Source organism: Tursiops truncatus, chromosome 11 (genome assembly GCF_011762595.2).
Source record: "Tursiops truncatus isolate mTurTru1 chromosome 11, mTurTru1.mat.Y, whole genome shotgun sequence".
In the NCBI taxonomy this organism is placed as follows: Eukaryota; Metazoa; Chordata; class Mammalia; order Artiodactyla; family Delphinidae; genus Tursiops; species Tursiops truncatus.
Window position 1 is genome coordinate 8,860,136 of NC_047044.1, and position 140,118 is coordinate 9,000,253.

General features: G+C 57.0%; 1 protein-coding gene across 1 annotated transcript; it reads right to left on the minus strand.

Moving 5' to 3' along the window:
* Positions 1 to 2,262: 2,262 nt before the first annotated feature.
* On the minus strand, positions 2,263 to 106,041 carry CACNA1I (calcium voltage-gated channel subunit alpha1 I). The gene is made up of 36 exons (XM_033865616.1): positions 105,809 to 106,041; positions 87,929 to 88,040; positions 86,223 to 86,356; positions 67,505 to 67,602; positions 52,930 to 53,089; positions 46,614 to 46,929; positions 45,371 to 45,463; positions 41,729 to 42,035; positions 38,933 to 39,354; positions 31,160 to 31,311; positions 30,307 to 30,492; positions 29,876 to 29,993; positions 29,013 to 29,168; positions 28,427 to 28,520; positions 27,554 to 27,756; positions 26,395 to 26,886; positions 25,925 to 26,025; positions 25,086 to 25,209; positions 24,728 to 24,796; positions 24,025 to 24,209; positions 23,444 to 23,570; positions 22,011 to 22,136; positions 19,543 to 19,632; positions 18,005 to 18,197; positions 17,320 to 17,471; positions 15,970 to 16,079; positions 15,237 to 15,370; positions 14,470 to 14,540; positions 11,211 to 11,289; positions 10,398 to 10,519; positions 9,587 to 9,931; positions 9,192 to 9,338; positions 8,218 to 8,340; positions 6,439 to 6,604; positions 4,779 to 4,975; positions 2,263 to 3,425 (listed from the first exon to the last, which is right to left on the minus strand). Exons 1-36 carry the CDS (start codon positions 106,039 to 106,041, stop codon positions 2,784 to 2,786), a joined length of 6,579 nt encoding a protein of 2,192 aa, XP_033721507.1. The 3' UTR covers positions 2,263 to 2,783.
* Positions 106,042 to 140,118: the final 34,077 nt, after the last annotated feature.

Genomic DNA, 140,118 nt, shown 5'->3' on the forward strand with positions numbered 1-140,118 from the left:
AGCCCCATCTCCCACAACTCCCTCAGGCAAAACTTCTATGCTTCGTGTTCAGCTATGCCCACCTCCAGACATACCCTGCTCTGTCCAGCCCTCACACCATCGCTCAGGCGATGCCTGGGTCACTCTTCCCACGTGTCTGCTGGTTCTGGGGTCACTCAGTTCAGGGTAAAAGGATGGCTCTATGTCAGACTCGCCCGGGATGTGTTCCCTGCCCAGCCACTTATAACCCGGTGACACCAAGAAAGTCACCAAGAAAGTCACTTCCCTGGTCTGTGCATGGAGCAGCAGTGCACACGGCTCAGGGCCACCATGCAGAGTAAACAGGACGACACCTGAGCCCAGAAGACGGAAGCCGCTGACCAGTGTCAGATGCCATCCCCTTGGACGCCAACCCATCCTCCACACGGTCCTCTCAGGTCCCACTGGCCACCTTCCGGCCCCCAGCACACACGTCCCTCCAGGAACACGCTGCCGTGCGCAGCCACTGTGTGCGTGGCCTCCCCTCCGCCTCGATGGCTGGCGCCAGCAGGGCGCTGGGAGGGAGGGCGAGGCAGAGCCGGGCAGGCTGCCCGAGCCCTCCTCTTCCCCAGACGAGCGAGCGCCCCACCCCGTGATGAAGCCGTGGGCGTGGCAAAGGCAGCCAGCGCAAGGCTCTCTGGGGCAGGCAGGCGGCTTGGGACTCGGGCCCGGCCTCCCTCACCAGCCAACAGGCCACTGGGGGCGGGAGGGGACGCGACCCCAGGCCCAGCCAGCCTCCCACCCTGGAGGCTCCCGTCCTGGGAGGGAGCACAGCGTCTGGGCATCGCCTTGTGTGTCCTCATAGCGACCCCTCGACGAGGACTGCCCACCACGCCCTTCTGGGCGAGGAGGGGGGGCTCCAGAAGCTCAGGGGCAAAGCCAGGTCTCAACGCGCCCCCCCTGCAAGAGGCCCGTGGCCAGGCTATGGTTTCTGAGTCCACCTGCTCTGAAACTCAGGGTCACTGTTGCACGTTCCAGGCTCAGGTGCCCGAGGCCCCGGGGGATCCTGGGGTGGCCCCTTCACCTCCCTGGGCCTTGGTTTCCTCAGGTGTAAAGTGGGCCTGGCAACCCTTCCCCCCAGCAGCTCTGGCGGAAAGGCTTTGCAGGCCACATTGCCCTCTCCCTGTGCACGATGCCCAGGCCCCAGGGGGCCCTACGCTGCCCAGAAGACACCCAGAGCCCGTCAAGCAGACCCTCCCCACAGCTTGCAGCCCAGCCCAAAGCCAGACTCTTTAAGGTCAGGGTTTGGGAACAAGGTCAAGGGCTCCTCAGCGGGGCCCAGCTGAAGCCACTGAGACGATCTCACACAGGCAAAGGGCCTGGTTATTCCTGAAGCACAGTGGGTCCCAACTTGCAGCCTTTCCCACCCCATGACCCCTGCGTGTCCGCAGACCATTCCACCACCACTTCCCAACCTTCTTCAGACTGACTTCAAGTCCGTTCACTGCTCAGAAACTAGCCTTGACCTCAGCAATATGTCTGTGAAATCATGGGGTCAGTGTACTGTTTTTTTTCTAATAAATACTAAAATAAATGCATAACTAGTCAAATAAAAAGTACCCGTCCGTGACCCATTTGGGAAGCACTGCAGCTTTGGGAAAGTGGGGGTGATGGGTATGAGACAGAGACCCAGAGACAAGCAGCGGGAGTGGGGGGGATGTGGTCTCCAGGTGTCAGGCTGGGCGTCACCCCTGCCTAGAATCCTGTCAGATCTGCTTCACCCTGAACTCCATGGAGGGTGGGGAGAGGGGCAGCAGAGCAGCTCAGGGGACAGGGGGTTGTGAGGGGAGGGGGCGGTACAACCTCCTGGAATGGCCGTGGCTCAGGGACCACCTGGGGGATAAAAGGCAATAAGTAACCAGCCACTGACTGCCCGAGCCCAGGAGCCCCAGGGGCAGCCCGACCAGCACAGACCAGGCGGCTTCCCTTGACCTTCAAGCATCTCATCTGCTTAATGCCTCCACCTTTCCTCTCCCTCCTGCAGCCTTGCTGCCCTCAGCCTCCTTGGGGCAAAGCCACCGGGGCCAAGGACCTCACCTGAGGCAGAGGCCCCTGCCCAGCCTTGGAGACGCCCTTCCCCCCACCCCTGCCCTAAAAAAATACGACTACTCGCCCCTGGTTTTTCTGAAGAAAGACACCTAACTGGTTGACTAAGAGAGTTTGTGTGTTCTGGGGCATCTACAAAAGACTGTCACAACAACTAGACGCTCGGGAACAAGACAGACACCCCAACACGTGGACGGGCAGGATCTTAGCAGCGTTTCTTCTTTAAAGGAAAAAAATGCACCCTGAATCCCACCTCTTCTTCTGGGCCTGTCTCCCTGGCCACGGGGCCCTCGGAGGCCTGAGAGCCCTCTCCAAGCTACTCTCGGCCCAGGGGAGACGCCAGAAATCACGGCTGCCGACGCCCCGGCAGGACCTTCTGCCCTGGAGTGGGTCTGGCCTGGGCCCCGTCTGTGGGTCAGGCGAAAGCCCCGTCTGGGCCCGGACCCGCACTCCCCACCTTCAGCACTTTCTGGAAGTCATAAGCTCTCAGTAGAAAAAATAAATAAATATATATGTCTGTCTCTATGTATATGCATATGTATACACGTATATGCACGGGCAGGACCACGCTGAGCCCATCTGAGCCTCGGCAGCCCGGACCCTGCTCCTCCCCCAGCCCCGGCGGCTCGGCGCGGCGGCCAGGTCGCGGACGAAGTATTGCTGTCTGCCCCTGGCTCCTGAGGTAAAGAAGGTGAGACGGGGCGGGCGGGCGGCGGCCCTCATCTCCTGCCCTGGCTCGCGGCGTCCCCGGGCTGTGGCTCCCCCGGCGGCGGCTGCGGCTCGGGCGCCCAGGGGCCCCGGGCGGCGGCCGGATCGGCCTGGCACGGCGGGTCCTTGCGGCGATCGGCGGCCCAGGAGGGGCTGCGGGCCAGGCCTTGGGGCCGGGCGGCGGCGCGGGGATGGCCGGGGCCGGCGGCCAGGCTGCTGGTACTGCTGAACCTGCGCGCGGGCGGGAGGCCGGGCGGTGGGGGCGGCGGCCCGAAGAGGGAGGTGAGCGAAAGGCTGCTGAGCGTCTCCGAGTGCTCGCTGCCCGCGCCCCCGCCGGCCCGGCCGCCCGCGCCCTCCTCGTCCGACGGGTCCATGGAGTCGTGCTGGGTGCAGCCCGGGCTGGTGGAGCCCCCGCTGCTGTGGCTGCGCTGATGCGCCCGCAGCCCGCTCAGGCTGAACTGGCCCCGGCCCCGCAGGCTCGGGCGACGGCGGGCGGCTGGCGACGGGCCGGCGCGGAGCCCCGGGGCGGGCGCGGGCGGCCCCAGGGCGCGTCGCGGGCTGTCGCTCAGGGTCAGGCTGTCCTCCAGCGTGGTCTGCAGGCTGCCCGCCGAGCTGCTGCGGCTGCCCTCCAGCGATGTGTTGCTCCCCGTGGCCTGCGGGGAGGTCACAGGGGATGGGGGGCCGCCCGGTGTCCCGCAGCCCGCCCCTCCCGGTGACACGCGAGCACGCCCAGTCCTCCTTCCAAGCCCTCAGGAACTCCCTCGGATCACACGCGGCATCCCAGGCTTCCCCTTCGCCCAACCACCACCTGTCTGAGCTCCTGGGTGGCCCTCCGACCCGGCCCCCTGCCCCACCCCACTCCCCGACCCTTGGGGGACAGTCGGCGTCATCCTTCTCGGACCCCATCAGACCCTGGCCCCCCCGCGGGTGGCGTAGGCTCCGGGCTCACAGGGGGTAAAAGCCCTTGGGCCCCACCCCACCCCTCTGGGACCTCACTTCCCACCACCCTCCCCCTTGCTAACCGGGATCCTCCCGGCCCCACCCCACTGCCCTACCCCCACCCGCACCTCTGCTCTGGCTGCCGCCTGGAAAGTTCTTCCCGGCTGATACCCACCTGCTTTACCCCTCACAGCCTTCCCAGCCCCTCCGCGCCCCGGCTCCCCGCACAGCCCCCTTCCCTGTGCAGCGTTCTCCCTGGCCCGTATCACTATCAAACGGACTGTACTTTCCATGCATTTCTTTTGGTGTATCTTCTCTCCTCTCACATCCCTGCAACACACTAAACACTAAACTGTAAACCCCAGGAGGCAAGGGCTCTGTCATCGTGCCGCCCGCTGCAGCCTGCAAGCCTAGCACCAGCCAGGCGCGCAGCTGGGGTCAGCAGTCACCGAGGGAGCAAACGACTACCTGCCGGGGCCCTGGGGCCCGCCCTCCCTCCGCCGCAGGGTGCCTCTCCCGGGGACCTGGTCCCTTCCCCCAGCACCCGCCCACAGAAGAGGGATGTCACGTCCGCAGACCCTTCTGCTCTGTGCTCTGGGCCCTGTGGGTGCCCAGGTGGTGGCCCTGACCAATCCAATACAGGTGGCCCTGCAGACCAAAGACCTGCCATCGCCCAGACCTGCCCCCCATCTCCATTCCTAGTAATCACACCCCAACCCCCTCAGAGCTCCACCACCCCCTGCAAAGCCTCCCAACGCCCCCTCCTCCCCATCCCCTCAAGCTACACCCCATGACCATCCTTCAGGGCCCCGCCCCCCCCACCTCCGGGCCTGCCCCACCCTCTTCTGTCCCCAGATGCCCTGGGACCCGGCTCTGCCCATTTTATCAGCCTCTAGGGCCACCTCCTCCCTCAAGTCTCAGCACTACCCCCTCACTTTCCCAAGTGCTCCCAGCACTGCCGTGCCCTGTGCCTTCGGCTGGGCCCACCCCCTCCTCCTCCACCTTGGACTTAAGGGCCCCTCAGATGTCCCCTGACAGGAGAGCTCTCAGAGCTGGGAGTGCCATACCTGCTGGCGGAGGGTGCAGTTGACGCTTGGCAACCGCAGGGAGGCCCAGGAGCCCTGCAGGGCAATCTTGGGGAGGGTCCCGGCACCAGCGGCCTTCTCCTGTCCTTTCTGGCTGGCGGCCACAGCAGGGTGGAAGAACTCGGCCGGCATGGGCAGGAGTGGGTTGGAGGCATCCGGGGAGAAGGGGCTCGGGGGCGCTGCTGGGGAGGGAGAAGAGGGAGCTGGGGAGCAGGCTCAGGCCCCTGAGGCGGGTTGGCAGGAAAGGGCCACTTAACAAACTGGCTGTGAGACCGCGGGCTCCCTCTCTGAGCCTCGGTGTCCCCTTTGTGAAAGCAAGAGAGGAACACCGAGCCTGCCCGTGTGAGTCCTGGGAGGATGGGCACTTGGCAAAGGCACAGTTTCTGGAGCCAGGCAGACCCAGGCTCAAGGCCCCCTGGGTTCCTTCCTCTGTGAAATGGGGACCAGCTGCCCACCTCGAGGAGTGGAGAAAAGGCTATAAGAGCAGGAGGCAGCTGTGGAGCTCCCAACCCCGTGCAGAGCACTGCTCACTGTGACAGTCACCCCCCAGGTCCTGACACCCAGGAGGTCTGGCCAGGCCTGGGGGCCCCCCTAGGACAGCAGGCAGGATGGCAGACCAGACAGAGTGCTGGGGATGGGGAGGGGCAAGGAGAGGGCGAGGGGGAAATGAGAGCTGGGGCCGGTCTTCGGGGGCAACCTCTGTCCACGGTCCCCTCAGTGCCTTCCAGGATGAAGATGGAAGCCTGAGTGTCCCCAGGTAGGGGGATTCCTAATCTATGTCTTATTATGTAAGAAAAATGCTAATGAACGGTTAGGTAAAGAAGATGGGATTTCGTTGGATCAGAAAGGCTCTTGGGTCCTGTGCCCCAACTTTTGGTTCGGGAAGTCTGGGGTCTTGGCCCCTCAGCCATGATGTCCAGTCCAGAGGCCGTCAGCTTTAGGGAAGGTCCTCGGAAGTCACTCCACCCCCAGCTCCTGGAAAGTGCTCAGGGCCAGGCCTCCCAGAATAGCACTTGGGGTGAGCTCAGGATCTGGGGGCCCCTCTTCTGCTGAGCTCACCCCTCTGCCCCCTTCCCCAGCCAGTGCTGTGAAGCCAGATCCCATCACCCTCCAACGGGACTGGAAGTGAAGGTAAGTCCGTGATGGACCAGTCAACTGAGTCCTCCGTCCTCTCGCCCAGAACCCAGCCACAAGCCCAAAGCGCAAACAGAGGATGCTGAGGGTGGGGCTTTGTACGAAAGGGCTGTTGAGGACAACAGGCTTTCTGTTGTTCAGCATCACCTCGTGTGACGATCTGTGGGATAAACACCTCTCGAATTCAGCTCTAGAAAAACCCTTCAATAATTAGGCAGCTTTCATTCTGCTTGACGAGCTCTGTGTGCCAACGTGTTTCCTCTTTCACCACAGCTCCTAGGACACTCAGCATGAATCTTCCACTAGCCTAGACTTCTGGTATAATTATGATCTCATTTCTATCAGGCCTGAGATTCCTATCTTTTATTATCAGTTATCCATCTCGTTCTTTCTGGACTCAATATAATAGTCTAGGCAAAAACACCAAGGAAAAAACTCAGCCCGCCCCCTCTGAAGCCAACACCCGAGATCAGGGCTGTGGGGAGCTGACGGGGCTCCCACCCCTCACCTTGGTTGCTCTCGTGTTTCAGCCAGGACCGGACGGGGTTGAATGGGATCGACTCCATCTCACACAGGAAGTTCTCCGGATCCGACGAGACAGCCGTGTTGGATAAGGGGAAGAAGCATTCACCCAGGTCCCCTACCCGCATCGGCTCAGGCGGGTCCGGCTCACCCTACAGGAAAAGGGAGGTGAAAGGGGCAGGATGGTGGAGGGGGGACAGCCTGCCACAGCTGCTTTCATGCCCTTGCTCTTCAGCCCTTTGCTTGGTCGCTCTCACTGCCTGGGATGGCCTTCTCGCCTCGGCTACCTGGCCAGCAATCATCATCTTCCAAATCCCGGGTGAAAGGGCCCCGCCTCCAGGAAGCCCTCTCTGATGTCCCAGGCAGGTAGCAGTTTCCCAGTCACTCCCCTCATGACTCTGAGATCCTTGAGGGTCTTCCTTGTCTCTGTAGCCAAGTGCCTAGTTCAGACCCTGGTCAGTAAAAAAGCCAAGTCTAGGCGGGTGAAGGCACCAGAAGCCTGGCCAAGCGGCTGCAGGGCCTCCCTGTGAGCATGACCCTGGGCAGGTCCCTTCCTGTGGCTGAGTCTCCGTTCTTACAGCCATAAACGAGAGAGTAACCCCTCCTTCTGGGGCCTGGCACCCAGAAGCTGCCAGCCTTCCTTCCTGGCACTCCCTGGGCCCTAACCCTTCTCAACCCTGCAGCCCAAGGCGACCTCTGCACAGTAAGCTCCTCAAAAACTGCCTCAATGTCCCCTCCAAGGCAGATGAGCCCCTACGAACTGTCCTTTGAGTCCTAATAAAACAGCACCCATCTAAGCCCAACGAGGCCCTAGAAACTGTGCACCCCAACATACTGTGTGGAAAACAGTGCAGGGGTGCAGGAGATACAGGAAGGAGCTGTAGGAGCTGTCAGCTGTCAGGGAGGGGATGGGGGGCAGGGAGGGGCTGGGAAGATCCACTCCCTCCATCCCAGCCTTTCTGGAGCTGATGGAGGACAGCCCTGGGGGGCAGTGGTGCCAAACCCAGGCTGCCCCAGGAGTCAGGGGTCAGGGGGACCGAGGCTCTCTTAGGGCAGGGCCACTGCACCCCAACCTCAGGCCAGGGGCTCCCTCTCTCATCCCTGAGCTGGGGCAAGAACGACTTGGCCTTGAGGTCACAAGCCAGGTGGCACACCTCCCCTGCCCGAGTCTGCAGGATCAACATAGTGGCCCTTCCAGCCCTCCTGGCCTCCTCAGACTGACCGCCTCTAGGGCAGAGGTTGGGGACCAGCCCCAGGGCTGGCTTCCCTGCTCTGCCTTGCCCGGCTGTGTGACAGGACAAGCTAACTCACTTCTCAGAGCTCTCATGTCCTCACATGTGAAATGGAGCCACATTATCGCTGCCACACAGAGCTGGGGAATGGACACACTGAGTGCAAGTAAAGTCTGGCGCACAGTAGGTGCTTGCGCCTGTTTCAACTCTTCAGCCTTAAGGGCCCCTTGTAAGTTTGGCCCGCCAGGGACAACTCCCATTAAATGGATCAAAAACATCCAAGCTACAGTGAGTGGCCAAGGCCACTTGGATGCTGTGATTGGAGCCCTGGCTGGCCTCGTTGCTGTGTGGCTTCAGGTAAATCACTCTGCCTCTCTGTTCCCAGCCCTCATCTGATCAACAGGAGACGAGGGCCCAGCACACAGTGGGTGCCACTTAAGTGGTGAGCCAGGAAGGAACAGTGTTCCGGCACAGCAGGCAGAGGCCAGGCTCAAGGACAGACCCGCCTGCCCAGGAGCCCACTGGGCGCTCACCTTGCTGTCTCTGGGGCCAGGTGGGCAGGCTGCGGGGTCCTCCAGACTCAGGTCATCGCCAAGCAGGATGGACGAGGACCTGTCTGAGTTCAGGGAGAAGGCCTCTGTCTCGGCCAGCTGCACCTGCAGGGAGAGGCGGCAGCGTCGGGTCCCCCCTGGGGCTGGGATGGGGCAGTCCGGTCCTCCAGAAAGATGCAGGGCAGTGGTCAGAGAGGACCAGAGATCTGAGCACAGACAGCATGTCCACCTTGTGCAGGAACCCAGCCTGGGCAGGGGGTGGGAGATGACACGAGGGTGTCACAGCCTGCAGAGTGCCACGCCTGGGCTGGGCTGGAGGGCAGGTGAGCTGCCGTGAGCTGTGAACCAAAGCTGGTCTGCTTGCCCCCAGGCCAAGTGCCACTCGAGGCTGGCTGGGTCTAACTCACCCGTGGCCCTGTGCAGGCTACCCGCACGCGCAGAGGTGTTTGCAAGCCCGGAGGACCCTGGGGAATTTGAAGCCACTTCAGGTTAGGGGGGTTCCCAGGGGCTGGAACACCCCTGGGGACGAGCTCAGGGCCCCACTGGGGAGAGGGGAGAGGGCCCGCCTGAGCCTGCACAAGACAGGCCCAAGGCCACTGGACGCCCTGGGATGCCCATCCGGGAAACTCCACCTGGAGTTTGTCACAGAAAAGGCAAACTGCACCAGAGGTGACACACGGGCTTCCTGCTGGCCCCAGCAGCCCACCACCAAGGTGGGCCCTTTCTGAGCACCCACTGTGTACAGACACAGAGTGGGGCCTCGCAGCTCCTGAGGCCACGCCACAGGCCTGCACTGAGCCGACGGACAGGCCAGCCCGGGCTCGGGGAGGCAGGTCTGCCACAGCCCCCGGGCAGCATCGGCCAAGTCGGCCCAGCCAGGCCTCCGCCCAGAGCCGCTCTCCCCTCCGGCTGGTCCCCCACCCCGAGGCCCCAGCTCCCTCCGGGGCTGCCACTACCTCCTGCTTGTCATGGTGACACTTCTCGCAGCTGGCCGGGGAGGAGTAGTGGTGGAAGATGGAGCCGGACAGGTTGTCGATGATGGTCAGCTCCCCCTCCAAGGAGTCCTTGATGATTAAAGAGACGCTGTCCAGCCACAGGTTCTCCTAGGCGGACGGGGACGGGGTGGGGACAGGCGGGATTATCGGCCGGGTCGGGACGGCGGGGCGGGTGGGCACAGCTGCCCTCCTGGTTCTCTGCCCGTGGCCTGGGCCCGACCCCTCATCACAGGGTCGCCCCTTCAGTGGAGCCGAGCAAGTGGGGCCCGAAACGACAGAGCTTTCTGCCCGAGGCCCCCGCCCAGCTGCCCTCCCAGCCCTCTGCGACCCCGCTGCCCTCTCCGGGCCCCGCCCACCTGGGCTGGCGAATAGCAGTTTCGGATCAGGTGGCCCTCGGCGTCGCCCGCGCTACCCGCCCCTCCCGGCCCGCGGCCAGGCACGTGTGCCCCCGGGGAGCCGGCAGGTGGCCGCGGGCCGGGGCCCAGGCCGTGGGCAATCTCCAGCTCCAGCTCAGCGTCCATCTCGGCGTCCTCCTGGGCCTCCTTGTTGCTGTCGTCCAGGTGCTTCATGAGCACGGCCACCACCACGTTGATGAGCACGAACTGGGCCGTGAGCACAAAGCTGACGAAGTACAGCGGCGACACGAACTGCAGGCTGCTCAGGCAGCTGCGCTCGTCATGGGTGCAGTCCCGCAGGGTGTCCTGCACCCGGCGGGGCGGGGAGGCAGTGGTGAGGCCCGGGGGCCTCCAGGCGCAGGCCTCATCTCTGTCCTCACGAGCCCCTCCCCACCCAGTCCAGGCCAGACCGCGGGCCAGGGCCGAGGAGCCTGCGCTGGGTGATGGGCAGTGAGGCCAACGCCGAGCGCCTGACACCCGGAGGAGTGGTGCCCGGAGCCCCTGGCCCTGGTCGTGGGCCCCCAGGACCCTCTGGCCCTGGGCAGAGTCCTGTCCCCTAGAATCTGAGCACTGACCCCAGAGCAGCACTTAGGGGCAGACAGAGACCCTGGCCTTATCTCCACCTCACTGTGCTTCAGGGTCCCGGGCAGGTCCCTCTGCTTCTCTGTGCCCTGCACCCCCCTCCCGCTGGGCAGGCAGAGGGCCCGGGAGCCCTGGCTGTCAGGACCCGGAACCCAGCCCAACTCTCCCTCCCCAGCCCACCCACGTGTACCTTCATGATCCCGTTCCAGTTGTCGCCAGTGGAGACCTGGAAGAGCGTGAGGAAGGCCATGCCGAAGTTCTCGAAGGTGGCGTGCCGGCTCATGCCCTCACACGGGTTCTCGTCATTGCAGACTGGAAGGAGAGTGGGGTCAGCCCGGGCCGCCCTGCACTGCTGCCTCGGCCTCATCTCAGAATCCCACGACAACCTCAGAGGTGCGTGCGGACTGTGCCCAGCCCACAGATGGAGAAACTGAGGCTCAAGGAGGTGCCACACAAGCTGGGACTCAAATTCCGGTGAGCCTGGCTCCTCCCTCCACCCAGGTATCAATTCCTGAGAGAGACGATGGGGTGGGTAAGGGCCAATGCCCAAGGGAGCCCCACTTTCTGGAGCCAGCCCTGTGCAGGGCTGGGCTGGATGTGGGCTGTGTTGCCCTTGGTCTGTGCCCTGGCCACTCTGCCTGCTGGGGCGGCACTGGCTCTGGATGGGCACCAGCAGGTGGAGCCGGAAGGGGCATCCCTGAGAGGCCAGACAGTTGGGGGGCCCCAAGTCGGCGGTCCACTGTACAGGCCTGGGTGTGCCTGCGGACCCAGGCTAGCGTCTCTCAAAAGCTGCTATTCACACTGGGAGGGGCATGTGGATGGCTGAGGGTTGCCCATCCATCCCCCCCCAGGCCTGCTCTGGGGGCATCTCCCCAATACAAAGACCTTGACGGGACAGTCTGGTGGGGGAGTGGGTCTCAGGCCTCCCCACCCCTGCCGAGGCCCTCCACCAGACCTGTTCCACGAAGCCCCCAAGCCCAGGCCTGCTTCAGGCGTCACGCACCCAGCTTCCCGAAGAGCTCCACTCCCAGGGCAGCGTAGATGAAGAAGAGCAGCATGAAGAGGAGGCCCAGGTTGCCCACCTGTGGGGACAGCAGGTGGGACTGGGCAGGGCCTGGGGAGGTGGCGGGCGGCAGGCTCCAGGCAAAGGACCAGCCTGAGGCTCGGGGCAGCTGTAACATTTCACCAGGCTCTGTGTCCGTGTCTGCCACCCCTGCACGACCTCCTGGAGGGCAGGCCAGGTCCGGCACAGAGCACAGGACAATAATAAAACACGTGTGGAGCCTTTGCTGTGAGAGGCCCAGTTTCAAGCACTCCACGTTCATTACTGCACACAGGGATCTATGAACTCTCTTTTACCCGCATTCTTCAGGGGAAGAAACAGATGTACCGAGAGGTGAAGTACTTGCCCAGGGCCACATCGCTAATAAGTGGTAGGACTGGGATCAAGCCTAGCAGGCTGGCCCCAGGGTCCATGCACACAGTCGCTACACCTGTGTGTGGTTAGTACCATCCCACAGATGAATGGAGAGAGAGAGGAAAGGAAGGTGCAGCAATAATGCCACCTCCTCCACGAAGCCTGCCTGGATTCCTTCAGGCAGACCAGGATGCAGTCTGACAGCATGAGAGTAACTGGTGTGTCCCTGTCACTGTCTCTGCCAGTCTGGGAAGTCCTTGAGAGCAGAGACATGGCTGGATTAATTCAGATCTGCTTCCTCAGGCCAGCATGGGCCCCGGCCACAGAGCGGAGTGAACATAGGAATCATGCAAGACTGGGGGCCCCGGAAGCCTCCTGCAAACGCAGCCACCCCCATCCCACAGCTCCTGTGGGAGAAAAACATCACAGATTCCAAACCTATTTCAAATCTATCCATAGTCCAGAGACCGCCTTTAATTCGTGTTATGGATGAGATAAGGGTCAAAAACGTTCCTGCCCTAGAAATGAAGTATCTCTAAGAACCCTCAGAAGACCCGCGTGAATAGAACCCGAGGATGTCTGCGTTAATTGCTGAAAAATAAACCACGTTAATCACAGACTCTTAATGCTTCTCTGTTGCAGACAAGGGTTTCCTTCCAATCTGTGCTACAATCACACCAACAGTGTCTAATTAAATGATTCTCATTCATTAATGAAACAAGCACTCATTGAGTACCTCTGAGGCCAGACGTGAGGCCCCGACTGCCGGAAGGAATCCGGCAGGGCCTGAGCCTCAGCGCAGCTTCCCACCCTGTGCGGGCCCAGGTCAGCACTTCTTCAACCTCACCTTTCCTACCAGCTCCCCCTCTTCCCTGCCCTCAGCATCTCCGAGTCTGCACGGCTACAGCAGCCTCCTCAACGGCCTCCCTCCCTCCAGCCTCTCCCTCAATCCATTCTCCTCACGGTCACCAGAGCAACCTTCTTAAAGGCAGCTCTGCTTGAGGCCTCCCTTATCCAGACCCTCCCGTGGCTCTCATTGCCCACGGGACAAAGCCCAGGCCTGCTGTCTTGACATCTAAGGCCTGTGTGATCCGGCCCTGCGGACCCCCTCCCAGCCTGATTCTCCACCCCGACTCCAACCACACAGAAAACAGACCCCATTTGCATATTCTGTTTCCTCTGCAGGGAAGACCCTCTCTCTGTCTTTGCCTGTTAAATGCCTCCTCCCCACCCCCAATACCCAGATCATGGGTCACCTCCTCTGAGAAGCCTTCCCTGATGTCTCCTCCCTCTGAGTGCCTGAGGCAAAGCCTGGAAGGATGGGGCTGAAGTTTCATTTTCGTATCACTTTACACAGAACCCAGGAAATGTCCAGGGTCAGCTAGCAGATGCTGAGGGGTAAGCCCCTCACCCCAATACCGCATGGTTCTTGGCACACGCGTCTCTTAAAGTATAATTACTGTCACGTGTCTCCTGCTCGAGGCTGGGACCTCCTAGGCATCTCCACGTGCCCTATGCCAACTCAGTGCTGGCCTGGGAGCCACCCTAGCATGGCCAGGGGTCAGAACAAGGGGAAAGGGGTAGGGGAAGGGGCAAGGAGGCCAGGCAGGCTGGGGGCACACTCGCCACCGCCGTTTCCATCCTTAGCAGACGCTTGCCTGGCACTTCCTGTGATCCAGGCGCCGTTCAGGGCGTTTTAAGCTTTAACCACTTTAAACCTCACAACACGCCTTTGAGGTCAGCGCTGATACCATCCCCCATTTCACAGGCAAGAAAACCAAGGCACGAGAGATTGAGTCACACACCCAGGCTCTCACCGGGGATGAGGCTTTGACCACAGGTCAAAAGGGCTTGAGTCTGGGCTCCAACCCACTTCCTGTCTACACCCTAACCCCCCAGCCCAGCACTCACCCCCCATCTCCCATGAGACAAATTCCTCTGAAGGGATTTCGTGTTAGGAAAGACCACAGCTCTCTGAACGAAGGCCCTTGCTTTCCACCCAGACCTGCTGTAAGCCGTGTCACTTTCCCTTTGCAGCTAGGCTGCTGGGAAGCTCACGCCAAACTCAAGAACGGAACTCATTAACATCCCTAGCCCAGGTTCCTGAGAGGGTTAGCTTTGCTTTCACCTGCCCTGGGCTGTTAATCTTTTATCCTCATTTTTAGCATGCTGTATCCGTGCCTTTTACTTTAAGACACTTAAAGTTCCTTAAGACTAGGTGAGTCATAATGAATAAATGAATGCATATGAGGTTCACCTCAGAGTGAGGTGAGACCACACTGAGGGGAGGGGGAGCTGGGACTGCAGAATTCCGAGGAGGACGAAAGATGCATCCTCTGTGGCCCTGACCCATCCCCCCTCCGGTCACCAATGTGGGGGGCTTTCCTAACTTCCCAGGGTTCTCACCCAGGTCAGGGTTTCATGCTGTCCCCTCCTAGAATGTCATATCTGTCACCTCTCCATCCACATCACCACCTCTCCTACCAAGCCACCTTACAAGGTCAAGCTCAAAGTGCCCTGACGCCTTCCCTGATTCCCCAGTGTGAGGGCCTCTCCCCACACCGCCCTGAGGCCTCTGTCTTCCCCTCCAGGCTGGTGACTCCTCAGGGCAGAACATGGGCGCTCAGCGGCAGCCCAGGGTCCGGTACACAGCAGGCGTGGGCAAGCGCTTGGCGAGTCAGGGAAAAAGCAGCAGAGGGGACCCCGCCCATCTCACAGCCCCTGGCTCACATTTGCTTCTCTGGAGGTGGGACTCTGCCCTGGCTCCGGGCAGCTCTGCAGAGAAGGGAAGTCAGGGCCCATGCGCCCCAGGGCCCCAGAGAGGGGCCACAGGAGCAGCTCTTACCTGGGGCAGGGCTTGCACCACGGTGTCCAGCAGGGCCCGCATCCCCGTGGCCATCTTCAGCAGCTTCAGCACTGTGGGCGACACCCAGCCCGGCCCACTCAGCCCGGGCCAGTGGGGACAGGCGTGTGCACGTACGTGCTCGTGTGTGAATGCAGGAGAGTGAGCAAGTGGAGGAGCGTGAAATCAAGGACGACGGCTCTGCGATGCCGTACTACAAGCACGTGGGTTCAGCTGAACAGGGCAGTGAGGCCACAATGACCGACGCGTGAGTGGCCCTGGGGTCTCTCCCTTTCCCTCTGGCTGGAGAGGGCCCCAGTATTACTGCTGAGTTTCTCCACCTGCCCCCTCACCACTTCAGAATCTGGGGGCAACATGCAGGGCAGGTGGAAGGGTGAGCATTGAGGCAGGAGGCTTTTGAAAGAAGTGTGAGGACAGCCTTGGGGAGAAAGGGAGGCTTCTGGGAGAAGGAAGAGGATTTCAAGGACAGCGCGTCCCAGGCAGTGCTGGAGAAATGCTGGTGAGGACCCAGTGTCTTCCCAGCTGCACTGGGTTCCTTTCAACCGAACCTGAGACTGGACCACAAGGACCAGGGTGTTATATGGAGGGGGTGTGCAGGGTGCAGTACAGAGCTGTCAGGACAAGGGTGCGTGTGTGCCCACGGGACGGTTGGTTGAGTGTGTGTCAAGTATGGGCTCCTCCTGGCTCCTGTTCCCCTGCTCAGCAGGAGGCCCGTGCTGCCCCGCAGCCCTCCCCCACGGGTCCCTCACCCCGGGCGATGCGCAGGACCCGCATGATACGGATGATGGTGGGGTTGATGGGCAGCGCCGCGTTGATCTCGATCTCCTCCAGCGTGATGCCCATCACCGACAGCAGCACGATGGCCAGGTCCAGCTGGTTCCACCTTCGCGGCCGGGCAGAGGAGGTCAGGAGTGAGAAGCAGGGTGAGGCGCACTCGAGGTTAGATACGCCCCAGCTGGGAGGAACTTCCCAGCTCTCCACCCTCCTGCCGTGGCCCAAGGGGATCCCTAACAGCCCCTCCAGATCCCAATGGTTCCAGCTCCTTCTCTGCCCCCCACAGCCTCTGATCCCTCAAGCAAGAGGCTGACCAGGCTAAATGAACATCTCTGGCCTCTGCGGGGAAAGAGGAATGGGCTCTGACTCCTAGGTCTGAATCTTGAGCCAGATGCTCCCCCTGTGTGGCCTTGGGCTAGTCCATCAACCTCTCTGAGCCCAATGTGTTCCCTCTGAAAAGGACTAGCATGAGATATGGCCTGCTCTGCCTGTAGGGTATGGAAGACCCACAAGAGATGGGCTGAGGAGGGCTTGGCAGAATGCCCTGCACCCATCAGGGCTGTAGGCAGCACACACCTGGGGTCCCTGGCCATCAGTGGCCAGACACTTATTGGTTCCCCTCCTCCAGCTGCTCCAGGCTTCCCCAGAGGTCAGGACTGCTTCCCCATCCTGCAGCCCACTCTCTGCTGCCCCAGCCCAGCTGCTCACCGGTCCTTGAAGAAGCGCCTCAGACCAAATGCCACCAGCTTCAGCACAGCCTCCAGCACAAAGACAGTGGTGAACATGTAGTTGCAGTACTTGAGGGCTGTCTCCAGAGACTGCAGGGGCAGCAAAGAGAAGCATGATCCAGGCCCCATGACCTGTCCCCCACCTTATTCCAGCCAGAAAATCTCTGCCTTTTAAGGGGAAAATTTACTCCATTCACATTTAATGCAATGATTTACATATCTACTTTCATGCTTTCCACCTTACTTAATGTGTACGATTTACTTTACATTGCTGTTTTCTTTTCCTTATTTCTGCTGGCTTGGTCCAATTGCCACTCTATGGAGGCAGTATGGGGTAATGGTTAAGGGTTGTGGTTAAGAACCAGACTGCCTAGATTTGAATCCAGACTCAGCACTTACTCCTTATTCACTGTGTAACCTTAGCAAGTCACTTGACCTCTCTGGGACTTAGTTTTCTGATCTATGAATTGGGGATGATAATAGCACCCCCCTCAGAAAGTTGCTATAAAAATTAAATGAGGTAATAGCCCAACACCGGACAGAATAAATACTTGGTAAATGTGAACTATTACTATTCTATTTCTTCATGTTAATTTAGAAGTTCTACAATTACTGTTCCATTCCACCAGTGGTTGACTTCCTTTTCCCTGCACTTATAATATTCCTCTCCTACCATTTAAAATAAGATACTAATTCTTCATCTGAAGGCTCTGCTCTCCCCTCCTTCCCCCACTCCAGTAAGTCTTTAAGAAGACTTGCCCCTACGTACCCCTCACGTGTCCCTCACGCACACCGCCTGCAACTAGCTGGGAACTGGTCACCTCTCCTACCGCAGTGTTTGCCCCCAGCGGTCCTGCCCCTCCCCCAGACTCCACATGCCCCGTAGTGGTGGAGCCAGCTGGCAGGCCCTGAATGCAAAGCAAAGCTCCAGTCCTGCCTCCACCGCTCACTGGCTGAGTAACTTGAGCACATTTTATCTCTCTGAGCCTCGGTTTCCTCATCTACAAAAGCCTCCCCCAGGCACACCTTAGGATTGTTGTGAGGATTAGAGAGTTAATATCTGCAGTGTGTCCTGCAGAGTCACACTGAACATACCACAGCTACCGTCACCCATGTTCAAGGCTGGGTCCAAATGCCATCCCTCCTGCTCTCACCCCCGCCCCGCCCCGCTCACCAGGACCGAGTGACCTCTCCCTCTCACTCCTCTGTCCTACCAGGCCCTGCGCCTCCTGAGCACAGGACCCCCGGTGGGGACGGTTCAGCCCCTGGGGTGGGGCCTTGCTGAGGACCCAGCCCCACCACGTGGCCTCGGGCCAGAGGCCGGGCTCACCGTGGGCTGGTTGTAGTGCTCCAGGGACATGGTGACCACGTTGAGGCAGATGATGCAGGTGATGAAGATGTCCAGGTAGTGGCTGGTGCACATGGAGTGGATGAGCAGCCGTGTGGGACAGTAGGTGGCATAGTAGGGCAGCCGCTGGGCCTCTGCAGGGGGTGTGGGGCGGCAGGGGGAGAGCGGCACAGACCACAGAGGGTTGGGGCCACGGTGGAGGCAGAGCACACGGAGCGCGAGGTGGAGGGGCAGGAGGAAGCCAGGGGGAGAGGTGCCAGTCTGCCCCAGGCCCTGGGAATCAGAGTTAGGTCTCTTCCCCCAAGCCAGGGCGCCTTGAGGGAAAGGGGTAGGACGTGAGGGAAGGTGGCAGAGAGGGCGCTGATTCTCCCCATCGTGCCCACGTGGGGGGTCCGGTCTGCTGGGGGCGGGGCATCAAGGCTCTGCCCTTGCCCTCTTCCTGGACTGAGCTGCCAGGGTCTCGTGCAGGTGGGCAGTGGGGTCACCATCAGACTCTGGGCGGACACCGAGAGGAGTCAGGTCACCTGGACAGGTGGATGCTGGGGGAAGGGCAAGGCCAGGGGCCTGGGGGCCATATTCTCTGTTCCCTTCTGGCTGCAAGGCCCAGTGGCCAGGGTCACGCCCTGGCCTTGGCCCCTGAGCCCCGCCCCCCACGTCACCCACTCACTCCGGCGTTTCTTCTCCAGGCGCCGCAGCCGCTTCTCCTCGCGCCGCCGCGCCTCCTCGGCCTCCTGGTGCTGCCGGCACTTGTGGAAGTTCTCCACCACGACGCCCACGAACATGTTGAGCACGAAGAAGCTGACGATGAGCAGGAAGGAGATGAAGTAGAGCAGCATCCAGGGGTTGTGGTTGGGCACCGGCTGCGGGGACCAGATGGGGCTGAGGGAGGCTGCTCGGGCCCCGGGGGGCCCACCGTGCAGGGCGCGCCCCACCTCGCCGAGCCTCCGTGCGGTGGGGGCACCGGCCGCAGCCTCCTGGGCAGCTGGGAGATTTGAAGGAGGCAGAGGTAAGAAGTGCCCACCCTGCTTGGCACAAGTATGGTGCTCAGCAAAGAGAGCCCTCCCCTTCCCCGCCATCTGTCTTCTTCCTCTCACCCACCATCCATCCGTCCCCCATCCACTTATTCATCCGTCCACTCATCATCCGTCCATTTACCCACCCACCCACCTCTCCATCCATACACTCACTCCTCCATCTACCCATCCATCCACTCACCATCCGTCCATTTATCCAACCATTCACCCATTTATTCATCCATCTAGAAACAAGGCAGGAAGCAAAGCAGCCAGCAGAGGAGAGAGCGCAACCCTGATGGAGTCTGTGTGTGTGTGCGCGCGCGTGTGTGTGTGTGTGTGTGTGTGCGTGTGTGTGTGTGTTGGTAGGGGTGGCAGGCAGGAGGGTACAGACTAAAAAGTGGAGGAGGATGTCTCCACGTGCTCTATTCCCCCCACATCCCCAAGTCCCACTTCTACCTCCAGCTCTAGAGTCTACGGGGTGAGGCCCGAGAGGCCAAGAGCCCGAGCCTGCTTACAGGCCTAGGCGCTGCCCCCAGCCCCGATTCCTTCACTGAATGGGCCCTGTCGTGACCAAGACAATCTCCCTGCTCCTTCTCCCGTGGCCCCCACAGCCATGACACTGCCAACCCTGGTCAGCCGCGTGTCTTGCCTAAAGTCCCAGCCTAGCCCCAGAGGGGATCCCCACTCTCAGGGGGATCTTGGGAGCGAGGGCTCAGGCCTCCTCTCGGGCCCAGCCTCCTCCCTGACCCCTTCCACCTCCCACTCCTAAATCCATCCTCACCCAGCAGCCCCGCGAAGCTCCCGCAAGCTCACCTCGCTCTAACCCCTTCACTGACACCCACTGCGCTCAGCTACGCTCCACCCCCGGAGGCGTGCACAGGTCTTCCTGACCTTCCCACCCTGCTTCCCCGCGCCAGCCGCCTCCTCCCACACCCTCAGTTCTCCACACACGGCTCTGCAGCCCTCCTGGCGGGGCCAGCTCGCAGCGCTCGCCCTGCACAGAGCGAGGCAGACAGAGCAGTGACTTACACCAGCCAGGGAGCGGCCCTCGTGGGGCAGGGTGCAGGCCAGGACGAGGAGGGGCGGGCTGTGGCTGACAGTGGGAAACCCCAGCTTCAGACCCCGGGGCCCCAAAGACACCGTGTCCCTCCCCGACTGCCCGGGCCGGACCTGGCCCAGCCACGCCCACCTGCTGGTCCACAGCAACAGCGTCCAGTCCATTGTACATGATGTTCACCCAGCCGTCCTTGGAGGCCAGCACAAAGAGGGACATCAGGGCCTGGAACCCGGGAGGAAAGGGTACAGGGGCAATGGGCGCAGGCAGTTCGGGCTGCGTCTGCCCCCTCCACAGCTCTGGGAGGCAGAGGGACAAGACCTTCCCCAAGTCCAGGGCAGAGCTGTGTCCTCAACCAACAAACCTTCTCTGAGGGTGCCCTGCGGGCCTGCCGTAAGCCCTGCAGGCACTGCAAGAGAGTGAGACTGGGCCGGGAGTCCTGGGCTCCAGTCTCAGCTCTGAAATTAACTGCACAGGAAAATTCACGAGGCCTTTTCCTCTCACCCACGGAACGGCGCTAACACTTCAGTGACTGCCTGCCATGCTGGCTGGGAGGGTCAGCGGAGACTTTAAACTGGAAGGTTCCTGACAAACATGTGGGACCCTGCCACCATCACGCCAAGCTTGCCTCTGGCACCTGAAAACAGGAGCTCGTGAGAGAAATCAGGACCAGCCCAAGCTCGGCCACTCACTGGCTGTGTGACTTAATGTCTCTGGGCCCCGGCTTCTTCGCCTGTAAATGGCAATAATTGCTCCAACTAACAGATTTTAGAAACAGAGGTGATGCCCAGGAGACAGCCAGCCAAGGCTCCTACACAGACGGCAGGCCGAAGCATCCTCAGGATAGGTCTCCTGCCCTGAACTGGCCCCTCCTTCCGGCCCACCCAGGGCACAGACCCATCCTCTTCCCTTCCAGGCGGGAATGGTGCTGAGGGCTGCCCGGAAAGGGCTCAGGCCCAGGAGGAGGGCAGGGCAGGGAACAAAGAGGGAGCCCTCCCTGCCAGGGAGGTACACGGAGCCCTCACACACCAAGGGGCAAATGTCCCCGTGAGCCCCTGGATCACAGAGGCCTGAAGTACAGACGGCCTGGGACCTTGGAATCACAGACCAGCTGTCACTGATCCCAATTTACAGATGAGGGCACTGAAGCACAGAGAGGGTCAATACTGGCCTGAGGACACACAGCTGATAAATGGCCCCACAAGGGATCCAAGGTTTCGGGCCATGCCATAACCTCCCACGTGGCTCTGCAGGCTGAGAACACCCTACTCAGGGGTCCCCGGGCATCAGCCTGGCATCAAGCATGCCCAGAACAGGAAAGAGCTGGGGATGCTCCGTAGCGGCCCGGCCTGGGCCTGGCGCTGAGGTCAGGGAGTCAGGAGCACGATCATAAAGGGCCCCCAGTGGCTTTCCCTCAGCTCCTGGAACATCTCTTTTAAAACATTGTCTCGGGACTTCCCTGGCAGTCCAGTGGTTAAGACTCCGCGTTTCCAATTCAGGGGGCGCGTGTTCGATCCTTGGTCGGGGAACTAAGATCCCACATACTGTGTGGGGAGGCCAAATGAATAATTAACACTTAGAACAAAATAAAAATCTTTTAAATTAAAAAAATAAAACATTGTCTTACCAACCACTGAGTTGTTAAGAACTTGAAAATGTACTACTTCTGGAGAATCTGGAGGGGTGGGGTCACTGGGACCCAGTTCCTGACCCCGTTTCCCGGCCACTCACTGCCCCTCTGAGGCCCCACAGCTCCTTTCCCAGGGGCCCCGGGGAGTGGAATCCCTGGGGATGAGCGCTTCCGTGGATACAGTTGGACAGTCCTCAGCAGAGAGGCCCGGGCCCTGGGCCACCCAGAGTTGGATCCTTGCTCCCTTCCTGTGTGACTGGGGAAGGCACTCCCAGGCTGGTCATACCCAGTCACCTAGGTGGGCCCTCAAGAAACAGGAGCAGTTTGGGGGTGGGGGGAGCTCTTTGGAGGCAGCCAGCGGGGGGCTCTCATCTGGGACACGACTCAGATGGCCGAGCCTGGAAGGCCCCCAGGAGAGGGGACTAAGGGCAAAGCAGGAACTGGGCAGGGGCCTGCCTGCCAGCTGGAGCAGGGACCAGAGGAGATGGGTGATGGGGGAAGAAACCCACCCTGGGCCAGAAGCTTGATACACTTTAGTCTCTGCCACAGCCTGTATGGTGGCTTGTAACATTCCCATTTTACCAACAGGGAAACTGAGGCTCAGAGAGGCCACACCTACAGTAAGTGGCAGAGCCAGGATTCACACCTGGTCTGGCTGACTCCAAAAATGCCTGTCTGGGCACCCCCCCCGGGCAGGGGGTGGGGGCCAGGAACCAATGTCCACTAAAGCACTTCCTAAATGCCAGGCACCTGCTGGACACTCTGTATTCACGGTCCCTCAGCCTCACGCTACCTGCCAAGTGAGTTCTACCCCTACCCATTCTGCAGAAAAGGAAATCAAGGCTCGCAAAGCAGAAGCCCTGGCAGGGGGGGGACTGGAGCCTGGTCTGTAATCCCAGGGCTGTCGGCACCAAAGAGCTGTCACCCCAGCCACCAGGGATGGGTCCGGTCAAGAGCAGAAGGAGGCACTCACCTGGCCCAGATTGTCGAAGTTGTACTTGTGGTGGACCCAGCGGTAGTTGGCGGCCACGCAGTCGGAGCGGTTGGTGATGTTGCGGGTGTCTATGCCCAGACAGTGGTAGAACTTGCCCTTGAAGAGCTGGGGGCAGGGACACGGGTCACAGGGTTAGTGACCATCTTGCCAGTGCTCCCAGGGGGTGGGGGGGGGAGTGCAAATCAGAAGAGGGCCCCGCCCCTCGGGGTCACTTCCTCCTTGTACGGCCTGAGCCAACCACTCCATCCCACCGTCTCTCCAAGTCCCCCAGCAGGAAGCGGGGCTGCTCGCATCCCATCTAACGAGTGAGGAAACTGAGGCCCGGTGGTGTCAGGAGATTTTCCCAAAGTCATTTGAGGTTTAAGAAGGGGCAGAGCCAAGCTTCACACCCTGGTCTGTCTGATTCTTACTCTTCCACAGACCCCAGAGATCAGACACCAGTACCCACACTGGGGATTCGGGCAGTGACTCCATGCGAGGAAGTTGCCTGTACACCCCCGAGAGACAGAGCGACGTAAAGGGACGCTCTCTAGGGACCCAAGCCCTCTCCATGTCAACTGCCTGGAAGGGACAAGGCCACTGTCCACACAGGGTCCACACCAAGCCCGTTCTGCCCAGGAGGCCACGCTGTGAATCTCTCAGCAACCCCAAAGGACACCTGTGCACGGGGTTCCTCCAAACCTACAGCCCCAGACACAGGACCAGGTGGGGAGCCTGGGGGCCTCAGCACAGGGTTCAGACCCTCAAGAGATAGGGTCTCAGCAGCAGCTCAGACCGCAGAAGGCCCAGGTCACTCTGCCACCCCCCAGCACACACTCTGTTATCTGCCCCACTACTCGCTGTCCCCCCCGAGGCCTCATTCTACACCCGGGCTGGGCCCCAACCCCAAATCTGAGTCAGCTCAAGGCCCTGCCTGGGTCAGAGACCCTCCATGACCCCTACCCCAGAGGAGCCAAGCCCCAGCTCCTTAGCTGCCATTCCAGGTCTCTCCCCACTCGGCCCGGCTCATCTCTCCATGCCAGCCGTAGCCCCGGGGCTCTCTCTCCACACGTGCCCTGCTTGGTCCCGCCTCCCCACACGTTGCCCATCTGCCCCTGACACACCTTCCCCCCGCCGTGACCTGCCCAAACCTCCTGTCTTTCAAGGCCCAGTGCCAAGGCCACCTCCTTCAGGCGTTTTCCCCACTGTCCCCAGCCCACCCCTGGGCTGCCATTTACCCAGCCTGCCTTGCAGTCAGCCATCTGGGCCGTGTCTGTCTCCCTCCCTGGAATGGGAGCTAACTGCTGGCAGGGACCATGGCTGCTCCACTAGGGCCACCTGGCACAAGGTCTGGAGAGCTGGGCAGGAGTGTGGAGCCTCTTCCCCGACTGCAGAGCCCACCCCATGCCCTGCCCCGCCTGGGTGCCCCTCACCTGCACCCCCAGGATGCCGAAGATGATGAAGAAGGCACAGCAGATGAGGACGATGTTGCCGATGGGCTTGAGGGAAGAGATGAGCGTCTCCACCACCAGCTTCAGGCCAGGCGCCCGGCTGATGACACTGCAGGCAAGAAGGGGTCAAGGGTACCGTTAGCCGTCAGCCAGGCCTGAAGACAGCCCCTGCTAGGCCCAGAGTCACCAGAGCAGAGGCTCCCAGGCTCCAGATCTATATGAACAGCAAGGCACTGTGCTTTCACCCCAACCCCTTGGGATCCACACCACACCCTCCTCTAGATACTAACGCCCAGAGATGGCAGTGAGCCACGAAGGACTCACAGGGAGTGGGTAGCAGCCCTGGGGGCCACATTCAGCCCCCGCCTTCCAGCACCTGCTCCAGGCTCCTCCCCCAGGAGCGGGGCCCGCAGGTGTGACCCTGGCCCTGCTCAGCTGGTGCTGGGCACAGGCTATGGAGGACTGAGTGGGTGTGGGTGGCCAGACTGAGGGGTTCACCTAGACCCTGGGGGCCTCCCTGGACAGTGCAGGGTGCCCCCATCCTCGGGTGCGAGGGTCCTCACCGCAGGGGTCGCAGGGTGCGCAGCAGCCTCAGGACCCGGAGGACCCCCAGGATCTTGGCTCCCCCGGCCGAGGCCAGGGACACCACAATGTCGATGATTGACACGAAGACAAGGAAGCCATCCAGCACATTCCAGCTGCTGCGCAGGTACGCCTGCTCACCGAAGTACAGGCCCAGCGAGACCACCTGGGGGAGGGGCGAGGGGCGGGGTCAGTCAGACTCCTCGGGAGGGTGGAGCGAGATCAGACGGGCGAGGGGCAGAGCCAGGTAGGCATGGGAGAGCCGGGAGCAGTGGGCTGGAGCGGACACGTGCCCTGCCGCCCCCTCTGAAGGCGGGCTATAGGTCTCCCTCTACCCAGGGAGCCACTCCCTGAAGCACCCCATTCCCTTCTCCCTGCACATCTGGTTAACCCAACTTGAAGCCATGTGCTCTGGGAAGCATCCTAGACAGAACCCTACCGCTGTGCCCTGCACCTCCAGCAGGTACCTCCACGACACTGGAAATGGGCTGTGAGCTCCTGGGCAGCGGGCACGAAGCTGACCGCATCCCGCCTTCCCCAGTCCTAGGAGCCCAACCCAGTGGCTGGGACCAAGTGGGGGTGAGCCTCCAAGGCCACCTGTGGAATGCTGTTGAGGGGCAGGTGAGTGACAAGCGGAGCGGGGCTGGGCCAGGGGGAGGAGAGGTCCCAGGTGAAGCCAGGTACCTTCAGTGTCATCTCGCCCACAAAGATGGCTGTGAAGATGTAGTTGGACACAGTGAGGAAGATGCGTTCCTGAAAGAACCAGGAGATGCCATGGATCCAGGGTCTCCCGGGATTGGTCTGCCTTCAGCCGAGGGGCACCCAGGAGACGCCGCCGCTTCACAGTCCAAGGAGGCGGCCCCTCTCCAGAGGCAAGCTCCCGGCCACATCCCCCTCCATGGCATCCCCCTCCATGGCTCTCCATGGAGAGCATCGCTGGGCTCTCCAACCCTCCCAGCCCAGCATGCTGTCCCTCAGCAGGCCCTGGGGACCTGTCCCTCTGCCGCGCTCCTTCCACCGCCCGAAAGCCCCAGCCACTCACGGTGCTGCCGGCCTCAATCTGGGGCCGCTCCAGGGCGATGGTGATGCAGTTGAGGAAGATGAAGGCCAGGACGACATAGTCGAAGAGCTTGTGGGCGATGATGGTCTGACACAGGACGCGGAACCTGGGCAGGGTGGGCAGGGGGCCACGTGAGCGTCAGTTTGCCCCTTACCCTGGCCAGGAGGAAGGCCCCAGGAACACATGAGAACCAGGCTGGCCTGGAGGAAGCTGACCCTTCTTTTCTCCGGCCACACTACAGGGGGCGGCTTTAGGTCTCTGCTCAGGATGCCCACCTGAAGCCACCTCTGCTGACCACACTGCAAGCTCCTGGCACCCGCCTAGCCCTGGCAAAGCTTTCCAAACGCTGGCCCGAATCTCTAAGCCTTGTCCTCCGGCTGCATGGACACATTGTCTGATAGCCTCAGCTTCTGCCCCCAGGCCTTCCCTCGGGCTGCTGCCTCCACCTGGACCAGCCTCCCCCTCCTTACCACCCCTTCTTCATCTACAGAACGCTGTCTGCCTCCAAAGCCCAGCACAAAGGCCTCCTCCCCCAGGAAGCCTTCGGATGCCCCCCTCCAGATGGAAGCACCCCAGGTTACCGGAAGATTTATCCAACCTGGTGCCCAGCACAGGATGGCCTAGACTAGAGGAGATGCCCAGGAAAGCCCCCACACGAACCCCTTCCTCCCCAGCAGACCCCCCACTACAGGGCCGGAAGGCCCGCCCCCTACCTCCCCACCGCGCCCTGCCAATGGCCCTGCTTGGCTTGCCAGAAATCTCTCCCTCCCAAACCTGTCAACCCTCTACTCTAACGCCACCCTGAGCCTGGCCCTGCCCACCTGTTCTCGGGGGAGAAGAGGTAGACGGACCAGTCCTCGCGGACTTCGCACCAGTCAGGCTTGTAGACGTCAATCATCTTGCGGACGCGGAAGCACAGAGTCTGGCAAGGGGAGGACGGGGTGCTGGCGGGTCAGCGCTGCCCAGAGCCGCTCATATCCACCCACCCTGACCATCCAGCAAAGTGGGGCCGCTGGATGACCTCCGAACTCTCCCAGCAAGACCAGAACCCTCACCCCACCCAGGGCGGTCAGGGAGGGCTTCTCTCCCAGGGGCGGGCCCAGCTCAGAGGTGTTCCGGCCCCGCCCCCTCTTCACCCACCTGAAGCCCTCTCCCCATGGCCAGGGTCCCCCTTAGGCGGGACCCCTGTCGGTCCCTCCCACTCCAGCGCCACCTCTCGACCACTCCCCGTTGCGTCCCAGCTGACCTCCTCGTGGTACCCTCCGTGGCCCCCAGAGCCTCGCGCACTCACGTAGTCCATCTCCTCTTCGTCCTCCCCGGGATCCCGGCGGTCGTCCATCTTGGTGAAGACGTCCTTGGCGATGCTGGGCATCCTGCCATTGCAGTCCTCGTGCCCGGGGACCGGGCCTGCCGCCCTCCAGGCAGTCCGTGGGTGGGTGCCCACGGCGGGCACCAGCTCGGCCAGGTCCACCGAATCTCTGGTGTCGAGGGACAGCGTCCGGCGGTGGTGGCAGTGACGGTGCGCCAGGTGGGGACCATGCTGCGCTTGGTGGGCGTGCGGGGTGTGCGAGGCGTGCAGGGCGTGCGGGGGCGCGGCCCGCAGCGGCCCCTCCTCCCGGGCACCTTCGCAGGCCCGGGCGCCGCCGCTGCGCTCTGCCGCTGAGAGCAGGGACTCGTGCTCCGCCGATGGGGGCTTGTGCTTGAGGCTGTTCCAGCTGGAGCGACGGCTGGCCCAGGCCCCACTGCGGCCCCACGGCCCGTGATAGGAGCTCCGAGAGCTGGACTGGGAGGAAGCCCAGGGCTCCGGTCAGCGCCACCACACACACCCACGGTTGTGACTGAAGGGAGCCTGCACACCTGCTGAGGCCCAAAGAGGGCTGCCCACCTGGCCAGTGGGGGACAGAAGGGGCTAGACCCCAGAGGTCCTCTCCTTGCTCTGCCTCTCACTCCATCCACATCTACAGACACATGGGCACCTCCCCTGTGTGGCTATGTCCCTCCTGCCACCTCCCTTCCCTTGATAACAGTACAGTAAGTCAGGGCATCTTCCCATTTTATAGGAAGGGAAACTGAGGCTCAAGAAGGGCTGTAACTTGGTCATGGTTACAAAGTTTGGCAGTGGCAGAGGCCAGATACAAGCTCAGGTCTGCCCAACCCCAAGGCCCAGCTCTTAACCCTACACATTGCTGCTAAAACAAAAACCCACCTCTCTACACCAGACCCACAGGCACTATTCGTTCATTCACTCACTCATTCCTTGTTGCCAGGTCCTGCTCTGTCCCTGGGCACCCAGGAAAGCAACAGACATGGTCCCTGCCTGTTTCTGGCTGGGCAGTCTGGTGCCCTAAGCCTAGGTACCAGTCTGAGGCTGGACTGGCAGACACTTCTCAGCGTCCCTCAGCACACACCCAGCAGGGAGTAGCCAACCAGAGCACCCCACGAGGACTCACCAGGGAGCGCTGGTCGTAGCTCACCCTCCCCAGTGACATGACACTGCTCTTGCGGGAGCCCAAGGCCATTAGCACGGGGTCTGGCTGCAGCGAGAGGCGGGGGGCGGATGCTGCAGCCCCAGTGGGGCCCAGATGTCCACCCAGTGGGAGATTGGGGTCCAGGTGCCCATTGGGGGTCATGGGGATTGGGCAGAGCTTGGGATCTGGAGGGTTCAGATAGAGACAGAGGGAGGAGCAGACAAGAGGACAGAACAAGAGCAAAAGAAGCCATGAGACAAAGAAACAGACAGGGACAGTAACAGAAATGAAGAGTTTTTCTGGAGAGACCTCCTCCACCAGGAAGTCCTCCTGCTTGGACCCCATCACATGTGCCTCCCCTCTGCCCCATTTGCAAGGCTCTCAGCTTTATTTTTGGATGAGTGGATCCCTTGCCTTCTGTGTTCAGGGCCAGCTCCGAGCTTCACCCAACATAGGAACCTCACTCCCATGCCCAGCGCAGGAAGAAGGCAGAGCCTGCTTAGCCCGGTTACTGAGAAGGACACAGCCTGGGCTGGGAGGTTTCTTCCAAGCTGCGCAGTGGTGCTAAACAAAACCCAGGCATCCTGAGGCCCAAGGCTCTTGGCTACAGGCCAGCTGCATGGAGGGGTGAGGGTGGGCTGCAGCCACCCCTGTGGCTGGAATTCAGGAGAGCCATGAATGCCACTGACCTTTGGAGATTTAGCAATTCTTTCAATTATAAATGTAACCAGCAAACCATAGAGAATTAGCAGTCCCGAGCCTTGGCTTGAGGGGAAACCAGATGCTGTGCCCTCTGCCCAACTAGATCTGGGGAAGAGTCCTGGCCTCCTAGGTGACGAGTGGAGGTCCGTTTACCTCCGCCACTGTCCAGGCCCTCCTGGAGCTTGTCAAACTCCTCCATGTTGGATGAGCTCTGGTCCTCGTCCGAGTAGGAGCGATTGGCGTCGCCCTGGGAGACCGTCCCTCACATTGGAACAAAAGTCAGCTTAGCCCTTCCCTCCCTCCTGAATTTTTCAATGGGTGTTTTCACCCCCCCCCACATTTTACAGATGGGGAAACTGAGGCTCAGAAAATGGAAGCGAGAAGCTAACGAGGACCTAGGCCACAAACCCACATCTGCCTGATTGTAAGTGTCCCCAAAGCCTCAGAAAATGAAGGAGGCAGGATCCAGAATCCCAGATCTTGGGGACTTTAGGATCTCAGAGATGGAGAAGCCTAGGCCTACACCCCTGGGGGAGAGGCAGGGATCCTAGATGCAGATCTCCCCCCCACTTGCATGCCTCCTGTGATGGGAAGCTCATCACCTCACTGGCAACCCCCTCCTCTGGAGACCTGTTGCCTGCTAGATGTTTGAATCGCAGTCCTCCTCCATCTAGACCACCCCCCGCCCAGTCTCGTGCAGGCCCCAAAGGGGTGCTTCCTCCACCAGGGCCACAGTCACCTCCGCCTGGAAGCCCTCCACCAGGATGGCCACCAGCAGGTTGAAGAGCACATAGTTGCCGAAGGTCATGAGGGCAACGAAGTAGAGGGAGGCCCAGGGGGAGGTGGAGGCCATGCCATTGTAGAGGACGACGTTCCAGTCCTCCTGGGTAAGGATCTGTGCGGGGAAGGGGGAGGACAGCTCAGGCCCCCCAGCCCACTGGGTGTCCTACGTGCAGGCACGTCGCAGCCCGTGAGCACCTACAGCATCCGCTCACACACGCTCGGGCACACCCAGGGTCCTCGAAAACCACGGCCCTAGCTGGGGGCAGAGCCGCAGAATCACGCACGTGCATGTGTGTGTGTGCGCGCACGCACACACACGCACACGCACACCTCTTCCTGCTGCCCGGCCCGCCCACACCCTCGAGGCCTACGTCACACACTCCTGCCCTGACACGTGCGCCCCACGGACCGGTGCTCCCTCCTGGCTGCTCCCCAGCCCCACCCTCTCAGCACCGTATCCCACCACCCAGGGCACAAGCCCACACTGCCTTCTCCCCTTGTTCCTTCTGCCCCCACCGCACCTGTGTGTACACACCCACTCAACCATGGCCACAGTACACGTGAGGAAACAGCCTCGGGGAAGAATCCTAACCCCACAGTCTCAGGGCAGGAGCGAGGGGGCGGGGACGGGCAGCGGGCAGTCAGTCCAGCTCCCAGAGCCAGCGCTGCGCCAGCCTGGCCACCGGAGGCCGGGGTTGAGGGGCCTCCTTGTCAGGCCACTGCTCTCCCCTGGATTCTCTGAGGCTGGGGGCACCTCCAAAAGGTGATCCTGGGAGAACTCCCTTCCCCAGACACCCATGGACGCATGCTGGGGCTCACCTGGAACACCGTGACAATGGCCCAGAGCAGGGAGTCGAAGTTCTTCCGGTCGGGGACGGTGTCTCCCGTGTCCGTGCGGAGGCTGAACTTGCAGCCAAAGATATGCATTCCAAGGATGCTGGGGGAGAGGCAGAGGAGGCTCAGGGGACTCACACACACAGAGCTCTCTGCCCACCCACCTTGTTTCACCCACTAAGAACCACCCACTAAGATGGGAGGGGCCAGTGTGGGTCCCATTTTACAGACGTGAACACAGAGGCTCAGAGGGGCAGTACTCGCCCGGAGCCATAGGGGATTAAGTGATGGTGCCAGGATTCGTATCCAGGTCTGGGGTGTTGCCTGGAGAAGCTCAACCAGCCACACTCCCCCAGGTTTCTGCCCACGGGCCTGGCAGGCCCCGCAGGTGTGGCCCCAGGGTGGGCGGGACTCACCTGAAGATGAAGATGAAAAGCATGAGCAGCATGCAGAAGGTGGCCACGTTGTCCATGGTCTTCATGAGCACCACGAGCTGCCGCCGCAGCGCGGGCATGAAGCGCACCAGCTTCAGCACCCGCAGCAGCCGGAAGGTCCGCAGCACCGACAGCCCGCCGTCCGCCTGCCCCACAATCTCCCAGATGCTGCAGCCCGCCGGGCAGGGGTGGGGAGGGGAGAGAGGCAGGAAGGGTCAGAGGGAGGCCGGGAGGAGACGAGGGCAAAGGAAGAAGGAGAGGCCAGGTGGGCGGAGAGATGGACAGCTTCCCTTCATTCACTCATTCATCCAATGGGTATTGTTTGACAGGTCACTGCGCCTCGTGGCACCCTGAAGCCAGGGCTCTGAGCCTGGATTCCACGGACCACCCCCCGCAAGAAGTCTGTGGCCCGTAAATACCACTGACCTCTTTTTGAGATTTAACATTCTTTTGATTATGAACGTCAACAACAAGCAGCAGAGAATTAGCACTTCCTGCGACCTCGTGGCCGATCGAAATCACTGATACTTTTCTATCACATGACAGCCGATACAGGTGTTTCCAGATATTACTTATCCTCATCCTTTCTTTGGAATGATCGTAGTCACGGACCCACTGCTGTATCTTGCTATTTAATGAATTAATCCAGAAGTGCATACACTGCTATATCACAAATTTTCAAATATTTTGATAACTGTATTTCAGTGTAATTAGCTTCCTTTGATCTTATGTACTTCATTTACTGGCTGGGGTCAGTGCATTAAATCCCCCTCCCACCCCGTTCTGTTTCTAGGCCCACAGGCTAAGGGCGGGATTGGGGGGGGGAGGTCGGCACCTGATGATGACAATGATGCTGTCGAAGATGTTGTAGGGGTTCCGCAGGTAGTCAAAGAGCCCGAAGGCGGCCAGCTTCAGCAGCATCTCCAGGGCAAACATGCTGGTGAAGACCACGTTGCAGATCTCCAGGATGTTGGTCAGCTCCTCGGGCTATGGGGGTGTTGGGGAAGGGAACGGGGACCCGGTCAGGCCAGAGGGCTGCCGGGATACCCATCAGCTCTAGAACCTCCGGGAAGGCCCGGCTCTGCCACCCCGGCTCCACGACCTGCAGGTCAGTGTCCTTGCCGGAGCTCCATCCTCCCCCTGCACTTGGCCTCAAGAAACCTACAGCTCTGCCTCATCTCTGCTGTCTTGAGAGGTCCACTGAGATGGGAACACATGGGGCTAACCTTCCACCAAGTTGGCAATGATGCTGGTAGGGCACACTAAGGGCCACATTATGATACCCATTTTACAGATAAGGAAACTAAGGCTCAGAAACAAGCCAGAGGTTACACGGCTAGACACAGAGCAAGACAAGAAGGCAAACCAGTGGCTGCGGAAACCCCGTTTGCCCACGACCCTAACCCGTTTTGGGAGCACGTGCAGGACCTGCCCTGTGCACTTCATAGGCGTCATGTAACTTAGTCCCTCACGAGAGCCCATTATGCATATGAAGAAGCAGGTTCAGAGAAGGCCAGTCCCCTGCCTGAGACTGCACAGTTAGTAAGGGGCAGAGCCAGGGTTTGAACCCAGGCAGCCTGGCTCCAAGTCTCCACCCTTAACCCCTGCCTGTGCAGACCTCCCTACACAGCCTTCCCCTCGCCTCCTTCCTTCCTTAGCAATGGCCATCTCAGGATTGTGGGTGGCTGGAGACCATCTGCCCTGGGAAGGGAGGACAGAGACCGCGTACCTACTGTGTGCCACCACGGCTCTCAATCCACCTGACCACCTGGTCAGTGGGGCTTACTTCTCCCGCTTCTCAGAGGAGGACACGAAGGCCCAGAGAGGTTAAGGGTCAAAGTCACCAGCTGCTCAGAGGGAGACTGGCCCCTCTGGCCGCAGATCCAACCTCTGCCCCTGGAGCTGTTTACTTGCTGGTTATTAGCAGTAGGTGACACCCCTGCAAGTGGGACCACGCAAGGAACCCCAGTGTATGAAACAGGCCACCCTGTTGGCCACGACTGGGGGTGGGGTTCCAGGTCCTCCCCCCAACAGCCCGGGCCTCAGTTTCCTCATCCATAAATCGAGGGAATCGAGTAAGATGAGGGCCGTACAAGGCTCCAGTCCCTTCTCTCCCTGCCCCTCCCCCAGCCCTGGCCCCTCCGCCTGAATCACGGAGAAGGGAAGGGCCATTTGTTAGGCCTGAACATGTGCCCGTGTTGAGCTCAACCCCAGCACAGTTACTGACAGTCAATCTGTGAGGCCACTGTTAGCAGCTCCAGTTTACAGATGAGGAAACTGAGGCTCAGAGAAGGGAACTGCCTTGCTCAGAGCCACCTGGCAAGGCTGTGGCAGAGCCACCAAGTCAGACTCCGAACTGCTCTCCCGGTGTCCACACCCACACCTCCCCGAACCCGTCCATCCGTCATCCACTTGTTCATCACTGCGTGCACTCCACAGGTCTCCCAAGCATCGTCAGGGGCTGGGCTTGTGCTACCCGGGGTGGGTGGTGGTGAATGAATCAGCACATTCTTCCTGCCCTTGAGAAGCGCAGGCTCCGCTGGCAAAGCCCATCCGCAAGTTAACAAACCACTCGGCGGGGATGAAAACAGAGGGAACTTGAGGGTGGTTTGGGGGAACAGGGCAGTGCAGTCAGGAGCAGCTTCCTATAGAAAGTGACATCTCAGGGACACCTCAAAGCCGAGAGGGGGAGTGGGTGACAGGGAGAAGAGAAGGTTCTCCAGGCGAAGAGACCAGCCCGAACTCGGGCTGGGAGGCGGGAGAGTTCCCAGCATCAGCACCGCCCACCCCAGCCCAGCCACCCTCCCCCCAACGCCCCACCCCCCCACCCCGCACCGAGCAACAGGGCCTCAGGCACCTGACTTTGATTCCACTTGGGCCAAAAGGAGAAGAGAAAAAAATATCAACCCAGCCCTCCCGCTTCCCGCCTGGTGCCTGGGAAATCTAATAATACTGCCGGCTCCTCTCAAGGCCAGATAAAAGGAGAAGGCACCATTTCCATCTGTAATTACATCTGACTCACAGAATGGTCCCAAAAGGGGAGTGGGTCCCTGAGAGAGGCCCCCAGTGGGGGAGGGGCTGGGGCCCGGCATCCCTGGTTGAGCCAGGGCCCAGATGCTACTCAGAGCCACCAATTTCCTAGGCCCCCAAAACAGAGGTGAAAGATTTGGACGCTGACAGGCCGTAACGGCAGTCACCCTGCTCTGGGCCACACGCACTGCACACACACTCCCGCCCACCTGAAACTGATGCGGAGCCTGCAGCTCTGCTCTCCCCGAAAGGTAGGTCACCCACTTGCTCCCCTCCTCCCTCGCAAGAGCTGTTTCTCTAGTCGAGCGCACACCTGTTAATCTTTTTCTAATGGACCATCCATCACTCCTACGAGCATTTTTCTGAGAGAGACAGCGAGCGGGAGAGAGAGATTGACAAATACACAGTGAGTGAGAGACCAAAGGGGGTGGTAGGTGGAGAGGGACAGGGCAGCCACGAGAGAGATGGAGAAAGACTCGAAAGAGAGGTGGACTGATAGACAGACAAATATAGACCCAGGGAGTGAGAAGCAAATGCAGGGTGTGGAGAGACAAGACAGAGAGAGAAAAACAGAGACAAACACATAATGAAAGACCAAGATCATGGCACTGTGAGTCAGAGACAGAGCCAGAAAGTGAGAGAGAGCAGGCAGACAGACAGACGGGCAGAGACTGCAGAGAGGTGGCTGGAGATGGCAAAGGCCCACCCCATGGAAGAGGAGGTGCCGAAGGGCAGAAAAACCAGGTTAAGCCGGAGGCAGGAGGATAGAGGGCCGCTGAGGAGGGGCTGCAACCTGAAGGTGAGGCCAGAAGCAGAGGGAGACGGGGCAGGGGCAGGGCCAGGTCATCCCTGCTGGACGCCAGGCTTGGGAGGCCCAGCTGCCCAGCCTCTGGCCACTTCTGCAGGGCCAGATAAGGGCCCAGCTGGACAGGGGTCTCTAAGCTGCCCCCAGGGACCCCTTGAGCCCAACATCGTCCTCGTGATAACAACGGCAGCCAGTGTTGAAACACCTCCCATGTGCCAGGCGGTGCTGAGCACTTTCCACGGGTTATCCTGTCTAAGCTCAAACATTACCCTATAGCATCCACATTTTACAGCCAGGAAACCTGAGGCTCAGAGAGAAGTGACTGTCCCTGGCCACAGCCAGGCAGTGGTAAAATCCGATCTCAAACCCAGGTGTCCTCCCTCTGGCCCGTCCCACCTCCCCGTGGCCCAGGTGCCCTCACCTGCACCACTCTTCTGACCTCAGGCTCCAGTTCAGCACGGACAGGTCACTGCCCTGCTTACAAGCCTTCCATGGCTCCCCACTGCCCTAAGGATAGAGCCAGTCTCAAGACCCTTCATGGATTGACAGCCCCTGGCCTCTTGGGCTGTCTGCCCTGCCCCATGGGCACATCCTCCTTGAGGGCTCAGGGTCTTTCGTAGGAAGGCCCATGCTCCTGCGTCTGTTCCTCCTTTGTCTAATGAAATCCCAGTCATCCTTTAGGATCCATCTCCAGTGCCATCGCCTCCAGGAAGTCTTCCCCAACTGCAGTTCACGTTGGTGTCTCTCTCCCCTAAGTCCTCACAGAGCTGGAACGTCAGGTACTGAGCCACTCCATCTTCCTCTTCCCAGAGTCACCCCAGATCTGGCTTGGCAGTGACTTGCTGAGACTGCTGAAAAGAGAATAAAGCCTGACCCTCTCTTTGTTGTCCGACGTGGTGAGCATCCTCTAGCTCCAGGACAGCCTGGTGCAGCTCCGGAGGAGTCATGGGCCGGGACGGGCGAACGCTGGGAGAGGGAGGGGCTGAGAGAGCCTGCTCCCAGGAGCAGTGCCTCCCCACCCCTTCCCGTCGGCCTCCTGGAACCTCCAATTCAACCTCAGCATCTCAGCTTCTCACCGCATCACGCTGGGCAAGGCAGTCCACCTCTCTGAGCCTCGGTTTCCCCATCTGCCCAGTGGGGACAAGACACTCACCCCGCCTGCCCTGGGGGCTGCCGAGGGGATCACACCGGGAAGATATGTGACAGCAAATGATGACAGAGAAATCTGGCTGCCCAAGCCGACCCCGCCCACCTGCCTGTCACACAGCCTCAGTCACAGACTGTTCCGGGCCCACTCCCCTCCAGGGCTATGCCGACTTCTGCACCATCTGGGTCCACCTCATGGGTCACACACAGGTCACTGCCTGGCTGACCCCCACTTTCCCCTGTCACCTCCTCCTAGGCCAGTCCCTGCAAGGAGTAGCTGTGGCCATGAGGAACCTGGTGACACTCCCTTGTGATTTTAGCAGCAGTGGCCACCTAAAAACCACGGGCACCCACAGTCTCACCTCATTCGAGCACCTGTGACCACAGAGGCCGGGGTGGCCCCACTTCACAGATGGAGCCGGAAAGCAAAGCCCAGGCTCTGTCCTGCCCTCACCACCGGCCCCCCTGGGCCCCCACCCGGTGGCCACACCAACCTCCCTGCCGGCAGGGGCCGCCACGATGCCTCCCTCTGCAGTCACTTGCTTTGCGGGAGAGGGGCTGCGAGCTTTCACCAGCCTCTCCTCCAGCTCCCCCCTTTCTCCCTGCCCCCTGGCAGCCCTGGGCCGCCTCTCTCTGCAGGCAGCACCTCAGGGGCTGCTCAGAACAACCTCAGGGGCGGAGGGCTTCCTGCCAGCAGTGTCTGGGAGCCAGGGGTGTGGAGCAGAACTTCTCGCGCCCCCCACAAGCAGGCTCTGCGCAGAGCTTGGCCAAACAATGGCTGCCGCTCGGAGCTGCTTTAAAGAGAGTATTTTTTAAATCCTCCCTCCCCCTCACTTTTTCCTTAACTAATAATTTTTTGAGGCTTCAGACACCAGCTGGTAAACTTACCCCGAGGGTGGTGGGGTAACGCTCCAATAAGTATCACAAATCTTTCCTAACGAGTGCGCACCTACTGTGCGCCAGGCTTCTTAACGCATCGAACCCTCCCAGCTACTCCGGGAGTAGGGGGTTTCTGTGCCCGTTTCCAGATGGGGGACACTGGCCGCAGGAGGCCAAGTGACTTGCCCAAGGCCACCCTACCAGTCGACAGCAGAAGCAGGGATGGAGCCCAGACCTGGAGCGGCAAATTGCAGCTCTCTGGCGGTGGTCTTCAGGTGCGGCCGGGATTGGCGGGGGGGGGGGGCGGGGGGGGGGGCAGAGGAGGGTTGTTAAGACCTGTCTTGAGGATGGTTGTGAGGACTCAATACACCAGGCTGGCTCGCGGCCTGGCACTTGGTGCCAGGGAGCCAATCCCTATGACGGAAAGGGCACGAAGTTAGGGCACCTGCTTGTGGATGAGAAAGCCAGGGAGGATCCTTTGAAGGGGCAGAGAGCACCTGCTGAGGGCAACCCAGTGGGGGGACCAAGAGGGGTCCTACGGTGCCAGAGAGAAGAGGCTCCCCCGTCTGGAGGCTAGAAAGTTTGCCCTCTTCCCTGGTGGTGCAGTGGTTGAGAGTCCACCTGCCGATGCAGGGGACACAGGTTCGTGCCCCGGTCCGGGAAGATCCCACATGCCGCGGAACGGCTGGGCCCGTGAGCCATGGCTGCTGAGCCTGTGCGTCCGGAGCCTGTGCCCCGCAACGGGAGAGGTCACAGCAGCGAGAGGCCCGCGTACCGCCAAAAAAAAAAAAAGAAAGTTTGCCCAAAAGGACGTGGCAGAAGAAGTGAGGGGGGACAGGCCAGGCAGGAAGACCCTGAGGAGGCTTGGGCAGGGACCATAGCCTGGCCTGAGGCTGGGGCTGCGGAGAGAGGGAGAAGCTGGACCCAGAGGATGGAGCCACCCTGGCCACCGTGTCTGGCCGTGAAGGGGTGGCTGGGAAGGCAGGAACCAGTAGTACACTGGCAAACGGGCCTCTGAAAAATATCGCCCTGATTGGCAGCGTATGTCAATTTCCATGGTGTAAATACTCCCACCATGGCCAATTTCAAGCTACCAACTGTTTATAACGACGGGCTTGCAAAATCCTTGAGTATGAGAAAACTGGCTCTTGCGAGCTGGTTCCACAAGCCACCGGCAGGGATGGTGCTCAGGCCCTGGTGTAGCAGGACTGCGACAGGCGCCCTTGGCGCTGCCCCACCCAGAAGCTAGAGCCAGCACCCCAACAGTGCAGGTTCCCTGTGGGGCCTTCCCCGGGGAGGCTGGGCCAGGCAAAGGCCAGAAGGCCGGACCCTAGGCGAGGGGGTCCAGCCTGCCTGTCTCACCAGCTTCACCCTGCAGACAGCCTCCCCAGCCCTCCCCAGAGACACTTAGTTAAGCCGGAATAACTGGCAGACAGGCAGCCCCGCGCAGAGCGTGGCGGCAGCCCCAGGGGCCGCATCTAAGTAAATTGAATGAAGACAGTGCCTGGTGAGCGAATGAAGAGGGAAACGAGAGTGTGGCCCCCCACGGGGCACAGCGGGGGAGAGGGGGCCTGCAGAAAGAGGGCCACGGGGAAGCCAAGGAGGCGTCAAAACCCTAAACCCTGCGGTGGTGTCAGTCTTGCCACACAAAGATGTGGGTTCAAATTCGGCCCCTGACTGGCTATGGGACCTTGGGCCAGTGACATCCCCTCCCCGGGCCTCAGGGTCGCCAACTGCCAGACGGAGTGCCTCATAGGAAAGGGGTGCAGCTTAAGGGAGGGACCCCACCTAGCAGCTGGGGGACAGTGGGAGGCAGAAAATGATGTTTTTCCAAATGGATCCAGGGCTGGATTTGTCCGGGCTGTCACCCGGGGTGTGACCTATGGATTGGGGACATCTGTGCGAACCCCCCAGAGCCGTCCATCCTGTGTCCCCACAAAGACCCTCTTGTACACATCCTCCCTGTGCTCCTGCTACTTCCCAGAAGCCATGCCCTCCTCCATGTGCTATCCCCCATTGGGGACCCTTTCTCTGAACTCATCTCACCTGTGAACCCCCAGCAGTACCCCCGATGGCCTAGGGGGCCTGGGACACACCAATCAATGCAGCCAACACCCTCCCTGCGCCCCACGCACCCAGAGCTGAAGACAGAAGAAACCACAGGTTTGGCCGAGAAGGGAGATGGGGGACAGCCTCCGCAGGGCACCCCTGGGGCCCCTCAGTGCCGTGGGGCTGTGGTGAGGCGGGGAGTAAGTGGGGGACGTGAGGGGCAGGAGGGCGTCCCGCCTGCGGAAGGTATCAATATGCCGCAGGTGGAGCACAAAGGGCCTTGAATATCAATGGAAAGGTCTGAATTTTCTGCCAAGGTCAGCGGGCGCTCTGGAAGTTTGGGGACAGGGGCGCTCCCAGTCTCTGGAAAGACCACTCCAGCCGTTTTGGAGAGAAGAGACGGGAGGGTCACATGGAGAGGCGACAAATGGAAGTTAGGAGTCTGCAGGGACTGGCGGGGGATGGGTTGTGGGGGACCTGGTGTCCACGCTGGGAGGCTCAGAGGGAAAGGAACCACATCCCCCTGTCCACACCCCAAGGGGCCATTCGGTCACTTGTTGACCCTGAGCTCCACCCCCTCTGTGCCTGGCCCTGGGCTGGGCACTGAGGTCACGTGGCTGAAGGGGACGCAGGTCAGGGGAAGACAGACAGACGGCGGGCGTCCGACAGGCCCCGCGGGCCCCGCCTCCCGACACTCGCCTGCTGGTGGTACTCAATGCCCATGCTGACGGTGTTGACCAGGATGGCCATCATGATGCCCCGGCTGAAGTACTTGCTCTCCACGATGCCCCGCAGCTTGGCTCGTGTCTCCCGCCACACGTCTCCGCACAGCCAGGCAGCCCCATCCTCCTGCCCCTCCTCGTCCTCCTTCTCCAGCTCCAAGGAGGCCCCGTCCTCACCGTTCCGGGCTCCGGGCTCGCCGGCCTCGTCCTCGCCGCCGCCCGAGCCCCCGGAGCCTGAGCCCTCCCGGCCCGAGCTGCTGCTGCCCAGGCCTGAGGGCGGCCGGCCCGCCTCGTGCTGGCAGCGGGGGCAGCTGGCGGGGTCGGAGGCCAGAATGGCAGAGACGGGCTGCACCGGCGTGTGGAGCGTCGAGTCCGGGGGGCTGTGTCGGGGGCACAGCTCTGGAAAAGAAGCCGAGGCCGGGGTTGGTGCCTCGGGTCCCGCAGGAGGCGGCCCCCGCGTGCACTAGGCCCGGCCCAACCTGGGTTACCACTCGTGTGTGCCCACAGGGTCTGCCTGGAAGCCGCCAGCCCTGCCTGGAGGCCAAGGGGCTCGTGGGTCCTGGGGAAACAGCTTCACCCTCTGGGCTTCGTTGGCCCCCGAGGAAAAGCTGGCACCAGGAACACCCACACACCGGGGCCACGGGGCGGATCCTGTGGTTAATACGCGGGATGAGCCCAGAGCCGTGTCCTGCCCTGTCACTTCCCGCCCCGTGGCCCCAGTCTGGTCACTGAAAGACCCTTCAGAAACCCCAGCCCCTCCCCACCGTCCTCTTCATGATATCATGGAGCTTGGAAAACGGCTGAAAAGGCCATTGTGGAGGGTAGACACCCCTCAGAGGAAGCCAAGGTGGCCTCGGCATTCCTCAATTCTCCCGCCCGTGTGGGGGGCCTATCACCAAGGAGGAAGCGTGGAGCCGGGGCAGGGGCAAGCCCTTGCTCTAGAAGCACCACCCCTACGACTCCCCCCGACACAGCTGAGTCGGGGTTAACCCTGGGAGGGGGCAGGAGCTGTCATCCCCCCAGCTGCCCAGGGAGAGTGCGAGAAGCTGGGCCGGTCTTGGACCCACGTTCTGTGATCTGTGAACCATTTCAAAGGGGTGTCAGAGGGGCTCTTTCTGGATAGTTTGGTTCCTTCTTTATATTTGTCTGTGTTTTCCTAGAATACACAGGTTTGGCTTGAGGAGCAAAATATAAATAAATGACGTTAAAGGGAAAGAAAAACCTGTAATGTCTACCGTCCATTTCCACACTTGCTTCCAAACACTTCCCTGTGTCTGGACAAGGCTCTCTGACTCAGTCACCCTCTAGACCGGTGGGGCAGCCGGAAGCCCAAGGGTGGGCCACGTCAGTGCTGGAGGTCACGGCAAAGCCCTTCCCAGCCCAACTGTACATGGGGCTGGGCCCCCTGACACTTGTTTCCCAAGGAAGGGAGATGGGGGAGGCACGAAGGCCCAGGGCAGGGGGCACGGCCTCCCTCTAGAAGCCTGTCTAGGGCTTCTCTCCACGAGGTTTCCACGGAGAGGGCGATGGGCGGCAGCAGGAAGCCCTGAGCTGTAAACACCCCTCCCCGCGTCATCCAGGAACGCGGGGTGCCAGCCTTGCCCGCCCCCAGCTCCCCTGTCCACGTGCTGGGCCAGCCCACGGGCCACCTGGAGCCTCCAAGACCACGCCTGGACGGCTGGCCGCCAGCTTGCCTCCGAGAACCTCAGGTTCCCAGAACGTGAGACCTGCAGGGGCAGGGCCTGGGGGTGGCCGGCTCCCACAGCGCACGGCCTCATCCTCACTCCACGGCAGGGAGCCGGGCCGTCCACCGTCACAGCTGCGCCTACTCTGGGCTGATGCCGGCTGACTTCCTTGCGGGCACTGCCTGGGGGCAGGACTGGGCCTGGGGTGGGGCCCACCTCCTGTTCCTGTGGCCCTTTGCCTCCTCCTACGGGAGCGGTTCACGTCCCGTGAGAGGTGGGCTCAGCAGAGCCTGCAACTCTGACGTCCCCAATGCCGAGCTTTGGTCACTGACACTGTGACCTTAAGGGACCCCCTTCATCCCTCTGGACGTTAGTTTTCCCATCTGAACACTGAGGCTAATACTACTCACTCTGCTCCCTTCGCAGGACTGTTTTCTAGAACAGATGAGGAAACAAATGGAAACCCCTTTTTAAGCCTACGCAGCTAACTCTCTGGAACCGTCTACAGTGGAGAAGGAGAAATGGCCCCAAGGCAGGAGCAGATCACAGTGTTCGTGTGTCCCCAGCATGCCCCGCCTCTCCCTGCAGGGCTGGCCACGGCCCTTTCATTCCAGGTGCCTGACATGCTGCTCAGGTGTGCTAGCGAGCCGGCAGGCGGCCACAGGAACCCATGGGGGATCAGCGGGGTGAGAACGGAGACAGGCTACAGTGGTGGAGGGATTTTATAGTTTCACAAGACTAAGGACAGGCTATTGTTCATTCTTTCAAGCGTGGTTCCCAGGGCGGAGGTTGAGTCTCTGTGCACACGTGGGATCCGAAGAAAATTCCTCCAGGGCAGGGCTAGGTCCCCCAAGCGCAGGGCTAGCCCAGGCCAGGCACCAGCAGGTGGTCAGGAAAGGGGGCAGGGAACCCGGGAGTGTGGACTGGAGCTACCAGGGGAAGGTCCGGGTTCTGAACTTGCTGGATGCCTCTGCTTGTGCTGGGAAGACAGGGCACGTTTGCAAACAGTGCTCTTTCTGAGTCCCCAGCTAGAGGCACACGAGGCCTGCGCAGGGCACCCTGGAGGTCAGGGGAGGTGGGCCACTTACTGTAGTGCCTGGGCTCCTTGACGTGGGGCTTGGGCTTGGTGGAGCCGGGTGCCCCCGGGGCCTGGCGCCGCCTCTGCAGGGCCTGGTAGAGGCCCAGGGCCCGGCGCTTGGCCTTGCGCAGGATGTGGCAGACGTACTGGAAGATCTCCTCGTAGCAGTCGCCGGGCTCGGCATAGCTGGCCACCGTGCTGGAGGACAGGTCACGCTGCCGCTGCTCCAACATCAGCCGGTGTTCCCGCTGCTTGGTCTCCGAGAACTGGGTCGCTATGACAACGAGGCACAGGTTGATCATGAAGAAGGAGCCCACCTGTGACCAACGGGAGGAGAGGACAGGGACAGAGGGGACGGTGGGGTGAGAGGAGGTGGGAGCAGGGGCGGGAGGGTGGGAGAGGGAGACGGAGAAGGAGAAAGAGAGACGGGGAGACGGCGATGGAGACGGGGAGACGGCAACGGAGACGGGGAGACGGGGAGACGGCGACGGAGACGGGGAGACGGCGACGGAGACGGGGAGACGGCGACGGAGACGGGGAGATGGCGATGGAGATGGAGGGACGGAGGCAGGGCGAGAAGCAGAGGGATACAGAGGCCGAAAGGAAGACCGGAGGAGGGGCAGGGGCGGATCCCAGACATGGAACAGGGAAAGAGACAGCCAGAGACAGGGGGGTACAGACAGACAAGGGCAAGGAGGGACACCAGGGGAGAGTGAGACAGGCTCAGAGAGGACAGAAACAGAGGGTGTGGGAAGCACAAAGTGACGGGCGGGTGGGGACAGGGAGAGAGGAGGGGAGGGCGGAGCGCCCAGAGAGACGGAGAGGCACGGGCACAGATAGGGACAGGAAAAGAGCGCTGAGGCCTTGCTCTGGGAGGAGGCCGGGGCTCAGGACAGCGGTGGCCCAGGCAGCTCCCCAGGCCCCCCTGAGGCCTGCTTCCAAGCCCTCTCCCCTCAGGCCCCTAGGCCTTGGCCACGGCTGCCCTCCCACCTGGGACATCAGCGCTGAGGGCAGGGAGGGAGGCACAGCCCCCCTCAGGCTACCCGGGCCCTGAGTCGCACCCCAGCCCTGCCTTCACTACGGCCCTGACTTTGGGCCTCCAGACAAGAAAAGACAAGCTTCCCTCATAAAGGGCTTAGCTGGGCATCTTTATCTGGGCTTGGATGGTGAAAGGCTACCTGGCTAGTGCTAGGAATCTGCCACCTCAAGTCCCAGGGCCCAGCTCCAGGGGCCACCGCAGGCAGAAGAGCCCCAGTTTCCAGAGGCAGGCGCCTCCCAGGCACATGCTAAGCCTTTGAACAGACTCAGCGGCAGACTCGCACCTGCCAGAGGGAGGGGGCAGTGTGCGTTTCACCCTCCTCCAGGCTGCCTGCCAGAAGGTTCCTGTAGGCCGCAGCCCCAGTCACTGATCCCCCTTCCTTCCTCTCCCCCACAGCATAGCTGGGGAGCTGGGGCTCAGGAGGGGTTGCGGGAGCGGGGGGGCTTCCTGGCCCAGAGGACTCTGGGAAAACCCCCTGCCTCTAGAGTAAGAAGATGCCTCACTCATTTGCTCTCTCCGCATTTCCTGGAGACCCGCTCAGCAGGCCTGTGTGAGGGGCGCGGACCCACCCCGTCCGCTGGGAGCTCACACCTGGCAGCCTCTACCCAGCCCGCCTCTGTGGCTGCTGTCCCTGGGTGACCCGGCAGCTCCCCATTCCCTCTGGACCTCCATTTCCCCATCAAAAACATAAGGCTCGGACGAGCTTAGGACTTCTGCACTCAGAAGGAGTCCTGGGGACCTGCGTGCAAAGGCTGAGGACCCCTCACCGGCTGTGTGGCCCAGGCCAGACACCTCACCTCTCTGGGGCTCAGGGTCCACAGCTGGGAAACAAGCAGGTGGCCCTGCGTGGCCAGGGTTGTGAGGGTAAAAGAACGGCACAGTCGCTCAGCCTCTGCTCGCTGGATGCTGGAAAACTCAGCCTCCCCAGCCTCCTACCAGCACCCTTTCTCCCGTGACAGGGCCCCCCGGGCCCAGTAGTCGCAGCAATCATAGCAGCAGGACATGTTTATTGAGCATGTACTGTGTGCCAGGGGCTGTGCAGCCGCAGGCTCTGTCTCCTCTAACCCTCCCCAGGGCCCGTGAGCCAGGTGCCATCACTGTGAGCTCAGGGGGCTAAGGGTCCTGCCCAGGGTCATGCTGGGAGTTACCAACCCCAGACTCCACCCCTAAGTCCATGAGGAGAAGCCGATGAAGCGTCCTCCAGCCTCTCTCTGGAACTCAAGGCTCCTCTCGCAACCTCAGTGGTTCACAGTCCCCCCACTGCAGGATTCCGTCTGGCCTTAGGGTCTCTGTGAGGCGCCCCCTGCCCAGAAGGCTCTTCCTCTGGCTCTTCCCCCTCCAGCCTTTAAGGCTCAATTCTGCCATCACCTCCTCCAGGAAGCCTCTCCTTTTCCCTATCCCTCCTCCAAGCCGGGTGAGAGGCCTCCTGTGGGCTCCCTCAGCCTCTTGGGCTTCCTTCGGTGGTGGCTTCTAAGATGCAGGCTGGTACCTGTCTGCTGTAGCCCATCTTCCCCCACAAGGCTGTGAGCTCCCAGGGGACAGGGAGGGCCTGACTCACTGCTCAGTACCCAGCACTCGGCTCAGGGCCTGGCGCAGAGCAGGCTTCCCCGAATGTGCTAGGGAATGAACAAGCCAGTGGATGGACGGCAATGCTGAACAAAGCCTGGGCCCCTCTCTTTCTCTCTAGGGCGTCTCCTCATGGGTCCAAGGCCCCAGCACCCCCAGGAAGGCATCAAAGCTAAGCCAACAGCGGGGGTGTCTCAGGTCGGCTTCTGAGCCCCCGGGTCAAAGTCCCAGCAGCCCAGGATGGGGTGCTGCCCTGGAGTCCCAAGCGCGCTCTCTCCCACGGCCAGGAAACCAGAGATCCCAGCCCTGCAGCAGCAGGGGGCCAGCAGCGACTCTCCCAGGAGGGAATCACCTTGACATCTGGGGACTGCGCTGTGGCTGAAGCTGCGCCCGGACGTGACAAGGTGGATGAGCTCGTTCTGGGGAGACCATGCAGGGGAAGGCGGGAGGGGCCGGCCAGACAGCGGGCCCTCTCTGGGGGCAGAGAGAACACCCCTTCCTCTCCAGGTCTCCCCCACAAGACAGAGCTGCCCGAGAGCTGGGAGTCCCTCCGAGAATTTCAGGGAGTTCTACCAGTTCACAACCAGGCTCAGCCGCCCCTCCAGACCCTGCCCGGGAAGCAGCCCCGGGCTTCCGTTTCACAGCATCTCATCTTCCCACCCCAGGAAACGAGGGAGGTGCTGGAGCCCTTGAGACGCTCCCATCCTGAGGCTGCATCCCTACTATGGTCATAAAAGGATGTATTCCCAAAGACTACGAGGCAGAGAAACACAGGCAGGAGCAGCGGGTGGACTTAAATGCCCAGAAATGAGAAGAGAAGGCAATCGGAAGTGATGGATGCCTCCACGGCCACCCCGACGAGCTCCCTCAGCCACCCGCTGCTCGGCTGCATTTACAAACCGCCCCTCCTGCTCTCTCCCACTCAGCACTCGGGCTCTGCAGGGCCACCCTGGGGACTCCCAAAGAGCCCCGCCCCCACTCTGGGGTCCCCTGGCCCATGGGTCCCTGAGCTTTTGCCCAGAGAGCCCCAGCTCCCCTGACACTTACTATGATCAGCAGGATAAAATAGATGAAGTTGTAGAAGGAGTGCGCGTCCATCACGTAGTACATGATCTCCACCCAGCCCTCCAGGGTAATCACCTGCAGCCAGGACGGAGCAGAAGAGGAGAGCGAGAGCCTGAGACGGCTGAGCCTCCAGGAAGGCGGGCAGCAAAGGGGAAGCTGCCCCAGACAGAAGCCCCGCTGCGTGCCGGGACACTCGACATGTGTCCCCCCTCATACTTCTCCCAAGGGCTCCACGGGGCAGCCATCCCCATCCCCAACATGCAAGTGAGGAAACGGAGGCTCAGAAGGGTAGGACACTCGCCCAATGTCACACAGCCAGGAAGGAGTGGACGAGGGACTTAACCTGGTGCCTCTCGCTCCAGAGCCCCCCACCTTCCAGTCTTCCACACCAAGGCAGAAGGACTGGAAGCAGGGGGCCCTGGGCTGCGGCGCCAGCTCACCCCCTGGGCCACTCTCTGAGCCTCGGCTGCTTCTTCAGTGTGTGGGATCAACAGAGCCCACCTGGCAGGGTCGGGGCGCAGCTCAGGTGAGCCCGGGACGGGGGCTGTGAGAAGCCTGGAGTGACTCTGTCGCCCATGCGCTTTCCCAGAGAGGAAAGCAGAGGAGCCTTGGGCGAGACGAACGCCCAGCGCCCCCAGCACCGCGGTCTTGTTCGCTTCTGGCAAACGCACAGAGCGTTTGCCAGGTCACTGCCACCCACCCTCTCGGGGCCGAAGGGACCCAAAACGCAGCTGCTGGGCTGTGATCACATCACACCTTGCAGCTCTGAATTCTGTGATCCTGTTGCTCCCCAGAGCGAAGCGTGCCAAGCAGACCCCTCAGCGGCTTCTCAGCCACCACCCTCTGCACCTGCCCCATCCTTCCTTCTGACGACAGCAGGAAGGCAACCTTGACTGAGCACTCACTGCACACCAGGCTCGGCTGGCATCATCTGGTTTATTCTTCTCAGCCACTCAAGGTCGGGGGGCAGCTGTTATTACCCCCATTTTAGAGATAAGAAAACTGAGGCACAGAGGCATCAGGCAATACACCCGAGGGCCTACAGCCCTTTCTTCGAACCTCAGTTGCTCTGTCTGCAACATGGGCTGATAGTGCCTGTTGTGCCAGCAGGACGGGTAGGTTTCAATGACACGGGTGGCAAACCCCCAGCACAGAGCCCCGCCTGCCAGGTGAAGCTGCTCACCCCACCCAGCATGGGGGCCGGCGCCAGGCCCGAGGGCCCCACCTGGAAGATGACGATCCAGGCGTAGCCGATGTTGTCAAAGTTGATGGCGCCCTTGTGGGGGTTGGCGCTGCCTGTGCGGCACACATTGTAGTAGCGGTTCCAGTTGACACAGAGCCCACTGGCGTTGAGGTCCTGGCGCCCCGCCCCAAAGTCATAGACGTCATCCTTGGACAGGCAGCACTCGCGGCCCTGCTCCTTGAGCGGGGGAATCTCGTGGCAGCCCATGATGCCGTTGTCCCCCGACAGGGAGCAGATGAAGGGCATCTCGTCGTCCTCCTCCGGCTGGTAGTAGGGGGGCAGGGCCACATCCCCTTGTCTGTCCACAGGTGATGGTGGGGAAAGAGGAGAAGGGGAGGGGTCACTGCCACACAGCATGGCAAGACTGGCCCAACATGCCATCATCGCCTCCAGGCCTTCGCACATGCTGTTCCCCCTGCCTGGGACACCCTTCCCCCCCTCTGCCATGGTCACCAAAACTCCCACCTGCCCACTGTGGGCAGTTCCGGGGTCCCCCCCCAACACCAAGAGGGAGCCTTCCCTGGGGGAGCCTCAGGGAAGACTGGGCCCTGCACTCACCCCCGTTATTGCTCTTGGGGAAAAATGCACCCAACTCCCCTGGGCGGCTGGAGCTCTTTTAGGGAAAGGACTGGGTCTCAGCATCCCTAGTACCCACACACTGTGGTCGGAGCAGAGTAGGTGCTTAATATACAAATGCTGAATTTTGCTGATTCAACAGATGAAGGTAAGATACCTTCCTGCCCCACCCTCTCCCATCTATGTGACCTTGGGCTGGTCACTTCCCCTCTCTGGACCTCAATTTCTTCATCTGTAAAACAGAGATGACAATGCCTGCCCTGCCCATCCTGTAGAGCTAATCTATGATTCACTGCAATCCCAATCAAAATCTCAACATGATTTTGTCTATGAAACCTGGCCAGATGGTTCTAGGATTTATATGAACAGGAGAGCAGTCAATACAATTTTTTAAAAGAATAAAGATGAGTGGAGCGCAGTCCTCCAGGAGAACAAAATACTCTACAAGTATGATTATTATTAGAGTGTGGTATTGCAACAGGAACAGAAAGAATTGTGGAACATCACAGAGCACAGGGACAAACCCAGGTATAAAAGACAACTTAGTATATTATAGAGACACCTTTTGAGGTCCATGGGGAATGGAAGGACTAGTCAGTAAATGGTGTTAAGACATTTTCTATCCATGTGGAAAATAAAAAAGTTAGATCCTGGGCTTCCCTGGTGGCGCAGTAGTTGAGAGTCCGCCTGCCGATGCAGGGGACACGAGTTCGTGCCCCTGTCCGGGAAGATCCCACATGCCGCGGAGCGGCTGGGCCCGTGAGCCATCGCCGCTGAGCCCGCGTGTCCGGAGCCTGTGCTCCGCAGCGGGAGAGGCCACAACAGTGAGAGGCCCGCGTACCGCAAAAAAATAAAAATAAAAAAAAATAACAGTGAGATCATTTTACATCCATCCAAACAGCAAACATTTCAGGGCTGATAATATTGAGTATGGGGAGAGTGCAAACACGCTAATACACTATTGGTGGGAGTGTAAGTCGACATGACCTTTTTAGAGGGCAATTTGGCAACAACACCCATTAACAATTAACATGTAGACATCCAACCCAAATACATATGGTCCCCAGACAGTTTAATAAAGGCACTACTGCAGTTCAGTGGAGAAAGGATGGACTTCTTCATCAGTGGTGCTGGGACAATCGGTCATCCATATAAAAAATGAATCTTGACCCCAACCACAGGTCGTACTAAAAATTATTTGAAATGGAATATAGACCTAAATGTGAAAGATAAAAACAAGAAAGCTTCTAAAAGAAAACACTGGAGGACAGTTGGTAACCTTGGGTTAGGAAAAGATTTCTTAAACTGGATACAAAAAGCATACTAGGAAAATGATTGCTATCTGGTCTTCATTACAACTGAGAGCTGCTGCTTGTCAATCAAATGACACCATTAAGAGAGTGAAAGCAGAAAAAGAACAAAAAGAAAAAATTTTTAAAAGGAAAAGAAAAAACAGAAAAAATATAAAGGAACAAAATTTTCTAAAGAAATAAAAAAAAAATTTTAAAAAGGAAAAACAGAGTGAAAACAGAAGAAAAACAAAAAGAAAAAAGAAAAAAATTTTAAAGACAATAAAAGAAAAACAGAAAAAATATATAAAGGAACAAAAAGAACTTTTTATTTAAAAAGAAACAAAAAGGAGAAAGAAAAAAATTTGAAACAAAAATAACAAAATTTAAAATATTTTTTAAAAAAAAGAGTGAAAACAGAAAACTTAGACTGGAATCAAATATTTGCAATATATATATATCCACCAAAGGACTCAAATCCAGGATATAAAGGTCTGCTACAAGTTTATAAGAAAAAGAAAGGCAATCCAACTTTAACATGGCAAAAGACCATACAAACACTTCACAAGGAGATACACCAATGGCTGATAAACACACGGAAAGGTGCTTATTACCACTAGTCATCAGGGAAATTCAAATTAAAACCACAATAAGGCACCTCTGCACTCTCACTAGAATAGTAAAAATTAAAGGACTGACAATTCCACATGTTGCTGAAGGATGTAGGGCAACTGGAACTCTTAGACTTTGCTAGCGAACATTTAGTGCAACCATCCTGGAAAACAGTTTGGCAAAATCTACTAAAGCCGGGCTTCCCTGGTGGCGCAGTGGTTGAGAGTCCGCCTGCTGACGCAGGGGACACGGGTTCGTGCCCCGGTCCGAGAAGATCCCACATGCCGCGGAGCGGCTGGGCCCGTGAGCCATGGCTGCTGAGCCTGCGCGTCCAGAGCCTGTGCTCTGCAACAGGAGAGGCCACAACAGTGAGAGGCCCGCGTACCGCAAAAAAAAAAAAAATCTACTAAAGCCAATAAACATATGCACTCCCTTAACCCAGCAATTCTACCCCTGAGAATTTACCCAAGAGAAGGAATGGCCATATCCACCCAAAGACATGGACAAGAGTATTCATCAGTCATAGAGCCAAAGAACCAGAAACCGCCCAGATCAACGGGAGAATGGAAAAACACATAGTGGTATATTCACTCGGCAGAATCCTCACAGCAGTGAAAAAGAAGGAGGGACTTCTCTGGTGGTCCAGTGGGTAAGACTCCACGCTCCCAAAGCATGGGGCCGGGTTTGACCCCTGATCAAGGAACTAGATCCTGCATGCATGCTGCAACTAAGAGTCTGCATGCCACAACAAAGATCCCCCATGCCACAACTAAGGCCCGGCACAGCCTAAATAAATAAATAAATAAATATTTTTTAAAAAAAATAAGTAATCTAGAGATGATTTTTTTTAAAAACATGAAAAAGGAAATACACAAGCAACAACTTGGATGAACCTCACAGACACTGAGACAAAGATGCAGACACAAAAGGTAACGGCCTATATGATTCCATCTAAAGAAACCTCAGAAACAGGCAAAGGGAATCTATGGTGATAGAGGTCAGAATAGCTGCTACTTTGGGGTGAGGGGGAAGGTGACTGGGAAAGGGCAGGAGGGAGCCTTGCTGGGGACAGTGAGTTTCTCAGGGTAGATTTACAGTGATGTGCAACCCAGGTTAAAACCTCACTGAGCACTTAATAGCTGTGCCTGCTACTGAGTGTAATTTATACCTTAACCAAAAAAAGTATTTTAAAAAAATGGACACAGGGGCATACCTCGGTTTTTTTGAGCTCTCCTTTATTGCACTTCTTACAAATTGAAGGTTTGTGGCAACCCTGTATCGAGCACGTCTGTCGGCGCCATTGTTCCAACAGCATTTGCTCACTTTGTGTCTCTGTCACGTTTTGATTATTCTTGTAATATTTCAAACTTTTATTATTATTATATTTGTCGTGGTGATCTGTGATCAGTGATCTTTGTTGTTACTATTACAACTCACGGAAGACTCAGATGATGGCTAGCATCTTTTGGTAATGAAGTACTTTTTAATTGGGGTATGCTCTCTTTTTAATATTATTGCACAATCAATAGACTACAGTATAGTGTGAACATAATATGCACTGAGAAACCAAGAAAGTCGTATGACTCGCTTTACTGTGGTGGTCTGGAGCCAAACCCGCAATATCTCTGATTTGACTAGACATTATGAGTCTAGCCATTGATCACAAAGATCGCAAGCATACACGATGCTCCCTGCAGGCTTGTATGTAAGAGCAAAAACTTGGAAACCTCGCAAGGTCCATCAACAGAAGCTGGCTCGCCAGCTTCTTATTCATTCGTGGAATAAGAAACACTGATGAAAAACACACTCAAGACACGCTGCCAGAGCCATTCTCAGTTTTAAAACCTGTCTGGGGTGTAAATAGTCGTGTGTGTGCATTAATGCCTAGACAGAATCGGCAAGAAGGGACCAGATGCTTTGCAGAGGACACCAGACCAGGGCTCAGATTCCGGGCCCTGCCACTTCCTAGCTGGGTGACATCGTCCTGATTCTGTGCTCATCAAGAACACTCCGAATGACCACCTGGGGTCTCCTGAGGGGCTCATGTGCCTGGAGGGATGCTTCGCGCACACTCCCCGCGGGGCAGTCACAGCGGGCTTTAGAGTCAGGGGAACCCAGGTTCTAATTCTATCTCTCACTTCGCCAAGCTGGGTGCCCTGGAGCAAGATTCTCCTCTCTCAGCCTCCGTTTCCTGGTCTCCACAAGGGATCAAAAGTCAAGCATCACCTCCACGGCCCCTGTCACACAGAAGCGCTTCATCCTTGCTAACCAAGTAAATAAACTGGTCTAGAGATACCCAACAACCAAGAAAATAAACGCACAAGTGACATAATTGCAGACAGAGATAGTGCCAAGAAAATCAAGCAGGATAAGGCAATAGAGGGTCTGGGGGAGGGGGATGGTGAGGGAAGGCCTCCAGGACAAGGCGACATCAGGGCTGAGCTGAGATAATGAGAAAGCGGCCATGTTGGAATGACCTAGAGAAAGATCCATATGGCACGGAGGGGCCTGGATGAGACCTGAACCCAAAGCTGAGAGCTCATACCTACCCGTCTCCATCTTTGAAGGCCAGACCAGGAGAAGCAGGGTCCTCCTCTCCTGCTGCCCCAGGCCCTGACTCAGGGCCCACCTCTTCCAAATGACTGACACAGTGAGGGCACCCCTGCCCCCCACAGGGCTCTTACCCACAAGGGTGCCCCGTCCCTGATCTACCCAGGTACCCTACTGTTCCCCCACAGTGATGGGCGGGTCAGTCCCCTTCCCCAGGCTTCCCCCTGGCTCTCCAGCTTAGCTCCATCCTCACAACCAACAATCAGGCCAAGAGGGAGGTCCAGCCCATGCCCGTGCAGTGTCCCCAGGGACAAGAACTGTCCCTCCTGCAGTCCTCGCTCCCCAGGGGCAGGAACTCCACCTTCTGCTGTGTCCTCGGCCCGAGCACGGGCTGGGCAAGAGCTGCCACTTGGATGAGTTTGTCGAGTGACAGGATGAATGAAAACGCTTTTTTACTTCAGTCTCCCTGGGGCCTGGCACACAGCAGGAGTGCACTAACGCCTATCAGTGAAACAAAGTGAAAGTATAGCCCTGTCCAAACACATATGGGCATGTATGTACACTCAGAGACGCTGCTTATCCCTCGTCGCTGAGATTCAGTAGATGTCACATTTCTCAGATAACTCAACGCAACTCCTCCAAGAGCGAAAGCTTGATTTCTGTTTACACAGCTTTGGACAATCATCTCTCGGAGGAGTTGCTCACCCCACTGCTTTTAGACACAAGTGGGCCGAATGCGAGCTGACCTTTCCCTGATGACTCAGTCCCCGATAGGAACGTCTGTGCTGTAATTAGAAAGCCAGTTTCCATGTCTGCTTTGAAGGTTTTCTGTCTCTATTCCTTGTTGTCCCCACTTCTGCTTGGATCTTAACCGCCCTCTTTCCTCTTACCCAACCTCCTTCTCGTTTGCTGCTTCCACTCTTTTGGTCCCAAGTCCCAAGTAAGTTAAAACTATGTGTTAAGTAAGAGTCACTAGGTACTGAATTAGCATCTAAGGGCCTATCTTGGGCTGGGGCTTTTTGATACCAATTCTGAGAGCCCAGAGGACTTCTGTGCTCATTCTGGTGTCCAGCCATTCATGAGAGACCTACCACCAACGCACCTGGGCACATCCCTTAATCTCCCTGCACCACTGGAAATAAGGATCGGGACCAGGTCTCAATGTGGAGACCTTCCTAGCCCTGAAACATTCAGTGCCACTGATGCCCCAGCTAAAGCTGGCCAGGAGCCCGGGGCAGGCGGGTACAGGGTGGGGGTGGGACTGCACTCACATTGTGAAGTTCTCCTCCAGGAAGCAGCGGTTGCGCAGCAGGCCCGCCCAGAGCTGCACGCCGATGATGCCAAAGATGAAGAAGACAAAGAAGCAGAGCAGGAGGACATTCCCCAGCATGGGCAGCGTGTCCAGGAGCAGGTTCACCAGGATCCGCATACCTGAGAGAGGGAAGGGTGGAGGGATGGGCAGACAGGGGCAGAGGTCCCAGAGAGGACAGAGGGAGAGCAGGGTTAGAGGAACAGAGAGGGGGCAGTGAAAGGAGAGGTGGGACATGTGGGCAGGGGCTCCTTACTGTCCTCAGCCTGCTCAGTGGCCACCAGACAGACTTCCTCCTTGGTACCTGCCCCTCCTCCCAGAGGCCACGGAAATGGCTCTGGGCCCCACGACACTTACACTAGATTCTGGGTGAAGAGGCAGGCATTTGTGGAGCACCTTTTATGTGCCAAGCGCCCTTCTGGGTAATGCACAAATATGATCTATGTGCCAAGCGCCCTTCTGGGTAATGCACAAATATGATCTCCTTCGTGAGGGTGGTAATATTATCCCTATTTTATAGAAGAGGCAACTGGAGGTTCCTAGAACTGAAGCTACTCGCCCAAGGTCACACAGATAGGAAGCAGCAGGGTCTGGATTTAAACCAGGTGTCCTGACACCAAGTTAGCACTCTTTCCACAACCCTCAAGTACCCGGAGGCCTAGGACTGAGGCCAGCTCATCTCCCTATGCCCAGAATGGGCACAGTAGGAGCCTAATAAGTGTCCTTCATCTCCGGGGCAGTCAGTGGTTCCCTGACCTTGCCAGGACACATCAGTACCAGCCAAAACCACCCTGCTGACCCGCCCACTGCATGATGGAACCGGGCAGACCTTTCAGAGCCACCTACAGAAGAACCCTGGCCAGCCGAGGGACTCAGACCTGGCCTGATGCCAGAGGAAGAGGACTCTTCCTTTCCTAAGAAAGGGCTGCAATGAACAACCCAAGGCAGAGGCAAAACAGAAGGTGGGGAAGTGGGAGTGGAGACAGACATCCCCAGGGAGGGCGACGCGTGACCTGAAGCGGGCTTCAGGCAGGCATGGGAAGGGGGCAGAACGTGTGCTCCTGGGGAGGTCTGACATCCTGAAATGCCTCAGGGAGGGAAAGCCTGTGGAAAGCACATAGAGCTTTAGAGAGATTTACAGAGATTTAGAGAGATTCGGGTTCAAATCCTCACCCTGCTAGCCTCTGGGACCTGTGGGACCTGAACCAGTCCCTTCTCCTCTTGGAGGATAAGGTCCCTCAGCAGACGGGCCCAAGAAGACAGCAACCACTCTGCAAAGATTCCCCAGCTGAGGGCCCACAGCCAACTCTCAGCAATCTCCGGGGCTCCCGCCCCACAGAGGAAGTGGAGATGCTCAGCTTCCGGCACTGCTCCACACACTTACCACCCTTCACGTCTGTCTCCCCATCCTTCCCTTCTGCCCCTCCTGCCCTGGGCTGACCCATCTGCACCCTCCGTGCCCTCTCTCTCCCCGCGGGCTCAGTACCCCGGCTGTGAAAAGGACCCAGCTCTCCCAAGTCTGGGTGACATCATCTGCACAGCTTCAGTAACTGTCTGCATGTCACCCACTCCCTCCTGACTCCTCAGGAGTCACTGGAGAATCCGCAGGAATGCAAGCCCCAGACAGGTGGATCACCTCTGTAGTTTTGCCCAGCTCCCTTTCCCAGTCCTATGAAAACAGCACCGATTCCCCCATTCCAGTCCTGTGGTTTGGGTGGGCTGACATGGAGATCACATGACCTAGGCCTGGCCAATCAGCATAGCCTGTTCCTCTAGCCTCAATGATTGGTCCAGGATGGGCACGTGACTCCATCCAGGACCAATGAGAGTCTGCACTGAGACTTCTGCTGGAACTACAGGAAAAGAGATGCTCTCTTTCTGCAGAGGTTACAAACTGGGAGGAGTTAAGCCTGGAGCTGCTGGGGCCATTTGCCTCCCGGGAATAATGCCTGCCTGGGGTTGAAGCCAGCCCAAGGAAAGCAGAGCCCAGGACAGAGAGGGAGTGATTCCTGATAACACACTCTACAACACCAATCTGGGCACGTCATCACTATGTATGAAAAGTGCTGGCATTCTTATCAGTTACAGAAGCTGTGGTTTGTGAACCCCTGGCAGGTTGGGGGAGGTCCGTGGAAGGACTACGGAAGGTCCATGAACCTTATGGAATTGCTGTAAAGTATGCGAGTATGATGCCATGAATTTTTCTGGGAGGAAGGTCCACGCAAGTGTCTGTGGCCCCAAAGAGTGTCAAGAGCTGGTGGGTCACCCTTGAGTGCACCCCCCCCCAAGATCCTGTGATTCCTGTGAACCCTGCCTACCTCTGTAGCCTCATCTTCCTCTCTGCCTCCCTCCGTCCCCAGTGTGCATGCTATGTCTAGCAATATCAAATTATTTAAAGTTCCATAAAGCTACCATGGGATTTCACACCTCCATGCTTTTTTATTCATGCTGTCCCCTCTTTCTAGAGCACTCTTCTGCCTCTCTTGTGCCTGGCAAACCTCTATTCAGCCACCACATCTCAGTTAAGGATCTGCTTTCTCTCTGTGAAGACTTCCCATACCCTTTCTAAGCCCCTCTCCCGCTCTTCTGTTCTGGGCAGCCTCAGCATCTCTGACCCAGCCTAGGATGGACAGCTGGGCAGGCTGCACAACCTTGGAGGTACCATTTACATCAACATCCAATCTTCTTCTAACCCTAGTGTGTAGTCATCTGTTTACCCTCCTGTCTCTTCCACTTGGCTCTAACCTCCTGGGGGCAGGGCCTGTGTCTATGTCACCTCAGTGTTCTTGGAACCCAGCAGGTCCTGGCCCAGAGCAGAGGCTCAGCCAACATTTATTGAATGACTGCTTGTGAATGAATGATGTGCTAAGTCATAGGGAGGGAGTGGAATATTGGAGAGGGGAGGATGGAAGGATGGTGACAAGGAGAACAGTGGCCCTGTCCAGATTTTTATTTATTCCAGGAGTGATGGCTGAGGTAGTTTTTTTTTTGTTTTTTGGGGTTTTTTTTTTTTTTTTTTTTGCAGTACGCGGGCCTCTCACTGTTGTGGCCTCTCCCGTTGCGGAGCACAGGCTCCGGACGCGCAGGCTCAGCGGCCATGGCTCACGGGCCCAGCCGCTCCGCGGCATGTGGGATCCTCCCGGACCGGGGAACGAACCCGCGTCCCCTGCATCGGCAGGCGGACTCTCAACCACTGCGCCACCAGGGAAGCCCCTGAGGTGGTTATTCATGAGGGTAGTTATTTGGGATTTGCATCACAAGCTCTGTATGGAGTGATTTCCAATCAATAATTAATGCCCACCCCCATCCTCCCTCCCCACAAAACTAGGTCAGCCTCCTCTTGGGAAAGGCAGTGGGGCTCCTTTGTAAGCTCCTGCTCTCCAATTGAGAGCAAGCCAGGGTGAGTGAAAGCTCAATACCCCACCTCGCCACGTCTGCCCCCCGCCACTGCAGGGTAGCCAGGGGGTGTGCAGAAGAGGGAAGCAAGAAAACAGAGCAAGCACCCTGCAGTCCATCCAAATGTTAATTCAGTTGCAGGCCTTTCTGATGCCCCATCATTCATTCACTCATCAAACACTTATAAATACTGTTGCATACGAGGCACGGTGCTGGGCACATGGAGAAACCAAAATCCTCATTTTTTTACGCCCTCATTTTTTACCCCTGCTGGTAGAGCTTTCAGTCTACCAGCAGGGGGTCAGGGCACCACAGTGTTGGGGAAACGGACCATGCCTGGGCAGTGAGGGCAGCTCCAGGCCCATTCCTGGAGGGGCTGACTCGAGCTGGGCCCTGCAGGATGCCGGGAGCTGTGGCAAAGTCGCAGAGGGGTGACCGTTCAGAGAGGGCATCCAGACTGTGCTTGGGGGGGGTCTAAGGAGGGCGGGGCTCTCTGTTAGGTGGCTGGTCAGGGTGGTCCATGGGCAGATTTCTAAACAGGGCGAGCGCTTGGTCAGCTCTGGGCTTTAAAGGGGAAGGAGTAATCCTGGAGGACAGGACAGAGGCAGGAGGCAAGCACGGAGGGCCAGGTGGCAGCTGTGAGAAGGGGTGAGATCAGAAAGGCCTGGAGGAGGCAGCTCCTCACCATCCCAGCCCCGCTTCTCCATGTCTGCTCCCCGGGCCCAGCCTGTGTTGCTCAGTTAATTACATTTCTCAGTTCTCCAGGACATTGAAATTCTGAAACGCTCCTGAGAACCTGCCAGGCTGGCTTCCCTGAATGGCAGCCCGGTCCCTCCTCCCCTCCTGCCACCCTCTGCTGAGCTGGGCCGCAGCTCACTTCACAGCCCCCCTGGGGCCCGGGGAGTCCCAGGGCCACAGAGCCACCACATAATTAGCTAATTAGGGGCTCAGAACGAGTTCATCACTTCCGTGCCAGGAAACAGGGGCTACGCGATTAGGGAGCCCGGGAGGACCCCGTGAGAGCCCAGCTAATCCTCCTTTTATGCCCATGGTCAAGTAAGTAATTAGCTAAGGCAAATCCGATGGTTCCACTCTGCCCTCATGTCCCCTGGCACTGTGTACAGGAGAGAGAGAGAGACAGACAGAAAGTGAAACAGAGAGAGAACTGTAGACAGAACAGAGATGGAGAGAAAGAGAGACAGAGAGAGACTGCCTTTAAGACCCATCACCATCTGCCTCGGACCATCCTTCCTGCTCGTCTCCCTCCAAACCGTCCCCCAGCCAAAGCCTCCTCCTCCAGGCAGTCTTCTCTGATTCTCACTCCCAGATACTTAGGAAGGCTTCCTGCATCTAGTTCCCCCATGGCTCTCCTTTTTCCTCTCTCAGGATGAGCTTGCCTGGTTCTGCTCTCTTAGTGTGACTTTTGAGGCCTTCAGCCTGGGGTGGGGACCAGGTGTGCCTGGGTGAGGGCAGGCTGCAGGCGACCCACGAGCGTGGTTGAGGGCCCTGCTTCCCTAGTTAAGAAGGGAAAGAGGACCCCGGAGTCCTCAGAACATTCAATGTAGCCCCTGCCCTGATGAGCACGCAGGGCATCAACCCACAGCAGGACATCTGGGCCCCAGTCCTGGCTGGGCGTCCTTGAAACAGTTTGCCCTCTCTGGGGCCCAGAGGCCTCATCTACACAAGAGGATGGGGGTTCCTGTCCAGCCTCAGAAACACCCCAAGGCCAGGACACCTCCGAGTGGGGTGCCCCCAAAGTTAGAAGCGTCCAGCAGCCCAGCCACCCCCGTGGGGAAAGTGTACATCTTCATCCCAACTGCCCCATCCCCCCTTCGCAGGCCCCCACAGCCTGGCTCCAGTCTATCTCCCAAGCCTCGCCCCCCACGCCCTCCACACCACACCTGAACCCGCTGCTCCAGCCAGACAGCAGACGCGCCTGGCACCCTGGCTCCCCATCTCCGCACACTCTGCCCCCACTCACACCGCCCCCCACTCTCTGCCACAAGGGGTCCTTCGCTATTGTGCTGCCGGGGGCAACGCCAGGGGCACTTCCCACGGCAGGACGGGGTCCATGCTGGAGCCAGACTGACCCACTTCCAGTCCCTGGAAAGCCCAGGTTCTGGGTCACCGCCGGGCCCTCAAAGTCGCCCAGAAGTCCATCTCTCCTCCATTTTTAAAACTCAGCTGCGTGATCGCCTCTTCTGGTCCCCAGGCTGAGCTCGTGCTCCCGCAATGAGCTGCCACAGCCCCGTCCTCCCTCCGTCACAGCACTTGTTACGCTGTCGGCCTTCATCGCAGCTCTGCCCTCCTCTCCCCGCCGGAAACCAGGAGCGCAAGGCCCACCGGGGTGTTCCGCATCCTCCGACCCAGCCCAGGGCCTAGCACAGAGCGGCCCCTCCGAGGAGGGCAGCTTGAACGAATGTAGGAGCGATGGCCGAGTGGATGGATCATTTCAACAAGTGTTTAGTGAGGGCCGACTACGTGCCAGGCACTGTTTTAAGCTCTAAGGATGCATCCGTTTAAAAAAACACACAAAAGGGACTTCCCTGGAAGTCCAGTGGTTAAGACTCCTAGCTTCCACTGCAGGGGGCAAGGGTTCCACCCCTGGTCCTGGAACTAGGATCCCACACACCACACGGCACGGCCTAAAACACAGAAACACACACACACACACACACGCACGCACACACACCCCAAATCCCCTGCCCTTGTGAAGCACACATTCTAGGTAGGGGTAGGGAGAGACAGAGAAACAGCAAACGTAATAAGTAAGTACATTTCCTCATTTGTTGGGTGGTAAGTGCTACGAACACAAAAAGTAGAATGGGGGAGGAGATGGGGAGGGCCAGGCTGGGGCCGGGGGCCAGGCTGGTATAAAATGGGGGCCAGGAAAGGCCACACCAGCAAGATGCATAGAGCAGCTGTGCGCACAGCTGGGGGAAGAGCTCTCCAGGCAGAGGGAAGAGCCAGGGCAAAGACGCGAGGGAAACGGGGCTGCCTGCAAGTGAATGTGAAACTCTGGCTTCTACTCACTCTGAGTGTTGTGGGCAGAAGAGACACATGGTCTCCCAGCTGCTGGGGAGAAAATGGACGGTGTGGGCCAGGGAGGAGGAAGGAAGCCCGTTAGGAGGCGCCAGCCTGCAAGATGGTCTACAAACACACCTGTGTGACCCTGGCACATGCGGACGCATCTCTGGAAAGGGTACCGGGCCTGTGGGCTGCATGGCCAGGAGGGTGACAGTGGCCACATGGTGGCTGCTTCCCGAGGGCAGCCCCTGCCTTCCCCTGGGACAGAAATGGGGAGCACTGAGGGGGCGCCCAGGAGAGATGCGGCCTCTGCCCGGTGCCCTCCCTGCTGAGATTGCCTGGGCCAGACGCTGGGCTTCCTCCGTGACTCTCCAGGGTGGGGACCAGGGCTTCTGCCCACCTGTCCTCTCCACCCTGCCCGGCCCGGCCCAGCCACTGCTCACCTGCCATCCTGATGAAGCAGAAGTGGCTGGTCCTGACGTGGCAGTGGAGGGGGTCATGGCTGGGCTCAGGAGACCTCTTGAAGGTTGAGTCGAGGGTGGGATGTGGATGCGGGCGGTGGAGAGGAACCCAGGCATCTCCGAGGCTGGGGGCCTGAGACTAGAGGCACGGAGCAGCCCTCAGTAAAGATGGGGGTCCGCGGGGATGGGTGGGGTCTGGGGTGCGTGGTGTACACCCATGTGAAGTAGCTTCGTAAGATCTCAGGGTCCGGGGTTCAGGAGAGAGAAGTACGGCCTGGAGCGTCACGTGGGTGGCATCAGGGTAGAAATGGTCTCTAGGTGGCATTTAAAGCCAGGAGCTGGGGGAGATGGATGACAGATGGGCAAACTGATGGAGCTGCTCAACCTTTTCACCCCTTCTCGCCGGGGACCCCCCAGACCAGACCCTCCGCCCTAAGGAAAGCTGGGCAGCAGCGAGGCAGAGGGCCCTGGTGGCCGTAGGGGGCCAGGAGGAAGACGGGGGTGTGCTTCCTGACAGGCATCTCCCCTGGGGGTCCGGGGTGCTCTCTGCAGACAGGAACTGTCAGCCCACATTAGCGGGGCCGCTCTGCCAGGCCCGGGGCAAGGGGCGCCGAGGCTGTGCTCGGCCTGGGGGCTCCCCTCTCTCCCTGGTCTGGCCAGGTCAGCGGAGGGCGCTGAGCAGCCGGGAGGGGCCGTGCGCTGCCCGTGCCGTGGCCGGTGCCAACTAATCAGGGGCACAGTGGGCACCGGGAGGCCGGGCCAGGCAGCATACGGCTGGGCTGCCGAGGACACAGCTGCTGGCCAGCCCAGCCTGGGAGGGGCCTGTGGGCTGAAGAGGGCCCTCAGGGCCCACTCCTGAGATAAGAGACAATCCCCAGCAAGGAGTCTGCAGCCCTGCACCCTCCACCTCAGGGGAGGCCTTGGTTTCCTCCCCAAGGCTGTCAGGGCTCACTCCCTAGAGGGTGGGCCTGGTCCTGTGCCGCTGAAGGTACCCCCCCACTGGGTACCTTCCTGCCCTTTTGCTCCTTCTTCAAACGTCCTGCGCCCCCTTCTGTCTGAAGCCTCCTCAAAGTACGTTGTTAGTGGCCCTTCCCCTCGGCCCTGATGCTTCCATTAGAGCACACGTCCCCCGCCCAGAGCTCCTGGCTTGAGTGTCTGCCTGCAGAGACGGGGCTGCATCTGAGTCTTCTCTGTGACCCCACAGCTGACCCAAGGCCCGGCCCCATTGCCCCTTAGTGGATGCTACTTTGGGTGAACGGATGAATGGATGAATGGATGCATACACAGTGCCTCTCTCCCTTCATCTTGTGTCCTGTCCACGAATCACTCCTTCCTGATTTGCAGAACAGAACTTGACCCCGGCGGAGGAGGTGGCGGTAGGGGGCGGGGGGCGGGGGGTACCTTCACCCCACCCCCACCCCAAGCATCTCTCCTCTCACAGTCCCGGCTGCTCTTTACTGTTCGCAAGCCAGGTTCTCATCAGATGTTCTGGCCAGATGCTCTCCCGCCCACCCCCACCTCTTCTGAAGGGCAGCAGCCCTGGGGAAATCGGGCCCCTCCACTGCCTCTTCTCTCTTCTCTCCCCACCTTCCTCCTCCCTTCCCTTCCTTCCTTGGGGGCTTCCAGACCTTTCTTCCTCAGGGCAGCTGGGGGACCCTTGTGGGATCCAAGGACAGACAGTCTGAAGTCCAAGGTCCTGCACCCCAAGTCCCATTAAACACACGTACAGAGTGGAAGTGCTGAGATTCTCAGTCAAGCTCTGTTTCAAGGTCCCCCAGCCCCACCGCCAATAGATGCGGAGTATGAGACCCCCACGTGATCAAGGTACGGTGTTTGCACCTTCCCTGGGCACCTTCTAGGAGCAGATGTCATAAGGATGTTTTGCTGCCCCACAGCCTAGCGAGGAAGGGCTGGGACCCCATTTTATGGATGGAGAAACTGAGGTCCGAGAGGTGGAGCCACTGGCTAAGATCCCAGGCACAAACGCTGGTCTAACTGCTCTGGATGCAGCGGTCTGTAGCCTCAACACTGGGACCCTCCCTCTGTGAAAAGGGCAGGGATGGGGCAGTTCACAGGGCACATGTTCCACACCTGGCACTGCAGATTAACCCACATGATGGTGCTGTGTGCCATCCCCCTTGTGCAGACAGGGGTCCGAAACAAAAGAAGAATCTTCCCCCAGGTCCTGCAGCTAATTAACACAGGACCAAGCTTTGAATGCTGGCAGGGTGACTCAGACACCACGCTCTGCACTAACCATTGCGCCATCCTCCTTCCTGCCCTGACTCATCCCCCTCGGGCTGCTTGGGGCCTGGCACCACGAGAACTCTGCACCCTGACAGTGAAAGGCGTTCGGAGGTCTGGGGCACACCAAACTTGGGGGTAGATGGGAAGAGAAGGGGCCTTGAGGGCATTACTTCAGCCCACGGGGCCTTTCTACTTTGACCTTGGATGTGGGCAGGGGTCTTTCCTGATGCCCTGCAGATGGAGTGGGCGGCTGAGATGGCTACACACTAAAAGGAAGGGAAGGAGGTTGTGAAAAGGAGCAAAAAGCTCTGGCCAGCTGTGTGGCCTTGGGCAGGTTACTCAACCTCTCTCTGACTCAGTTTCCCCATTTGTAAAGTGGGCATCACAATGGGACCAACATCCTAGGGCTGTTATGAAGGTGAAATGATACAGCCCATGTAAAGCATCTGATAAATTTTAGCCATTTATCATTAATAGGAAATCCCTAGAAGATGTGGAATGTTCACCTTCCACCTCCCCATGACACGCAGTCCTCTGCCCAGCCCCACTGTTCCCAGGACAGCTCCTGCTCTCCACCTTGGCACATGCAATTCCACTCCGTCTGCAGGGACCACCCTCCCCAGCCCTCTGTGTCCTTGTTGAGCATCTTCCAAAACCAGCCTCTGCAAAGAGATCCTGACGCCCCCATCTTCCACCCCCAATGCTCCCAGCACCTTCTTCATAATAGTAGCACCTGTTGGCCACTTACTGCATACAGGGCTCCGTGCTAAGCTCTCTACACACCTGAGGGCATTTCATCCTTACAAAACCATATGGATATTGCTATTATTAACCCCATCTTATCGTTGGAGAAATAGAGGCCCAGCGTCCCACAACAGGCAGGAGAAAGAACTAGAACCGGGGCCTGTCAGCACAGAGTAAGTCTCCAGTCCTGCCTGCAGCTGGGGCCGGACAGGAGCCTCACCCACAGCACTGTCAGCTCTGCCTCCCTGTCCCTGGGCCCTGCCCAGCCCAGCCCCATCCCAGAGGCCCCTGCACAGAGGTGGCTTCTTGCTGACCCAGGGGTTGTTAGTTGGACTGGGCTCCAGGAAGGGGGCAGGGGCCCAGGCGAGGATCAGCATCCCCAGCAGCTGCCCCTGCGCTCCCCAGGCCTCCCTCCCAACCCCCTGCACAGGCTGGGCAGGGTGTGCAGTGGCAGGGTGCAGATGTGGGCCAGCAGCTCAGACTCAGCCGGCTCAGGCTTTAGCAGAACTGCCCTAGTTTCTTACTGGAGAAAAAAGCATTTTCATATTTAAATGGCTTGGCCAATGGGCTTTGGGAGGCACTGCAGCTGATTGGGGGGTGTATAGGCTGGGTGAGGCCTGGAGTCCGCTGGTGCCAGGAGGGGGCGCTTTCAGAGATAATCCAGCCCCATCTTGCCAAGGCCCAGAAAGGGATAGCAACTTATGAAAGGTCACACAGCGAGGAACCAGAACCCAGCCTCCTGACTGGCAGTCTAGTGCTTCTTCCCTCCCTCCCTAACCTCCTCCCATGCACTATCTCCTGCCCTTTATCCACCAATGGTTCAGTGGCCAGGACAGACCTGGCAGGAGTAGAGTGGAGGGACATATTTTTAACGAGGTTCTGTAAAGAGCACCACGACTCCCAGGTGCCCCAACCATCCTGGACGAAGTCAGAACCACACATCTAATCAGTTCCTCCTCCTCCTTTGTGCAAATAGGGAAACTGAGGCCCAGAGACACCCAGGGGCTTCCCAGGTCACACAGCAGGCTCCCTGCAGAGCTAAGAAGTAGAAATTACATTCCCTGACAACCCAACTGAGTCTTCCTCGTTGGTCGTGTTTTTAAACTACAGGCAGCCGCCCCCCTCTCCAGAGCTTTGCAATTAATAACCCATAATTTCACTTTGCCCAGTCCCAATTCTCTAGCCTGCCATCTAGTGGCCACATGGAAAGCTACAGGCTATTGTTGAAAAGAAGACGTCCCAGGGCAGAAGCGGCTCTAAAGATAAGTAAATGGGAGGACCTGGAATGTTCATGGAAACATCTAAGAAAAAAGAAGGCAACCAACCAAACTTCTCGAAGAGACACTTCTCAGACTCTGTGCCCCGCCCCCCATGCCACTCATTCCCCAGTGACCCTGGGCAGAGCTCCTGGCACCTGGGAAGCACGCTGCCCCTTCTGTAAATGAGGGTCTGGATCAGAGGACCTGCTCCAACAGCCTGAGGCTCCTGTTAATCAAGTTGCTCATGAAGATGGATTTATCTTAAGGTCCCTTTCCAGGGGGGCGCATCGGTTCTATTTTGGATCCTGGAGCGCTGTGCCTCCAGGTTCTGAGAAAGCAAGATTCGAGATTCGTCTGTCAGCTGAGAGGCAGAATCAGCTCGGAGTGGAAACAGAACTGCCCACCTCAGGCCACCCTGGGCCTCCCAGCGAAGCCTATTAGAAGGAAAGAGGCCCCTAAGGAAAGAGCCGAGCTCCTCTCTGGGCCCTTGGGGCTACCCAGCCTCCAAAACCGGAACCTCCAGGAGCACAGGGCCCAGCCCCGCCCTTCTCCAGAGAAGTGAACGGACTGGCTCTGGGGACCTGGAAGTGACCCCTACAGCCGGGAGCTGCAAATGAGCTCCTCACGCGGGCAGCGAGAGAGGGCGAAAAGGGCAGGGAGGAGAGGCACGTGGGCCCACACCCCGCACACGTGCACACACATATACATACAGCACATGGTCTCTCATAGATACAGAGACCCTCACACCCACACGCGCGCACACACGCGCACAGGTGTACAGAAACCCACCCGGAGAGAGAGGCCCATACCCTGTGTGTGTATCCTGTCTGCCCCCACCCAGACCATCTCTTCTGAAATGTCCTGTCACGTCGCTGCTCCCATGCCTGTCAGATCCCGAGACCTGTCGGGGGACGCAGAACGCAGGATCGTGTACAAACGCCCCTGTGTGACCCCAGCACAGGCACCCGCATCTCTGGAAAGGGTACCAGGCCTGTGGGCTGCATGGCTAGGAGCGTGACAGTGGCCACACGGTGGCTGCTTCCTGAGGGCAACCCCTGCCTTCCCCTGGAACAGAAATGGGGAGCACAAAGGGGGTGCCCAGGAAAGATGCGGCCCCTGCCCTGTGCCTTCCCTGCTGAGGTTGCCCAGGCCAGACGCTGGGCTTCCTCCGTGACTCTCCAGGGTGGGGACCAGGGCTTCTGCCCACCTGCTCCTCTCCACCCTGCCTGGCCCGGGCACGGCTCACCCACACTACCAGAGCAATCCTCTGTGTCCACTCCACTCTGCCAGGCGTTTCTAAAACACTCCCTTGCCAGGTCAATCCCCACGCTCTGCTGGGTCTCGGCTGACTCCACCTCAGACCCCCAGTGCCCCCCACTCTGCCCCTCCCTGCACCCCCATAAGCTCCACATGCCTGGCACCCCTCCGTCTGAGCACTGATTGCACAGAACAGCTACTCGATAAACTTGGCCAGCGGGTCCACTTCACACCTATTTACTGAGCGCTTTCCACACACCAGGCATAGTTCTGGGCGCTGAGGGAACAAAGTCTGCCTTGTGGTCAGTTTCCCAGTAGGAGGTGGCGCCTGAGAGAGAGGAACATGCACCCCTGGGCAAGGTGGGCTGGTTAGAAACAGGCTCCAGTTTAGTCCCTCCCACTAATCTGCTGTGTGACCTTGGGCTGGTCATGGCCCTCTCTGGGTCTCATTCTCCACACTTGTTAAAAGGGGTAAAGATGGTTTTGAACAAGTTAATCTTTAAGGAGACTTCTAGGCTTGGTGGCAAGTGGGAAGGACAGAGACAGTCTGCCACCTAGGATGGCCTCTCTGGATGTCCCTTCCCTGCCCCCGAGGGAGTCTCCCCAGGACAGTGGGAGGGGCAAAGGTGATATAGCTGAACTGCCCCTCCCCCCCCCCCACAGCTTTGGTTCTCACCGCTCACCCCCAGCCCCACCCCCATCTCTCAACCCCCCCCCCCCCCCTCAGGACCTTCACAGCAACTCTCAGGGGCCCCTGGAGTTTCCCATCACGTCAAGGCTCATGTGTGGGGAGGTGACCTTGTATATGCGACCTTGAGACTCCAGCACTCCAGGACCCCCTATGTAATTCACCCAACCTGTGCCAACCTGCCCTCCCAGGTCACCTTGCTCCACAAATATCCCAGAGCAGAGCCTCCACTGCCCAGCCAGGCCTGTCCGGGCTGACCAACACGCTCTGTGAGCCCAGAGTCAGGCTGGCCCCACAGGCACTCACAGCGGATGGCTGCAGAGAGGTGGGCAGGGCGAGTGGCAGGGACCCCCAAGGCCCCAAGCCTGGGTATTGGCAGAGTGGGGTCAGTGGTGACTGTGGAGGAGGACGAGGTGCCAGGAGCCCTCTCACCTTCTGCAGATTGGGAAACTGAGGCTCAGGCAGGGAAGAGAAGCAAGGGGTCAGACAGAGCCAGGGAAAGAGCTGGGCTTAGGACAGACATAACTCTGCTCAGATCCCTGCCTTGCCCCTGAATTGCTGTGTGACCTTATGCAAGCCACTTAACCTCTCTGAGCCTCACACAGGTTGTTCAGAGGGTTAAGTCAGCCAGCGGCATGTCAAGAGCCTGGCACACAGGAGGTGAGTAGATGCTCATAAATGTTCCTGACCTTCCCCATCAGGCCTGAAGCCCCCTGCAGGCAGGGCCCTCCCCCTCTCCTTCCCTAGATCCCCATCCCATTCGAGACACAGGGCAGTGGAAAGAGTCAGGAGACCTCCTGGGCAAGTAACCTCAAGTCTCCAAGTCTCAGTTTTTTCATCTCAGTTTTTCATGAGACTAACCCACCTCCCGCCAGGGGGACTGCAAGGCTCCGAAGAAATCACAGAGATGAAAAGCGTTGAAAGCTGGATGATTCTGGGCAGGTGTCAGGGGTTTTTGTTATCAGATAACCTCTCTCAATACTAGGTGGGCGGACAGATGGACGGGCAGCCGGTCAGATGGGGGAGTGGGTGGATGGACCTGTGGGGGCTGAACCTATGGAGGGGGTCAGTGGATGGGTCGGGAGCTCGAGCTCCAAGTCAGCACAAGTGCGGGGTCTGGGAGCCCCTCCCCAGTGGAATGCTGCACAACGCCCTCCCTCAAACCAAGCAGCTTCTTTTCACACACCTGCCACCTTGACAGTCCCCCCACAAGGAACCTTGTCCCCAAAAAGCCAGTATTTGCTGCAGTCTGAGTCCTTTTGGGACCCAGAGGCACCAGGGCCACCTTCCAGCATCTTCAGGCCCAAATAGTGCCCCGTGAACCCCTGGCAGCAGGGCCCACATCTGTCCAGTCACTGAAGGATCCCGTGCCCAGCACAGGCCTGGCATGGGGAGATGCCGGTCAGTCTCTGCTGAGTGAGTGAGTGCCCTGGGGCAGGGCAGGGGACACCAACTCACTGGGCACACGGTTGATGGCTTTGAGGGGCCTCAGGACACGCACGGTGCGGATGGCCGACAGGTTGATGTTCTGGAGGTCCAGGGAGTACTCAACCATCCTGCGAAGAGAGGGGAGAAGAGTGAGGCCCAGAGCACGGGAACAACAGGGCCACGGCCGGGCCAGCCACGCCCATGCCTGCCTGGACAGGGTAAGAAAAGTGGTCAGAAACCCGGCTAAGCCCCAGTCAGCCCTCTGGCCTTGGGCTGTCTCCTTGGGCCCGTCTCCTTCTCTGTAAGCCGCGCAGGTGACATCCACCTCGTGGACTGCCCTGAGGGTCCCGGTAGATGCGGCCAGGGGCAGAGGGAATGGAGGGGCAGAGACCCTGCGGCCCCACCGCGTACCCAGCACTGTGTCAGGTGGCTCCTGCCCGCGCTTCCAGGGCAGCCTCTGAAACAGGGAGGATTCGCCCCATTCCTCAGAGGGGAGCACGGAGGAACTGCCGAGAGGCCCCCAGGCTGAGCCCAGACGGTGACTGGACATCACAGTCACAGCAGCAGCAGCGTCTGCGAAGATTTTGCTGAGGGCAGAGGCCGGAGTGGAGCCCCAGTCCCTCTGTCTCCCCAAGCCCCCAGGGGCCCCCCAAGCCAGGGTTAGACGCCCAGATTTATGAAGAGATGAGGCTGTAAGAGAGGTGACATCACGTGTCCCAGGTCACCCAGCAAACGGGTAGAGGCTCAAGCCAGGAGTCACACCAGTTCTGCCCCCCTCCACCCCCTCACACCCATCCCCCAGTCCCCAACTTCCAGCTCAACGAGGCCAGGCGCAAACTGTACTTGGTCTGCAGGAATAACCCCTCTCCTGGGCACGCAAGGCGGCCGGCTCCAGCCTCGCAGGGCCCACTCCCGGCCTTTCTCCCACTGTCCCTTCTGCCTGCAACACCTCCATCATCTCTGCCCATTGAAACCTTCCTCAGGTTCTGTGCAGATGCCCCTGGAGTCCTGGAAGTTTCTCCACACCTGTGTCCATGATGAACCAGGCCAGTCTAGGTGCTGACTCAGACCGGCCCCTACCCTCAGGCGTCCGCACTCAGGCAGCGGAGAGACCGAAAAGCAAAGACAGCACTGGAGCCCTCACCACTGCCTCAGTTCTCATCCTCGGGGCCTCACCAAACAGGTCCCCCTCCCCTTCCAGTCTGCCTCCTCCAGGAGGCCTCCCCAGATCTCCAGGGGAGGCAGATCTCCGGTGTCCCCTCTATAGTTTCCTGCACGTCCGTCAGACCCTTCCTGCTCAGTTGCTTCTTGCCCCCCGTTTCCCCCTCTGAAAGACAGGCCCCAGGGGCCTGCAGCCCCAGCCTGACCCCAGACATCCCAGTCACCGGACCTGGGCCCCCCACCCTGAGACTCCGGCACTGCTGCCAGCTCCACCTGTCGCCGCCATCAGCGGGAAGTGAAGGCTTTTCCTACACACCCTGCAAACCTGTCCGACTGTTGCGGAGCCATCGCCCCCTCCCGCTGCTTGAAGAGTAATTGAGTGAAAGCTCTGTCTCCCTGAAATGCCTCCATCCATCATCTCCCGGCTTTCTGGGGCACAGGCTCCGGCTCCCATGCTTGTGTGCTCTCTCTCTCTCCTTTTTCACACACACACACATACACACACACACACACACACAAATGCAACACGGAATCAAACGTCTGCACACAACCATTGGTGCGCACACACGTACACACTCACTCCTTGGACACCCTCAGCCACACTCACTCCTACCAGGGCCCAAATTCAGATGAAGGGACATGACAAAAAAAGTGACAGAGACCTAAGAACTGGAGACGGAGACCAGGGGTCCCGAGGAGGGGGCAGGAGGGGGGTCAGTGGGGGCAGCAGCCAGGCAGAGAGGGTGAGGGCTGAGGCGCCCAGGGGTAGTGGGTGATCTGGGAAGGGGGCGCCGAAGGCGTGGGGCGGCGTAAGGATTCCGCGCGTGGGTGAGCCACACCGTCATGTTCGTATTTGGTGGAAAGAGCTCTCCAGGCAGCCAGGGAGATGTGTGTGATAGAAGCACTGTGGGGGCAGCACACACGGGCACACAAACAGGCTCTCACACTGGCGCGCACACGCGCACGCGCGCACGCACACACACACCAGGCCTAGGAGAGCCACCCCATGGCAGGCAGCCCCTCCCCCAGGCCCCAGCCTCTCAAACTCAGACCCTCTTCCTTCTCTGCCGGGTTCTCTCCCTCCTGCCAGTGGGCTCGCTTTATGCTTTGCTGGGTGTGCTGGAGGTGGGAGATCCCAGCCCACGCTAGACTGAACCCACCTAGGTACTGCGTCCCAGGAGCCCCTGAGCACACCTGCCGAGACCCAGCAAATCCCAGCCCAGGATTTCTTCCCATCCCGTGAAGTCTCACCACAGAGACAAACAGGTGCCTCACAGACGATGGGTAGACAGAAAAGCGAATGGTTTTTGAGGGCCTCCTGTGTGTGTTACCTGCGTTAGCCTGCTCGAGCCCCCTCTACATTTCTCAGATCCCACCTCATCCCTCTCTCTGCTGCCCTGGACCAGGCCGGGCCCACGGGCTACAAGCCACACCAGGGCCTGCCTGCTGCAGGAGCCCTCAGGACACTCCTGACTGGTCCCTGACTCTCCCGCCCCACGCAGCCACACGGGCTCTGTGCCCCTCCATCCCCCCTCAAGGAACCCATAGCCCACCGTCTGGGACTACTGGTTCTTAATTAAGTTGGGGGCACCCACCATGGCCCCTGCCCCAGGATAGGCTGGGAGGCAAGAACGGGAAATTACAGATGCGCTGTGTAGTCAGGTCCCATGGTGAGGATTCAGGTTCACCTTCCTTTCTCTAAAATAAGTGGGGCGGGGGGCCGGCCTCTGGGTCCTGAGTGAGATACAACTTATGGCTGGGTGTCACCGAGGCCCACAGTTACCCAGAGTTAGTAAGCTTTAGGGTCTGAACGCCTCCTAGACCCCACCTCATGGGAGGCTGATCTGACTCTTGTCCCCATCTCTGAAGGGGACGAAGCAGCCACAGCCTGACAGACCCAGAGCGACACAGTGACCCAGTCCCTTCCCTTCACCTCTGACCCGATCCTCTACTACAAAAATTCCCCTAAGAATTAATCAACCCTCAGGGTCCCCACTGAAAAGCCCTCAAGAGAAATTTCTGGGAGAATTTAGTGTCAAGATCTTAGCTCTGAGCTTCCTGGCAGTTGAGTCAAAAAGAGAAATGTGATGAGTCACTAAGTTCTCAGCAGCAGGAACGGTCTTGGCTTTGGGGGGTTTTGTTTGTTTGTTTGTTTTTTGGCTGCACCAGGCGGCTGGCAGGATCTCAGTTCCTAAACGTTTCTCCCAGGTCCTAACTCTCTCTTCTATACTTCATAAACCTATCTGGGTGGCGGGGGAGGGTGTCCTGCTGCAGCCGCATCTCCCGTCTGGGGGAGCGAGACCAGCTGTAAATACTTTTGGTGATAAAGAGCAAATAGGGGTTTCCCTGGTGGCGCAGTGGTTGAGAGTCTGCCTGCCGATGTAGGGGACACGGGTTCGTGCCCCGGTCCGGGAAGATCCCACATGCCGCGGAGCGGCTGGGCCCGTGAGCCATGGCCGCTGAGCCTGCGCGTCCGGAGCCTGTGCTCCGCAACGGGAGAGGCCACAGCAGTGAGAGGCCCACGTACCAGAAGAAGAAGAAAAAAAAAAAGAGCAAATAGCAGGTGCGCAGTGAGGAATCCAGTAGTTCTCGTTCCCTGAGAGGAAGAGGATAGAAAGCTGGACATTGGACAAGGCCGGGGAGAGAGGGGCTGAGCGAGTAGCCGGGAGGTAGGAACTGCAGGTTTAAGTCTCTGCCCTGGGATCACGCTGTCCTGACGGTGACTGTGCACTGACAAGCCCAACGCGGGACAGTCACTGACAGCTCCAGCACCCAGCCCCCTCTGCTGACAGCTGCAGCAGCCCCCTGCTTCCTCTCCACACGGCCCATCCTCCGTTAGTCCAAACCTCCTAAAACGCGAATCTAGGGACTTCCCTGGTGGTGCACTGGTTAAGAATCCGCCTGCCAATCCAGGGGACACAGATTCGAGCCCTGGTCCTGGAAGATCCCACGTGCCGCGGAGCAACTAAGCCCGTGCGCCACAACTACTGAGCCCAAGCTCTAGAGCCCGTGCTCCACAAGAGAAGCCACCGCAATGAGAAGCCCACGAACCACAATGAAGAGTAGCCCCCGCTCGCCACAACTAGAGAAAGCCCGCGCGCAGCAATGAAGACCCAATGCAGCCAAAAAAACCCTCGAATCTAGCTGTGTCACTCCTGGCCTTAAACCCTCAATGGCTCCCCATTGCCCTTCAAGGCCCTGCAGTCTGGCCTCGGCCCCCTCCCCCCACCCCTTGCCCCTACTCCATGCACCTCGGGCACCAGGCCAGGCCCGCCGAGCTCAGCAAACACGCGATTCTCTGCCCCCTTTGCTTTGCGCGTTGCCTGTTCTCCTCGCTCTCATCCTTCAAGACGCCCTCCTCCATGAAGCCCTGCTCACGCCCTCCCTGCACGGCAGGCTGAATCCAACCCTCTCTGCTCTGGCTCCTTCCACACTCTGTTCACACCTCCTGTCTAGTTTGGGTTCCCCCAAAGCAGACTCAGCCAGGGGCTTGGGAGCAGCCGCTTATTCGGGGGTGATCCCAGGAGGCACAGAGAGAGAGAGCGGAGAGGGAACAGCCAGCGAGGGGCTGGTCATGGGCAGGTTACCCTGCAACTGGGCCGCAGTCCCAGCAGGGGCCCCCGGCGAGGGCGGGGCTGCAGCATTAGCCATCGCCTGATCGGCTGGATGCTGGACGCTGGCCGGCTCCTCTCTCCTCAGACGCACCCCGCTCCAGCCCCGCCACGCAGAGCCGGCGCCCCGGGAATCTATGCAGCATGAAGCACGCCTGTGACAGAAGCAGCCACCTTCCACCTCCTTCCTCCTCCTCCCCGCTGGATGAAAGCTAAGGGAGCATCCCCCACCTCCAAAAAAAAAAGAGAGTGAAGAGGGCCGCTCTGCGGGTGAATAACCACCCGGCTGACTTCCCTTAGGCCCCAAGTAAGACATCACTTGCGGGAGCGAGAAATTAACCCTAATTACACAGTTACTTTATGGTGCAGTGTCAGTGCTAAAAGTCTAAAAACAAAATCAACAAAAACCCCCACTGCCTCCTGCCAGCTCCCAAGTGCCTAATTAGGTAAGTAATTTTGCTTTAAAGCGAGCACTTTCGTCCTGACATCACCCCAGGAGGAGGCTGACTGCACCCAGCTCCCGGGTGGCATGTCATCTGGAGAGAGGGGCTCGGATGTGGCCGTGCTGAGGTGGGGACCGTGCCAGGGTGGGCAGGCAGGGCGGACATCTGCTCTCCAGGGCCGTCCCCATGGATTCCTGCTGAGAGGCCACCCTGCCCCACTGCCAGCTCCCCTGGCTCCCGGGACAGGCCCGGAGACCCAGGCCTGGTCAACCAGTGGACAACCATTCCCCGGCCACCACGACTGGCTCAGGATGGGCCATGAAGGGCAGCCAGTCCTTGAGCTGGGACTGCAGGGAAGAGGTGCTCTTCCTGGCTAAGCCACCGCCAGGAAACCCGGAGGCACTAATGACCATCTTGCCTCCGTGGTGGCCCGAGAGTTTTGCCAACACAAAGGAAGGCCGAGGCCAGAACTGGAGAGAAGCAGGATCCTGACCATACGGTTCGAGCACTCCCTGCAGCTGCACCCGGATCCAAGAGCTGCCCTCTATTCTTCCCAGGCACGTGAGCCAGGACCTGCCCTCTGGGCCTTGGGGGTCATTTGAGTTGGGTTTCTCTCACTGGCAACTCAGAGTCCTGCCGATTCAGAGGGGTTTCTAGAGCACTCGCCATGTGCCAAGCACTTCACACCCCTTCCCACGGTGGGAGGACGGCGCCCAACGCAGATGAGGAAGCTGAGGCTCAGACAGAACCCAGGTCACCCAGCTCAGTAGTGGGGGACCCAAGAGTTCTGCATGACCCCTCCCCACCTCATCAGTCATCAGGCCAGGCGTGAGCACCTCCCACAGCTGGCCAGGTGGCCAGTAAGTACCAGTAAACTGGATCAGCAGCACGTGGAGCGGAGCCAACAGCCATGGGGCAGTGCTGCCCCATGGTTAGAGCATCGAGCCTGGCTTCCGATCCCAGCTCTGCTGCTAGCGCACCATGTGACCTTGGGCAAGTCACTGAATTGACCTCATGGGGGTGTGGGGAGGGTGAAATGCGTTCACATACGGGTTCAGTGCCTGGGACAGGGCCTGGCACAAGAAAGAGCCAGCTATTACTATATCACAGCAACGGTCCACACTGGCCCACGAATCACATGATGCCTGCTTAAACCCCTCCCTAGATCCCACCTCCTGCCGGGGAAAGCCCAGGCAGGAAGGGCCTCCGGGAGTTCTCTGACCGTGACCCCAGCACTGCCCACCGTTTGCCCTGCAGTCCAGAGACACCCACCATCTCAGTTTCCCAGAGTGCACCATGCTGTTTCCAGCTGACACGCCTTTTCACTCGCCAGTCCCTCTACCTGGAGTGCCCTTCCCGGCTGTCCAGATCCCACCCCCAGGCAGAACTGAACTGTCCTGCTCTGTGGCCCACTGTGCCTCTACTAGGGCAGCTCTGGCCCTGAGGGGTGCTGTCGTTGCCCCTGTTCCTCAGGGGCCAGCTCAGAGTCCTAGCCGAGTCCCCAGCCCCCCGCCCAGGGCCTGGCTTGGAGGCGGCTCCCTCGCCAGCTTGTCAAACAAATAACCTGAGGGACAAGATCAGAAAAGAAAAAAAAAGAAGCTTGGAGCTGACAAGAAGCACCATAAAATGACTGAGACTTAACATATTTCCAGGAAATACCCCTCCCAGGAGATGATTCTTATGTGTTGCTGATAAAAATAGGGTGTTTCCTCAATCTTTACAAGGGACCCACAGGGGCTTTCTTAAAATGTAACGTAAGATGTAGCTAATGGAAAGGAAGCTGAGATGCTGGAAATGGCAGATCATCTGTCAGGAGGCAGTTCTGTGATGACTCAGGCCTGTGTTGCTTGATAACTAGACCACCAGCCTATGCTACTGTGCTGGTACCCAGCACATAGTAGGTGTTCAGTGGAGGGAGAGAGGAAGGAAATAATGGAAAGAGAGAATTAGGGAGTGATAACATTAACCCTTGACTTTGGCCAGCGTGTGATGATTTATGGGTCATTTTTACCATATATCCTCACACGAATCCTATGAGACCAGAAGAACAGGGTTGCTTTAGCCCCTGGACAAAGAAACTGATGCACTGAAACCAACTCAGGCCAAGTTCAGAGTAAAGGGGGAACTGGGGGCCACAAAGGAATCTGGGGACCTCAGCAGTAGGAGACCCTGGACCATCTCTCGACAAGGCTCCACTCAGGTGGCAACACTCCAGTGACTTTATCTCTGGGTAGAATTGCCAGATACATACAGGATGCCCAGTTAAGTCTGAACTTCAGGCAAACAACGATATATAATTTTTTAGCACACATCCCAAACATGCCTCCCGCAAAATTCAGCTCCCTTACTCCAGGGTAGTCTTGGCACCACGGTAGTTGGGCGCAGCTGCTGGAAACCAGACAGAGATTCTTTCGGCTCTACCACAGCTTGAGGGAAAGGTCCCTCTTCCGAGACTCACCCCACATCCTTCTGAGAGTCCTCCAGGGGAGATCAACTAGAATATTTTGGCCTCTGAAAAGGTAAAACCCTTCGTATTGTGAGTGAGCGTGGGCTCTGGGGACGATTGTACCTGAGCACATCCCAGATCTGGTCCATACGGGCTGTGTGACCTGAGGCAGGCTGTTAATCTCTCTGAGCCTCCATTTCCCCATCTGGGAAATGAGGTTAACAACCCCAAGTTCTCTGGACTGTGGGGATGTAAGAGAGCCCAGCCTAGTCAGGAAACTTTAGTTCTGGTAACCTACCTAAGCAGCAGTGGCTTGTGCCTACCTAGAGCACCCTTCTCTGCTTGTAGGGTAACAGTCCTGGGATTTTCCAAGTCCATCCTCCCCACTCTTAGGCCACGTGGTATGAGAGACGTCGACCCCACACCCAGCGCCAGGGGATGGGTCTTGACCTAGGTCTGGCCAATCAGAGTGCGGCCGCATTTAGGCTACAGTGATTGGTTCAGGGATCCAAGCCAAGGAGGCTCTGTTCCGCCCTCGTTGGAGTGGCTGAGAAAGCAAAGGTGTCTTTCTGTTGAACCAGAGGGAGGAGGCTGGGCACTCAGGGCTGTCCGCCGCCATCCCCCCACTGAGAGGAAAGCTGCCAGGGATGGAGGTCAACACAGAGGAATGAGAAGAGCTGTGAGACGGGAGGACACGCTGCCTGGTGACATCTTTCAGGATTCTGGATTAAGCGTGCCCTGAAGTCAGAGACCCCTCGACTTTCAGTAAAGGAGATGATAAGCTCCCTTAAACAAGGTTCGGCAGGCTCCTGTCCATATAACTGAGAGAATTCTGAATGATATATGATCGACTGGTGTCTGGCTTGTCAACCTGTAGCCTGAGAATCTCTGGTGATTTACCCCCTACCCCGCCCCCCATGACATCTAGCATCCTGTTTCCATGGAAACGGACCAGAGCAGTGATCATCACTCTCTCCCTCCCTCCCACTTTTCTCCATATGCAGATGAAAAAGCATCCACACCAGGATTCTCCCTGGAACCTTCCCAGGTCCACACCCACCCAAGGGCCATTTCGGCTACAAGAAAATGACCCCAGATCCCCCAGCTCTGCAGCGACTGGACACAAAGATACAAAACAAACATGTCATGGAGCCTCTCCGCCACGCTGGCTCAGGGCCAGGCTCCAGGGACTCCAGGTCAATGGCTCAGCCTCAGCCCTGCCCCACAGCATGCAGGCCTTGGAGCAGACAGACCTGTAGAGCCCAGGATAAAGCAGGGTGTAAAGTCAGCGGCAGAGCCAGGAGGATGCCCTAGGCCTGCTGGCACGTGGAGTGCTTCCCTGACCCAGAGATCACGCACACAGAGCCATGCAGGAGGGAGGCCAGCAGCAAAGGCTTCTGGAAACAGCCCAGTGGTGACTCTCTGATGCTGGTAACTACAGCGGGTCTGCTGGCGGGCGTGGGCCTCTGTGGAGCTTACACAGGTTGGTAATTGACTTTAGATTTCTCAACAGATCATGTGCACCCAGGTAGTGCTCCCAAGGCTCCAACCAGGACTTGGAGACATGGTGGGGCCACAGCTTTGGCCAAGAGCAGACAAAGAAACTCAGGCCCTAGGAGAGGCATGTGGCAGACCCGGAGAGCTGCCCACCCAATACGCTTTCTCTCGTCTTCCAATCTTGCCTGGCCCCAGGGAACGATTCTTGGTTGATTTACCCAAATTCAATGATGTTTTCTATTATCCTAGCTTCCCTTGCAGCTAAGGATGGCCATGAGATCCAGTTCTGGCCAAGCATGCTGGGACAGGGGAAGGATCTAGAAAAGAAAATGCTGTTTTCCAGATCCAAGTAGACAGGTGCGGCTGGCATAGCCCTGTCTCCCTTCATCCTTTCTGCCTTCAGTGCAGACACGATGCCCACAGCTTCAACAGCCACCTTGTGACCATGAGAGGAAGACCTGGAAAATCACAAGGACATCAGCCCCCACATCACAGAGCCATCACTGGTAACCACTGACCTCAGAACATCATGTTATGTCAGACAAAACACCCCAGGATTTGCACAAGTCACTGTTGGTCATATGTTCTGTTACTTGCAGCCAAATGCATCCCTGACAAATACAGCCAGCAAGTTACACAGAACCAGGATTTGGTCCCAGCCCATGGAGCCAAGCTGCCTGGATTCAACTCCTGACTCTGCTCCTTACCAGTCCATGACCTCAGGCAGGTCACTCCCTGTCCCTGTGCCTCATCTGTGAAATGGAACTGACCACAGTCCCTCCCTCGCAGAGCTGGTCTGAAGATGAAGCCAGATAATGCAGAGCATCGGGCCCAAGCTGAGTGCTCAGCAAACAGTGGATGCCCTTATTTTTATCACCTGGATAATGCCTAAGAGGATTCAATTCCCTTTGCTTTTTAAAGTCCCACTGATGGGGCACTTTGGACAATAGGAACTCTCAGCAAGCAGTCACAGAGGGGACACGTCTGCCTGATCTTCCTAGAAAGCTCTAGTCCAGGGATAAGGAACAATCCTTACTGACATTTTGTTTCCCGAGAGCCTGGAAGAGTCAGGCTGGAGAAACTGTTCCCCACGCACTCTCGGGAGAAGCTGTTTCCAGGGTGGGATAGATCCTGGTCCAGCCTCTCCTTCTCCCTCCCTGGCCAAGGTGCAGAGTTCCAGACATTACTGCTATTTGTGTTAATATTATTCACGATGATAGAAAGTCTTACAAGGAGTCCCCACTGTTCCGTTGACACAGCACATCTGCTTGTCATGAGCATTAATTCAGATCCTGGACACAGATCAGAGATGGAGCCCTCCCCATGCCTCTCCCCGTTCCTGCGGCTTCCAGAAGTGGGAGTCATGCTCTCCACTTGAAGCACTCCCAATGAGGGGCTCTGTGAGGGTCAAATGAACTAGACCCACTTGCATCAGGGCCACCTGGGCATTTGCGTATAATGCAGATTCCTAGGCCCTCCGTACCTGCTGGGTCTAGATCCCTTGGGTGAGGCCCAAGAATCTATATTTTAACATGTGCCCCAGTAATCCTGTCACTCTCTGAATTTTGAGGAGCACTAAGAAGGGGTCCAAGGCTGAACGTATGTTTGAGGACTGGGGAGGTTGCACATCCCTCGGCTGCTCCATTTTCTACACCGAGGTCCTTTCCAGGACACCATCATAGTCAGAAGCTTTCAAGGGACATCAGACTCAAGGCCATTACTGTGCCCTGCACTCTTCCAAGGCGGGGCCCACACCAGCCATGCCCTTGGCAAGGGCTCTGGCTCAGCCTCATTCTGGAAAGGTCCCTACAGCCCAGCCCTAGAGCCCTGGCTCAACCCCACCACAGACACCAGTCATCAGAATTCTTGGGGAAGGTTTTAACAGACGCACCCAGGCCCCTCCCCACAGACGTCAACGGCCACTTCATGTTGTTGGTTAGGGGAGGCGGTAGTATTACCAGCTTGACGCAGCAAGGGAGATGTACAGATAAAGAAAACCTCAAGTTCAACAAGAACGTCATTGAATATTTCCCTGCCTCCTCATGGACTATAATGCAGAAAAGCGTAGCTTAAACAAGACAGTGAGGTAGGTTCCCCTATTACCCATGGATTAGTGGGACTTTGTCACACACTGGAAGAGAGTCTCTAGTGAGGTGCCACAGGGCTCACTGTCCTGGGCTGATCAAACACAGGAAATAAATGTAGTGAGTGACTGAATCAAGACTCCAAGATATCACTATAAGGTGAAATTAGTAACAATAAATGCAAAGTTTGGTATTTGTGGTTTAAAAAAAAGATCAACTGTGTTTAGCTCCAGGGTGGGAGAGACCTGGCTTGGAAAGTGAGCACGACCCAGGGGTGGTAGGTAGCACAGCCCCTCACAGGTCACCATGATCCCACATGACCCTGGGGCAAGGGCAGTCCCTTCTCTCCCCCCATAAGTCATCATTGGAAAGTTGGGGTCCTGCTCCCCAGCCAGGGACCAAGACAGCCTGAAGTATGTCCAGCAGGTGAGGCCACCCACCTGTCCTTTGACACATGATGGGAGATGCTGGGGAGACTCAGGGAGGATATGAGCTGCTTTCCAATTAGTGAAGGCTGCCATGAGTCTGCGGGGAGGCACCTGCCCACGCGCTCCAGGCCCCTCTGTGTGATCAGGCCACTGCCCCCGTCTCTGGCTTCATCTCTCAGCACCCACCCATGCCCCAGATTCCTGGGCTCTGACAGACACCCTCCCCCACCCCCTGCCTGGTCAGCTCTTGCACACACCCCTCCCCACCCCGCCCCCGGCCCGGCCTCTCTTCCTCAGGAAGCCGTATACTAACCCTCCCCCGCCATCTAAATCAGGCCCCCATTCCACACCCTCATGGCCCTTCTATACTTCTTTGCAACAACATTGGTCCCAATTTCGAAGTTATTTAGAACTTTATTATCTGTTTTGTATCCATTTTCTAAATCGGGAGCTCCATGAAATCACAGCAGCATCTGTCTTGTTCCTCTCGTGTCCCCGCTGCACAGCACCTGGCGTGTAGTAGGTGCTCAATAAATGCTGATTTTGTGAATGAGTAAGTGAATGAATGGTCCCATCAGGTGGGAGCTACCGGAAGACAAATTTCAGCTTCGTGAAAGAACTTCCTAGCACATTAGGCTGTCCCAGTTTGCAGTCGGCTGCCTTGTGAGTTGCCCCCAGTGGCAGCACACAAGCAGGGGCCGAATGGACGTGGAGGTGAAGGCTCTGACCTCTAAGGAACCTTCCAGTACAGGGGTACAGAACCTCCATCGCTTGAAGAGGGAGCCAGTAATTTGGGGAAGAGGAGGAGCAGGAAGGAAGAAATCAGCCTCGGGATGACAGGCCGGTTACTCGGGAAACAGGACATTTATAGCTGCGAGCTTGGGTGGGACTGGGGGGGGCGGGGTTGGGCTCTGGAGTCCAGGCTTGCGGCTTCCCATCCTGCCCTCTGCACCCACACCATCCCTAGGCACAAAGGACAGGAAGGACCCAGGACAGGGGTAGGTCTGGGTCACCAGAGCTCCCAGCATCCCACACGGGGCTGTTCGTGACTCATAAAATGTCTTCATTGAACCCGCCCCCTAAGCCAGGACTGGCTACGTAATTTGCAGGGCCCAGTGCTAAGCGAAAACGTAGGGCCGCTTGTTCAAAACGTATTAAGAGTTTCAAAATGGTGAAAGCAGAGCATTAAAGCAAGCATGGGGCCCTAGGGGACTCCATATGCACCCAGCCCTCCCTGACTCCCAGGAGGATGCTGGCCAGTGGACCCCACCCCAAGGACCAAGAGAAGACATCAAACGGAGACCTTGCCACAGTGCTGAAGCCAGGCCAGCTCCTCACTCTGCCCAGCTTAGATCTTCCTTGTCTTTATTTATAAATATGAGCAGACGGCGAGGGGGAGTCACTAAGCAATAGAGGAGACTCTTCAAGTCAAAAGGGCGGAGTGGGGGCACCTCCTTGGCGGTCCAATGGTTAAGAATCTGCCTTCCAACGCAGGGGACGCCGGTTCAATTCCTGGTCCGGGAAGATCCCACATGCTGCAGGGCAACTGAGCCCAAGCTCTAGAGCCCACAAGCCACAATTACTGAGCCCATGCGCCGCAACTACTGAAGCCAATGTGCTCTGGGGCCCGTGTGCCACAACTACTGAGCCCACAGGCTGCAATACTGAAGCCCGTGTGCCTAGAGCCCGTGCTCCGCAACAAGAGAAGCCACCGCAATGAGAAGCCTGCGCACCGCGAAGGAGAGTAGCCCCTGCTCACTGCAACTAGAGAAAGCCCGTGCACAGCAACAAAGACCCAGCACAGCCAAAATAAATAAATAAATAAATCATGCAGTACTGACTTAAAAAAAAAAAGACTTCCCTGAAACAGGAGTTAAGAAAAATTATCCTAAAACATGGAAATACAGCAAAGGGAGGGCAGTATTTCTCACAATGTCATTTAGAGCATTATTTAACAGACCTATCTAAGGATTATTTCATCATCTAGGGGAATATACCTTTGTTTGATTCACTCTTTACCATTAATTAACAATTTGGCTGCTGTGCAATTACATGTAAACTCAGAAATATTTGTAAGTGATTTCTGAGAGGGAAGACAGCAGAAGCAAGAAGAACTACAATCCTGCAGACTGTGGAACAAAAACCACATTCACAGAAAGACAGACAAGATGAAAAGGCAGAGGGCTATGTACCAGATGAAGGAACAAGATAAAACCCCAAAAAACAACTAAATGAAGTGGAGATAGGCAACCTTCCAGAAAAAGAATTCAGAATAATGATAGTGAAGATGATCCAGGACCTCAGAAAAAGAATAGAGGCAAAGATCGAGAAGATGCAAGAAATATTTAACAAACACCTAGAAGAATTAAAGAACAAACAAACAGAGATGAACAATACAATAACTGAAATGAAAACTACACTAGAAGGAATCAATAGCAGAATAACTGAGGCAGAAGAACGGGTAAGTGACCTGGAAGACAGAATGGTGGAATTCACTGCTGCAGAAGAGAATAAAGAAAAAAGAATGAAAAGAAATGAAGACAGCCTAAGAGACCTCTGGGACAACATTAAACGCAACAACGTTTGCATTATAGGGGTCCCAGAAGGAGAGAGAGAGAGAAAGGACGAGAGAAAATATTTGAAGAGATTATATTCAAAAACTTCCCTAACGTGGAAAAGGAAATAGCCACCCAAGTCCAGGAAGCGCAGCAAGTCCCATACAGGATAAACCCAAGGAGAAACACGCCGAGACACATAGTAATCAAACTGGCGAAAATTAAAGACAAAGTATTGAAAGCAGCAAGGGAAAAACGACAAATAACATACAAGGGAACTCCCATAAGGTTAACAGCTGATTTCTCAGCAGAAACTCTACAAGCCAGAAGGGAGTGACATGATATACTTAAAGTGATGAAAGGGAAGAACCTACAACCAAGATTACTCTACCCAGCAAGGATCTCATTCAGATTCAATGGAGAAATCAAAAGCTTTACAGACAAGCAGAAGCTAAGAGGATTCAGTACCACTGAACCAGCTCTACAACAAATGCTAAAGGAACTTCTCTAAGTGGGAAACACAGAGAAGCAAAGGACCTACAAAAACAAGTCCAAAACAATTAAGAAAATGGTCATAGGAACATACATATTGATAATTACCTTAAACGTGAATGGATTAAATGCTCCAACCAAAAGACACAGGCTTGCTGAATGGATACAAAAATAAGATTCGTATATATGCTGTCTACAAGAGACCCACTTCAGACCTAGGGACACATACAGACTGAAAGTGAGGGGATGGAAAAAGATATTCCATGCAAATGGAAATCAAAAGAAAGCTGGAGTAGCAATACTCATATCAGATAAAATAGACTTTAAAATAAAGAATGTTACAAGAGACAAGGAAGGACACTACATAATGATCAAGGGATCGATCCAAGAAGAAGATAAAACAATTATAAATATATATGCACCCAACATAGTAGCACCTCAATACATAAGGCAACTGCTAGCAGCTATAAAAGAGGAAATTGACAGTAACACAATAATAGTGGGGGACTTTAACACCTCACTTACCCCAATGGACAGATCATCCAAAATGAAAATAAATAAGGAAACAGAAGCTTTAAATGACACAATAGACCAGATAGATTTAATTGATATTTATGGGACATTCCAATCCAAAAACAGCAGATTACACTTTCTTCTCAAACGTGCACAGAACATTCTCCAGGATAGATCACATCTTGGGTCACAAATCAAGCCTCAGTAAATTTAAGAAAATTGAAATCATATCAAGCATCTTTTCTGGCCACAACGCTATGAGATCAGAAATGAATTACAGAGAAAAAAATGTAAAAAACACAAACACATGGAGGCTAAACAATACGTTACTAAATAACCAAGAGATCACTGAAGAAATCAAAGAGGAAGTCAAAAACTACCTAGAGACAAATGACAATGAAAACATGATGATCCAAAACCTATGGGATGCAGCAAAAGCAGTTCTAAGAGGGAAGTTTATAGCTATACAAGCCTACCTCAAGAAACAAGAAAAATCTCAAATAAACAATCTAACCTTACACCTAAAGGAACTAGAGAAAGAAGAACAAACAAAACCCAAAGTTAGCAGAAGGAAAGAAATCATAAAGATCAGAGCAGAAATAAATGAAATAGAAACAAAGAAAACAATAGCAAAGATCAATAAAACTAAAAGCTGGTTCTTTGAGAAGATAAACAAAATTGATAAACCATTTGCCAGACTCATCAAGAAAAAGATGGAGAGGACTCAAATCAATAAACTTAGAAATGAAAAAGGAGAAGTTACAACAGACACCGCAGAAATACAAAGCATCCTAAGAGACTGCTACAAGCAACTCTATGCCAATAAAATGGACAACCTGGAAGAATTGGACAAATTCTTAGAAAGGTATAACCTTCCAAGACTGAACCAGGAAGAAATAGAAAATATGAACAGACCAATCACAAGTAATGAAATTGAAACTGTGATTAAAAATCTTCCAACAAACAAAAGTCCAGGACCAGATAGCTTCACAGGTGAATTCTATCAAACATGTAAGTGATTTCTGCCCAATATGAAAGATAACCCCAAAGGTTATGTTTTATGACCTTATAAGGCTGTTAGCCAGCTTTGATTCTAACTGCCTCTTATCCCCACATTTTTTCTCCAGTGCCTGTCTTCCTAATTCTGCTGATTACCATCCTGCTTGTTCCTCATTAATGAGTTGGATAAATCTGTGATACAGGTTCCTTCTAAGATTTGTGTGAGGGTAATTTTTTTTTTAACTTTTTGGAAATTACACTTTGACTTTAGGATCAGGAAAGGACTTTTAAGAAGGCTGGCTTGTATCTATAAAGAGATACGAGCGAATAATGCATCCATTAAAATAAGCTGCTCTGAAAAATAAATTCAAGAGCCAGAAGCAATCCTGGGAATTAAAAAGACACAGAGGAGAGGAACGCTTCCATTAGGGGCAGTAAATGGAGAAAAGGACATCGTTAGTGATTCAGAAGGCCGAGTCAAGGAATTCTCTCCAAGTACAGATGAAATCTGTGAGAGAAATGAGGAAAAATGAAGAGAATAGAGGAGGGAAATAACCGCTTACTGGGAATTCCAGGAGAGAGCAGAGAAGGATGGGCAATCACCAAAGAAGATACAGAAGATTTCTTTTTCTGACTTGAAGGAATACATGAGTCTTGAGTTCCAAAAGGCCCCACAGGGAGCAGTTCTTCACTTACACCTGCCCTTGTGAAATCTCTGAATTCTGAAGGTGAGGAGAAAACCTACAAGCTTCTAGCAAGGAAAAAGCAGGCTGTCTCCCAAGAAAAAAGAACCAGATCTATAGTGGCCTCAGCTGCAATACTATGGTGTTGATTTGGCTGGTATCATGGGCAGGGTTCTGAGGGAGAAAAACTATGACTCTAGAACAGTACAGACAAAAACTGCCCTTCGCCCACAAAGATCAAAGGAATATATGTTTGGACAGGCAAGACTGAAAGACGGCACTATCCAAACACCTTTTCTTTTTAAAAAAAACTACTTAAGGATGTCCTCCAGCCAAACCAAAATGAGAATGAAGAATTTGACAAACGGGTGACACATCTCCCAGCATAGGAATCCCAGCATTAACCTCTAGTTTGGTCTAAATCATCGCTGATAATGTGGTTGTGAAACTGAATACAGCTCTGAGGAAAGGATACTCAGAAGAGCTGCCACATTTTAAAGAACACCAGTGAGTGAACCACTGCCCTTCAGGACTCATCTGTGGAATTCAGCATATACTTGGTGATAGCAATTCCCCATCTCAGCCATGTGCCTGGCCACCCTCCCTGCCCCTTCTCAAGGGCATCACACACGTATGCTGGCATGCACACATATGCAAATGTACATGCTCTCACAGATACTGACACGTGTATACATTCACACACACACTCGTGGGCCTCCAGCCTTTTTGTCTCCCCCCTTCTCACCTCTGCCATATTGACCATTACTGGGCATGGTTAACACCTGCTCATCCTTCAGCTCTTATGTGTGTGTCACCTCCTCAGGCAAGTCCTCAAGCTCCCGAGCCTGCAGCCTGGCCCAGAAATGCTCTCAGAAAATCATAACATTTTCCCAGAGCTCTGGTCTCAGCGTGTGGCACGTTCACCCATGTGGCTGCTGGATGCCTCTTTCCAGACGGTAGTTGGGAAGGACAAGGCCTATGTCTGGGTTTGCCATCCTCCATACCCCACATCAAGGACAGTGCTGACCCTTAGTAGGAGCTCAGTCAACCCCTGGCTGTCGGATGAATGTGTGAATGGGCCACCAGCCTGGTTTGACCCAGGAAAGCAAGGACAAGGCACAGAGCAGAGTCCAAAATGCTCCAAACAAGCTGAGTTGTCACCTGGCCTCTCTCTGACTGTAGCTTAAGTCTTGGCAGAAATAACCACAGTTTGGAGTCAGACAGTACTTGAGTCTGTGCTGGATCTCTGACTTGCCGAGTGATCTAGATTGATATAATAATAATAATAGCTGCGATTTCCCTGGTGGTCCAGTGGTTAAGACTCCATGCTCCCAGTGCAGGGGGCCCAGGTTCGATCCCTGGTAAGGGAACTAGAACCCGCATGCCGCAACTAAAGATCCCGCATGCCTCAACTAAAGATCCTGCACGCGGCAACGGAGCTCCCGTGTGCACAGCCAAAAAAACAAATAAATATTTTAAATAATAATAGCTAACATTTATTGGGTGTTCACTTTGATGTAGCTACTATTCATTATATTATCTCCATTTCACAGATGAGGAAACTGAGGCTTAGAGAGGTTAAGTGGCTTTCTCAAGGTCGTAGTTAGTATAAAACAGACCCAGTATCAGCTGACAGTGCAGGAAGACACATGATTTACCCGAATGGGGAGGTATGAATGTCTGTCTGTCCAGGCCATTCAGGGAAGGGACATAATTCCTTTCTTTGCAGGCATCCAGGAAGGACCCAGGCAATACCACACAGCTTCATCAATATTACCAAGAAGCCCCAGGGATTATTCAAATTATGTCTGGCATGTACCAGAGGCTAGGACCTACCCTGCCATGACAATGAAGAAATCCAGTCGGTTCCATGTGTCCCCAAGGTAGCACTTCTTGCCAAAAATGCCCAGGGCCACCATCTTGAGCACCATTTCCATGGCAAAGAAGACAAAGATGAAGTCATCAAAGACCTGCAGGGGCAGGAGGAAGGGAAGAAGCAAGGGACAGCATGAGGCTCTGGAGCAGGACCCAGGGTCAGAGCCATGCTGCGAGGTGTGAACGTGGGCACAGACACGAGGGGCCAGGGAAAGACCTGGAAACTTCTTCTCCTAGGCAGGGAGAGAACCTCAGAGATCCTCATCCAATGGAGTCATTTCACAGACGAGGAGACTGAGGCCCAGAATGGGGAATGAGCTTGCCCAGGGTCATCCAGCCCACTCTATTTGTTCCCTAAATGCAAGCATAATGACAAGGGACCCAGATGGGAGTGGGGCAAAGGGGGTCTACCTGATAATCGCCATGCCCTGGGCTAGACACTTGACCTCTTCGATTCTCACAATGACCCCATGAATGCTCCCATTTTACAGATGAGGAAACTGGAGGCCAGATTGTTTAAGTGACTTGCCACAGGTCACACAGCAGTGAATGGCAGACCAGAAATGACACTCGGGTCTATCTGACTCCAAAACCTACATGGAAGGAGCTTTCTCAAGACAGGCCTGACACCCCAGTGGGCACAGGTCTCAGTGCTGCCTTCTTCCGCTCAGAAAGGAGGCTCCCAGTATGTCCCTAGTCATGGGCTCAGGTGAGTGTATATTTCCTGAGGACGGGGCCTGGGTGGACTTCCTCTTCCCAAGATCAATGAGGGCTACAGTCAATTCAACAAGTGGGTGCTGAGCACCTTCTGTGCGCAGCACACAGGCTGGGTGCTGGGGACACAGAGGCGAGTGCTCGGTAAACTCACCACCTGGTAGGGAAGCCAGCCTAGTATCCACCGAGGCTAACTGGTTCTCACTCTACCCAGGGCCCTGGGGCTCGCTGAGGAGCATGTTACCCACTTGGACCCCAGACCCACCCCAGAGATTCTAATTCTACCGGTTTGGGATGGGTCAGGGGTCTGGATCTTTGACTAGTGCCCCAAGGGAACCTGAGGCTTTGGGCTGCTTGGAAACTGCTGAGTCCTGTGGGAACACAGGAAGCAGAGGGCAATTCCTCCCAGGAGGAATCTGACTTTCTCAGGGAGACAGAATTGGATGTTTACACATCTGTAAAATGGGTATAAACCTAACGCCCTGCACTATGGGTGTCCGTGTGCCACAGGGGCCAAACGTCAGGCCTCCATCTGGAACCTCGGTGAGATGAGAACAGGAGAGGTCCAGGAGGCCACTCCTAAAGGCATAGACAGAGTTATGGAGCTTGGCCTTTATTCCATGAGCACTGGGAGCAAAGGGCAGGCTTTCTGCAGGGAGAGTCCAGTCACTTGTGCTTTACTGGATGGGGGGTAGGGGTGGGGAGAACAGGAGGAAGCTGACGGTGGGAGATAAAGGGCGCGTGGACTAGGGCAGAGACCTCGAGATAGAGAGGATGGAAGGGAAACGGGTAAGACCAGCTGGGAGTGAGGAGGAAGAGGACAAGAGAGAGGGCAGGCCACGTGGTGAAGATGTGGCTGGGCAGGGTGGGGCAGGGCATGGCGAGAATGGGCGGGGCATGGTGAGAATGGGCGGGGCATGGCAGGAGGGGCGGGGCATGGCAGCCGGCCTCACCTGTAGGATCTTGCAGCGTTCTGACAGGCAGTCCATGTCGTCACACGGCTGGTACATGCCAAGTGTCACGCAGTTCAGCAGGATCACCAGCATGCTGATACATTCAAACCACGTGCGCACAAGTCAAGGACAAAACCGCTGGGGGACCGTGTGCACCACCCACCACAAACACAGGGCCACCCCATTTCCCTACAGGTGCCTCCCCTGATGGGTCAACGCCCACATTTTCAAAGACCTTGGAGGCCTTGGAGCCGGCCCACCCCTCTCACAACAGACAGGGCCACACGTGCCAAATCCGCCAGGGAACCCAAACCCCACCAAGCCACCGCCTGCCAGGACGCCCCACCGCCTTGCCCCAGCCTGAGAGTTCCCCTCAGACCCAGAAAGGGAGAGGTCCCCAGAGGCCCAGCTGGCGAGCCATCTCCGGACCACCCCAGCCGCCCTGTCTCTGACCACCTCCCTCTGACTGTCTTTGCCTCCCTTCTCTGACCGTCCTTCGTCTCCACAACCCACGGCCCCGCCATCTCTGCCCGACCCCTGGAGCTGAAGCCTGCAGAGGGCCCGCCCAGTGTGGCTGGGATTGGCTGGACACCCTGTCCTTCTCTCCTCTCCTGTGGCTGCGTTACAACTCATGACCAGACTCAGGCACGTCTGTGCCTAGGCCCTCCCCAGTCCCTGCACCAGGCGGGGTGGGGCTCAGCCGCCTCGGGCCTGTCCGGGCAGAAGGTCTCCTGCAGCCACCAGCCTTGGGCAGGGCCTCAGGGGCACGTGCTTGGACCCAGACGAGTGGGCTCCCCAGGCCAGGCCGCTCTCCTCACTAACACCCTCCTCCCTCCTTCCTGACTGGCTCCTGCCCAGTCTTAGAACACAGCCCACTGATGTTCAGCCCCACCCCTCCCCACCCCTCCCAATCCACCTAGAGTCCTAGAACCGGGGGGGGGGGGGGGGGGGGGGGGGGGGGGGGGGGGGGGGGGGGGGGGGGGGGGCGGTGCGCGGGCCAGAGCTCGAAGGGACCTGAGGGCCTGGGTCATTCATAAGTTATCTTGCTGATATGCTCATGGTCTTTATCGACTACTAGAACCGACATTCCAGGGGGACGGGGGGTTACATTCACAGCCCTGACAGGGACAGGCATCTAGGAGGAGTTCAGTAAATGTCTGTTGTGATTCAGTCAATCTCTCTAGGCGCTGCCCACTCTGACGCCCAAGATTCTTGAGTGTCCTCAAATGAAAGCCCTGGACCATCAATTTCAAAGCCCTTGCCCTGAGCTCAGATGTAGCTATGGAGGCCAGACCCCTAGCCAGACCCCATCCAGTGCAGGGGGCGGGGCGTACCTCTTGCCTGATGGAAGACTGACCTGGTTTCCTTGGCAACGAACTCCCTCCCATCCCCGGCCCTTGCTCACCTTGGGATGCTGCCTTCCCTCCCGCCTTCCCCTCAGACCCTCCTCGCCCCAGCCCTGCTCCTTCCTGCCCCCCCCAAACCTCTGTCACTCTCCTGCCACAGCCTGTAATTAACGTCAGTCGCTGCCAGGGCCCCCTTCTAGCCTGAGCGTCGCTCCAGCAGCAGCTTCATCATTAATTAAGTTTTTTGAAGTTCAAAAGTTCTAATTACCAGCGAACGTCCCCCACCCCCTTGCCTTTCCCCCCTGCCTGTTGTGCTCGCTCTCCTTCCAGCCACCTCTTCTGCTCCCTCTGCCCTTCCCGCCAGTTTCATGTTCAAAGTGCACTTGGCAGGTGTCTTCCTGGCACTCCCACTTCTTCCTCACCAAGGCCCTGAGCAGTGGAGGTCAGCAGGCCCATTTTACAGATGAGGAAAACTGAGACTTAGAGAAACAAGGGGCCTCTCCTAGGTCACACAGCTGGAAAGCACTGGTGCTGAGGTTCACACCAGGCCTGCTCTCCTCTGTAACGGAGGGCCCATCTCTGCCTGTGTCTTCACCACCCCTCCCTGAGGCCCCAGCCCATCCTCAGTGTCTCTCACCTGGACCCTGCACAGTCTCCCCGATAGCTTCCAGCTCTGGTCTCTGCCCCTCCAATCTGCCCTGTACACAATCCCCAGGCGCTTGCTGTGTGGCCAACACTATCCGAGCTCTTTGCAAGTGTCACCTCATTTAATCCTCCAGCACTGTTATAAGCCCCATTTACAAGTGAGGAAACTGAGTCACAAAAGGGAACACAATTTGCCCAAGGACCCCAGCTGGGAAAAGGCAGAGCTGGGATACAAAACCAGAGCCTGCTTTCCTTGCCCCCAAGCTATTTCATCTCCGCCAGATTCATGTGTCTGAAGCACAGCTCTGAGGCTACCTCTCCCCTGTTCAGAAAGCTTCCATGGCTCTCCATCACCTTCCCTGGTCTGACACTCAAGGCCTCCTGCTTTCTGACCTCACTGAACTCTTCTGGCCTTACCTCCCACCAGCCTTCGCATGCATTGCACTTCTTGCTGTCCCCAAGCATACGCTTTGCATGTATTTTCTTCTACCATCTTTACTAGGCAAACTCCTACTCATCCTTCAGGTGACAGCCCAGGTCATTTGTCACCTCTTCTTGAAGCTGCCCTTGAAGCACCTTTCCCCACGCACAGAGCGGTGGCTCAGCGCCCTCTCCGGAAGTGCTCACACCCACCTGGTCTAGCTCGTATCACAGTAATGAACTTGGCACTGATCACGACTACTGTATGCCAGGCCCCTAGGGGCATGGCCCCAACGCTCATCACAGCCCACTGGGGCAGGTGGAGAAACGGTCTGGAGAGCTGGAGTGACCTGTCCAAGGTCACACAGTCAGTAAGGTCTGACTTAGTGGTGCGGGAGCCGCCGCCACGGGGGTGCCTCTGTGGCTCATCCCTCGAAGGGGCTTCACCTCTAGATTGCTCAGCTTCAGACACTCAGAGACGGACAGTCTCAGCCCTGCCCCGAGGCGCTGGGGGAAATCCCAGGTGGCACAGCCTGGGCCCTTTCCAGGAGCCCATGAGGCTCAGAAGTCAGGCCAGAGCTGGCATCGCTGCCCGTGGTTCCTGACACGCTCGCCACTGGCTTGGGGATCAAAGGCACCAGCCCTCCTTGAAGTTAAACCAGACCGCATGGTGCGGGGTCGGAGAGCGTCAGAGGGAGTAAAGGTCGCGGGCTGAGCAACGTGGTGGCCTGGCCCAACGCCCAGTGTTGCCATCATTAGTCACAGCACGGAGGAGCTCCAAAAGCCATCAGGCAACGCTCCGGGGCTCTGGGACAATGTGAGGGAGGACAGAGGCCCAGAGAGGGCGGTAAGGGACTCCGGGGAACAGCGCAGGCAGGGGGCCTGAGTGCCAGCTCCACGAGGGCAGTGGCTTGCTTGTCAACGGCCCTGCGTTACCTCCCACAGCGAGGCTCAGGGCCCCTGTCTGGCACCTGAGGCTCTGCAGTTAGGACCCTGCCCCCTCGCCCACTTCGTCACCCAGACTTGCATCCCTCTCTGGGTGACCTTTGTCACAGAACAACCCCATCCAGGTCCTCAGAGAGCCCCTGACCCCATCCCCCACTGCACAGAGGGGACACAGAGGGGCAGAGAGCATCCAGCAACACGGCGAGCCTGGATCAGAAGTGACCCTCTGACAAGAGACTCCCCGCCCGCAGGGGTCCGTGAGTCACGGCTGGATTCCAAACCCTACCCAAAAATCTGCGTGTGTAGCAGCCACTAGGCACAGGTCCCCACTCCCCTCCCAGCTCCACCCCTGCCCCCATCTCAGCCCCACCTCCTGCCAGCCCCGCCTTAGGACCAGGCCCATCTCCCCGCACCCCCTGCTCTGCTCTCAGTGCCTCCTATGGCCCTCAGAACTGGGGCCTCAGAGCCCAGCAGTGAATTAATGTGCACCTACTGAGCCCCTGCTGTGTGCCCAGCACCAGGTTAACGACAGGATCATGGTAACGATGGCAAACACATCTCAAGTGCTCTTGAGTGTTTGTCTGCCAAGGAGCTTTCTCATCAAACAGCACGTATTATCTCATTTAAACCTTACATGCCAGTCCAGGCCCTCTTCCCAGGGCCCCAGAACACAGAGCCCATGTAGCCATGGACTGAGGCCCGGGGCTTGTCATCTGTGTGCAACAGGGGAAGGCCCGGTCCTTGTCAACCTCTTCTAGAACAGGGTCCAGAGTTTCCCATTCTTTGGCTTTGGGGGGAAGATAAAAAAGCCACCTCACCAGCAAAGGACTGAAAATCCCAGGCTGCTGTTATCTGCAGTTTACTTAACATGACCTTGAGTAAGAATAAGAGATTCCTTCACAAACCCTTTAGACAATGGCTGTCTTCCAAGTGCTGAACTTTCGCTCACAGCCTTTAAATACAGTCAATCAATTCAGGCCTGGCAACGCGGAGAGTCGCCCTGCAACTTCAGCCAACTCCCCCCAGCTGGCAGGTACGACTGTTACCCCCATTTTACAGATAAGGAAACTGAGGCACCAGTGCTGGCTCCAGGGCTCCAGCCACAGCCACCCGGGGTCACATGGCTGGTACGTGGCAAAGGCAGGATTTGAACCTGCTTCTGTTGACTCCAAACCCCCTGTTCTCGGCCACATGCTCTCTGGCCCCAAGCACAGGGCCTGGACTGGCATGGGCTCTGTGGAGTATTTGCTTTTCCCTTCTCGCCCACACTGGCTTCTCCCGACTGGGCCTGGGTCAGCAGTGCGGGGTCAGGAAGGGGGACAGTCCACCCCCGCCATGGCTGGGAAGGAAGGACCTGTGTGCAGGAGATGGCAGGAGGGGAAGCCAGTGAGGAGAGGGTGCTGGCCTCAAGGCCCCCAGTAAGAGCCGAGCTAGATCAGTACCATCTCCACCCCATGCCTGGCTGCTGTCTTAAGAAGGCCGGGGTGTGATCTGGGAGGACAGGGTCACCAGGGAAGCCACAATGCCGGGGGCCCCCTCAAACCTGCCACTTCCCAAAGAGAAGAACGACCAGCTGGGCAGTGTCCAAAGCCCCAGCAGGCCCCTCAGGGCAGCCTCCCTCTCCAGGAGCCAGAGCCAAGGCCTGCACAGTTACCATGGCAACCACCACCCTCCATCCTGTAGGCCCAGCTGACAGTCATGGTTTCCGTAATCTGGGGGGCTCTGGGAAGGTGGGTGGGGGGTGGGAGTGCTGGGTTTGGCTGGGGCAGCCAAGTTTGTTTTAATTTTTGTCAAATCTGAAATCAGATCCATTTCCCAGGGTGCACCTCAGTTGTCTAAATAAATCAAGTGGAGGAAGGGGGCCGGGAGCTGCATCCTCGTGGGCCAGCCCTTATACAGGATCCCTCCCATATACATCCCCAGGGAGTCCAGGGATGGGCACGCAGCCCTCGGCCCTTCATAGACCTGAGGTTCCAGATCCCTGTTCCCGGGCCAGCTCTTTGGTCCTCCGAGGCCAGGTTCACGAGCATCCATGGAGCGCCTGCTGTATACCTGGCCTGTGCATCACTGTACTGAGATGAGCCAGGCTCACTCCTGCCCGGGAGATGTCCAGAGTGCGTCCATGTTCCAGGACCCGCTGTGGTGTGAGGCCACGTCGTAAAAGTGGGTACCATTTTGAATGTCAACTATGCTCCAGGTCCTGGGCTTTAAAGAGGATATCCATTCACTCATTCGTTCATTCATTCGACTGGTCTTTATGAGCAGCAACCACTCTGGAAAGCTGCTTGGCAGCATTTATTAAAACTAAACATTGGGGGCTTCCCTGGTGGCGCAGTGGTTGAGAGTCCGCCTGCCGATGCAGGGGACACGGGTTCGTGCCCCGGTCCGGGAGGATCCCACATGCCGCGGAGCGGCTGGGCCCGTGAGCCATGGCCGCTGAGCCTGCGCGTCCGGAGCCTGTGCTCCGCAATGGGAGAGGCCACAACAGTGAGAGGCCCGCGTACTGCAAAAAAAAACTAAACATAAGCCTATGCTAGTATCCAGCTGTGCCGCTCCTCGGTCCATACCCCAGAGAAATGCCCAAATAAGTCCACAAAAAGGCACGTGCGATTCTTAACAGCCCCAACCTGGGAACAACCCAAGTGTCCGTCAAGAGGAGAATGAGTCGGCAGGAGATTTCAACTGGGGATGATTTTGGCCCCCAGTGGACATGTGGCCATGTCTGGAGACATTTGTGGTTGTCACAACTGGGGTTTAAAGGATGCTCTTGGCACCCGGTGGGTGGATTCCAGGAATGCTGCTCAAAACCCTACAATGCACAGGGCAGCCCCACTGCAAAGAATTATCCAGCCCAAAATGTCAACTGTGCCGAGGCTGAGAAACTCTGTGGTACGTCCTTGTGATGGAATACTACCCAGTGATGAAAAAGAACAAACTGCTGCAGCAGCACGGATGGAGCTGCCAGGCGTAATGCTGGCACCGGGAGCCAGATGCCAAAGAGCAGAGCGTGTCCGAATCCAATTACACGAAGTGAAAACCCAGGCAAAGCAAACCGGTAGGGAAGGAGGTCAGAACGGCGGTAACTCTAGGGGAGAGTCCGTCGCAGGTGGGGGTGAGGGAGCTTGCGGGGCTGGAGATGTTCTTCTTGGCCTGAGTGGGGTCACAGGAGTGTGTGTATATGGAAAAATGCCTTGAGTTGGACGTTAAGATTTGTGAGCTCTACTGCAAGCACACTTTATCTCAATAAAAAGTGTAACAAAAAGTAATAATGAATCACAGCTATAAGGAAAAATAAAATGCAACAATTAAAAAAACACAAGCACCCGCTGGGGCACCACAGCCCTGCAAGAGAAGGGTACCATCCTTGTTTCACAGACTTGCCCAAGGCCACAACAAGGGACAGAACCAGATTTGAACCTCACTCCATTCCATCTTTGTTTAAAGATTTGTTCTGTCCAAATCCACGGCAGCCTTGGGAGACAGGCATGGCAAACATCAACACACCCACTTAACAGATATGAAAATGAAGGTCCAGAGACTGCAGGACTTGCCCAAGGTGTCACAGTTGTTGAGCTGAGGCAGAAAATTGTTCCACAAAGCGAAGAGACCCGCTGGGCAGATGGTCCTAGGCCTCTCTCCACTTACATGCCTCTAGCAACAGGGACCTCCCCACATGACACACAGCCCTGCCCAGGCTGATTGGTTCTGGTTATAAGCTATGGAGTCTCAGTGGGCTGAGATCCCTTAGAAGGAATGAGCTCTCCCTTCCTTGTCCCTGTCCCCAACCCCACTTCTTAGAGTCCCTGTAATTTGACAACTCATTGAATTTGGCCAAAGTCTCTGATTCCCAGATGCCCAGCAGGCCTCCGTGCCCAGTGCAGACAGCTGGAGTGGGGGAGGCAATGGTGAGGGAACTGGGACCGTCAGCTTGGAAGGAAACCTGGGATGGATGGTCCACAGCAAAGAAGCTCCAGCCAAGTACCCTCACCAGACGCCACACCTCAGCCATCGCTGAAGAGAAGGGCAGGGAAGGCCCCTGGGGGTCCAGGGTCCCGCTGTCTGTGAGCTGCCCCAGCCTCAGGAGCCCATCCACAAAGAAGGTGCACTGCCGGGGAGCCTCCTGGAGTCCTAGGCAGTGGGCGTGGATGCCTCCCCTGGGCCCTCCCGGCAGCTTGGATGTCCCCCTGATGACGGTGTGGTCTGTCCTAGCCTCCCGCCCCCAACCAGGCTGTGCTCTCCAAGGGCAGAGCATATCCAACCCTCTCTGTGCCCAGAGGCCCACCTGGAGCAGCAGCTCAGGGGTGTCTGTAGCATCAGGAGGGAGTGAGGTCCCCGTCACTTGGAGGCATCAAGGAGGCTAAGGAGGGACTTCTACACCAGAGGGATCTGCAGCCTCCCTCCCCACCCTGAACTCCCCCTCCTCTCCTTTCTAACATCCATCACTCACTATTCATATATTCAGCCCCTCTTCACTGAGGGTCCCCTCTGTCTGGCCCACAGTGGCTCCGGGAACCCCAAAGAAGACATGGTCCCTGCCCTCCAGAAACCATGAGCAAACACTCCGTGGAGACACAGACGGAGAAGGTGAGGGCTGGACAGAGGGTGATGACAATCTCCCTCAGCCTCCTGGGGGCTTGTCCCCACCACACATCTCCCCTGCCTGCCCCTGACCACCCACGTGCACACGTTCACGTGTGCACTCCCATGGAGCCCTGGAGCCCCTCCCTCGCATGCACACCATCCTCCACGCCCCCAAGGCCACAGCCCTGGGCACGGCGACCTACTCTCTCCCTGGAGAAGCTCATGAGCCCTTTCTCAGAATAATGTTTTTAAGTGCAAAATTGTTCTTAAAAGAATGCTTAGTATTAGAAAGGAAGGAAGCCAGCTCTGTTAAAATAGTTGTCAAAATATTTTTTAGAAAAACAAATTTGTGATGGGGGTGTGTTTCGTTATCAACACAACGGATAAACAGAGCTGGGGCGGGTCTGATGCCGTCTGCCTGGGAAGCAGGGATGAATGTCAATGACATTCCGAGAGCTCTACAACGACCAGGATGTGGCACGGGAACATTAAATACCGGTGACTGCTACCGGTGACAGTCGCAGGAACTGCCAGTAACCCCACCGTGCTTGGTTGTCTCCATTCATAATAGATAGAAATGCTCCATTTCATTCAGAAGTCAGTGAACACAAACATGCAACTTGTCCCCATCCAAGTTCACAAACCTTAGTTTAAGACCCTCGTTCTAGAAACTCTCTCCTCCTGGGCGCTGGGGACACCACAAGCCCCTGAGCAGATGCCCTTCCTGCTTCGTGGGCTCCACCCCTTGATAGCTGGCCCTTCTCAGGCTCCCCAGTCCCCGATGTCCCTTCTCCATCCTCTGACCCCACACCCTCTCCCAGAGCCTTGACAACCGTCCCTGGGCTGACCAGGTCCTGTCTGGTCCTGGTCAGGGACCCTGACAGGGTCAGGGTCAACCCTCAACACAGGGTTGAGCTGGGGATCCAGCACCTGCCAAACAAGTGAATGGATGGATGGGTGAATGGAGGACAGATGGGTAGGTGGGAGGGTGGGGGTGCGGCCTTTGGGTAGCTGGACGAATGGATGATTGAATGAGTAGATGGTTGGGAAGATGGGTGAATGAATGCACGGATGTAAGAGTTGGATGGATAGGTGGGTGGGTGGGCAGATAAATGGATGCAGAGATGAAAAGATGGATGGATGGATGGATGGATGGATGGATGGGTGGATGGATGGATGGATGGATGAAGTAAAGAAAGGTGCGAGGGGAGATGGGTGGGTGGGTGCACGGGTGAATGGGGGACAGATGGATGGGTGGGCATATAGGAGGGTGACTGGGAATGGGACTCTTTAGTAAATGGCAGCTCCAGGACTCAAACCCACGTCTACGGGACCACGGGAAACCCTTCCGGTTGGGACTCATCCTCCACTCCTCTTTGAGGGATTCCCACCCTCAGTCTCAGCCCTCCTCCTCACAAGACCCTCAGCTCCGTTCTTTCCTGGAGCTTCAGGAGATCTCAGGGACCACCTAGGCCAGCGCTTCGGAGCCCCAGCATTATTGATATTTGGGGCTGGATAGCTCTCTGCTGCGGGAGGCGGTCCTGTGCGTTGTAGGATGTTTGACCTTTATCCACTGGAAATCAGTAGCACACCCTCCCCAAGCCGTGACAGCCAAAGGCATCTCCAGACATTGCCAAATGTGGCCCGAGGGCAAAATCACTCCCGATTGAAAAATCACAGTTGATACAGCTCCACCTTCCCTCACCAACAATTTTAGGGATGAGAAAACTGAGACGCAGACAGGAGTGGCCGGCCTGAGGTCACGGGGCTTGCACGTGGGCTCGGCCTCTCTCCCGAGCCCAGCGCCTCCACATTCACACAGCACTTCACCATCAGCCGAGCCTTCTCCTCCTGCTTTCTCATCTAGATGAGCCAGATGGAAACCGGCGCCCAGAGAGGTCCAGTTGTTTGCTCAGCATCACACAGCAGTAAGCACCAGTGTCAGGATTTGAACTTGGGGAGAGACGAGGGAGACGGGGGGGAGCAGAGCACAGCTCCACAGGGCAGCTGGGGGCGGACATGTGGAAGGCAGCCCTATAGGAGGGCTGGAGGGAGCTGAGCAGGAAGACATTCTGGCTGATTAAAAAGACATATCGATTTCTCTCCAAGGGAAACAAACAGGGCCATTTGTCTCCCCACGGGACCATGACGCGGTCTGAGGGAGGCGACAGGTCAAAGTTGGCTTCTGACACGAAGCTGCAGCCCAGGCAGGACGGACGAGTAAAAATCCAATCACGTTTTAAATGCCCCAGGAGGGGGCTGACTCTGCATCAGCTGGCCCTCTTTCCAATCCTGCTGTGCATCAGTCGCAAGGAGGCTTCCCCTGGTCTGGGCTCTCGGGCTTCACGGGGCCAGCGCACAGGCTGCCTCCCAACCCGCCTCCGCCACCGCCAGCCTGGGTGGCCCGCACGAGCTGGCCTCGACTAGCAAACAGGCGATCTCGAGGAGGGCACTGAGCTGCACCCAGCACGGGGGAGGCCCTTAGGGGACGCAGCGCCCGCTCCAGCACAGCCTTCCTGAAGCGTCCTTGCACGCTCAGCCTCCACTCCTGTCTGCTCCCTACCCACACCCCAGGCTATAACAGCAGCCCTGGCGACCCCAGCTTGGCTTGGAGCCTTTGACCAGGCTATTTCCTCAACTGGGCTGCCATGCCCCTCTGCCCGCTTCCCATCAAAGTCTCTCCTGCCCTGCTTTTTCTCCACTGACAGCACCTGCCGCATCTCCGGTCAGGACGGGCTGACCACTGCAGCCTCCTGGTGCCCTCAGACCCTCAGGGTCCCTCTGCCCGGTCTTTACCTCATTTTTCTTCACTGGAGTATGATTCGGGTGTGGCTCTGCCTCCCCCATCAGGCCGGGGACTCCTAGGGGTCACTGCTGGGTTCCAGGCCTGGTACACCGTGGTCCCACCCAACATGGCTGAACAGCCCTGGGGGCACCTCTGCTCAAGTCTGGAACAGTGTCCAACACTACTGAAGCTGGGCTTCGATAAACACTTGTTGAATCAATCAATCAATCAATCTTCATTATAGGTGCCTCCTGCTTGGTCTGCAGACCTTAGTCTCTCTCCCTCAAGCATCCTCCATTCTGCTCCAGGAGGGACCATTCTAATACATGAAATGACTCATGTCCTGTCCCTCCTGGACCCCCTTAAATGGCTCCCCAGTGCCCACAAGACGGAGAGCAAGCTCTAACCTGACACTTCATACCCGGCTATCCAGCCCCTGCCTCACACTGTTACAGCCACACTAAACTCCTCACTGTTCTCTACACTATTCCCTCTGCCTAAAATACCATCCCTCAACTGTTCTCCTGGAAAACTCCTACTCATGCAGCAAGACCCAGGCCAAATGTCCCCCCTCCAGGTAGGCTTCACTAATGCTCCCAGCCTGGGTCAGGGGCAGCTTCTGCACCTGTAGCTCTCTTTCTTTTTTTTTTTTTTTTGGCTGCATTGGGTCTTCGTTGCTGCTCACAGGCTTTCTCTAGTTGCGGTGAGCGGAGGCTACTCTTCATTGCGGTGCGTGAGGTTGTCATTGCAGTGGCTTCTCTTGTTGCAGAGCACAGACTCTAGGCTCGTGGGCTTCAGTAGTTGTGGCACGTAGGCTCAGTAGTTGTGGCTCGCGGGCTCTAGAGCACAGGCTCAGCAGTTGTGGCGCACGGGCTTAGTTGCTCCGTGGCATGTGGGATCTTCCCGGACCAGGACCATTTCCCCTGCACTGGCAGGCGTATTCTTAACCACTGCGCCACCAGGGAAGCCCCCTGTAGCTCTCTTTATATATGAATCTCCAGGTGACAGTACCTGAGATTGCCCTGTGAGTCAGACTCTCCCTGACCCAGCCAGGCTCCTCTAACTGGCCATCCAGTCTACCCTGCGGACCAATGAGCGTGCAGCATCCACTCTGACTACCGTGAACATCCCCAGGGCATAATTTGATGCTGACTTTTAGTTCTGAGAAAAACAACCTTCTCTACACCAGATGGAGGGAAACGGACAATTTCCCAGACATGTGTTGCTTCTTCCAGCAACACTTGCCGTCTGTCTGGGCATTCCGCTTGGGCCAGGGCTGAAGGAGAAGGGGACACCTTCTCCGAAAGAACCCCTTCCCTGGCGGCGAGCAGCCCCTGGCCTGAGAGTCCTGGGCTCCGGTCTGCCCTGGCTTTGCCGACTACTCAACATGTGACCTTGGGCAGTTCACGCTCCCTTCCTTGGCCTCAGTCTCCCCAGCTGTAGAATGGGGAGTTAGCACACTCCCAGCCCTGCCACTGCATGGGAGGAGCTGAGAGTATCTGAGAGGTCATGGCGAGTGGGAAAGTACCTTGTAAACTGGAAAGTGATGAGCAAGCCCATCTGTGCCAGGCCTGGGCATTGGAGGCACAGAGTAAAGTGAGAGCCACAGGTCCAGCCCTCTGGGGCCTCACGCCTGGAGGAGGAGACAAGGCCAGCAACAAACAATTCCCTGAGGCAGGAGGAAACTAAGATAGGGAAGGACTGATAAAAGGCTAAGGGAGCCTAGAGAGGAAAAAGCTGAGATCCAGGAAAACTTCCTGTAGGTGGCGGCCAGGAAGCTGGGGCTGGCAGGATTTGGCACCATGGAGATGGGGGAGAGGGCATTGTGGGGGCAGACTCAGCAGAAGCAAAGTCAGGGAAGCAGGGATGTCAGGAAACACCAGCAGCTTGTTTGGGCTTCAGAGCAGAGTGCGTGAAGGGAAATTGCAGAAAGGCAGCTGGAGGCCAACCAGGTGGATCATGGAAGGCCCTGAATCCAAGCTAAGTGAAACTATTCTGGGGGTGACAGGGAGCTGCTGAAGATTTTTGAGTGAGGAATGAATAAGCAAACAAATGGAAGCAGGCAGGCGGGGAGGGAGGAAACAGTACCTGACAAATGACAAGCCGCTTCCATGCTGGGAGCCCCAGGACCCCCTGATGGTGAAGGCGAGTGGGGAGGAGAGAGGGGGTCCAGGGGGGAGGCTCTCATCCGAGGTTGCCGAGCTTTAGGCTCCCGGATGGGTGCTCTTTCCACTGTGCAGGGAAGAAAAGGGAGGGTGACGCCAGCTGTCAGTGGGGCAGGAGGGGTGAGATCCCCGGAGCCGCCTGCTTAGACAGGAAGAGGTGGAGGAACGCAAGGCCAGACTTCCCAAGGGCCCAGACACCAGGAAAGGGCTCAGGACAGGAGGGGTGGCGGTTAGATTAAGGAGGACTTCCTGATAGTCAAGAGCCCTCAGAGGCCCTAAAGGTCCTTATCAGGAGGCCCAAGGCCCCGTCTGGTGCAGCAGGACTGAGAGGCAGCCCGCCAGAGGCAGAGGGATGGACTAAATGACCAGGGCAGGGGAGCAGGGCGATGGGAGAGGGGACTTCCTGCTGGTGACTGGCCCGTTTCTCTCCCCATGGTTAGGGCTTTGCAGGTTTTCCCCCCTCTCACTCCCCAGCCATCATGCCCTCTCCCCACCTCAACCCTGCAGGAACCCACACATTCCCACCCCCGCCAACACCGCTCTCCCTGGCGGCCCAGCCCACAAACTTCTCAGACCATCATCAAAGACGCAGGGCCCAGGTCCCCGCCAGACTTCAGGATGCTTGTCCTGAGCCACGGCACCCAAGCCACCCTAACTGTGAATGCTCCATCATCAGCTCCAGTGTGCACAGAGCTGTCACTCTGCACTTAACAGTTTGCCCGGTCGGTCAATGCTTGCCCTGGAGTTCTCAGTGGACCCCCTGACATTCCCAACTGGTGGGGGGGGCGGGGGGGTGTCACAGAGGCTCCCATTTCACAGATGAGCAAACAGAGGGTCAGCAAAGACAAAGGCCTCTCGGCCAAGGAGCCAGGAGCAGGTCATCATTCACACTGAACCAAGCCACAGTCCCGGCGGTCACCTCAAAGTCCTCTCCTTCCAACACCAACCCCAAAGCAGCCACACCTCCACTCGGACCCCGCTCTCCAGGCCCCACCAGCACCCTGGGCCACCATCATCCCTTGTCACCATCCCACAGGTCCCCTCCAATGATGGTCTCCTGGCTGACGTCTCTCCAAGGGAGCCAGAGTGACCCTCTCCTGCCCCAAATGGCCACAGCTGTCCTCTGCACGTGCCTGGTACACGGCACACACTCAGTAAAGGCTTGTTGACCGAGTTCATGAATGCGTGAGTGAAGGCTGGATGAACAAGATCCCTTTCACCCCCAGAACCAACACACTGAACCCTCACAATGGACAGCACAAGGCTTGGCACCGCAGGGCTATGATGAGACCCTGGGCCCTGCCCTCTTCCTGCCCAGTGATGACCCAGGTCAGAGGGTCTGCAAGGCGGGGGTCTCAGCCAGGTGGACTTCAAAGCAAGAGCACCCACAGACCCCATCCTAGCAGCAGAGGGTCCCCCGGCAGGGGACCAGAAGCAAACAGAAGTGGGACAGAGCGGCAGATGAGAATCAGGACCACAGCCGTGAAAGCACAGAGCGATGGAGCCCACCCACAAGGAACACGGAGCCCCGCCCCCACAGACACCACTGCGATGCTTCCTGACAAAGGCGGCAGGGAAATGGGCACCCCAGGCAGCCTCTCCTGACTTCACTGCCCAAGTATCCCCAACCTGCAGACAGGGAGACTGAGGGCAAGAGAGGGGAAGTGACTTATCCAAAGTCACTGGCAGCTGGCGGCTCCTTGCTCCCAGCCCAGGCTGGCGCCCTCCCCATGCCCAGCAGAGAGGCAGCCTTCACAGCCCGCCGGCTTCCACCGTGCATGGCTGGTTCGCGCCTCAGCAGAAGCGCTGACTCAGCGCTGGCTGGCGCTGGGGAGACAGCAGCCAGGAGCATGCCGGAAGGCAGGGGGCTGTGAACTCCCCCAGGGGGCAGCCCCTGGCAGGGCACAGTGAGGTGGCTCCCGAAGGTAGACACTGGAACCCAGGAAGACCCTTGCCCGGCCACCTGGGACTGCAAAGCAAACGTCCCTGCTCCGGTGGAGTGGGGAGAACCCCGTCTCCAGGCTCCGCAGGGGGCAGCCGTGTCCTGGATAAAAGCTGAGCCTGAGAATTCAGAGAAATTGAGGATTTCACGCCAGCTTTACCACATCCTGGCTGCACAACCTGGAGAAAAGTTACTCAGCCTCGGGCTTCCCTGGTGGCGCAGTGGTTGAGAATCTGCCTGCTAATGCAGGGGACACGGGTTCGAGCCCTGGTCTGGGAGGATCCCACATGCCGCGGAGCAGCTAGCCCTGTGAGCCATAACTACTGAGCCTGCGCGTCTGGAGCCTGTGCTCCGCAACAAGAGAGGCCGCGATAGTGAGAGGCCCGCGTACCGCGATGAAGAGTGGCCCCCGCTTGCCACAACTAGAGGCAGCCCGCGCACAGAAACGAAGACCCTACACAGCCCTAAATAAATAAAAATAAAGTTACTCAGCCTCTCTGAGCCTCTGACAGCACCTACCTCTTGAGGTGGTTATAAGGGTTAAAAGGTGATACTTCAGGCAAAGCGTTCAGCACAGTGAGCACCAGCTCTTGTTATTATCGTTCCTGAGCCCTCCTCTGTGCTGGACACATGGCTGGGTGCTTTGCAGGAATCAGCTCTAATCATCTTTAATCGTCCCATTATAGAGATGAGAAAACTAAAGCTCGGGGAAGGGAAACTAGAGTGAGGACAGCCCACCACTGGCCCTTCTCCCACATGCAGCCAGTTACACGCCTAAGAAAGGCTCTCAAAGTCTAATCTAGGGTGGAAAATAGGTTTCCAACTGATTCGTCATGCTGCCACGGGTGCCCTGCTGGAGGATGCTGTTATCGATTAGCAATGTCTGCACGGATGAGGGCATGGGTACTAGCAGCGTTAACTGGCACGAATGTACCTAAATCATAGAGATAGAATCTGATTTTCCCTGGAACAACGTCCTCTGAAGGCATCATGTTCTACCTAAAGACTTGATGCCCAATGTCTTATTGAATCTACCACGAGCAGTATTTACTCAGCTGTATGCGAGGGCTCTGTTCACCTTTTGCGCACAGGTAATAAGAGTGATAACCACACGTGTGGCAGTTTTTCGAGTTTACAAAGATCCATTTTCACATTACGTACTGCTTTGGTCTGCAGTGCAATCCTGTGAAATGGGTAAATACCACCGCCGTTTGACAGGTGGAGAAACTGGGGATCAGTGAGGCTAAGAAACTGGCTTATGGTCACACAGCAAACAACAGGCAGAACCAGCCCATGGGTCTGTCTCACCCTGGTTCCCAATGCTTTCCACATGCCACCTACCCATGAGTCAGCACCACGGGAAAAAAAAACAAAGAGCACCATGGACCCCTTGACATTTCAGACCCAGTTTCCTCCCTGCTGAAACCCTGCTGACAGTGCAATGCTCAAGGGCCAGGCCGGGCAGGCAGGGAGTGGTGCAGACATTTGGGTGAGCGGACCTTTCCCACCCCAGCTCACCAGGTGGTGGAGGGTCCCAGCAGCCTCCTGGCTCTCCAGGGAGTCAGGTGGTGACTCAGGGCCTACCTCTGAGCCAGGGCCCCTCAGCTCCAGGGACACTGGCGCTCAGGACAGTCTGTCTGGGGCAGACCTCCCACACTGCCCTGCCCCCTCCCAGGCCTGCTGGTCCTGGTAGCCATTCCCGCTGACCTGACCCCGATGCCTACATGTCCACCCATGTTCCTTCGGGTTCTTGATGGGGAGGAGAATCCTGCAACATCTGGAAATGCGAAGGGTCATTTTTGGTTGTCACAATGATTGAGGGCCACTACCTACCAATATTTAGGGACCAGGACAGAACACCAAGTGTCCTGTACTGTGCAAGACAGCTCAGACCACAAAACACTGTCACACCAAAAGTGCCAACCGTGCTCGCATTGAGGATCACTACTGCCCCCTCCCTGAGCTCCCTCCCAAGGACGAGGGGCGGGAGGGAGGTTTCTGGCCAAGGAAGAATCCTGGAACCCTCAGCACCTGATCAATGACATCCCCCTCCCCCCCACCCCAAGACCCGAAAGCCCAGCCTGAGTGCCCCATGATTAAGCCTCCGCTCCATTCACTACTGGAGACCCAGTGAGGACCCTGCCAACACGCCCCCAGCGAACACTACAGGAGCACCCGTGGTGCGCCAGGCACTGTGCTGGGTGCTGGGGTCCCGCAATGAACAAGACAGGCTCGGTCTGTGTCCTGGTCACCGGATAGCACCCTGGAGGAGGCAAGTGTTAGATTCAGAATCACATACTGGCTAATAAAATGGAGGGGCTAAGGGGGAATCACAGAGGGCTGCCCTGAGGAGGTGGCACTTAACTGTGATTTGAAGGATGCAACAAAGGACCTAGCCAGGTGAAGAGGAAAGGAAAGCATTTCGAGAGGAAGAGCATGTGAGAAGGCCCTGAGGCCTGGAAGAGCTCGGGAAGCAGAGTGAGGTAAGCGAGGCCGTGCTTAGGGGGCTGGTTAGGACTTTGCTCTGCTCCTGCAGGGCAATGGAAACAGGAAAGGGTCTTGAGCAGGAGTGACCCGAGCAGACGAGAGGCAGCAGGTGGATGCAGGAAGAACTGTTGGAGGCAAGGTGGGTGGAGCCTCGCCCTGCGTGCTGGGGTCAACTGTCTCCCGTCCAGGTCCCTGGGCTCCCCATCAGGCTCTCATAACCCCTGTAGTCGCCACCCACCAAATGGCTCAGGTCACGGGCCAGGGTCTGACTAAACTCTGCCTCCTCAGTCCCGGCGCAGACCTGAGGTTCACACCTGAGGGCTTCCTGAGCCAGCGAGACACTGCACTGACCCCCACGGTCATCAGCAACTTCCAGAACATTCACATCAGCAGGACGCCAGGTCCTCACCCATCCGAGCTCCACGGCCTGAGCAGGGTGTCCCCTGACCCAGCACGAGAGTTGGCTCACCACCACCAGAGCCCTGCAGCCTCAGGCCTCCTGACCAGAGGGAACAGCGGGGCCCCGGGCAGGACCCAGACGAACCCAGGCCGTACAAAGGATATGGGTTGCACACCAGCTTGATGCACCAGTTCCGGGGGCTGGTGGTCTGTCGCAGGCAGAAGAAGGCAACGGGCGCCAGGTCTGGGCGAGGGACGTCTGCATCGACTCCGTCCAGGGGCTCCTCCGGGCCTGGAGGGGAGGCAGGGGGGCTCTGGGGCCCGGGCTGCTCCGTGACTCCTGGCTCAGCTGCCGGGGCTGCGGCAGGGGAGGAGGGCAGTGGGGAGCTCTCGGCCATGTCGGCACTGAGCAGGGAGTCCTGCGGAAGAAAAAGAGACGGCGCTTGGCGGGGGACAAGCTCGGCACCCATTCCGCGACCCGCCTCCCCCTACAGGGGGACACGGCTCAGACAGCCCCGCCTCAGGCCCCTCGGCCTCACTCTGGCTGTGAGGATAGGAAAGAGCTGGTGGTCCTGGGGCAGGTCTGTCAACCTTGCTGAGCCTCAGTTTGGGGAGATGAAAAGTGGGGAGAACAAAACATTCTTAGAGTATACTTGTGATATTGTTGGGAGTTGTGGGTCGGTTGGTTGGTTTTTTTCAATGAGACTAGAGTTGTGTATTTATTGCATCATCAAAGTAAAGAAAACTTGCAGGAAAAAGGTGAAAGTGATCGTAAAGACAGACATTACTGCCAGGATGATGTATGTTACAAAAAGGAGGTTGAGGTGCCGTGGGACCAGATACCAGCGTACCTGGGCAAGCCAGGATGGAATCAGGGCAGACTTCCCCGAGGAAGTGACATCTGAGACGAGACTTACAGCTGAGCCCAGAGGCGCCCCCACCCACTGCCCCACAAAGTTGAGAACCCAGAGCCCTCACACGCCAACCTCTCTGCTTTACAGACGGAGAAGCTGAGGCTCAGAGAAGGGACAGGATGGACACGCAGCCAGGTGACAGCAGAGACAGAGCTCCACCAGGGCTGGATGCCTGGGTGTGTCACCTGGGCACCCACCCAGGCAGCACTCAGAAGGGCCCTGTGCTTGGTTTAAAGCCCGGCTGTCACCAGCTTGAAATCCTTAATACTTTTTGACCGAGGGTCCCACATTCTCATTTTGCGCTGGGCCCTGCAAATCACATGGCTGGTCGTGACTTGAACACAGAGGTACTCTGACATCCGGGCCTCGTCTAATGCTCACTACAACCCCAGAAGCCTTATTAGGCCCATTTAGCAGATGGAGAAACTGAGAAGGGAGGGGCATGCCAAGGCTACACACTGAACTACGGCTTGTCTAGGGGCCGGAGCCCAGCACCAGCTCACCAGATTCAGTGATGACCGACTGTGGCCTTGCTTAGCCCCCTCCTCAGCCAGCCAACGGCAGGGCCCGCCCCTCCGCACCTCACCCAAGAGGTTACCAATCCCTGAATCCTCACCCACTGGGGTCTCCTGGGCCCTGGCACCCTGGCAGTGCCAGGCTGGGCACTAAGAGTAAGAGATCCCTGGCACCCACCCGGCTGCTGCCCGCAGCCGCTGGGCAGTCAGCTGAGCCGCCCAGAGCTGATACATTTGGACATTTCTCTGGCTCCTGGGGGCAACAGACGGGAGTTGGTGCCTCCTGCCACTTCGCCCGGCTGGTCAGACAGGCAGAGTTTTCTCCTGAGCTCAGGGCTTTGCTCTTGGTTCTAGAAAAACAGCCAAGGGCCTTACATAAGCTCCCAGGCACCCCGGCCCTCCACGTGTCAACCACTAGGAGGGAAAACATCCTCCCCGGAATGGCTGCAGGTCTGCTCACCGCTGTGCCAGCCCAAGTCCACCGCTCCCCGCACCGGCCCTCGCTCCCGCCAAGCTCCACCTCGTCAGGTCCCAGGGCAGCGGCTGCCTCCCCTAGGTCTCTGCTCGCACAGCTCCCTCTGCCGGGAGCACCCTCTCCCCATCTCCCATCCACCGTTCTCCCGGGCCCTGACGATTCATTCATTTGTCCAACAATTATTTCCTGAGCACCTACTGTGTGCAGGCACTGTGAGGGCTCTGGGGTTAGGCTGGTGAAGAAGCCAGACTGGGCGCCAGCCCTCATTCAGCCTTCACTCCAGCAAGGGAAAGAGGCACACGGGTCAACTCATTTTTCTCTCTGGGTTTCCATAGCTCTTACCACCACCAAACATGCCGTATAATTTATGTATTTATGATTCAGTGTCTGTCTCCCGACCTGAAAGGAGGCTGTAAGAGAGCAGGGACTGTGGTCTGTTTCATTCACTGCTGTATCCCCCAGAGCCTGAAACAGTGCCTGGAACGTACTAGGTGCTCAATAAATATTTGGTGAATTAATAAAAAGTGCTGGGAAGTAAATAAACAAGGAAGAAAGATGGGAGTGGGGAGAACCCACCTCGCCCTCTCTAAAGAAAGAACTTTTAAGATAAAAACAAGAATCAGCAGTCACCAGCCTTGGGTGGTCTCGGGCAAGAGCCCTCCAGGTACCAGGAACGGCTGGGAGGCTGGAACGTTCAGTGCATTTAAGGAACGGAAACAAGACCAGTGTGGCTGAGCAAGGGGCAAGCGGGGGGATGAAACTGAAGAGTTCGGCGGGGCCCACAGTGAGCCCATGGAAGGAGCTCAGGTTTTAGTCCAAGTGCAACAGGAAGCCACAGAAGGGTTTTTACTCAGGGAGTGCTTTGCTCTGGTCTCTGTTTTTAAGCCGTCCCTCTGTGGGCTGAAGGGAGACAGGGTGGAGGGGCAGGGCTGGAGCAAGGACGGTCGGAAGGAGACCGGAGAGATGGGCTGGGCTGGCCTGGGATGCTGGTGGAGGTGAAAGGAAGGCGGTGGATTTGAGGTATGTTTTACAGGCAGAAGAGCCTGGCCTCGCCTGGGCCCCCGTGCCACCGCACCTAGCTCTGCTGAAGTCCTTCCTGCAACCACAGAGGTGGAAAGAGCTGCCGTGGCCTCTGGGACCACACAGAGCCGCTTCCTCTCCTCCCTCTAAGCTCCATCCACGTTGTACTATCTTGCTCTTTGCCTCGCTCGGCCCCGTTTAAAGCTGTCACACTGTGTTGTCCTTTGCCCTCACACCTCTCCCCACACGCTGCGGGGAGCCTCCAACCCACTCCCCAGGGCCCAGCCAGCCTCTACCGCTGACCTGCTCCCTCGCAGCAGCCCAGGCGACAGCCTTCGGGCCTGCTCCCCAGTCCCAGTTCCCTCTGCTCCACGCCTGCAGCCCAGCTCCTGGCCCCAGTGCCCATGTGCCTACAGCGGAAGGCTGTTGGGCCTTTGGCAGCTGGGGCCCCCTGGGCTCCAACCTGTCTGCAGATGGAGCCTCAGAGTGAGCAGAGGACGTGCCTTAGGTGGCAGCATTGGTGGATTCCAACTCAGGCCCATCTGGGCCCGGAGCCTCAGCTGCTTCCACAGCCAGAGCCTCCTCCCTCTAGATGGTCCCAGGGGTCCCCGCAGGCAGTGGTGTCGTAACTCGACTGGCCTCCACGAGCAGGGACAGGACCCCACTGTGTCGAGAACACCCGCCCCCACTCCTGACCCCACTGGCCTCCTGGAGCCTCAGCCTTCCTCTCCTGCCTCCCTCTGCAGGGCCCTGTGAAGAGGTGACGTAACCTCGATGGAAAGGCTCTCTAGGACCCACGAAGGTGGCTGTCCAAGCGTGTATGGGGCCAGCTGTGCCATCCCCAGGGGCTGCCACCCAGCCCTCTCTTTGCTATCACCACCGTCACCGCCACCAGAACCGCCATCACCACCGTCACCATCATCTCCACCATCACCACCACCGCCACCATCATCACAGCATCACAGAGGCTCTGACTGAGTCTGACCCTGTACCAGGCAATGGGCAGAGGGCTTTCTATGCATTGTTCATGTCGATTCCCAACACAGTCCCATGACGTACAGACCATGCTTATTCCTACTTCATGGAGGAGACTGGGGACCAGGGAAGTCCGGCAGTGCCCGAGACCATGCAACTAGTATAGGGCAGGGTCAGGGTCCCAGTCCAGGTCTGCAGCCCCTGAGCCCAAGCGCTGAACCATCACAGGCACCACTGTGGGACAAGGAAAGGTGCCCTGAAACCAGTCCTTCCCTCCCACTTAAGTCACCAGGCCGTGCAGATATAGCTGCTGGTCCAGCCAAGACCCCCAGTGTGGGCAAAGCCCCTCCAAGTCTTCCCAAGTCTACGGGGAAATCAGCCTGCCAGAGCTTTCCAGAGCCTTTAGAGCGTGGTATGGGCAAGGCTTGTGTCTGCTGAGGCCTGGCCTGGCCACCCCAGGCCGTGTGCGTGTGTGTGCGTGTGTGTGTTCACAGGTGCACACAGGCAATAAGCAACTTGTTTATCCCTTTGTCAACAACCACACATCAGCTACTGTCACAGCTCGAAGAGCAAGCTACACATTCAATCCGGGAATTCTAGAATCCAGGAATCTCAGAATCAGAATATCTTAGAATCACCCAGGACCTTAGCGGCCCAAGATATTAATTACGGTCACCTGACACTCTATAGTGTATGTTTCAGAGCACAGGCACTGGAAGCCGAGACCTGTGTCAGAGTCCCGGCTCTGACACCAGCCCACCTTGGCACATGGCTCAGCCTGGCAGGGACCTCGGATACCCTGTCTATAAAATGAGGGTGGCGGCTGTCCCGTGGCAGGCTCGCTGGGAGGATGAACTGGGGTAACACATCAGCACCTGACCACGCCACCAGCCACTAGGCCAGCATACAATGAGCCCGTGATGGTCCCTCACGCTTGTGAGCGCCGTCAGCCACAGAATTCCAGAACCCTGGAACGTAGGCATCCCAGAAACACAGAGTCTGGTTTTAGACCCTGTGGGCTCCAGATCTTTACACAGGGAATCTCTGAAAAGACTGGGACCCCTGAAGTGGCCTAATCATCACCAGCACAAAGATCACACAGTCACACTCACACACACCTTCACACACACAAGCACACACAGAGACATACATACAATTACACACTCACACGACACCCAGTCACACAGACATCCATCTTACTATCACACTCACAGACAGACACGATCAAACTCACACACAGACACACACAATGACACACACTCACAATGACACACACTCACACACACACACGTTTACTCACATAGATATGCACTCACACACCTCACACGCTCATTATCACAGACACACAGACACACACCACAGCACCCACTCACACGCCACACACACCAATGCAGAGCCTGCATCTAGAGGCCTGGAGAAAAGTCTCTATGAGGCTGCAGGAAACCTGCCTCCCAGAATCTTCCAGCCGGTGTCTCAGAGCCCCTGGAACCCTCTGTCTGCTCCCTCTTCTGCATGACAGCCCTGCAGATGCGTGACGACAGCCCGCCCACCCCCAAGCCTCATCTGCCCCAGGCCTCTTGCCACCAGCTCCCTCATCCACTCCTTGGGTGGCAATTTCCAGATCATCTGCTCGTTGGGGCCTCTCCCCAGTCATGTGCAAGTTTGCCTTCTTACCTCCGCAAGGACTGGGACAGGTTTGCACCAAGTCACCCAGAGTAGAGCAGACAGGTCACCTGCCTGATTCTGCAGGGACAGGGATGGATCTCTCTTGATGCAGTCTGGGAGCCCCAGAGCCCAGCTGGCATCCCAGTCAGACTGAAGCAACTATGGGGCATGTGGTCCACTGGTCCCCTCTGATCTTCTTCAGAGGAGCTGCGGCCAAGTCAAGGCTCCTCTAGCCTAAAGAGGAATGGCTGAAATCTGGCCTCTAAGTGCAGAACCCGACACAAAACTTGCTCTGGTCTGGCCAGCTAAGCCTGTCCACATATTGCAGCCACCAGGGTTCTGTCACCAAAATCAACAGCTCACCCTCCCAGCTTTGCTGTGTTAAATGAATTGGATCAGCAGCCCCTCCCATGATGGCTCCCATTATTTGTTGAGCACTTACTATGTGCCAGGCACCTCATTACAACCCAGTGAACTAAGCACTTTTGCCCTTTCCGATTTATAGGTGAAGAAACTGAGGCACAGAGAGATTAAGGGATTTTCCCAAGGTCAAGAGCTACTTAGTCAAAGAGCTGGGGTTTGGATCTGGGAGGTCCAAATCCAGGTTCCCTGTTAAAGGGTTGTCCAGGCCGGGCTGTATACAGAAGGTTGCAGCCCCCTCCCCCTCCTCCAGTACCTGTCCATGTGTCTGTCACTAGACATCATCATTTGTTTGTTGGCCCTCCGCCTCGTGACAAGTACCAGCAAGTGAGGCTGTGTCTGAATCTTGATCAGTGTGTTTGAAAATTTCCCAGCAGGTGACTCTGATCATTTTTCACTCGCTCTGCAGTAATTAGGACCTTGGGTCTTACTTCAGCGAACAAATCAGGGTGAACATGGCCCCTGATGGAGGGAGAGTATTCTAGCAGGAAGAGCACTGGGTCAGGAGCCTCAGGGCCCAGGTTCGAGTCCCAGCTCTACCCTCTCTGCATCGTATAGTCTCAGCAAGCTTCATATCCTCTTGTATAAAATGCAGAACAGGATTCTTTCTCTACCTCACAAAAGGGACAGCAGATGGGAAAAGAGATTCAGAAAGTACCTTAATGAAAGAAAAACGGCCTCCCTGTACCAGGCCCCATGCTAGGCACTGCAGAGACATTTCTAAGCCTCACAAAAATCCCTTAAGGTGCAAGTTATTATCCCAATTTTACGAGAAGCCGATGCTCCCCTGATGCTAAGTGCCTTGCCCCTCAGGGCCAGGCCTGTGACCATGGACTGGCTCATGTGTCTCCCGGCCAGGACAAGAGCTGAGTGATCCAGGGTGGAGGCCTAAGTCCCTGGACCAACGATGAGTGAAACACAGCCCTGACTGCTCATCAGGGCCGGTGGTCAGGGGTCAGGAGAGGGAAAACCCTGAGGCTCTTCTCAAATAGCATCATCAGTGAGACTGCCCAGGCCAGAGTGCAGGAAAGGCGGATTTGGTAGAGGGAGGGCCTCCACGTTGAAAGAAGAAGGTCTGCAAGGCAGGGCCAGGCCTGTGCTGACCTTGGCCCCAAAAGACTGTGGCTTCCACCCTGGAGAAACCACTTCCCTCTCATCCTCTCCCGCACAAGGAGCCCCAGAAGCTCCCAGCACTTGCTCCAAGGGTATCCAAATACCTCGTGCTTCCACACATGCATGCTCCCCACATGCATCAAACACAGCCCTGGTTCTCCTTTCTGAGAGCACAAGAAGAAATCAGGCCCTATGGCCATGTGCCCACACGGCACCTGGCACAGGGGATACCCCAGGCCGCTCCCAGGGGCACAGAAGCACCAAGACTTTGTCTGTTCCCTTCTGTTCACTGCTGTGTCCCCCAGGGACCAGAACAGAGCTTGGCACATAGTAGGTGCTTAACAAATACAAAAGAGAAAGAGAGAGAAGGGAATCAGGAAAGCAGATTTGTTTTCTTCCCTCCTTAGACTGGCAGCCATGAGGGGGAGAGACTCAGCCCACATCTTTCTGGATATCAGGAGCCACAGACCCACGAACCTACGCCCACAGACCCATGAATCCACACACCCACAGGTTCACAGAAACATATACCCACAGATCTATAGATCCACAGACCCACGGACCTAAAGACTCCCAGACCTACACACTCACACATTCAGAGATGCACAGACCACGGAGCATGGAGCATGGGCCCACAGACCATGCTCCCAGCTCCCTGGGCTGTCTCTGAGCCCCCAGCCCAGCCGTAGCACTCCTGGGGGCATAAGGATTGAGGGCACAAGGCAAGAGCACATCCTGGGAACGTGAGGGAAGAAAACATTCTGCAGCAAAGAACGAGAGAGAGCGGAGGGGCCGGAAAGGAGCAAGGGGAAGGGAGGACAGAAGAGAAGAGGGGGAGAGCCAGAAGAGGGGGAGAGAGGATGGGGGAGAGGGGAGGAGGGCGCTGCTCCCCCTGCAGCCCCAACCCAGCCCAGCAGCCTCTCTTTCCAGACATGGTTTTTGAGCACCCTGAGCTGGGGGCTGGGCGCCCAGAGAACAAGGCAGCCGAGAGGGAGACAGGCGCCACTCAAGGAGCCCCTCAAGAGCCTGCTACTACCTTGGACCATGTTCAGAAGCTGCTGGGGGTGGGACAGAGCGGTGCCCAGAAGCAGACTTTCCTGGGGATCCCCACTCGGGGCACAGGGTGAGGGTGGCAGAGATGGCAGTGGAGGGGGACAAGGGCAGGAGAGTCGGAGGCGACCCCCCACGGGGTCAGGGTGTGGGTCTGGGTCCAGGACCACAGGGAGGCTGCAGCCATTCCAGTCCTTGAAGCTGCTCCCAGCTTGGCTGCGGGCTCACGAGGGTCAGGCTGTCTGGAGCCAGCGACGGCGAGTGGGAGAGGAGGGCTTCTGGCAGCCACCTCCCCACCCAAGGTCAAGGGGAGTCAGGGCACAGGGATACGGAACTGCTGCTTGGTGCCCCCTGGTGGGCCTAGAAGATGCCCTCTCAGAAGCGCCTGGAATGGGGGTGGGGGGGAGGGGCAGAGGTAGCCCCTCCCCCAAGCTGCCCTCCTCAGTGCTCCAGAAGCAGGCCTGGGCGGCTCTGAGAAGCCAGGCACGGAGCTCAGAGGTCCTGGTGTGGTACCCAGGCCCCCGGGGTGGGGGTGGGGGGGCGGTGTTGGGGAGGTCGGGAGCGAGTTTGGTGCCAGCCAGCTCAGCAATCCCCCCAGGATGTGCTCTTCCCTTTTCCTCTTCCTCCCCACCAGACTGCAGCCCCAGAATCCGTCCCACTCAGTGCCACCTGCCCTGACACCTACTGGGTCCTCTCCCTCTGGTCTCAGCACGGATGGTGGAGGTGGAAAGGGGACAGGGAGGTCTCTAGACTCCCCTGCCCAGTCCCCCCCCCATCCCAGGCCGGGGTCCTGGAGCCTGAACAGAAAGTTTGTCCTCAAGGGTGGACAAGAGTTTCCAAAGCCAGTCCTTGGGGCTGAGGGGAAACACTGATCCGAGAGGCGGCCTCACAGCACGGGCAGGGCCTGAGGATTGAGACGGTGGGGAAGCAGGCCCAAACTCCTCAGCAAGACCCTCTCCCGCGGGGCCTAGCCCACGGACCCACAGCTCCATCTGCACAGCACCCTAGCCCTAGGCAGTGCCAGCATCTGCTGGGTAAATCCCACAGGCGGCGAGAGACAGAAGGACAGACTGGGTCCCTGGTCAGGCCAGCCTGAGCACCCCAGCCCCTAGGACGCTGCTCACATGGCGTGTCAGACCCCATCACACTGCACGGCAGACGCAAGCCAGCTTCCTATCTCCCTCTCTCCCTCCCTCTCTCTCTCTCTCCCTCCCTCTCTTTCTCATACACACACACACACACACACACACACACACACACACACACACACACGCAAATAGGGACACACGCACACATGCATACACCTGGGCCCAGAACATAGACTCCTAGGGCCAGAATACGGCTCAGGGTTCTCTCCAAATGCCAGTCTCATCCATGGCTCAGGAGCCCCCAGGACCCTAAAGGGAAAGAAAGACACAAGCAGAGCAGCTGACTGACGCCTCCGCCTGGGCCCATCCAAGAGCCCCTCCCCCAGGCATCATGACCTCCCCCAGAGGCCCTCCCACTCCCTGCCAAGGCCTCTTGCCCCCCGCATCCCACACACACACCACCCAGCAGACAGTTAAAACCCGATCATCATGAACACTCATTATATAACCAGCCCCGACCTGCTGAGGATTCCTTGTACCCCCTAGAGTCCCAGCTCCAACCCCCCTCCTGGCTTCCTACAGCGAGGAATTGGGCACCCCCTGGGTGCTGACCAGAGAGGGGGCCGGCTCTCCCCTCTACCCGGGCCTCGAGGAAAGTTAAAGGCTGCCTGGGATTTCCCCCATTCCATCCCCTGCTGCGGCTCTCCCTCCACCAGCACTCCCAGCTCAGCCCCCTGGACACTGGCACCAGCTATAGTCCCGCTGGCCGCAGAGCCGCAGCAGCTTAGGGGCAGCGGAACTGACAGCCCCCGGCCGGCAGCCTGACTTGTTGAATCAATTTCTGCAGCGCTGGCTCAGCCGGCTTCAGCATTGGCACCGAGAGAACTTTCGTGGCCTTGGAGAAGGGACCGGTCAAAGTTTCCCGTCCTTCCTCCCAAGGCACCTACCCCGAAGGTACAGGGTGGGGGGCCGGCCTGATGGGCACGCGCGGGTGGGGGACCGGTCCCCAGAAATAAATAAATAAACGCCTCAATAAAGAAAGAACCCGACGCGCCAAGAAACTGGCACGGAGCGGAGCCCTCCTTTGCTTCCCCTTCCCCCCATCCCCACCCCCACCCCACCTACCTTGGCATGGACTTGGCCGGGCAGCGGGGGGTCGTCCACGTTAGAGCCGCAGGGGCGACGCGGCCCCCCGAAGCCAGAAATCGAGGGGGACCTGCAGCCCCGCCAGCTTCCCCCCGCCAATTCAGGATCAGCTGAGCCCCCGGGGCGCGAGGGGCGGCGGGCAGTGGGCGGCGGGCCCAGGGGCCCGGGCCATGGCGGGAGGAGGCAGCGGGCTGGCTGGAGTGTCGCGCGGCTCCGGCGAGCGGCGAGAAGCCGGCAGCGCGGACGAGCCGCGGACCGAGCCGGAGTTGGAGCGCGCGGCAGGCGGCGGGCGGGCGGGCGGGCGGGCGGGAGCGCGGCGCTCCGGGGCCGGGGCCGGGGCCGGGGGCGGGGGCGGGGGCGCTGTGGGGACCGAGCGGCGGGCAAGTGCCCGAGGGGAGCCGCGCGGGCGGCGGCTCAGGGCCGGGGCGCGGGGTTCGCCCGGCTCGGCTGGGCTCGCGCCTCCGGCCCCGGGCTCGAGGCGCGGGGTCTGCGCGCGGCGGGGGCTGCGGAGGAGCCCGAGCGCCCGGCGGTGCGGGGACGTGCGGCAGCGGCGAGACCGAGCCGCGTCGCGTGCGAGGCAAAGCCGTCCTTATACTGACACCAAATGTCTTCGGGGAAAGCTGCAGGCGCGGGACGCTGGAGGGGGGAGGCGTGGAGGCGACAGACAGACTGACGGCGACGGCTGGTGAGTCCCCACTTCTCCCAAGCGGACAGGTAGCCCCCAGCCTTGAGGCTACCTCCTTAAAATTCAGGGTCGTGCCCGGGGGAGGGTCCTATCCCCTCAACATGGGGGCTGCGTCATGCATAAAAAGGGAGGGACCCTATTACCGACCACTCCCAAGTCCCAGGTGCCTGGTTTGGCCACATTACAGTCCGGATTCTCACCGAGATGCTGTGAGAAGGGTGGGGAGAGGGTCCTTCACTGCCCCAGTGAGGGGCTGCCCATCTAAGACCACCAGCTTTTACAAGGTGGAGCCTGGCTAGAACTCAGCTCCAAAGGTCACTCCACAGCCCAGGCAGCCTCCCCTCTTCTCATCCACATCCAGGTTCTTCCCACCCTTCAAGGCTTGGCTGAAAAAGCCACCTCCTCCAGGAAGGCTTCCAAGAGGGCTCCCAAGTGGAACAGATGCCTCTCTCCAACTGCAAATGCCCCAGCCTTGCCAATTCCCCTGGGCAGCCCAGGCCACAGGATCCTGAGGGGTCAGGAACCTCAGCTCAGCTCTCCCACCCCCACTTCATCTTCTTGGAGGTTGGTGGGTGGGGGCATCCTGCTGAGCTGGGGGCTGTGGTGGGGGGATACTGAAGCCTGCCCTGGAACCACTTGGTCTGGCAGATGGACAGAATGTTGGGGGAAGGTGCCTTCAGGCTTGATCCCAGCTTGGCCCCTTCCTGACTGAGGGCCTTGGGCAAGCCCCTTAAGGTCTCTGAGCCTCAGGTTCCTCATCTGTGAAATGGGGGTAAAAGTTTACACTTTGCAGAATGAGAGGAGTCTAAAAAGGTTTTAGCGCCGTGCCTGGCGCACAGTAGGTGCTCAACAAATATTCACCGCTTCTTACCTTTTCGTCTGTCCAGGGAAACAAGACAAACCTTTGTCACCAGACCACAGTGCAAGGTCTTACAAGCACACATCAGGGTAGGCGGTGTCTCACAGGCATGAACTGAGCAGGCCAGAAGGTGTCCACCGGTGGGACGGATTTATTTCAGAATAGAGTGGGCTTCAGATCAGGAGTCTCAGGGAAGACCTCATCAAAGGCCAGAGGCTTGCACCGGGCCTCGAAGGCTTGTGCAGGATTGAGATAAGAGGAGACGGGGTGGGTGGAGAAATGGCATCGAGAAGGGAGAAAGGACATGCGCAAAGACATGGAGGTGGGAATGAGGTGGCGAGAGCAGGCACTCCATGCCCTGACCAGCTGAGTGCCCAGCTGGACAGCCCCAGGCCTGGGAGAGGGAAAGAGATCAGGCAGCAGGGCAGGGAGAAGATGCCGACTGTTGCTCGCTTCCTCTCCATTCTCCTCCGGCAACACTTACATTAAGTTCAAAGGCTGGACGGGACCCTGAGAAGCCACCAGATGGTGAGTTCTCAGGACTGGGGCTTTTCAGTCACAGTCTCCCAAAGTGACTGCTCAGCTGCCCCCACCCCAGTTGCATACCTGGAGTGACATAAATCTCACCATCTCGTGGGGCAGCTCCTTTGTTCTCTGTGCATCTCTGATCATTCAAGTTCTGTTTCAGATTTAAGGAGAAATTTGTGCCCCCCTCCATGATCCAAGTCCCTTTCCTGTCCCGACAGGACTAGCAACCCCTCCCAGCCTCCTTCAAGCATCCACACTGGCAGGAAGTCCTGCTTTATGTCCAACCTAAATGCTTTATGCTTCAACTGAAACCTTCATTGTCCAGTCCTTCACTCTTCTGCCCACCCCACCTCTCACCACTGGGATGGGCTCTGTGGACATGGAGGGCGCACAGACTAAAGGTCATGGAAGGACTGTTGACGAGGGGCGACCCTCAAAGCTGCTGGTGAACGGGAGTGCAATTCCAGGCCTCCGCAAGAAGCAAGGCTGTGGCCGTCTCTCCTGGAGGCCCTCGCTGGCTGCAGGAGCTTCATTTATTCATTATTGCTATTTATATTGGGCCTGGTATTTGCAGAAGGCTGCAGCAGCCGTGCACACTCATTAGGCCCCGCCGTGCCCTGGGAGCGGGAGCCTGCCAGGGCCCTGCCAGGAGGTAGGTGTGATGGGCCCCAGCCCGGAGTCCCCTAGTGCACCCACCTGACAGCTGGGCCAGGCTCCCTATCCCCTCCCCCAGGGACAAGACCCAATCCTTGTTGGACCCTCACTCCCTATTCCAGCAGCTGCTGGGCTTCTCTGCCCGTCCCCGAGGAGAACTTTCTAGCAATTTTAGCGGCTGGAAGGGTAGGGAACACCTGTCAATGGGGGTAAGCAAGCTGGGACTAAAGGAAGCTGGGGCAGGATTCCTGCCCTAGGACATGAGATAGGTCCCTTCCAGGCCTAAAGATCCGAAGAGTACAGAGACAGAGATTCCAGTATCCTCAGAATCCACACGGATTTATTTCTCAAACACTTACAAAGCACTTTTCTGTGCCAGGCCCTGGTCTAAGCCCTTGACAAATATTAACACGTTTAATCCTTTCCGCAGTCTTGTAAATTGTCACTACTATTTTACAGATGAGGAACCAGTGGCAGAGAGAAGTTAGGTGACTTGCTCAAGGTCACACAGCTAATAAATGGCAGAGCTGGTATTTGAATTCAGGGGACAGGCTCCAGAGTCTGTGCTCTTAACGAGGATTCTGGATTCTAAGATTCAAAAACTCTGAGGCTTCCCTGGTGACGCAGTGGTTAAGAATCCGCCTGCCGATGCAGGAGACACGGGTTCGAGCCCTGGTCCAGGAAGATTCCCACATGCCGCGGAGCAACTAAGCCCGTGTGCCACAACTACTGAGCCTGCGCTCTAAAGCCAGTGAGCCACAACTACTGAGCCCACATGCCACAACTACTGAAGCCCACGCACCTAGAGCCCGTGCTCTGCAACAAGAGAAGCCACCGCAATGAGAAGCCCGTGCACCGCAACGAAGAGTAGCCCCCGCTCACCACAGCTAGAGAAAGCCTGCGTGCAGCAATGAAGACCCAACACAGCCAAAAATAAATAAATTTAATTAATTAATTAAAAAAAAAAAGGTTCAAAAACTCTAAGAGTCAAGGTTTCCAGGATTCCCAACAGGCAGAATAACCCCACCTACTAGAGCAGGGAGGGGACGGCCTGAGATACCCTCACATGGGCCACCCCGTGCCGCTTCGAGCACATTCCGCCGGGGCGTGGAGAGGGACTGCTCTCAGCCCAGTACCCTGGATGGCTAAGAACCAGGCCCTGGGAGCAGCCCACCATGATCAGAGCTAGGGATAGAAGAAAACCAATGGCAGAAAACGAACGTCAACATTCCAAGAGCGTTTATTAAGCATCTACTGGGTACCGGGCCTGTGCCAGGGCTGAGGGACGTGACAAGATAGAAGGGTGACAGAAATGCTGACTGCGGATGAAACAGGGTGGAGATCTGGAGTCAGACTCAGAGGGAAGGTGGGCCAAAGCTGGTCCCCCCAGAGGCAGGTGCTTGATGGGTTCAGAGAGGCCAAGATGGACCCAGAGCTCAGTCTGGAGGGTCGTGGCTGGATTGGTCAGGGAAGAGAAGAACCGGAAGTTTCAGAGGGGAAAGGGCAGAGAGTGAAGGGAGAGGAGAGAAGATGAGAAGCCTGGGCCACAGGGAAGGAGAGCCCCTGGGAGGGGCCCCCAGAGAGGAGGACCCCGATGTGCCCATCCCCTCTCCCAACAAGCCCCCAGAAAGTTGCTAGACGCACACAGGCCTTGTGAGAGTGGGGTTTTCAGTGTGGGAATGTCAAGAAAGGATGAAACCCCCTGGGAGCTGCTGTGCACAAGGCCAGCCCTGGGCACGTCAGCCAGTTCATCCGCCAACTGGACGAAGCTGGCGGAAGCAAAGGTCAGAGCCAGAGGGGCCCAAGAGGACACTGGCATCCCTTCAGGGTCGCTGCAGCCACAGGAATCCTTCCCAGGCTGGAAGGGTGGTGGTCCAGCATCTCACCCAGCTGAGGAGAGGCAGCCCCCTCCCCCAGACAGGTGCCCATATCCTCTATCACCCCACTTAACCCGGCAAGAGGGATCATGGAGCCCATTTTACAGATGAGAGAACCAAGATCCAGAGAAATGAAGTCAATTGCCCAGGGTCACATAGCTAGTGAGCGGCAGAAACAGGATTCTACGCCACAGTGAGTGAGTGAGCGAGTGTGTGTGTGTGTGAGAGAAAGAGAGAGAGACAAGAAGAGGGAGGAGAGGGATCCATCTCCAACTGCCCAGGAAGGAGGCTGAAGGTGGCAGAGGGAGAGGGGCCAGATCTCAGGACCCCCAGCTTCCTGCCGGGTGGGAGAGCCCTGACTCACAGCCAAAAGAAGCCTTTGTTGCCCTAGAAGCTTCCCAGATGGGGCTTGAAGAAGCTAGTCTGGGCGCAGCGGACAGGGCTGCCGTACGCCCCAGACATCTGCAGTGGGTGGGGGCAGGGCAGGGGCAAGGAGAGGCGGCAGCTTCATTCCAGGGTGAACGGCAGCCCTGCCCAGACCCCCAGCCCAGACAGGACACCAGAAACCCCCTAACGTCCGACTAGCGCGTGACCATTGGCAAATCACCCCCTCTGTGCCTCACAGCATCGGGCGCGCGTGACCGGCATGCAGTAGGTGCTCAGTATTTGCTCAGTGCGTTCCTTGAATGCCAGCACTCAAACAGTCATTTCCAGGTCCATGTTACTGATCAGGGAATTGCGGTGACGTGGCATGCGGACAGTCACTCCAGGTGGTTGTCAGTGACATTTATGAACCACCTACTCTGTGTCAGGTATTGGATGTATGGAGACGAATGAAACCCAGCCCAGCAGGGGGATGGCCATGTTCAGATAACCGGTGGTAAGCGCAGTGGAGAAGGGGGCCCACAAGGAAACCGTCTTTTCTGGGGGGGGAGGGTCAAAGCAGGCTTCACATGCAGAGCAACCCTCTGAAGGCTTGGGGGGGGGGGCGCAGCGGGCAGCGGGTGGGCAAGGGCTTTCCTGGCAGAACATTGCCGGAAGGTCATCTCAGGCAGGGGTCGGGAGGAGAAAGGCCTGGGGCTGTGAAGGAGCAGAGCTCGTTTTGGGAAAAACCCTGCTTTGAATGCCAGGCCAAGGGGGTGCAAGGGGGGAGTGGCAAGGTCAGGTTTGTTGTGGAAGCCCGGACCTGGGTGCCATGTGACAGCCCATCGCAGGAGGCAGGATGAGGGCCCGGAGGCCTAACTAGCCTGGGCTGTATGGCTGACAGGAGGGGTGGGGACAGACTTGAGGGATGCTTTGGAGGCAGAGGGACAGGACTTAGAAACTTAAGGAGGGAGGGCCCTGGTCTCTGGTCCTTCCCCAGGTGGACAGTGGTGCCTGACATCCCCCCCAGCCTGGGAAGGCAGACAGTGGGATGGGGGGTGAGACGGGCACAGTGAGGGAGACACAGCAAACGAGAGAGATGGGAGAGTATGAGATAAAGGACATGGGAAGAGAGAGATGAAGGGAGAGACCAGAGACACAGTGGAGCCGGAGGGGAGAGCGACGGGAGGAACCAAGGGGAATCAGCCTCTGCTTTCTTCTCTCTGTCTCTGTCTCTGTGGGAGCGCTTCTCCTTTTTCCTGTTCCTCTTTCCCATCTCCCTTCCTCCTTTCTCTGACTCTGTCCATCTTTCTCCCTCCATCCCCCTCTGTCCATGTCCACCTCTCCTCCCAGTATTCCCCTGTCTCCCTAACTCGGGGGGCCACTCCCTCTCCATCTGTCTTCATCCTCTGTGTGTAAGTCTCCCTGCACACGTGCTCTCACTGTCTTTTTCTCTCTGCCCTTCCTGCTGTTTGGAGAAAGAATAATGGAGCAGGCATCTCTTCCCTTTATCCTCCGCTGGACAAACAAATGCTGGCACCCCTGCAGTCAGGCCTCCGGGAAGCCGCCTTCAATGTCGCCCTCAAGGAGAGATGATTGGGGGCTGTGCGGGCGGGAGAGGGGCCCTGGGCTGCAGAGGCTACTCCAGGTTGCCCTCAGTCCTCACCCTGCAACCCCGGGACCCCTGCTGGCTCAGGATAGGCATTCGACGGAGCAGCTCCTGGAGCTCCCTGTGTGGTCGAAATTCTTCCTTTCCTTTAAGGGTCTGATCTTTGTTAAAACTGGAACCCACCTCACCCCACCTCCCACTCCCCTACCCGCCCCACCCCTGGCCCCGGGAAGAATCATGGAGCCCAGTTCCCCAGCCCTGGGGCCAGGTCCGTACCTATGCCAGCTCTGGGTTTTGGAGAATAATCCCCAGTCCTGCCCTCTGTTTGGCCTTGGTCTTGGGGGTTGGGAGGAGGGGATGAAAAGCCATGATCAAATGTCTCCACCTAGAGAGTGCCTTTGCGTCCTCAAGGCCAGCTCAGTCTCTTCCCCCCATCACACCAGACGAGCGTGGTCCTCACCCCTCACCCCCACCCTGAATTGATGGCCTAGCACTCTGTCCTGCCCCTGCCAGACTGGGACCCCTGCAAAGAAGGGCAGAGCTGAGCATAGAGCAGGTGGCAGGGGCTTGCTGAATGAATGAATGGATGAATGAATGAATGATTATCACACAGGAGGGTGTAACAGGGCCACTTTGTCCGTTTAGCAGCTCCTCTCGGAGCCCCAACTATGTGCCAGGCACAGTTTTAGGCCCTGGGGGTAGAGCAATGAACAAAATGAAGTCCTTGCCCTGTCACGGAGCTTACATTGTAGTCAACGAGTCAGAAAATACGTAAGATAAAAGTGTGCAATATATAGTACATCAGATGTGATCAGCCTGTAGAGAAAAATAAAGCTGGGGAGAAAGATAGACAGCGACGATGGAGGGGCCATTTTAAGCGAGGTAGTCAGGGACATGATCAGACTCAGATCCTAAAAGATCATCCTGGCTGCTGCATAGCGACCAGGCTGGGAGGGGGCATTGCTCATCGGTCCCCGCACGCTCTAGGGCCAGAGGACTGATGCTTTCTCAGCAGGTCCCTGGTCCCTGATGCAAATGGCCCCTGACACCTGGGCCCACCTACCCAGCTGAGGGCCCAGACTCTTACTTCTCCCTGTGGGTGAGCAGAGCCTGGGGCTCAAGCTGCCCCACTTTATCTCAGCCCCTCCGTCCATCTCTCATCTCCCATTCTCTTCCACCATCCCTAGGGCACACACATTCCCTTTATAAAAGCTTTCCAGGAATCCTTCCATCTAGGGCGGAGACACAGACCATGGTCAGGGTGTTTGAGGGGTCCCCGGGGGAATGGAGGACACAGATGCACATCCTCAGTGGAGATCTGGAAGGCTTCCTGCAGAGGGTGGCTTTCAAGATGCACCTTGAAGGTGAGAGTAGCCATCCACAGATTAAGATGGGGGGACACTTCCAGTGGGGGCCGGGGGGGTCGCGGAATCCAGCCTCCAATTCTATTTGAATGTCAAATTATAAATACACAGTTGGGGAAGCAGTATGAGCTAACCCACTGAGGCAGAAAAGCGCACACCTGCTGGAGAGGCCTCAGGTGTTCTGGTAACCAGCATGACCTCACCACCTCCACATCCGTGAATTCCCTTGCTCCCCACCCCCAGCTTTTCAAGGTGAGCAGGGTCATCATGTTCCTCTGGCAGATGCAGAAGCAAGGACCAGAGAGGCCAACAGACTGGCCGAGGTCACACAGCAGAAAGCAACAGAGCTCAAAAGCCCAGCCTGGGTCCACTCTCTAGATAGTCTGGGGCTTGTGGCCACCCTGCTCCCAGTCTTTGGGGACCTTGACATCCCCCCACACCCCAAGCCTCTGGATAAAACTGGAGAGGGGTTCTCCACTACTTTCACTTCCGGGGTATAGAGCTGCACGCCCCCAGAGAAGAAGAAACACACAGAGACACACAATCCCCACACTCCTGTGTGTACACCACAAACACCACAGACAGCCTCACACATACACCCAAACAGATAGAATTTTTATTAAATACACCCTCACAGCAAGACACAGATTCGCACAGATACGTTCACACTCCCTCTCAAGTACACACAGCCACTTGAGCGTTACTGTTATTAGGTTCACACAAACACAAACACAGAGCAAAAATACCCTTTCTCAAAGGCACTCATGAAGGGAGAAAGGCATAGTTAGGTGTTAGAGAGACAGAGGGAAAGGGAAGGACGAGAAAGAGGAGGAAGGTGGAAAAATCGAGGGAGAGAGAGAGAGTGAGGGAACGGGCAGATCAGGGAGGGAGCGAGTTTAGAACATCCAGGAGGAGAGAGATTTAGGGAGAAAGATAGGAGAGGAGAGGGGAATGTTGGGGAGGAAAAATAAGGAGACAAGGAGGCAGTAAGGGGACGGAGGATGAAGACGGGAAAGAGGGAGAGGGAGCCTGTGATTGGAGCCTAACTTTAGCTGCAGCAGCGCTGATGACTCACACTGGGGGGGGGGGGGGGGGAGCGTTGGGTTGGCTCCAGGCTTCTGTTTATATACCTCGATGAGCTAAATATACAGGCTAAGGGGTTCTTCTGTTCTGGTCCAGCAGCTCCTCTGCATTCTTCCTCCCGCCCTCACCTCCCCTCCCCAGCACACACAGGCACACACAGGCGCACACACGCGCGCGCGCGCGCGCGCGCACACACACACACACTCAGAGCCCCTGCCTCTCCCTCCCCCAAGCCCACAGGGCCCTGCCTGTGCCCTCCTGCAGCCACCAGCACACATCCTGCCCTTGCCTACAGCTCTCCCCACCAGTGTATTGGCTGCCAGGAGCTGACCATGGAGCTTGGCTCCAAGCTCAGGAATGACATGGTCCAAACTGCCCCTTTCTGATTTCAGGAGGTCAGGTGGGAGGGGTTGACACGTGTCCAAGGTCACACAGCATGCAAGTAGATGAGCCCCACCAGAGCCTCCTGTGACTGCCAAGCCAGAAGCTCCCGCAGGAGACAGAGGTGAGGGCCTGAGGTGGTGGGACTGAGTGCCCAGGGGCAGGCAGGCTGGGGCCTGGAGAAGGGAGCGTGGAGCTTGGAGGGAGAGAAAGCGCGAGCCAAATTCTGCAGAACACGGAAGAAATGGAACTGGGGCTGATGGTAGGGGGTGGTGACTGAGGGTCTTGGGAGAGAAGGAGAAAGAGGATTCCATTGGCGAAATCATCTCTGGACCCACAGGGAGCTCTTCTGTCATCATCAGCTCCCAACCCCGCTCCCTGCACCCAGACCTCCCGAGTTCGCGTGCATGGCTAGCCCACCACCCCGTCATAAGCCTGTGGAGTCCCGTCCTGTAGATCGTGGGCCGTGTCGCTGTCCGTGGTGCTGAACCTCTCCAGGGCCTCTCCCAGGCCCGGACAGGGTCCATTCCCACCCAAACCTCTCCCAGCAGTTCAGCAGGGTTGAGGGATGAGATAGTGGTGGGAAGGAAGGGGGAGATGGAGACAAAGGACAGGGATTGTGAAGGAGGTGGCCTCGGCCAAAGGTTTTCAGGGAGAGAGAGCGATTTCTCCTTTGACATAATTTTCAAATAACCACAGTGACCAGGAACACCACAGCAAAGATGGCTGACGAGTCGCGGAACCAAGGCAGAGTGAGACGTCTGCAAATCTGGACGAGTGTTGACACGCACAAACGAATCCAGGCCGGAGGGCGGAAACTGGGCAGCCTGAGGGTAACGTCCTCAGCAGACTTGAACCAAAACGCTTCTAGTTTTCCTGTGTTTTTATTACCCATCTTGATGAAAAGATTGTGCGTTTTCACACTGTCACAGAGCAAACAGAGCCGTGACTTCCGTTTCCCAGGGTACGTGGCTGGTTCATGTACTCCTCACAGCTCCATCACATTCCTGACAGTTTCGAAAATTTTTGTTTTCCTCTGGGAACATAGAAGCATGCTAACCCTCCCTTTCCCCATCACATGCCAGGCTCAGGAGCCCCGTTCCCTGGCACACACCTGCCCCCCCCCGCAATGCTCTAATTACTCTTGCCCCCTCCCTATGCTGTCTCATGCCTCCAGGGCCTTTGCACATGCTGTTCCCACTCACACACCTGAAGTGCCTTCCTTCCCCCTTTTCTCCTTCTAGGCCTAGCTTCTCTGTCTCCTCTGCTGGACTCTGCAGGGCAGGAAGTACCACACTCATCTCAGTATCCCCAGCAGCCAGCATAGGGGCTGTCATACCCACTTACTGGGTTTCCCTTCCATTTAGATGAGTGAGCTGAACTGAAGAAACACTTGACTAAATATTCTAGGATTGGGGAGGAGGGGTGCAAATTGACTTTTCTAGCAAGGAGATTGGTGCAGGTGTTCAAAGGGAGAGGTCTCCACATTCTTAGACAGAAACTTACTGCATAAAGCAACCTTAAGGGAAGTTTAATACAATCCTCCCTCCCTGCTTTGTCTCATTTTGCAGATGAGAAAACTGAGGCTGAGAGAGGAAGGGCCTTGGTGCACAGTTGTCCAGGGAGATAGTGAGCATCCCGAAGCTGCCCAAGACGACAGGGATGTCCTTCTGAATGGAGCAGGTGGGGAGGGGGCTGGCTCTCTCTTCCAGGCCCCTGGGCCCCAGCTTGACCATACATATCCCTTAGGAGAGAATCTATCAGCCCTGGCAGAAAGATGGCCCCACCCCCTCTCCTCCACCACCCCACCTGCCAGAGAATCCCAGCCTTCAAATAATGAACGATTCCTAATTTAATTACATCTTTAATTCATTTGGGTCTCTGAGGAGCTTTGAGCTGGAGTCTGAGGAAATGCTCAATAGTTTCCGAGAGGGAGGGAGGATTTCCTTTCCTGTTTCAGAGAAGGGAGAAAGAGAGGCCGTAGTCCCCTTTTCCTCTGGGACTGTGTGTGCCCCCTACTTTCCCTGAAGGGAATCCCTCCATCAGACTTGGACTTTGAGACAAACAAGGTGCTGGCAGAGGGCAGGGTAGCAGCTGGTGGAGGAAGCAGGGGGTATTGGGGACCCCCCCACTATTTTAAAAGACACAGTGCTCGCTCACACAGCAGGGAACTGGTTGTGGACTCCCTTCCGTGTGCTGGGGCATCATAATCACTGCAATCATTTCTTGAGGGTCTTCTGTTGTCAGGCCCTGCATCCAACTTAATGTTTACCTCTCAATATTACCATCTGTGTTTTGCAAAAGAGGAAACCAAGGCTCCAAGGAGAGGAAATGACTTGCCCAAGACCATAAGGTAGGTAAGAGGCACAACCAGGACTCAACAGTTTTCTTTCTGGCTCGAAGCCGCTGCCCATAAACTCTACCTCCACCCCCACCCCCACCTGCCGCATCTCGGACAAGGAATCCCAGGAGATGTCTAATCCAAGGATGCTGACACTCCAGGGATGAACCTCTTGGAAGTATTTGGGAAATCTTGTGCCTATTGCAAATTTCATCAACATAATAATAAGGGCAGACATTTATACAGTCTTTACTGTGAGCTAGGCACTGTTCTAAGCACTTTCACGTATTACCTCATTTAACCTTCACATCAGTCCTATGAGGTAGGTGCTAGGATTATCACCCCCATTTTACAGATGAGGAGACTGAGGCACTGAGAGGCGAGCAACCTGGCTAAAGGTCACATACCTGGGAAGTAGTGGGCTCTTAGAGTCCTGCAGAGTAGGGTTTATAATCCTGACTTTAAAGATCAGGAAACGGGCTTAGAAGGGGCAGGGCATCTCTCAAAGACACACAGGAAATGACCTAACTTAAACTCACACCAGGTCTGACCAAGTTCCAGGCTCTCCATTGCACTGAGTAGGTGGGAACCTCAATTTCCTCATTTGTCAAATAGGTCAGACATCTGTGTCACAGATTGGAGGACCAGAGGTTAACTGGGAAAGCACTCTGTAAATGGATAGGCACCAAAAACATGATAGCTACGTTCCTAAGGCACCTAGAATGTGTTCATTTAATCCTCACAACAACTTACAGGGTTGACATTATGGTTAAGCACAATTTATGATGAGGAAACTAAAGCACAGAGAGTTTAAGTAATTTGCCTAAGGTCACACAGCCCATAGATGGTGGAGCTAAGATTTGAACCCAGGCAGCTGGTCCCAGAGTCATGCCCTTAACCACCATGCTCTGCTCCCTCCACCTGGGAGCATCAGGGAGGGTGGGGAAGGGATGGGAGCCAGTGATGAGACCTGGGAGGACACAGAAGGAGGTCATCTGGCAGAGAACAAGTGAGAGCAGAAGCAGAAGAGGGGACAATTCTGGGACCAGACCTGGGGCGGGGACACAGCCTAGCGCCCCACCCCAAGGACCGAGGGGTCTTAGGAGCCATTTGTGTAGGAGCCAAAGCCATGGTGCCCCAGGCACAAAGGTTTGTATGGTGGGGAGGGGGTGTGTTGCCAACCCAGGGGCCAGCAGATGGGGCAACAGCAGCCCTAAGGGCCACATGGGCCACCAGCTGGACAGGCAAAAGGTGCCCAGCAACTCCTGCCACTAGGAAGCATCTGAAGGGGGACAGGCCTGGGGGAAGATGAGAGGCTGTCCAGAGGGGCTGATGACCTGGGCTGGGGCGTAGTCCTGGAGGTGGAGAGACAGGAGAGTCTGAGGTGATTTAGAAAGTTGAATGGACAGGACGGGTGACTCCTCTCATGGGGGGTAAAGGACAAGGGGAGAGTGGCACCCCAGTTTCTGGCTGACGTGAGACAGAGGAGAGGAGAAGCAGGTTTGGGGGAGGAAAGCAAACTCCAGTTGGGACAAGTTGAGGCTGAGAGGTTTATGCAACATGCAAGAGCAGAGGACACGCCCAGGAGGCCATGGAGACATGAGTCTGGGGCCCTAGAGAGAGGTCTGAGCTCATGTAGAAGCCATACAGCCTGGGGTGGCCCAGCCACGGGCTGGTGGACTCACCAGCCTCCTTTTACCTGTTTCTCAGGAGAGGAGTTGAGTGGAGCTGCCAGGACCCTCTGGGGACATCTCCTGCCCCTGTCCACCAAGCCAGGGCCCCAGTGGGGGGGCCTGGGGGGCTGTCACCCAGGACTCCCTCCTAGACTGAGGCTGCAAGTTGCGCTGTCCTCAGGCTGGGCTTTGCCTCCCGTCCAGGCAATTCAAGAGACAGGACCTCAAGCACAGACGCTGGCAGACAGTGTAGGCACCAGGGGCTGACTTTACTGCAGCTTCTCCAAGTCTGAGAGCCATCCTGCCAGGGAACAGGCTGCCCACTAAGGAGTGAGCTCCCCGTGACAGGTTACAGCCACACAACTAATGAATGCTCCCTCTTCCCAACCAAGCCTTCCCACCCATCTCCCTGTCTTTGAGTCTGTGGGCACCATCTGTACCCCACCCATCACACCAGGCTCTAGCGTCTCACATTCACACTCACTCTGCTCCCCTGTCACGCTTCCTGCCTCGAACCTCGCTCATACTGAATGAGGAAACAGTTTCCGGCACATAGTAAGTGCTCAGTAATATTTTTTACCTAACAAATGGCTTGACATTCATTCATTCATTCAACAAACATCTGCCAGGCACCACTTGAGGGTCTGCGGCTACAGGCAAGAACGAGATATAAACTGTTCCCCAGACAAGCAAAAGCTAAAGGAGTTCATCACCACTAAGCCAACCTTACAAGAAATGTTAAAGGATTCCTCTAAAAAGAAAAGAAAAGGCCATAACTAGAAATACAAATATTATGAAAGAGAAAATCTCACAGTAAAGACAAACATATAATAAAGGCAGTAGGACAACCACCTATACAGCTAGTACGAAGGTTAAAAGACAAAAGCAGTGAAACCGTCTATTCTACAATAATGAGTTAAGGGATACACAGAACAAAAAGATGTAAAATATGACGTCAAAAACATAAAATGTGGGAGGGGGAGTAAAAATGTAGCCCTTTTAGAACACACTCAAACTTAAGCGACCATCCACTTCCAAGAGACTGCCATACACATAGGTTGTTACATAAAACCTCATGGTAACCACAAACCAATAGCAGACACACAAAATAGAGAAAGGAAGACAAACGTAACAGTAAAGAAAGTCATCAAATCACAAGGGAAGAGAGAAGAGAAGAAAGGAACAGAGAAGAACAACCAGAAGTAATTAACAAAATGGCAGTACGTGCGTTCCTATTACATTTAATAATTAATTTAAATGTAAATGGACTAAAGGCTTCAACCAAAAGACTCAGGGGAAAAAAGGGTGTATAGAAGCTCTGTGGCCCTCACATCATGATTGAGAAGACAGACAACAAACAAGAATAAGAAGTGGAAGTAGGGCTTCCCTGGTGGCGCAGTGGTTGAGAGTCCGCCTGCCGACGCAGGGGACACGGGTTCGTGCCCTGGTTCGGGAAGATCCCACATGCCGCGGAGCGGCTGGGCCCGTGAGCCATGGCCGCTGAGCCTGCGCGTCCGGAGCCTGTGCTCCGCAACGGGAGAGGCCACAGCAGTGAGAGGCCCGCGTATCGCAAAAAAAAAAGTGGAAGGAAAATATCTGGTGGTTAGACCTTGGTAAGTGCTGTGGAGGGAACAGCAGGGAGGGTGCGGGGAGTGGGGTGTTGGGGGGCAGGCCACGGTAATTTGAAGATCCCGGGGTGATCCACCTGTGGATCCATTACTGCCCCACGCTGGCTCGAGGCTTTACGTGCTAGGACTCCTGAGTCCTCACAGCCCTAGAAGGTGGGTGTCATTCTTTTCATTTTGCAGATGAGGAAACCGAGGCACAGGCAGGGTGGGTCTCTGGCCCCTGGTCTCACACAGGACCTGAACCAGGCTGTCTGGTTCCTGTGCTGGGAGGGTGGGGTGAGAGCGTCTTAGGAAAACCCTTCCAGGCAACCCGTGTGCCCTCACCCTCGGGAAGGGCAACATCACTGGGGTGTGACAGGCACAGTCCCACGGGGCTCCCCTCCCCCCGCCCCCGGAAGGGCCTCATGCTTAGTTTAATGCTCTGCTCTCAGCGCACCATCTCAATTATTTTTTAATAGTTATTATTTTTTTAATATTTATTTATTTAGTTAGTTAGTTATTGGGTTGTGCCGGGTCTTTAACTGTGGTACGCGGGATCTTCGTTGCGGTGTGTGGGATCTTTTAGTTGCGGCATGCGAACCCTTAGTTGCAGCACGTGGAATCTAGTTCCCTGACCAGGGATCGAGCCTGGGCCCCCTGCATTGGGAGCGTGGAGTCTTAACCACTGGACCACCAGGGAAGTTCCCCCATCTCAATTATTTTTGAACAAGGGGCCCCGCACTTTTCTTTTGCACTGGGATCCACAAATAGGTAGCCAGTCCTGCCCTCAGAGAAGAAGGCCTCTAACAGATGCTCCCCTCACTCCCAGCCCCTCTTCCTCAGGCCTGCCAGCCCTAATCACACAGCCAAGGGGCACTGTCACCCGTCTTCCCCAGGCTCCTTGACAGTGGTGGGGGCAGAGCATTCCTTCTCTGTGTCTCCAAAGCCCAGCGGGCAAAAGCAGACCCTCTGGGACTGTTGGCTGGGTTGGACCAGCTGGGTTGGGATGGAGTGAACTGGCCCCTCTTGCGGGTCCTTGGTGGAGTTATTGGTGCAAATCTCTAACAACTCCGCTTCCTTCTGGGAGATCCTGCGATTCCCCTCTGGCCACATCTGACTCCTGATGCCAGGCTCCTGACTGGGAGGCATCCTCTCAGGACACACCCAATTAGGGGCTCTGGGGTCCAGAGACGTCCCCACCACCCGCCCAGCCCCTGGCCCCTGCACCCTCAGCTCCACCTGTGTGGGGTGAAGAGAGTCAGACGTTTCACACCTTCTCTTTTCACGGGTTGGCAAAGAGGATCAAAGAGGGCTGCCTCTCCTGGGCTGAGAGCAAGGACGCACAGGAGTGCGATGAGAGCCCCAGCCTCTGACCCTTGTTCCTCTCTAAGTGCCCCCTCTGAGCATCTCAGGACGCTGGGGCCTCCTCCTCTGTGGTTGAGGAAGCCCCAGAGGCCTGGCCAAAGTCTCAGTACACCCCCAGGCCTGAAGCTCCAGCTCCAGCTTCTTCGTCCTCTGCATCCTTGAAGCCTGCGCCTGCAGGGGACCAGGGTTTTCACCACCGAGCAGACATGGGACCCTGAAGCCATGACAAAGCCTCCTCGTTCTGCCTCTGTTCATAAACCTCACATGACACTGGTCATTCCAGACCCCCAGCCTGACCTCCTGGAGGCTCCTGGGGACTGCCAGGAGGGAAACTGGGAGGTGTATTAGTCAGGATGTGACTGGCTGTGCTGTGGTAACAAATCGATCCTGAAATCTCAGAGCTATAAAAACTATAACAACAAAAGTTTATTGCTTGGGCTTCCCTGGTGGTGCAGTGGTTAAGAATCCGCCTGCCAATGCAGGCGACACGGGGTCGAGCCCTGGTCTGGGAAGATCCCACATGCCAAGCAGCAGCTAAGCCCGTGCGCCACAACTCCGAGCCCACGCTCCACAACTACTGAAGCCCGCACGCCTAGCACCCATGCTCCACAACAAGAGAAGCCACCGCAGTGAGAAGCCTCCACACCGCAATGAAGAGTAGCCCCTGCTCACCGCAACTAGAGAAAGCCCACATGCAGCAATGAAGACCCAACGCAGCCATAAATAAGTAAATAAATTTATTAAAAAAAAAAAAAGAATTTATTGCTTATCTGTGTCACAGTTCAACTGGACCATCCTCTGCCATCCACAGTATAATGTACCAAGGTCATGGTAGCAAGAAGCATGAGCTGAAGCTTGCAAGGGATGCTTGCAAGAGCCTGGCCAGGCCCAGAGTGGCATCATCCCCTCCACCAACACTCCATCAGCCAGAACTAATTTCCTACCCTACCTAATTGCAAAGGAAGCAGCGGTAGAGGTAGGGGAGCTGATGTAAACACCAGCACTGTCCAGTCATGACTGGTAAGAGAGTTAATGCACATTCTCTGGCCACTTCTGAGAACTGAGCCCCTGTCTTGTTCAGTATCTGGCCCCTCCAAGACCAGCCCCTAGAGCCCCACCCTTGTCCTTGCAGGGATGCAATCTTACCACTTTAGCATCAAGAACTCAAAATCAATCATCAGTCGCATTTTACAGCCGTTACTCCCCACCCCTGTCTTCCCCTCCCAGCACTTAGCATAAGGCCACAATCACCCAGAAGTTCAGGAGCTGAAAGGTTTGCACAGAACAGCCCATGCTCATTCTTTCTCTCGCTGTCATAATTGTTAATTTATCATTTATACTCTCAGCTATTTCTAAAGAGGGTTTCTTAGAAAGTGAAATAAAAGATTAGAAATCATTTAGGGAACAGGAATGAGCTAGATACATTAGAAAGTTGAAATGGACACACTACAGTTGAATAATACAGTAATGTAATACAATAATGTAATCAGTTACCTTTATTACTACAGCACAGTAATAATGCTATCCAACCGGAGCTTCCTAGCAACAGAGGCAAAAAGAGAAACAACTTCTCCCTCCATATAGGCATCCCTTCCTGCTTCTTTGGCCAGCGCTCTTTTCCCTTCCCAAAGCTCTTTCTGTTTATCCTCCCTTGTTTTCAGATCCACTGGGGATAGAGAGATCCCCCCAGCACTTTTTAGGCACCCATGTCCCCCTTGCAAGGAAAGAACAGCATAAAGTCAAATGGCTAAGGACATGGAAGCAACCTAAGTGTCTGTTGACAGATGAATGGATAAGGAAGATGTGGCACACATACACAATGGAATATTACTCAGCCATAAAAAGGAACGAAATTCAGTTATTTGTAGCGAGGTGGATGGACCTAGAGTCTGTCCTACAGAGTGAAGTAAGTCAGAAAGATAAAAACAAATACCGTATGCTAACACATATGTATGGAATCTTAAAAAAACTGGAAAAAAGGGTTCTGGGCAGGACAGGAATAAAGATGCAGACATAGAGGACACGGGGAGGGGGAAGGGTAAGCTGGGATGAAGTGAGAGAGTGGCAGGGACATATATACACTACCAAACATGAAACAGATAGCTAGTGGGAAGCAGCCGCATAGCACAGGGAGATCAGCTCGGTGCTTTGTGACCACCTAGAGGGATGGGATAGGGAGGAAGGGAGGAGGATGCAAGAGGGAGGAGATATGGGGATATATGTAGCTGATTCACTTTGTTATAAAGCAGAAACTAACACACCATTGTAAAGCAATTATACTCCAAAAAAGATGTTAAAAAAAAAAAGAGTCAAATGGCTACAGTATTAGTGTAAGGGAAGCTCCAACCTGAAGAACTGAGCGTACACAGGACTTGAAGGTCACTCTGGCTCTTTTGGCTCTTGGTTAAGGGATGGAGCAGAGGCTAGAACTCCAGGGCAAGAGACACCTTATTCTTCACGGGGAGGGGTCCAGGCCATGGCTTCATCAAGTACCCTGGAACTGCATCTGGAGGGCAGACGCTCCCTTCCCTGATGTCCCACACGTTAAATCACTGAATCCCCGGGATGACCCTGCGAGAGAGGCCTATATCCCCAGTTCGCAAATGGAGCTACTAGGGCCAAGAAGGGAAATGACTTCAGCAATGTTACCCAGCTTCCCCTAAAGACCGAGCCTCAGGGCAGGAGACCCCCAAGCTGTGGATGAAATGCTCAGAGTTCTGAGAGGGGGAGGAGTGGGGTTCCCAGGCAGGCCCCAGCTTGGCCAGGAAGGTTCAGGAGATGGAGACCAGCTCCCCTCTCCCCAACCTCAGACTCCAGTTGCCATGACAACAGGGCCTCCATTCCGGGTGTTTGTTGGAAATTTGCATTTTAATGGAGATGTAATTAGAATTTAAAAGCTGAGGCTGGAAGGGACTGAATCCTTCCCAGTCCCTGGGGAGCCAGAACCCCCCCCTCCGACTACTCACCCTCTGCTCCACCCAGAGCCCTATTCTGACATTTTCACAACCACTATACTCCTGGCGTCTGTCCCCACTGCCCAGATGGGGACCCTGAGGCCCCGAGCAGAGAAGGGACTTATTCAGGATCTCACAGCGAGGACAAGTCCCCAAGGTCTGCTCTGCCCAAGGACCCCCTCCGTGGTGGTGAGGTCTCAGAGCAAGAGCTGGCTGGAGGCGGGGGTGCTGGCTTGCTGCGGGCCCCTCAAGTCCTCCCCTAACTCTTCCAGGCTCACCCTTCCTCTCCCTGTAATCTCACAACCTCTCAGCGGCCCTGGGGGCCTGGCAGGGCTGGGGGACTCCTCCCATCGCACCCCAGGGGGAACTGAGGCCCAAGGGATGTGCCACGGTCACACAGCAGCTTAGTGGCAGAGCTGTGCCTTTGGCTGGTCAGCGTTGAGCCCTTCAAAATATTCCACCCTTGACCCCCCACCCAGAGCCACTATCTGACCCCAGACCTCTGTGGAGAAATTCTAGCAGCTTCTTCCTGTGTCTTTATTAAGTTCTTAAAATCAGTCATGCCAGCAATTTTGTCTTTTCAAATCGTTGAAAAGAAGCTACTCTGCCGCTGCCTGGACACCCCCAGACAGGCTGCTGTCCCTGGGGAGTGTCTACGCGCACCACCCTAAACTCCACAAACCCTGGGGTCACAAACACAGGCCCTCAAGAGGCAGAAAAGGCTCACACCTGCCGAGAGTATAACACGAGTGTGTGAGCAGCACAGGACCCAGATCCCTTGTTCACCTAAAATCCACTTCCCTGCACATGGCCTGGCTCCTAGTATGGGCTCAGCAGATGTTTATTGAGTGAATAGAAGATTAAGTGCCGGGCCTGGTGATGAGAACATGCCATGCAAACTCCCACTGCACCCTCCCCCTCCACACACCCCTGAGGGAGACACCACCAGCGCCCACAAGAGCCCTTCCCCGGGTCACACAGCTGGTAGGTGGCAAAGGCTGCATTTGAACACAGACCCGCTCACTCCAGGCTCTGGAGCATTACTCTCCCCTTGTGCTGATCACAGAAGCATGGAGGTCCAGCAGCTACAGACATGTGCAGGTCACACTCACAAACGTGGACACGGGTCCCACGGGCACACTGCTGGCCCACATGGCAATCCTTTATTTTCAAACATGTCGTGCTTACTCTGTGCCCAACGTGCTGTTCCAAGTATATACTTTGTACTCAGTCCTCACAGCCACCCTGCAAGGTAGGGACCGTTATTATAATCAACATACAGATGAGGAATCCAAAGCACAGAGAGGTTATGTGACTTGCCCAAAGTCACACAGCGAGTGAATGAAAAAGCCAGAATCGGAACCTACACAGCCTGGCTCCAGAACACGTGCTCCCTCCAGACCTCAGGACCCCGGAGCCAGGAGCTCTGGGTCCCCACCACCCTCAGCCGTGGGAGGAGGGCTGGACAATATTTCTCAAAGCCCAATTCACAGAGGAGGAAACAGGTCTGGAGAAAGAAGGTGGCCTGCTTTGGGGTACACAGCTGTGTGAGCCCAGGCCAGGAAGCCCAGAGCATCTGCATCAGTCCCAGCCCCCTGGGGGTTCCCCCAGCCCTGCCCATCTCCCAACCCTTCCCTCTGCCCACGGTGCCCTCCCCCACCCGGGGGGACTGAGCAGGAGTGATTGCCTGGTGACAGCCTGGTCAGGAGGAAATGAGACCTGAGGCAGGAGCATCACCTCTCAGAAAAGAAAGCTCCAGAGACCCTGAGAGGGATGTGATGAAACCAGAGGCCGAAAGGAGCCCATTCCTCGCCCATTTAGAACCAGACAGCACAGAAATGGATTTTCTCTTGAGAGCTCTTGTGAACACACTTCAAAGCCACTGATGGCAGGAGTAGGAAGTGAGAGGGAGGGAGGGAGAGGGGCCTTGGAAGTAACGCAGGGCCAGGCAGCAGAGAGAAGGGAGAGGGCCAGACGATCACCGGTCAGAAGAGGCAATTGGAAATTCCATTTGGGTTTTCAATTTGAAGGTGGAGAAAGGCCAGGAACTTGGGGGGAAGGGGTGTGGTGACTGCAGAAGAGAAGGAAAGAGTCAGAGATAAGGAGACAGAGACACACAGAAAGATGGGGAGGCAAAAGCAAATTACAAGATCCCAGGTGTCCCCCCCCAACACACAATTCAAAAAGGTCACACACACACGCTCACCCACGCTATTGCTCAGGACTCAGAGACCTGGGTTCTAGTTTTCCCTCTGCTCTTGAAATACCCTGTGACCCTGCAGAAGACTCTACCTCCCTCTGAGCCTTGGGGTTCCCCCCACCAAGGCCTAGTGAGGTTAAGTTGGTTCCAGAAAGGCCAGGAAGGAGACCGGGATGGGGCACGTGGGCGACAGAGGCTAGGGAGGTGGCCACCTCACTGTGATGCTCCTTCTGTGTGGCCCAGGGCCTGGGCTGAGCAGGCACCGAGGGGCATCCAGAGAGGGGCCAGGGCCCAGCGTTCCCACGTGTAGATGAGGCTGAGGGCAGGAAAGCACCCTGAAGCCAGGCAACCAGGACAGAAACCCACCTGTGAGACCTCACGACTCCCGCCCTCCACCCCCAACAGGGACAGGGACAGAGCAGGAGGGAGCTGCCCTTTCACAGCCTGTCCCATCAGGGGTCCAAGACAGGCCTGGCACTTTTTAGGTGCCCATATGCGGGCACCTCTTTCTTGCTCAGAGTGGGGCGGACCCGTCTGTAACATCACTGACCCACCCAGTTCCTATTCGGGTAATAAGAGCTTTACCCGTATTAACTTACTTGCTCCTCACACCCACTTTATTACGGAGCTAAGTCCCATTTAACAGATGAACAAACTGAGGCACTGTCTATTAAGGGATTGAGCGAGTGAGTGCCCAGCTGTCATGTACACACCTTTCCGGAAGAAAGCCTCATGTCCCCGCTGGGCAGCCCAGCCTGGTGGCTCTGCCTCAGCTTCCCCATTCAGTCTTGGAAGGCCGCGGGGCAGGGACAGCCGGAAGCCAGGGCCACGCAGGGCTGGCCGCAAAGAGCCAGCTGACGTCGAGGGGCGTACAGACCCCACTCTCGGACACCCCAGCCTGGACGGCGGCGGACCAGATCACGGTGCCGCGCCGCGCGAGAAAGCTGTCCTGCGGCGCCACCTAGTGGCCAGAGTGGCCTCTCGGCCCCTCCAGAGTTTGGCAGAGACGCTGCAAGAATCTACTGCTTCGCTGGGACATTGGAACACAAAATGTCCCTCCACCCTGGGGACCGTGTTCTGACCACCCCAGGTCGGGAGGAGAAAGAGGTACGGTGGAGTTTGGTCCTTTGCCCTCCTGAGGGGCGGACTCACTCATCCCACCTGGACATCTCTGCCTTCATCTATCTGATTCGTGCATTTATGGAGCCCTTACTGTATGCCAGGCTCTGTTCCAGGCGCTGGTGAACAAAGAAAGATCCCTGCCTTTGTAGAGTTTACAGTGGAGAATGGGTGAGGAAACAGTCAATAAACAATAAATGAGTGGGACTTCCTTTGTGGGCAGTGGTTAAGACTCCATGCTCCTCGTTCAGGGGGCCCAGGTTTGATCCCTGCTCAGGGAACTAGATCCCACATGCATACCACAACTAAGAGTTCGCATGCCACAACTAAGGAGCCCTCCTGCCACAGCTAGGACTCGGTGCAACAACAACAACAAAAAAAATTAAAAACAATAAATGAAGATAATAAAAGAAATTAAAAAACAATCTGGCTATTTCAGAAGCAGGAGAGAGCCTGTCTGACAGCATCACTGAGCTCCAGGGGCCTCACAACCCTCAGGGCAAATCCGTGGAGCCTGATGCCAATGAAACCATGCAGCCCTCCTTGCTCCTCTGGGGCCACTCCTGTCCCAAGGGACATGCCCTCACTACAGGATCCTCCTGCCTGAGATACTCCCCTCCCACATGGCCGGCTCCTCTTCTCCTCCAGAGTCCTCCTGACTCCCACCCAGCGCCCCTGCAATGCTCTCCTGGGTGGGTGGCACTGGGGAGCAGTGCATAACTGCTCAGGCCAGGCTGTCTGTCTTGATTCCCAGCTCTGACACCACCTTGTGACCTGGACAGCTTCCTTGGCCTCTCTGTGCCCCTTTCCTCATTTGTAAAATGGGGGAAGCAGTTGTTCCTGCTCCAGAGGAGGGGAGGGCAGTGGTGGTATAAGTGAGTTAACAAATGTGAAACACTTAAGACAGCACCTTGACACAATGTCTGTTATTATTAACATCTGTTTAGGTTTTTCCCTCCTGGACTAGCTGACGGAGTTAGTGAGGTTCATTCACAAAGGACCAACTGAGTCACCTCCATGTCCTACACTCTACAGTGTCATGTATACAAAAGGATCTCAGAACATGTTTGTACGGTGAATTCAGTGGTTCCCCCTCATTCACCACTGATTTATTGAGTGCCTTCTGCATGCCAAGTACTGGGCTAGGAGCTGCAGATGGAGCAGTGAACAAGACAGGTTTCCTCCCCACAGCAAGAAGAGTACTAATTTCTAAGCCAGAAGTTCTCAAACTATTTTGTCTAAGAACTCTTTACTCTTAAAAAAATTCAGGATCCCAAAGAGCTTTTGTATGTGTAACTAACAAGAGTTACCATGTTAGAAACTAAAACAGAATTTTAAAAAATACTTATTAATTCATTTAAAACAACAATAACAAGCCCGCATATTAACATAAGTGACATATTTTAATGAAAACAAAACGAAATAGTGGGAA

Coding starts and splice junctions, on each gene's coding strand:
- CACNA1I (XM_033865616.1), bottom strand. CDS start 106,041: ATGGCCGAGAGCTCCCCACTGCCCTCCTCCCCTGCCGCAGCCCCGGCA. Junction 16,080..17,319: donor AGCACTACAACCAGCCCACG/GTGAGCCCGGCC, acceptor CTGCCCCTGCAG/TCTCTGGAGACAGCCCTCAA. Junction 4,976..6,438: donor GAAACACGAGAGCAACCAAG/GTGAGGGGTGGG, acceptor CCTCCCCAGCAG/CGCCCCCGAGCCCCTTCTCC.